Genomic DNA, 144,179 nt, shown 5'->3' with positions numbered 1-144,179 from the left:
TATCTCTACTTTCCTGCCTTTTAACTAAACTTTGCAACCCACACACATATTTCAATCCATTCTCATAGGGAATGGATTAGGGTGTATCATTCCACAAGCCTGTCAACGACTTTCTCACTTGTCTCTTGATCATCTCACCACTTCCTGTTTCTCAAGAAACCCAAATGTGGGCACAGCAGTCAAAATGTGGTTGAATCATAATTATTATTATTACCCAAGACGCCATGGATTTAAAGACTCATCTAGGAGGTCCTTTTATCATACACACAGCTCATCATACCATGCTTTAAACACACTCAAATTTTCTGCAGACACCACATTCTCAGGCAAGGCATTCCAATCATTCACAACTCTACATGAAAAAACCTGCTTCTCACTCCCCTACTCACACCCTCTTTATACAGTTTCCAGGGATGACCTTTGGTTCTCCCCCTTATCTCCCACTATTTTCTGTAGAACCTCTCCAGCATTGATCCTATAACTTGTAGGTCTCTATCATATCTAATAACTTGTAGGTCTCATTCACATCTCCCTTCATCCTCCTGTCCACAAGACTCTGCAAGTTGCATCTTCTCAATCTTACCTCATACTCGACATTTCAGAGGCTAGAAACTACCTTAATTAGTCGCCTCTGGACCCTTTCCAACATCTCTTCGTCCTTCTGAAAACCAGGTGACCAAATCTGGGCACAATACTCCATGTGAGGCCTAATCAAAACCCTATACAATGGAACAAGAATCTGCCTACTCAGGGGCATGTGCCAGTAGTGGCCAGCGCCTGTGTGCAAAACTTTACTTGCCGCCCCTATACCCAGTAGCATGCCAGCAGTGTCCTGGCACCTGTGTGCAAAACTTTAGTTGGCACCCCCCCCTCCAATAAAAAAATCACTTTAAAAAAACGTTTTTTTTTTAAGTATTTCCTCCTCTTTGGTGCCTGTGTGCATCGCACACATTGCACATATGGCCAGCGCACCCCTGTCCCTACTTCTACAGGTCAGTGTCCTCTGCATCATTCCCAGAAGCCTTTGTGTTGTATTCACAATTTTGGCTGTGTCTCCTAAATTTCAGATCCTTATCCACTATCCCCCAGATCTCTTATTTCCTCCATCTCCGACAATGTATCCTCACCAAGCATAAATTCTGCATCCCATTTTTTTTTTCCAAATTTTAAAACCTTACATTTTGTAACACTGAACTCACTTTCCCATTCCCAATCACTCAATTTATTCAAGTCTTCTTGTAAGGCCACAACATCTTCTACCCTTCATGGTTCGTCCCAACTTTGAATCATCTGCAAACAACTGAATATCTCCCTCCAAATCTTCACCATTATCATTAATATACAAGTTAAACAGCAATGACCCTAAAACAGATCCCTCAGGCACTCCACTAGTAACTTTCCTTTTCCTGGATATCGCTCTCCCATACACAACTTGTTGATACTTATCAGATAGCCAGTCTCGAATCCAATGCACCAATCTAATATCCACCCCCATCCACTCTAGTTTGACTATCAACTTAACATGCAGTAATCTATCAAAAGCCTATGCGAAATCTAAGTATATTACTGTGTATCCTTCTCCTCTGTCCATGGAAGCAGTCACCTTATTGTAATAATACGTAAGTAGATTACTAAAACATGACCTCCCTTTAGTAAATCCTCGCTGTCCATGAAAGATAATATTGTTGTCAACCTAATTTTGGATCCTAGTTCTCACAAGCTTCTCCAACAACTTAACCACAACACCTGACACACAGACACACACAATCTTACCCTCCTTCCACTCCTTAGGAACTTGACCCAGTGCAAGACTCGTATTAAAAAAATGTCAAGGCTGGCATCAACTCCCTGGCACATTCCTTCAGAATACGTGGTGATATATTATCAAGTCCCACCATCTTATATACATCTAGTTTACTCAACTCCCCATACACCTCTTGCTCACTTACAGTCAGCATCTCTTCCCCATCATCAACTGCTCTCAATCTCTCCATGAAGTCACATTCACAAGATTGAAAGACCTTTATGAACTGCTCATTAAGTATCTACACCACACCTTCTGCAACAACTGTCTTTATACCATTTTCTCCAATCAATGTCATCCTTCCATAATCATTCTTTCTTTTGCTGGTTACATATCGAAAGAACTCCCTAGGATTCTTTTTGGCTTCATTAGCTAATTGCTGTTCATACCTCTCTTTAGCTACCCTCACCAACCAAGTCACCCACCTCATGGAATTGGTTATTTCCACTTCTCTTATGCTGCCTCCATAATAATCACCTCTTCATAATCACAGCCCCTTGCAGAAGTGAAAGAAACACTGCCCAAGCCACATCGACAGCAGCAGCTTAATTATAAGAACTGCTGCCTGCCGATGCTTTTATAGGCATCGTACCTCCCATAAATTTATGAAGAGAGATAATAGCCCCTTATCTTTAGTTGTTAGTGTTTTTCGACATTCAAGAAATCCTTTGAGCTATTTGGCCAACTTTTGCAGTATGCCTGTTGAACTAACTCTCTGTCCACCATCACTCCCAAATCCCTGGCCTCATCAACTTCCTGCAATCCATTACTATCAATATGATAACAATATATGTAATGTTTTCATTCCAAAGTGACAACATTAAATTGACAACCCTTTCCCATTGCCAATTTATTTATATCATCCTGCAGGATATCTACATCATCTTTATCATCTGTTGCCTTCCTTAGTTTAGTATCATCAACAAACTGAATATCCTTCCTCCCTTTAAATCATTCTCTATTACATTAATGTGCAAATTAAAGAGCAGCAGATCAAGAACAAAGCCTTGAGGCACTCCACTGGTCACCCTCATTCTCCTAGATTTCACTTCACTATATACAACTCTCCTGTGTTTGTCTGTTTGTCAGCTCACTCCACCTACCCTGTCCATACTACCAGCTTCATATCCATTCTCATTTGCTTCCCTTATGTAATAGTCTTCCATGCATTATTCTGTCAAATGCCTTTGCCATTTCCCTCATCTAATTCTACTGCCACTCTATTATAAAACTTGAATAAATTACTAAGGCAGAATGTACCATTTACAAAGCCATGCTGCCCATTACAGAGTATCATATTCATATCCACCCATTCCTGTATTTTACCTTTAACATGTTCGCTGCCATGCTACTTCGGCATAGTCTGTTCCCGTACGCTGAGCAAATTATCTTCCACAAATTCAGTACGATAATCTCGTTGCCGGCGGTAAGCATCATACAAGTATACTCGTAGTTGGCTTGTGCAGAGCATATACCTTCTATGAGAATACACAGTTTTGATGCTAGCTCCACAAGCCAAGCATTTTCATTTGTTCAAGGTCAGTACAATAATCTTGTTGCCGGTGGTAAGCGTTATACGAGTATACTCGTAGTTGGCTTGTGTGGCTGGTATACCAACTACGAGTTTACTCGTAGTTGGCAGTGAACGTGTTAACCAACTTTTCCAATACTTGAAAGAACCAACACTCGTGAGATACTAAGCAGTCTGTAATTTGTTATTTCTGTCTTGGAGCCATCTAATCAAACTATATTATGCTCTTTCCAGTTCCTTGGAAGAATGCTAGAGCAGTGACTTAGATTAAACAATTTCGTCTGAGGCACTGCCAGTTTTCTCAAGCATTCTCACACATGGGCTGACATGCCACCAAGTCAACTGCTATAATTACACTGATATTTTTCAATATGTTCAGCACCTCTGGTTCATTTACTTCAATTCTAACATCAGTCTTAGTCATATTAGCAACTGCAAAATCTTCACCTGGATGACACACCCTTTAAAGAAATGATCACTATGTAAGGGTGTATCATCCAGGTAGATTTGGTGCAGTTACTCAGCTATGTATTTTCTCTCATTTCTTCTCTCACCTTCTTACCATCAGTCAGATTAAAGTTATTCTTCTCATCATAAAAAAAAAAAAACCTCCATTGGATTTACTTTGACCTGCTTAGCTAATTTTCTCTTATAATCTGATTTAGACTTTCTCCCTATATTAGTCACCTTCTTGTCTATACTTTATACTTTTCATGAATATGCTGATCATCTTTTTCTTTATATTCCCTCCACGTAGTTTTATTTTTTTTAAGTTCCTGCTTTATATCACTTCTTCTTAAGGTGCTATCTTCTATCAAAGGTCAGTGACCATCTTGGCGAACAAACTGCATTCTTGCGTTAATCAGAGCGGTTGTGCACTGCTCTTTCCTGTCCACTTCTTGATGTTGTCAAACCATGATATTCTTTTTCTTCCTCTAGTTCCTTTGCCATCAATTCTTCCTACCAAAATAGTTTGTAGAAGTTGGTATTTGCTGTTTCTTATGATGTGGCCAAGATATGATGTTTTTCGTTTCTTGATTATTTGTACAAGATCTTTAGCTTTGCCAATGAATTTTAAGATATCGTAATTGGTAATTTTTTCTGTGGATGATATCTTTAGCATTCTTCTGTATAGTCACATCTCAAAGGCTTCAATTTTCTTGATGGTTGTTGCCTTCAATGTCCATGTTTCAACTACATAGAACAGAATAGACCACACATAGCATTTTAGCATTCGGCATCTGACTTCCATGTTTAGGTCTTTATTGCAGAATAATGTCCTCATTTTCATGCAACTTCAATCCATGTCTTTATATCTATTTCAGGATCCCACCTTTCATTAAGCCAGCAACCAAGATATTTATATCTTGATACTTGATCGATATTTTTCCCATTGAGTGTCAGTTTCATTGATGAGGTTGGATGTTTGCTGATGCCCATGTATTTTGTCTTGTCTTGTTGATGTTTATATTTATTCCCATTCTTTGGCTCTCTATGTATACTCTGTTAATGAGTTTTTGGAGATCCATAATGCTATCTGTAATTAGCATGGTGTCATCTGCATATCGTAGGTTGTTAACAATCTTTCCATTTATTGTGATTCCCTCTGGATATTCTTCCAATGCCATTTTAAAGATTACCTCTGTGTATATGTTGAACAAGAGTGGTGAGAGCGCGCATCCTTGTCTCACTCCTTTTTTGATGTTATGTTGTCTCTAATTAAATGGTAGCTGATTGATTCCAATACGGATTTCTTATTAGTCTTATGTCTTTTTCATTTAGCCCTATTTGTTGAAGGACTTCTATTAAGTTAGTGTGTCTGACTTTGTCGAATGCTTTTTCAAAATCTATGAAACACATAAAGACAGATTTCTGTTTTTCTATACATTTTTGTATCCATATTTGAGCACAGAAAAGGGCCTCTCTAGTACCAAAACCATTCTGAATTGTGTTTCACTTAGAGTTTCTTCACTTTTTCTATAAATACGATTCTGAATTACTTTCAAAAATTTTTTAAAGTTTGGCTTATTAGACTAATCAGTCAGAAGTTGCCACAGGAATTTACTTTGGGTTTCTTTGGGATAGTAATAAATGTAGATTTGAGCCAATCTGATGGAAATTCATCACTTTCATATATTTTATTAAATAGTTTTTAAAGAAGTTTGATGTTATCTGGTCCTATTAATTTTAAAAATTCTGTATGCACACAATCTGGTCCACTGGCTTTTCCTGTTTTACTTGATCTTATAGCATTCTCTATTTCGCATTTCACATTTTTGGAAGCCCAGCTAGCTCAGTCGGTAGAGCATGAGACTCTTAATCTCGGGGTCGTGGGTACGTGCCCCACGTTGGGCGATTCTAATTTTTAGTTAGTAAGATCTTGGAGAAAGTAGTGAGGGACCATATGCAGCATTGGGAAGATGAGGGTAATGTTATCAGTGAGAATCAACATGGATTTGTGAAGGGGTGCTCCTTGTTTTAGCAATATGCTAGCCTTTTATGATAAAGTTACAAGAACATTAGATGAGAGAAAGGCATATACTGCCATTTTCTTAGACTTAGTGAAGGCATCTGACAGGGTGCCACATGAAAAGCTGATATTCAAGTTGCAGCACATAGGTCTGGATATCAGATTGGTCAACTGGATTCAGGATTGGCTGTCCGATAGGTATCAGAGAGTTGTGTATGGTGGAGCAATATCAAAGAGGCAGAACGTTACAAGTGGGGTCCCACAGGGCTCAGTACTGGACCTATATTGTTTAACCTTTATATCAATGACATTGTCCGTGGATTGCAAGGGAATATTCGGTTGTTTGCGGATGATGCGAAGCTGGGAAGGGTTATTAGTAATAGTGCAGATGTGGTAGCCCTGCAAGAGGATTTGAATAAGCTAGATAGATGGGTAAATGAATGGGGGTCTCGGTTTAATGCAGCAAAATGTAAGATCTTGAGGTTTGGGACACATTGACGGGACGCTGCATACTCTATGGGAGGAGTTAAACTGGAGGAAGTAGGAGAGACAAGAGAGATCTGGGTTTGATGATTGATAGAAACCTGAAATTTAGTGGACATATTGCAAAGGTAGTAAAGGTAATGCAGAGGATTGCTGCAATAACAAGAATGACACTGACCTGCAGAGATAAAATGGTTATCATTCCGTTGTATAAGGCTCTGATCAGACCATACTTAGGCTATTGTTCTCAGATCTGGTCCCCAGGATTTGAAGGAGATAAATTAACTGTGGAAAGGGTACAAAGGCAGATAACAAAGATGGTGTCGGGACTGTACAATGTTAGTTATGAGGATCGGCTGAGGGAGTGTGGACTGCAGAGTTTGGTGGATAGAAGAAGGAGGGGTGATATGATTGAGACTTTTAAACTGTTGAGAGGTGGTTACAGGGTTGACACTGGGGAGTTCTTTCGCTTGGTTGAACAGCAGGAAGGAGTCATGACAAGGGGCCATCCCTGGAAGTTATGAAAGGAAACTGTGAGAAAGAGGGTGAGTTTCTTTGCATGGAGGGTGGTTGAACCATGGAATGCATTGCCTGATGGAGTGGTGAGAGCGAGAACGGTCACTGCATTTAAGGAGTGGTATGATAGACTTTGTGTTTCCTAGGGGGGACCTCCCTCGATGAGTCTTGATAGACTTGTGTTTCTTAGAAAGGACCTCCCACGATGAGTCTTTTGACTCCATGGAGGCCTGAATAATAATAATAATTGCTGGTCCTTGAATGTTATCTTTTATATTTATAGGCTTCTGTCTAGTATCATTGAAAAGTACTGTTACATATTTTATCCAAATTTGTGCTTTATTCTCTTCTTCTAGAACTATTTTTCCACTTTCGTCTCTTAGAGACACTGTTTGCATTTTTCTGAGTTTTCTGGACATTTCGTTGATTTTCTTATACAGATTGAAATTATCATGTTTCTTCTGAAGCAGTTCAATCTCATTACAAAAATTTTTCATCCAATTTTCCTTGGCTTCTTTTATTTTTTTCTTGATGATGTTATGTGTTTCTGTATATCTAGCTAGGTCTTTGTTTTTGTACATTCTTCTTGTATCAATAAGAGAAAGAATCTCATTTGTCATCCATTCGTGTTGTTTTACATTAATCACATAACCTACTTCTTCAATACTTGTTGCTATGATGGCATTCTTTAAGCTTTATATTCTTTTTTCTTTATATCACTACTTATCCACTTAACTCCAGCTTGGTTTATTCTTCTGAAAACAGTAGATATGCAGTCTGATACCGCTTTCCTCAAATAATCTCTGACTATTTTCCATTCACTACTGAAATTCCTTCCTTGTAGCTTCTTAAGCCATGGCACTGCTCCAAGCTTCTTCCTAAGTATGTCATAATTACCAGTACATCAGGCATACAAGTCCTTTTGAAAATCCATAGAATACACTCTATACATCTATAAACTGCACACCATTCCACCTGCACAATCTTTTTGTTGCTTTATTAGCAATCATGGCTGATCTCAATTTAGTTGTGTCATCATTATTATTATTATTATTATTATTAGTCACCTCCAGGGAATGCAAAGATTCATCAAAGGAGGGCATCCACTGTATAACTCTGCTTCCAACTCACAATTCACCAACTGACCGCAACTACACCACCACCATCTACTGCCGACCACCACCACCACCACTGGTATTTCCACAGACAATCACAAACATCCATGCCCACGGCGGGATTCGAACCTGCAGCCTCTTGACTGGAGAACGGACACACTGACCACTCGGCGTCAGGCTGGCATACCTTTGGTCATACCAAAGAAGCAGACTTATACTCTTTACTTTCTCACCCTTCTTTTTTTGCTTCTATCAGCAACTCTTTCATATCTTCTCTTTCATAAGAAATTTTTTACATTTTTACATTTCATGTAATGAATGACTTGAAAAGTGAAAAACAGTTCATTCTTTTACTTCTTCCCTTCTGCAGACTAACAGCTTCACTAAAATCCTTGATCTTTACATCCACAAAACATACTTTCATCACAATATCATTAAGTACACCTCTTACCATAGAATATCCATCTTTTTACTCCTAGTTTCTCACTCTTTAATAGTTTTCCCATTCACTTTTTCTTTTATTCTTTCTCCTGCTATGCCACATGGCAATTATTGCTCAAATCACTTGAGCTCATGTATTGTCCTGTGAGGCAATCTGCATAAGCAAATTATTATTATTATTATTATTATTATTATTATTATTATTATTATTATTCAGGCCTCCATGGAGTCAAAAGACTCATCGTGGGAGGTCTCTCTTAGGAAACACAAAGTCTATCATACCAAAGTCTATCATATCATACATTCCTTAAACTCATTGACTGTTCTCGCTCTCACCACTATTAGGCAATGCATTCCATGGTTCAACCACCCTCCATGCAAAGAAACCACTCCTCACCCTCTTGCTCACAGTTTCCTTTCGTAACTTCCAGGGATGGCCTCTTGTCATCACTCCTTCACGCTGTTCAACCAAACGAAAGAACTCCCCAGCGTCAACCCTGTAACCACCTCTCGACAGCTTAAAAGTCTCAATCATATCACCTCTCATTCTTCTATCCACTAAACTCCGCAGTCCACATTCCCTTAGCCGATCCTCATAACTAACATTGTACAGTCCCGACACCATCTTTGTTATCTGCCTATGTACCCTTTCCACAGTTAATTTATCTCCTTCAAATCCTGGGGACCAGATCTGAGAACAATAGCCTAAATATGGTCTGATCAGAGCCTTATACAACGGAATGATAACCATTTTATCTCTGCAGGTCAGTGTCCTTCTCGTTATTGCGGCAATCCTCTGCATTACCTTTATTACCTTTGCAATATGTCCACTAAATTTCAGGTTTCTATCAATCATCAAACCCAGATCTCTCTTGTCTCTCCTACTTCCTCCAGTTTAACTCCTCCCATAGAGTATGCAGCGTCCCGTCAATGTGTCCCAAACCTCAAGATCTTACATTTTGCTGCATTAAACCGAGACCCCCATTCATTTGCCCATCTGTCTAGCTTATTCAAATCCTCTTGCAGGGCTACCACATCTGCACCATTACTAATAACCCTTCCCAGCTTCACATCATCTGCAAACAACTGGCTATCCCCACGCAATCCACTGACAATGTCATTGATATAAAGGTTAAACAGTATAGGTCCCAGTACTGAGCCCTGTGGGACCCCACTTGTAACCCTCTGCCTTCTTTAAACTGCCCCACCTCTATATCAGCTTATCATGTGGCACCCTATCAAATGTCTTCGCCAAATCCAAGAAAATGGCAGTATATGCCTTTCCCTCATCTTCCGCTCTTGAAACTTTATTATAAAAGGCTAGCATATTACAAAAACAAGATCGCCCCCTTCACAAATCCATGTTGAATCTCACAGATAACATTACCCTCATCTGCCCAATGCCGTATACGGTCCCTCACTTATTTCTCCAAGATCTTAACAACTACTGATGACACACAAACTGACCTATAATTAGACATTTCCAGTCTGCTCATTTCCCATAGCCAGACTTTCATTGAAAAGCCAGGTCAAAAGAGTTGTCAGTTCGTTAGCACATTCTCTCAAAACCCATGGTGAAATACCATCCAGTCCCACAGCTTTACTGATATCCAGAGTACTCAGAATCTGGAACACACTCTCCTCCTGCACTTCTAAACCTCAAACCTGCCTTATCCCTCTAGTATTAAAATTTATTCATCCAGGATGAAATACTCCAATAAAGTGTTCATTGAACAATTCCACTATGACCCGTTTTTATCCCACAATGTCACTCTTCCACAGTCATCTCTCCTCCTACTGGCCACATAGCTAAAAAATTCTCTAGGATGTTCTTTGGATCTTAGGTCCAATCTCTTCTCATATTCCAGTTTTGCCTTCCCCACCATACTAGTCACTCTCCTGGCCTTTGTCTTATATTCTTCATGCATCTGCTCTTCACCTGTCTCCTTATATCTCTTCCATAGCCTCTTTTTTGCATGCAGTTCCTGTTTAATATTGTTTGCCATCCACTTTACTCCAAGAAATAATTTCTGTTCTTACTGTCACTTCATCATTCACATTACCTTCAGCCATTTCTTTCATACCCTCATTCATATTTTGCCCCCTATTGTTTACTCCTTCCCCCATATCTACAACACTTTCACTATCCTGTGTTACATCATTAATAATAGTTACTTCATTCTCCTGCTTTGAATATGATTAGCATTTCTTGCTCTCACTCATGAAACATTTCCAACACTCTCTCTCTCTCTCTCTCTCTCTCTCTGTTCACTAGCATACCATAAGTTGTTCATTCATTCTGGGCAATAAGTACATTGAATGCACACTACATCACACAAAATCCGTAATGTTAAAATCAGTGAATAAGGAAGCTTTGGCTGCCATTTTTCCTGTATGCATTAGTAACATACGAAATGCTTTTTCAAATGATACTGTGCAGACAAACAAAGACACTCAACTGGAAAGTGTAAAATAATTAAAATATCCATGCTAAAATGGATGAAGTGTTAATCTTTTTACAAAGAATTACTTTGTACAGAATATTAATGCACATACAGACAGATAAAATGGGATGCTACCAATTCCTTTGCACAATTTTGTGATGCCTCTGATCAAGCTGTTTAATTTAAATCTCATCTTTGTTAAATTTCAGTGGAAAGAAAAAAGAACAGTTCCACTACATAGAGAATGCTCCAAGGCAAAGGTAGCAAATGATAGCCCAGATCAACATTTCAAGAACAGTGGCTAAGGTGTTAGAGGAGTGGTTCCGAGGCAGAATTCAAAAATCAGTGGATGGAAATATGATACTCTGTGGAAGATAGCACAGGTCTATGAAGGGTAGATTGACCTTGTGTTAGTAATTTACATACTATTTTTTTTTATAATAAAGTGACAAGTGGGCTGAATAAAGGAAATTACTACATATGATATTAGTGAATTTTACAAAGGCATTTGGCAGGCCACATGGACCTCTGTTACAAAAATCACAGAAAATGGGGAGTGATAAAATGCTGGTGATATGTAACACATTCAGTTGTTTGTTTGCTAATGATGCAAACCTAGGTAGAATAACAGTTAATAAAAGTGATACACAGATCATATAAGGATGATATAAACAGACTGGCAGTATGGTCAGAGGATAAATGGTGAAAAGAATTATAAAAATAGAGGGAAACACATAAAAAACTTTATTAACCTAAGTATCCTTTATTAACCTTTTTACCTAAGTATCATAGGCATCATCAGTACAAAATCATAGAATGACAATTAAACAATAACAGACAATTCTAAAAAGCACCACCTAAGTAGCTAAAGTAAGATAACTAAAAAATGTCAACAATTTCCTAACTTATTTTAAAAAAATTAAGTAAACATATACATAGCCAAAATAAAACTAGGAAAGATTAGCAGATTTAAAAAGTACTATCTCCCACAAAAGGGATAGATGTAGACCATCAAATCTGTTTAAGTTAAGACAATGAAGTAGAGTTTCACAAGTTTCTTTATAAAAACATTCTATGAGGAAACAACTTTATGAAATATGAAGGACTCTGGTCTTGTTCCAATGACCTCTATGTATAGTGTCGATAGCATGTTTCCCAAGACTGTTCAGGCTCATGGTATTTAATATAACACTTGTGTTCGAAATAAATAAGTTAGGAAATTATTGACCTTTTTTTGTTATCTTTCATCAGCTACTCAAGTGACACTAATTATATTGGGCTTTATCCTTTATCCAAGTGTTAGCAAACAAAGTTTGCACCTGAAGTACTTTCAGGACTGGGACAACAACTCGTGGTAAAGGTGGTATAAGTTCTGAACTTATACCACCTTTACCACAAGTTGTTGTCCCAGTCCTGAAAGTACTTATTATTATTATTATTATTATTATTATTATTCAGGCCACCATGGAGTCAAAAGACTCATTGTGGGAGGTCCTTCCTAAGAAACACAAAGTCTATCATACCACTCCTTGAACTCATTGACCGTTCTCGCTCTCACCACTCCATCAGGCAATGCATTCCATGGGTCAACCACCCTCCATGCAAAGAAACCACTCCTCACCCTCTTGATCACAGTTTCCTTTCGTAACTTCCAGGGATGGCCTCTTGTCATCACTCCTTCATGCTGTTCAACCAAGCGAAAGAACTCCCCAGTGTCAACACTGTAACCACCTCTCAACAGTTTAAAAGTCTCAATCATATCACCTCTCCTTCTTCTATCCACCAAACTCTGCAGTCCACATTCCCTTAGCCGATCCTCATAACTATCATTGTACAGTCCTGAAACCATCTTTGTTATCTGCCTTTGTACCCTTTCCACAGTTAATTTATCCCCTTCAAATCCTGGGGACCAAATCTGAGAACAATAGTCTAAGTGTGGTCTGATCAGGGTCTTATATAATGGAATGATAACTCTTTTATCTCTGCTGGTCAGTGTCCTTCTCATTATTGCAGCAATCCTCTGTGTTACCTTCACCACCTTTGCAACATGTCCCCTAAATTTCAGGTTTCTATCACTCATCAACCCCAGATCTCTTGTCTCCCCTACTTCCTCCAGTATAGCTTCTCCAATAGAGTATCCAGCATCCCATCAATGTGCCCCAAACCTCAAGACCTTACATTTTGCTGCATTAAACCGAGACCCCCATTCATTTACCCATCTATCTAGCTTATTCAAATCCTCTTGCAGGGCTGCTGCATCTGCACTATTACTAATAATCCTTCCCAGATTCGCATCATCTGCAAACAACTGAATATCCACTTGCAATCCACTGACAATGTCATTGATATAAAGGTTAAACAATATAGGTCTCAGTACTGAGCCCTGTGGGACCTCACTTGTAACCCTCTGCTTCCTTGAAACTGCGCGACGATACACAACTCTCTGATACCTATCGGACAGCCAATCCTAAATCCAGTCGACCAATCTGACATCGAGACCTATGTGCTGCTACTTACATATCAGCTTATCATGTGGCACCCTGTGAAATGCCTTCGCTAAGGCTAAGAATATGGCAGTATATGCCTTTCCCTCATCTAATGTTCTTGTAACTTTATTACAAAAGGCTAGCATATTGCTAAAACAAGAGCGCCCTTTCACAAATCCATTGTGACTCTCACAGATAACATTACCCTCATCTGCCCAATGCTGTATACAGTCCTTCACTACTTTCTCCAAGATCTTACTATCTACTGATGACACACAAACTGACCTATAATTAGACACTTCCAGTCTGCTACCGCCCTTATGCAATGGCACTATCTTACCTTCCTTCCATTCTATGGGCACCTTTCCCGCAGCCAGACTTTCATTGCAAAGCCAGGTTAAAGGCACTGTCAGTTCCCTAGCACATTCTCTCAAAACTCGTGGTGAAATACCATCCAGTCCCACAGATTTACTGACATCCAGAGTACTCAGTATTTGAAACACACTCTCCTCCTGTACCTCTAAACCTCAAACTGCCCTATCCCTCTGACATTAATACCGACTCCTCCAGGATGAAATACTCTAATAAAGTGTTCATTGAACAATTCTACTATGTTCTCTGCATCAGTCACTCTATTCCCATTTTTATCCCACAATATCATTCTTCCACAGTCATTTCTTCTCCTACTGGCCACCTATCTAAAAAATTCTCTAGGATTTTCTTTGGATCTTATGGCAAATCTCCTCTCATATTCCAGTTTTGTCTTCCTTATCATACTAGTCACTCTTCTGGCCTGCATCTTATACTTTTCATGCATCTTCTCTTCACCTGTCTCCTTATATCACTTCCACAGCCTCTTTTTCGCATGCAATTCCTGTTTAATATTGTTTGTCATCCACTTTACTCCAAATTGTATCCTCTTGTTCACTCGTGGTATACAACTTACCATTGCTGCTAACAAATATTCTTTCATAATTTCTCACGCACTAATGATATCCCAGTCTTCCAATTCCTCCCTCCATGAAACTTCCCCAAGTTGACATCTTAGACTATTATAATCACCTACCTTATAATTCCACATACGTTCCCTTCTCTTTGATACTCCTGCATGTCTATTCATTTTCCATGTCAAAACCATATGGTCACTCTCTCCAACTGGTGGAAGAGATGTCATCTCAGTTATTAGCAACTCTTCAGATGCTATAACCAAATCCAAAACTCTTGAACCTCTTGTTCCCTCTATTACATGTTGCCTAAGACAGTTGTCCCTCAAGAATTCTAGAAATTCCATTCCCTTATTGCTACATGCATCTTCCTCTCCCCAGTTTATACTACTGTAGTAACTCCTTGCAGACACTACACTCTCAGTCAAGGCATTCCAATCATTCTCAACTCTGGACGAAAAAATCCTGCCTCTTACTCCCCTACTCACACCCTCTTTATACAGTTTCCAGGGATGACCTCTGGTTCTCCCCTGATCTCCCACTATTCTCTGTAGAACTTCTCCACCATTGATCGTATAACAACACCTTACCAACTTGTAGGTCTCTATCATATCTCGCCTCTTCCTCCTCTCCACCAGACTCTGCAAATGACATCTTCTTAATCTTTCCTCATGCTACTGTAGTAATAATATGTAGGCAAAAACTTATAATATGTAGGCAAAAACTTATAATATGTAGGCAAAAACTTATAATATGTAGGCAAAAATTCTATGTTAATAAAGTTTTCCTCCGCATTTATAATTCTCTTTCATTATGCCAATTCATGGTACTTCATTATTGAAGCCAAGGATAAATGATTACCAGTTTAATGTGGCAAAGTGTAAATTGAAACCAAAACTCGACATCAGCAGAATTCAAGATAGGCATCATCAACATAAGTATCAATGGAAAGAGGAAGTGGCAGAGGAAATAGAGAACTGCCACATTGACATAATTGGTGTGACCAAAAGAGATGGCAAGATTCTAAATAACAACAACAAGATGTTATATTCAGATAATGATCAGGGAAAAAAAGGAGCATTTGAGTATTTGACAATAAACAAAAAGATAAACTTCTTCACTTCAAGCAGTTTCAAGTAGAGTGATATGGACAAATATCAAAATGGGGAATTAGACAAGGATGCTTATTTCCACCTATGGTCCCACAGAAAGTTCTACTAGGAAAGAAGTGAAGGAATATTTTAGAATCAAAAGGAAGAGTGACATAAAGGATGAGTTGGTCCTTGTTACAGATTTAAACAGCATAGTAGGATATAAAAACTAGCCATAGAAGAATATTGAAAAATCTGGAGAAAAGAACAAAGGTAATAATAATAATAATAATGGTAACTGCTGGTTTCTCCTCGGGAAATGGATTAGTCATCAGTAACACCATGTTCCTACATAATGTGCTTAAATTCACATAGAGAGAAAAAACACACAAGAAATTTAAAAAAAGTGTTATTGACTATGTTATTGTTGATAGGGATATCTTCATGCTACTTCAGAACATATGAGTATACAGGTAATTTGGAATATCAAGTGATCATCATTCAGTTTTGAGCAGGATAAAAATTAATTTCATATTGAAATAAAAATACATAAGGAAGTTTTACAAAGAATCAAAGTCAAGCAGCTTCCAGAGGTGAACAGTAGACTCAAATATACAAATATTATTCAATAAAGGAGTTTCAAAACAAGAACCAAACTTTGGAGATTTAGTGGCAGATCCTGAAGAAAACATTTACTGATTCAGTAAGAGAGGGATGTGATGAAGCTGTCTGCAACGATGGAAAAATCAGAACTACAGGGTGGACTTAAGATGTTAAAAAGGCATTCCCAGAAAATATAAAGCATACTGCAAGAAAATATACTGCAAATTCCTAGCAAATTAGTCAGAATATAAGAAAGCAAACAATGTGCAGAAATAGCTAAAGAAAAGTCATCGGAAGGTTTTAATAAAAATGTGGAAGATAAATATCAGGAAGGTGGCAAAATGTTCTGAAGGCTATTGAAAAAGCTTAAAAAGGCAGAAAGAGTGCTGTAAAAAAATAAAAGATGATAGAGGTTACATGACTGAAGTTGTAGATATTCTAGATGTTTGGTGTAAATACTGCTAAATAAAACAATCAATGGCAGCACAGAGATAGCAAACATTCAAGAAAGATGCAATCAGGAGTGCATATGGATGAGGTACAAAAAACCAAAAGAAACCTGAAATATGGAAAGACAGCTAGAGTAGATGACATTCAACCAGAAATGCTTAAATACAGAGGTCATAGTGCAACAGTGGCTGCACTGTATACATCAGAAGTCCTCGTTAGAAAATCATATTCCAGACGATTTGTTAGAGCTCTCATAGTACCCATCTACAAAAAGATAAATAAAACAGAAGTTGAAAATTACAAGAAATTTCTCTACTGAATTATTACAGGTAAGATTTATGCAAGTATGACTGAGAAGAGGCTAAAAAATTGCAGAAGAGAAACTTGGAGATAAACCAGCTGGGTTCAGGCCAAATAGTGGTTTAACAGGATTGAATATTTACTCTAAGACAAACAGGCAAGAAATCATGAGAAGAAGACAAGGATCTGTACTTAAGTTTAGTAGATCTCAAAAATGCCTATGATACAGTAGAAGAGAAAAGCTATTCAAAACATAATAATAATAATTATTATTATTATTATTATTAACATCTGACTGCCATGGAGTCAGAGACTCATCATGGGTGGTGCACACTATCGCATACAAAGTTCCTTCAACTTGGCTTTAAAATGATTCAATGTATCTACATTCACAACACACTCAGGCAACTTTCTTCTCACTCCTCTGCTCACACTCTTGTTCTACCCCCCTCCTCCCATTCTATGAAAAATCTCTTCCGTGTCTTCCATCAGATACTCCACAAAATTTTCTTTAAATGTCAAGGACAAAGTACACGTTTCTTCAAACTTTTCTATGTCACATTTCCCGTGGTAGGTAATGCAGACTAAGAAACCTGCCGTGAATCTAGATTAGCAGAATCCATACTCGTAGTCACTGCTGAGCTACAGGAAGTGAGGAAGTTGAATGATAATGATTATTATTATTCTTTTCCTGACCCCCATGGAGTCACAAGATCATCACAGGAGATCAATACTAGTGAACACAATGTCTATCATTCCTCAAAATTCATCCGCAGTCTGCATGTTAACCATCCTCTCAGGCAATGCATTCCATGCTCCAACCACTATCCATGCAAAAAACTTACTTCTTACCCTTTTATTAACCATTCCTCAGTCCGAGAGAGGGATGTGGTGAAGCTGTCTGCAAGGATGGAAAAACAGAATTTGGAGTGGACTCAAAATGTTAAAAAGGCATTCCCAGAAAATATAAAGCATACTGCAAGATCCTAGCAAATTAATCAGAATATAAGAAAGCAAACAATGTGCTCAAGTAACTAAAGAAAAGTCATTGCAAGATTTTAATAAGAATGTAGAAGATAAATATCAGGAAGGTCACAAAATGTTCTGAAGACTATTGAAAAAGCTTAAAAATGGTAGAAAGAACGAAGATGATAGACATGACTGAAATTGAAGATATTCTAAATGTTTGGAGTAATTACTTTGAAAGGCTGCTCAATGAAACAATCAATGGCAGCACAGGTATAGAACACATTCAAGAAAGATGCAATCAAGAGTGCATATTAATGGTTGAGGTGCAAAATGTCTTCAGAAGCCTGAAATGTGAAAAGGGTAGCTGGAGTAGATGACTTTCAACCAGAAATGTTTAAATATAGAAGTTATGCAATGCAACAGTGGCTGTACTGTATACATCAAAAGTCCTGGTTAGAAAATCAGATTCCAGATGATTTGCTCTCTTAGTACCAGTCTACAAAAATAGTAAATAAAACTGAAGTTGAGAATTACAAGAATTTCTCTGTTGACTGTTACAGGTAAGATTCATGCAAGTATGATTGAGAAAGGGATAAAAAATTGTGGAAGAGAAACTTTCAAATAAACAAGTTGGGTTCAGGCCAAATAGTGGTTTAACAGGATTGAATTATTTATTTTAAGACAAAATGGTAAGAAATCATGAGAATAAGACAAGGATCTGTATTTAAGTTTAGTAGATCTTGAAAAGGCCTATGATATGGTAGAAGAGAAAGCAAAACATAATAATAATTATTATTATTAACATCTGACCTCCATGGACTCGGAGACTCATTGTGGGCTGCACACACTATCACACACAAAGCTCATCCAACTGCCTTTAAATGATTCAATGTGTCTACGTTCACAGCACACTCAGACACTGCATTCCACTCTCTCCATGCAAAAAACCTTCTCTTCACTCCTCTGCTCACACCCTCCTTATACAGTTTCCAGGGATGGCCTCTTGTTCTATTCCCCCCCCCCCCTTACCCATTCTATGAAAAATCACTTCCATGTCAACTTGATAATAATCCCTGACTAGCTAATATTTCTCAATCATATTCTCCTCCTGTTCACGAGGCTTTGCAATTTACATTCTCTCAATCTGTCCCTGTAATTCACATTCCAAAGACTACTGACCGCCTTTGTGAATCATCTCTGGAGATCCTTTGTAACATATCCTCGTCATCATGAAAATCCAGTGATCAAATCTGTTCATAATAATAATTCATATGGGGCTTGATCAAGGCCTTATACAATGGAACCAGAACCTCTTTATTTCTACAAGTTAAGGTACTCTGCATTATTATCATAATCTGATGTGATGTCTTCACAACTTGTGCAGGGATGTGGCTCCCTGAATTTCAGGTCCTCATCCACCACCACCACTCCCAGATCTCTCATTTCCTCTAACTCCTTTAAAGTTTCTTCACTAAGTGTATACTTTGCATCCCATCATTGCTTACCAAATTTCAAAACCTCATACTTTGCAACATTAAACTGATAGTTCCACTTACCTGCCCATTCATGCATTGCTCTCCCCAATTTTGCATTATCTGCAAACAGTTATATATATCACTAGTTAAATACATTCCAATATCATTAATATACAAATTGAATAACAATCGTCCCAAAATTGACCCCTGCTGCACACCTCTAGTGACCTTCTTCTTTCGGGATACTGTACTCCCATATACAACTTTCTGATACCTATCTGACAACCAGTCACTGATCCAACTTAGAAGTCTGTTATCCCCTCCATTTCAATTTTTATATTTTCGTGACACCTCCAAGGAGTCCAAAGACTCATTGAGGGAGGACACCCACTCTTTGGCTCTCCATCTCCACCACTACACTGAACCTCTACTACCATCATCATCTACATCAATGCCATCTACTGCCCACCAATACTAGTATGTTTTTTTCTGTAAATTGTGCATGTTCTGAAGGGCCAATTTTTCTATATGCAGGATGAAAAACAACCCGAATTTCCACGAGAGAAAACCTCTGCTACCTCCATGTGAGAATTTATTTAACAGTTCAATGGAAGTGGTGTTGGCACTCCTCAGTACTAAATTGCCCGAAGATAGACTTCGAGTTCAAGTCTAGTTGCCAACTAGAGGAACTTTTACTTAGCCTTTTTTCGAGTGGTTCCCGAGTTAGTCAATTTCTGGCACAGGCAAATGGGTTTTTTTTTACTAGAAACTCTGGTTTTTCATCCCATAAACTCAAGAAAATCGACTGTAGAACCCACACCATTTTCAGACATTAAAAAATATTGTGTTAGGGTTAGGGACCACGAGATGGTCAGCTATCTGTGATTGGCTACCAGTGGAGATTGAACTGCCCACTCAGTCTCCAAAAGTTAGACAGGGCTAAAACAGTCTCGCCTACTCCCTATACGGGAATAAAAAGGCATTAGCGGATTTTTTTTTTTTTGAAGTATATCACTGTATATGCATCTTCTGTGTCCAAGACATTTGTCACCTTGCTATAGTACATAAGTTAACAAAGCACAATCTCCATTTAATAAACCCATGCTGATAACCACAGCAAATACCGTATTTATTGGAATATAACTTGCACTTTTTTCCCAAAAATTAAAGCTAAAAAATCATATTGAGAAATATATGCAGGGATTTTCGGAAACTAAAGTTTTGAGGACAAAACTGAAAATGGGTATGACTTACTAAGAATCTCCTATTAGCTATCGCTACTTCCAGCCTCGAGAGCAGTTTCCTTGTGTGCAGTGTCAAATATTACCAGTAATTTACAAGACTTGAGATACGCAATGAACAATCCTTCACGAATGACTAATGGGAAGTGAAAGCAGAGTGCCAAACAGACAGTAATGGCAGGCAAGTGGAGATAGAGCAGCTATGAAGACATGCATATGATTGGTGCGTTATTAACAAAAGATCTGCAACCCAACAACAAAGGCAAGCTGACAATTGTTGAGTTTAAATGCTAATTCTCTTCAACCATTTATCGTTCCGAACAGATTACCGTTTGTGTACTGCTTCTGTGTTGCACAGGCAAGCAGACTCGCACATATGTTATATGGCATGTTTCAATTCACAGTAGAATTTTATTGAAGTTAGCTTTTGTGATCTGTCTTAATGACATTGAAAATTTCAAATGCAATCAAACAAACACTTATTTCGTGTAATTAAAAAATTGGACATTAGTTTTTAGTTAGATACTGTGTTTACCGGCGCAACATATGGTTTTGCTTAATTCTATACACCATAATTTCTGCGGGAGGGGACATGTCATTCATTAGTTAATGCCGTTTTTTATCCCAGTTGTCCCTAATTGCACTATTTGTTGAGAAATATATTACATATACTGCAAATGTCTTTGTACCTTATTCAGTGATACAATAACACTACTTGTTTTTCTTGCATCTGCAGTATAGTGGCTGTTGGGGAGGGTGTGTTGTTTACCAAAGGGAGTGAGTTACTATCACCCCCGACGTGAAAGTGTTTAAATTTTTTCATGTGCGAGAGTTTTCAATTTCTTTTTTTGTGAGGTAAAATCAGGGGTTCGAGTTATATTCAAGTAAATACAGTACTGCTATTATCAACCCATTTCTGTATCCTACTCCTCCCCAATCTCTCTCTCTACTACCTTCACCACAACTCCAGATATACAGAATGGCCTATAATTTGTAGCCACAGCTTTATTACCACCTTTATTCAGTGGAACAATTTTTCCCTCTTTCCACTCCCTTAGATCCTGTGCTCTTGTAAGACTCTTATTAAACAGGCATGCCAATGCTACTGCCAATTCCCTGGAACATTCCCCTAAGATGTGTGGTGATATGTCATCAAACTACATAGTCTTATTGACATCAAGGTTATTTATTTCCTCAAATATCTCCTGCTCACTAACAATTAAGCCATCCTCTCCTATGTCCTCTACACTTAAGTTTCCTCATGATTTCATCTCGATGAGGATGATATAAATTGATTGTTGAATGCCTCAACAATATCTTCAGCAGCAGTTACCATTCTACCATTTTCATACACTAATATCATCTTACCATAATCATTCTTCCTTCTACTTGCCAATATCTAAAAATCTCTCTGGAGTTTTTCTTTCCCTGATTTGCCAATTTCTGCCCACATTGCACTTTTGTTGTCCTTACTGAGTTACTCTCCTGGCTTGTTCTTTATACTCTTCATATAACTGATTATTACCATTACTCATCTTGTACCTGCCCCCAAAGTGATTCTTCCAGATTTCATGCTTTAGCCCTTCACCCATTTTACACCTACCTTATTCAGTCTTTTGAACTTCAGAATACATTCACACATTGATGCTGTTATGTATTTCTTTGTCATTTCTGAAGAAGCATTTATTTCCTTACTGCTCAACTCCTCATTCCATGCTATAGCTCTAAGCTGTCCCCTAGGCTTGTTATAATCAGCAGCCTTGTACTTCCACATATATCCTTTCATCAGAGAAGTCTGTATATTGTTAGCCAACCTAGTTGATCACTTCATGATCACTCTCACCAACTGAAGGAGTGTAAAACCCCACTCACAATTACATCGTCTGATGAAATTATTAGATTTAAAACTGTTGATTGTCACATGCCCTCCTTTACATGCTGCATAAGATTTTTGGTATAAATATTATTATTATTATTATTATTATTATTACCCCAAGATCTTATGGAGTCAAAGACGCATCTGGGAGGTCCTTTTATCACACACACATCTTATCATACCGTGTCTTAAACACACTCAAACTCCTTGCAGACACCACAATCTCCCTATTTCTACAAGCCAGTATCCTCTGCATCATTCCCAGAAGCCTTTGTGTTGTCTTCACAATTTTGGCTATGTGTCTCCTAAATTTTAGATCCTTATCCACTATCACCCCCCCAGATCTCTTATTTCCTCCACCTCCAACAATATATCCTCACCAAGCATAAACTCTGCATTCCGTCTTTGTTTTCCAAATTTTAATACCTTACATTTTGCAACATTGAACTCACAGCCCCATTTCCATGCCCAATTACTCAATTTATTCAAGTCTTCTTGTAAGGCCACTACATCTTTTCTACTCTTCATGGTTCATCCCAACTTTGCATCATCTGCAAACAACTGAATATTTCCATCCAAATCTTCACCACTATCATTAATATACAAAATGCCAGTTTATTTCATAATATGATCCACACAGATGATGAATAACAATCGAGATAACATGCAACCATGTGCTGTACCTAATTGTACATCAAGCCAATATTCCTATACTCCTTCACTTCAAACTACTAAATCAACCTATTTTACTTATTTGTAACTGATTTTTAACATACTAGTTACAAGATTAATTATAGTATAAATATAATAAGTAAAATACTCTATATGGTACACCAAGAGTGAGAAGGTTAAATAAGGTGGGTATGAGATGGATGAATAAAGAGATTAAGCATGCGATACAGAGAAAAAGGGCATTGTGGAGGCGGCATAAGAGAAGTGGAAATAACCAATTCCATGAGGTCTACAAAGACCAAGCAAGGAGGGTGACTTGGTTGGTGAGGGTAGATAAAGAGAGGTATGAACAGCAGTTGGCTAATGAAGCCAAAAAGCATCCTAAGGAGTTCTTTCGATATGTAGCCAGCAAAAGAAAGAATAATTATGGAAGGATGACATTGATTGGAGAAAATGGTATAAAGACAGCTGATGCAGAATGTGTGGTGGAGATACTTAATGAGCAGTTCATAAAGATCTTTCAATCTTGTGAATGTGACTTCATGGAGGGATTGAGAGCAGTTGATGATGGGGAGGAGAGACTGTCTATAAGTGACCAAGAGGTGTTTGGGGAGTTGAGTAAACTAGATGTAAATAAGGCTGTGGGACTTGATAGTATATCACCGTGTATTCTGAAGGAATGTGCCAGGGAGTTGACACCTGTCTTGACATATGTTTTTAATTTCGTAAGGAGTGGAAGTAGGGCAAGATTGTGCCACTTCATAAAGGAGGTGATCGAACTCAAGCATCAAACTATAGGCCTATCTGTGTGTCAGGTGTTGTGGTTAAGTTGTTGGAGGAGCCTGTGAGAACTAGGATCCAGAGTTGGGTTGACAACAATGGTATTATCTTTCATGGACAGCATGGATTTGCTAAAGGGAGGTCATGTTTTAGTAATCTACTTACTTATTACAATAAAGTGACTGTTTCCTTGGACAGAGGAGAAAGATACACAGTAATATACTTGGATTTCGCAAAGGCTTTTGATAGAGTACCTCATGATAAGTTGACAGTCAAACTAGAGCGTATGGGGTTGGATATTAGATTAGTGCATTGGATTGGAGACTGGCTATCTGATAAGTATCAACAAATTGTGTATGGGGTGCGATATCCAGGAAAAGGAAAGTCATTAGTGGAGTGCCTCAGGGGTCTGTTTTAGGGCCATTACTGTTTAACTTGTATATTAATGATATTGGCGAAGATTTGGATGGAGATATTCAGTTGTTTGTAGATGATGCAAAGTTGGGACGAACCATAAAGAGTAGTGAAGATGTTGTGGCCTTACAAGAAGACTTGAATAAATTGAGTGATTGGGCACGGAAATGGGGATATGAGTTCAATGTTGCAAAATGTAAGGTTTTAAAATTTGGAAAACAAAGATGGGATGCAGAATTTATGCTTGGTGAGAATATATTGTTGGAGGTAGAGGAAATAAGACATCTGGGGGTGATAGTGGATAAGGATCTAAAATTTAGGGGACACATCACCAAAACTGTGAAGACAACACAATGGCTTCTGGGAATGATGCGGAGGACACTGACGTGTAGAAGTAGGGAGATTCTTGTTCCATCGTATAAGGCTTTGATTAGGCCACACATGAATTATTGTGCCCAGATTTGGTCACCTGATTTTCAGAAGGATGAAGAGATGTTGGAAAGGGTCCAAAGGCGACTGATTAAGGTAGTTTCTAACCTCTGGATTTTCGAGTATGAGGAAAGATTGAGAAGATGTAATTTGCAGAGTCTGGCACAGTAGGAAGAGGAGAGATATGATAGATACCTATAAGTTAGTAAGGGGTTGTTATAGGATCAATGCTGGAGAAGTTCTACAGAAAATAGTGGGAGATCAGGGGAGAACCAGAGGATGACATTCCAAGGGTGAGAGGCAGGTTTTTTTCGTGCAGAGTTGTAAATGATTGGAATGCCTTGCCTGAGAGTGTGTTATCTGCAAGGAGTTTAAGTGTGTGTTTAAGACACGGTATGACGAGCTGTGTGTGTGATAAAAGGACCTCCCAGATGAGTCTTTGACTCCATGCGGTCTTGGGGTAATAATAATAATAATAATAATAATAATAATAATAATAATAATAATAATAATAATAATAATAAACCTGATATCAAAACTGTAAATACTGAAGTAAGTGCTTTCTTTTATGCAGATGATATTATAGTCCTAAATAAATCCAGTAAGAGTACTTTTTAACTAAACTGAATAACCACTGTAACATATGAAGATCGGCAAAAAGGCTAAAACTATGAAAATAGGTAGCAACAGGGATAAACACCAATTTCATTCTCAATGGAAAACTGTAGAACAAGAAAAATATCGCAACTATTTAGAAACAAATTTTTAACGAAAATGGCAAACCAAATCAGGAAACACATAAACATAATAAAGAAAGGTTGTATAGTGTGGCGCCACTGAATGCATTTATCTGGAATGAGACAGAAATTAACTGAAATACTAAACAATGGTACACAAGAAAGTTCCAATCCATTTTCATTTATTTATCTGAGAGTGAGATTAGAAATAACATAGTTAATCAAATCATTCATGTTGCAGTTTCTGGAACAAAAAACTAAGCAGATAATGGAATGTAAATAAATAATTTACTAATTATTTACAGCTGACATTTCACTAGCTTAAGATAGCATTATCAGAAGCAATTTAAGAACTCTATTATAAGCAATATCACAAGGGACTTTGTGGCATGCAGTACTTGCGGCATGTATGTGGCTTGTGAAAGAGAGCGGAGAGCATATGTGTGCATAATGCAGGCAGTTGGAGGAAATAAGTGCATTAGAAATATCGATATCTGACCTTGTTGCTCCAGGAACGGGGAATGAATGTAGGAAGACAAGTAGTGTGATAGGAGAGAATGAAAAAAATATATATATGAATGAGAAAATAATAATTGATAGTGTGGAAGGTGTGAGTGACTGTGAAAGTTTAGGAGATGGTTTTGTTTGGGAGAGTGAATTTAGATTAAGAGTGACTGACCTGCAGAGGGAGACAGATAGCTGAAAGAGGAAGTGGAATGTCTTGTGAATGAGAGCAGAAGTATGAAAGATAAGATTAGGAGAATGGAAGAGATAAATGCAAGGCGAATCCGAGTAGGGGAGAGAGAGAATTTTGGGAGTATGAGTGAGAGATATGGGGGTGCTAGAAGAGGAGAGAATGGAAACAGTAGAAGAGAGGGAATGAGAGAGAGGTATTGGAATGCTAGCAGACGAGAGGATGGAAACAGTAGGAGAGACAGAATGAGAGAGAGATATGGAAGTGCTAGAAGAGGAGAGAAAGGAAACAGTAGGAGAGATGAAATGAGAGAGAGGTATGGGAATGCTAGAAGACGAGAGGATGGAAACAGTAGGAGAGACAGAATGAGAAAGAGATATGGAAGTACTAGAAGAGGAGAGAATGGAAACGGTAGGAGAGATGACATGAGAGAGAGGTATGGGAATGCTAGAAGACAAGAGGATAGAAACAGTAGGAGAGACAGAATGAGAGAGGGATATGGAAGTGCTAGAAGTGGAGAAAATGGAAACTGTAGGAGAGAGGGAATGAGAGAGATGTATGGGAGTGCTAGAAGAGGAGAGAATGGAAACAGTAGGAGAGAGGGGTATGGGAATGCTAGAAGAGAGAATAGCAGTAGAGGAAAGGGAATGAGAGAGACCTATGGGAATGAAAGAAGAGGAGAGAATGGAAACAATAGGAGAGAGGGAATGGTAAGAGGTATAATGTATGGCGACTCAATGATCCGTGGTGTTCAAGATAGGATGCATGAGGAGTGTTTGCCAGGAGGAACAATAGAAAGGGTGGCTATGACAATTAAGAGAGGTGAAAGGGTGGATGAGATGACTGTGATGGTAGGAACGAATGACTTAAGTGGTAATGTAAGTCGGGCAGCGAGAGATATGAGATTTTTGCTTGAGGCTGTACGGAAGAAGACAGAGAGAGGAAAAATAGTGTGCGTGTTGCCTAGGTATGATAATGATGAGCTGAGCAGAAGAGCGGTGATATTGAATGGCATAATAGCGAGAATGTGTGACAAGAGAGAACTGGTATATGTGGATGCTTGGAGTGCATTTGAGGAAAGAGAGGCATTGTATGCGAGAGACCGCCTACATTTGAATGAGGAAGGACGTAGGCATCTGGAGAGATTGCTGTTCTGAACGAGTCAGTGTGTCCCAGGAAGGATGATAGCAGGGGTGGCCTCTTGTGGGAATGGATACTTGGGAGAAGGGAGACGATATCAGGTAACACTGAGCCCAGTGGATTCTAGAAGGGATAATGCTGGGTATAGAAACAATGGCATTTATATGCTTTATACTAATGCCAGGAGTATCCGGAATAAGGGAGAGGAATTGGTGGCGGAGATAGCATCAGCCTAGCCAAAAATTATTGGGATCACTGAGACGTGGTTGACAGAAGGGGATATAACAACAGGAATAGAAGACACTGGGTATAGCATTTTTCATCAGGATAGGAAGGTAAAGCGTAGTCGTGAGGTACTGCTTATGATAAGTGATGACCTATGTCCTCTAAGAGTGGAGGCTTTGGAAGGAAGTGAGATAAATGATTTTGAGAGCGTATGGTGTGAGGTAGAGGTAGAACAAGACAGGATATTTAGAGGGGTGTTGCTACAGACCCAGGAACACAGAGGATGGGGACCAGGAGATGTTTAGACAGCTAAGTTTGGCAAGTGCAAGAAGAATGATTGTTATGGGAGATTTTAACTACAGTAGTATAAATTGGAGAGAGGAAGATGCATGTAGCAATAGGGGGAATGGAATTTCTAGAATTCTTGAGGGACAAATGTCTTAGGCAACATGTAACAGAGGGAACAAGAGGTTAAAGAGTTTTGGATTTGGTCATAGCATCAGAAGAGTTGATAATAACTGAGTTAATATCTCTCCCACCAGTTGGAGAGAGTGACTATATGGTTTTGACTTGGAAAATGAATAGACATGCAGGAGTATCAAAGAGAAGGGAATGTATGTGGAATTATAAGACAGGTGATTATAATAGTCTAAGAGGTCAATTTGGGGGAAGTTTCATGGAGGGAGGAATTGGAAGGCCGGGATATCATTAGTCCGTGGGAAATTGTGAAAGAATATTTGTTAGCAGCAATGGTAAGTTGTATACCACGAGTGAAGAAGAGGACACAATTTGTAGTAAAGTGGATGACACACAATATTAAACAGGAATTGCATGCGAAAAAGAGGCTATGGAAGAGATATAAGGAGACAGGTGAAGAGAAGATGCATGAAGAATATAAGACACAGGCCAGAAGAGTGACTAGTGTTTTAAGGAAAGCAAAACTGGAATATGAGAGGAGATTGGCCCTAAGATCCAAAGAAAATCCTAGGGAATTTTTTAGATAGGTGGCCAGTAGGAGGAGAAATGACTGTGGAAGAATGATATTGTGGGATAAAAATGGGAATAGAGTGACTGATGCAGAGGACATAGTGGAATTGTTCAATGAACACTTTATTGGAGTATTTCATCCTAGAGGAGTCAGTTTTAATGCTAGAGGGATAGGGCTGATTTGAGGTTTAGAGGAACAGGAGGAGAGTGTGTTTCAGATACTGAGTACTCTGGATGTCAATAAAGCTTTGGGACTGGATGGTATTCCACCACGAGTTTTGAGAGAATGTGCTAGGGAACTGACAGTGCCTTTAACCTGGCTTTTCAATGAAAGTTTGGCTTCAGCAAAGGTGCCCAGGGAATGGAAGGAAGGTAAGATAGCGCCATTGCATAAGGGTGGTAACAGACTGGAAGTGTCTAATTATAGGCCACTCTGCTAGCCTTTTATAATAAAGTTACAATATGCTAGCATTTTATAATAAAGTTACAAGAACATTAGATGAGGGAAAGGCATGTACTGCAATTTTCTTAGACTTAGTGAAGGCATTTGACAGGGTGCCACATGATAAGCTGATATTTAAGTTGCAGCACACATAGGTCTGGATGTCAGATTGGTCAACTGGATTCAGGATTGGCTGTCCGATAGGTATCAGAGAGTTGTGTATGGTGGAGCAGTTTCAAGGAGGCAGAGGGTTACAAGTGGGGTCCCACAGGGCTCGGTACTAGGACCTATATTGTTTAACCTTTATATCAATGACATTGCCAGTGGATTGCAAGGGGGATATTCAGTTGTTTGGGGATGATGCGAAGCTGGGAAGGATTATTAGTAATAGCGCAGATGTGGTAGCCCTGCAAGAGGATTTAAATAAGCTAGATAGATGGACAAATGAATGGGGGTCTCGGTTTAATGCAGCAAAATGTAAGGTCTTGAGGTGTGGGAAACATCGATGGGATGCTGCAGGGGAAGTAGGGGAGACAAGAGATCTGGGGTTGTTGATTGATAGAAACCTGAACTTTAGAGGACATATTGCAAAGGTGGTGAAGGTAACACAGACTATTGCTGCAATTATGAGAAGGACACTGACCTGCAGAGATAAAATGGTTATCATTCCGTTGTATAAGTCTCTGATCAGACCACACTTGGGCTATTGTTCTCAGATTTGGTCCCCAGGATTTGAAGGGGATAAATTAACTGTGGAAAGGATACAAAGACGGATGACAAAGATGGTTTCAGGACTGTACAAGAATAGTTATGAGGATCGGCTGAGGGAATGTGGACTGCAGAGTTTGGTGGATAGAAGAAGGAGAGGTGATATGATTGAGACTTTTAAACTGTCGAGAGGTGGTTACAGGGTTGACACTGGGGAGTTCTTTCGCTTGGTTGAACAGCGGGAAGGAGTGATGACAAGAGGCCATCACTGGAAGTTACGAAAGGAAACTGTGAGCAAGAGGGGTAAGGAGTGGTTTCTTTGCGTGGAGGGTGGTTGAACTGCAGAATGCATTGCCTGATGGAGTGGTGGGAGCGAGAACGGTCAATGAGTTTAAAGAGTGGTATGATAGACTTTGTGTTTCTTAGGGGGGGGGGACCTCCCCTCGATGAGTCTTGACAGACTTTATGTTCTTAGGAAGGACCTCCCACGATGAATCTTTTGACTCCATGGAGGCCTGAATAATAATAATAATAATAATAATAATAATTCAGTGAAGACAGAAACTAAAATGACCTTGATAAGAAGGACATCCTGTAGTTTATCCTGTCTGTCAAAAATATTGAGTTCCCTACTGGAAGAGAATTTTGTAGACACCTGGGGCCATCTCTCCTTCCCAGTTGTCTAAAGCATCCCCTGCAGGTGTGGAACTCAATATTTTGGACAGACAAGATGAACTACTTTAATCAGGAAAAAAGAACACAAAAAATACATCTGGAATGGAGAACCAAAAAGCAGACTATCTTAACATGTCATAGAGAAAGACCATTTCATAAGATGGAAAAAAGGTAGTGCACTTCATAAATCACGTTTCAAATCAGAGAGACTGTTCCTAGAAGCATAACAAGTTCTATAGAACTTGATTAACTGCAATAGAACAGACAGCATGATTATAAATCACCACAAAGGAATCACCACAAAGAGTGCCACTGTCATCCTCAACTCATGTGACTGTCATTGATATTGAGGTCATTTTAGTTTCTGTTTTCACTAAGTTGTATACTGTTAAACTGCCTCTGATAATGCTAGTTTCTTCTTCTTCTTCTTCATGTAGCTTCCTCAGTGAGAGGGTGCAGCACCATGTCCTTCCAGTTCTCTCTGTTGGTGGCTTTCCTTTTTGTTTCTGCATAGCCATGTGATCCTGTCCATGATCTTATATCTTCAAGCCATGTCCTTCATTTTTTGCCTCTTGATCCATTTCCCCTAATTTTTCCTTCTAAAACTGTTAGTATCCTCTGTCCTAATGAACCTCTCAGCACATGTCTTGCCAATCTCATCTTTCTCCGGATCATTTCCTGTAATAAAGATCTCTGTGTTCTCATTCTCTGTAGGACATCTGTATTTGTCACATGTTCTGTCCATGGGATTTTCAGAGCTCTCCTATAGCACCACATTTCAAAGGCCATTATCTGTTGCCTTACTCTCTTCTTGAATATCCAGGTCTCACTTCCGTATGTGAAAATTGGCCACACTGATTTTCACATACGGAAGTGAGACCTGGATATTCAAGAAGAGAGTAAGGCAACAGATAATGGCCTTTGAAATGTGGTGCTATAGGAGAGCTCTGAAAATCCCATGGACAGAACATGTGACAAATACAGATGTCCTACAGAGAATGAGAACACAAATTCTTTTCTTTGTCTCGATACGCACAGAACTTCTGAGCAGATCTTTATTTTTCCAGAATGCATCTTTAGCTATGGCTGTTCTTATTTTTATTTCTTTATCTTGCTTTCCATCTGCAGTAAAGTAGGTGCCTAAATATTTGTATTCTGTTGTATGTTCACTTTTCATATTGTTTATGAATATTTCGCTCGGATCTGCTTTCTTTTGAGATATTCATAAATTTGTTTTTTTTTTTGCATTAATATCTAATCCAAATTCTTTACCTTCTTCAATTAGTAGCTGCAGTAATTTGATTAATTTGTTTCTGTTTTCTGCTTTTAGAATGGTATCATCAGCATATCTAAGATTGTTGTATTTTATACCATTGATACTAATTCCTGTTTTTGTTTTTCAATCTTTTTCATCACTGTCTCACTATAGATATTAAATAGATTTAGTGAAAGGATACAACCTTGTCTAACTCCTCTTTTTATTTTCACTTCAGAAGTCTCAGAGTTAAACAGCTGCATTTTCTGTTTGGTGTAAATAATTTTTATGCTAGTTTAAGCTAGCGAAACATCAGCTGTAAATAATTAGCAAATTATTTATTTACATTCCGTTGTCTATGCAGTTTATTGTTCCAGAAACTTCAACATGAATAACAGTGACAGCTACAGAAATCTATGCATGGAATATATAGTTAATCAAAAAGATAGAAACCACAGATAATGAGAGTTCTCAGAAAAATCAGGAGTATGAAAAGATGGCATCAATGACAAAATCCTATTAAATAATGACGATATTAGGAAGGAACTTGACATTGTCAACATTAAGGAATACGATGAGCAGAGTTAATCATAGGTGCACTGCTTAAACCAAATGAGAGAAGAAAGATTAGTAAAGCAATGGTGGGGAAAAACACTCAGAAAACACTGCATTAATCCACCCAGATCAGATCTGGGTGGATTAATGCAGTTAGAAGTGCCTTAGAAGACCAAAATATAAGGTCTGACAATATTGGTGTCTTGACAGATATAAAAGTAAGTTGGAGGAAAACTTTTGATCGGAAACTGGTGATACTGTAAACTTTTGATCTGTACTATCATAGGCCAGGAGGATCCAGCAATGATGTGGAAGACGTGTATCAACAAATTAGTACAATGAGTGCAGGTTGAGTAATTATTATGGGAAACAGATTGGAATGAGGAAAGATTACATGGCAGAAGGAAATGGAATTTATACTAAGAGAGAGAGAGAGAATTACTTGAAGCAGCATGTGATAGGGGGATTCATGGAACAAGAGTGTCAAATCTGGTCATAGGATCAGAAGAGCCATCCATAACTAAAGTGGCTACATTGTCTCTAAATGGTGAGGATGATCATGGGGGTCTTGACTTTGAGGGTTGCAAAACATGGAATTTTCAGTCAAGAAGTGATATAAGTGGAACTGCAACGCAGATGATTATGACAGCTTCAAGGGGAAACCTGCAAGGGAAGGGTATTGGCAGTACATGGATATAGTCAAGGAGTATCAGGAGGAAGAAATATCAGAATGTATACCCAAGGTCAGGAGGATTAATCAGGTAGGAGTTCAGGGGCGAATGCTGGTCTTGAAATTCACGCTTCCTCTTGTAATCATTCAGGGAATGAGAGGTGTGATTGAAGTCTGATTAGCAGAATAATGAATTACTGACCATTTAAAACTATGTACAGGTAACCCTCGTATAACGTGGATGTTAGGTTTTGCACAAATGCCGCGTTATATAAATCGCGTTATGCGAGTCTCAGATCACAGAGAAAAAGTAAGGTTATGTTCCGAAATCGATTTTTTTTAAAAAATTATATAAACAACAATGACATATCCAACAAAAAATATTTTTTTATTTAATTCAGGTAATTCATGTAAGTTAAGAAAACATATAAACTATAATTTAAAAAAAAATATATATATATATATATAAACTATGAAACAAATACATAGTATAAAAGTATAAAAATTACAAATTGTACTTAAACTTCATTGCACATAATGCATAAATGTTTTAGGCAAAATAAACTAGTGCATATTTTAATCTTTCATAGCACGAGGATTTGAGGATTGGTTAATAAACAGTAGAGTAATTCTATCTTTAGAAACTTTGAATCTAGGAGCTGATCTTTCATTTTTCAAAATATAGGTGTGTTTTTGCACTTTTTTCCAATATAATCCAGATTCATCCACATTGAATCCTGGTCTGCACTATAAATGTTTATAAACTTTGAGAGTTTTTTGTTTAATAAGATTTCCATTCATAGGAATATTCTTTTGAGGTGCAATCTTCTATCAAAATCATTAGAGATTTCTCCATTTTCCCATTAGAATATTGCATACATGAGCAACGTGCTTTGCACTTATCGTTGATGCAGCAATAAACACTTTCTCAGATTTTATGTTCATTTTGTTTGATTGTTCGAATTGTTGATTCATTTAAATTCAAAGTCCCTGCAAAAACTCCTGGTTTTTCTCCATTTTTCAACCGATCCAAGATTTTGAGTATTTTTCTTCAAGAGAAATTAATTTTGTTTTCAATGTTGGTTTTTTCCTTTTGTTTCAGTTTGTGGCCATTACTATAAAAATAATTTTTTACACAAAAAATCAAGCATTACATATTGTATTGTAACTCACCAGAAAATAAAGTGCTCAGCTTGAGACGAACACACTTAGATTTTTAATGCACTTTCCTGGCAGAAACGAGGACAATTTTCAACAAGAAACACTTTATACGGTATACAATTGACGTACATGCATGCTAAAGGATGTTTCCCCTATATAAATTCGCTACTTATAATTACATGCGGGATACAGGCAGATACAAATTTAACAAAGATAAAATTTGAAAAAAAAAAAAAACATGAAAAGATAAAGGGTTACTACAATTTGTAGACCGTGTTTTTATCGGAACCGTGTTGTGTAAGTACCGCGTTCAACAAGGGTTATTGTAATTTTAGACAGCGTTATATCGAAACCGAGTTGTACAAGTACTGTGTTATAACGTTATACCGCGTTATTTAATCATACAGACACAACATTTATTTTATAAATGATATTCTATCTTTTTCAATTTAGCTACTTGAATACAAATTCGACCCTACAGCTCTTCTTTTGAACTGGTCAATAGCATCGTCATAAAAAGATGGTTGTAACTTAATTTTCCCAAGCAACACGCACACTTGTAAAGGCTGGTTGAAGCTCACTGGCCAGAGCTACGTTGACTGCGTATGGCCCGTGTTTAAGCAACAGGGTAAGATGACATGGAGGGAGCGTAAAAGGTTATGCGCGCACATGAAATGACAGTGCTGAAGCGAAGACCTGGATGCTCCCACAACTGAGCAAGCCAAGGTAGCTTGACTAGCGTTGGCCTTCGATACACAACGCAAAGCTCAATTATTGCCGCGCAAGCTTAAAACGTGTCCTGTCTACAAAAATAAAAGTCTAAATGGAATGCTCATAAATGCATGCATTTATTAACAAATAAATATTACTTCTTTCTCAATTAATGAGCTTGCACAGCAAGCATGGAGAATTACGCCACTGTAGGAGTTAGATGGATGAGTAGTATCATTAAGCTGGAGCTACAAAAAAAAATGTTGTGAAGGGTACATAAGGAGAAAGGTGATAACAGCAAGCTTACAAACAATACAAAGACCAGGCAAGAAAGTTGACCAGAATAGTAAGTATGGCAAAATCAAATTATGAGAAGACATTAACTGAGCAGGCCAAAGGAGATTATAGAGTTCTATTGTTATGTGGCAAGTATGAGGAAAAATGACAATGGAAGGATAACATTAACAAGTGATGAAGATTTTGAGGTGAGAGAAGCAGCTAAAATAGTTGTGTTACTGAATGACCACAAGGGTAAGTGAGGTTGTAAAATCTCACATGATTAACAACATATCATATTTGTTTTACAAAAAATATATAATATAATGAATTGTCATTGCTCATAAAATTACCAAAAATCCTTTGTATATAATAATTTTATTACGAAACTGTGTTAATCAAATATTACTGTGTCAATCAAATTTGTATGGCGACTCCATTATTAAAGGTGTGCTGGATGATAGGATGCATAAAGTATGTTTTCCAGGCGGTAAAATGAGTAGAGTGATTGAGGCATTGGATATGAGAAGGGAGAAAGCAAAGGAGTTGATGGTTTTAATCGGTACGAATGATTTGACAGAGGACAAAGAGAATGTCAGAATGGATATCAGGAGGCTGCTTAGAAGGATAAAAGAGAATAGTGTGATCCTAGGTATGACTGTGGTGAGATGAGGCAGAGAGCAAGGATTATGAATGATATGCTCGCTGAAATGTGTGAGAAGATGGGAGTGCACTTTGTTAATGTGTGGAATGAGTTTTCAGAAGGATGAAGAGATGTTGGAAAGATTCCAAAGGCGACTGACTAAGGTAGTTTCTGACCTCTGGAATGTCGAGTATGAGGAAAGATTGAGAAGATGCAATTTGCAGAGTCTGGTGGACAGGAGGAAGAGGGGGGAGATATGATAGAGACCTACAAGTTGGTAAGGGAGTTGTTATAGGATCAATGCTGGAGAAGTTCTATAGAAAATAGTGGGAGTCATCCTTGGAAACTGTATAAAGAAGGTGCGAGTAGGGGAATGAGAGGCAGGTTTTTCTCGTGCAGAGTTGTAAATGATTGGAATGCCTTGCCTAAGAGTGTGGTGTCTGCAAGGAGTTTGAATGTGTTCAAGGCACGGTACAATGAGCTCTGTGTGTGATAAAAGGACCTCCCAGATGATTTTTTGACTCCATGAGGTCTTGAGATAATAATAATAATAAATATGTATTGAATGAAGTGTGACGTCATCATGTTGTCTCGATATTAATGCATTTCCAAATATAGGAATATCAAGAGCAATTATAAAAAATCTACTCTTCACACCCTTCTTCACTACATCTTTATACAACTTCCAGGGATGGTCTCTCATTCTTCCCATCTTAACATCCACTCTTTTTATAATTTCTTCTGAATTAATCTGATAGAATCCCTTAATATGATATGATATGATATGAGGAGATATGATAAAATTCATTATATATCTCCTCTTTTCCTTCTATCCACCAATATCTGTATATCACTTAAATAAAAGAGCCAATAGGCTTCACCTCGGTGAAGCCAATTCCTTCACCTTTAACATTATTTAAATGAAGGGGATATTAAATCCCACATTATTTCAAAGCCGAATAAGAAACTCAAAGATCGGAATCAAAGAGTTTCATGCTGAATATTGTAAACTATAAAAGTATTGGCAGATACTAGCGTAAGCTAAAGCACGTAGTACAAACTAGGGCAACTCATGGCAAAGATGAATAAAGCTCTGATCACTATTCTTAATATTTGGGAAGAATTTTTGGCCTTGATTGGCTCTTCCTGGCCACAGGTTATTGGCATTAGTGAAACATGGCTGACGGAAGAAGATATAGTTAGTGGGATAGAATGTGTAGGTTACAGTGTGTTTAGGAGGGACAGAGAGAATAAAATGGGGGGAGGGGTATTATTGATGATAGCTGATGAACTGCAGCCAAGGAGAATTGAAGTTGTATCGCAGGATAGTGAAAGGAGCTCATTTGAGGCTATTTGGTGTGAGATTGAGACTGGCAGAATAAAATATACAGTTGGGTGCTGCTATAGACCAGGTGATGGAATAGATGGTGGAGATAGTATGCATAGGGAAATTGATGAAATGAGTGGAAGGAGGGTAATTATTATGGGGGATTTCAACTATGGTAACATTGATTGGAAGGAGGAGAGGACACATGTGAGGAAGGAAAAGGATTTTATTCAGTTATTAAGGGATAACTATCTGAGACAGCATGTAATTGAAAATACTAGGGGTGTGAGAGTGCTTGACCTGGTAATAGCATCTGAGAATTTGACTGTAATGAATATGACCATGTTGCCACCTATTGGTGAGAGTGATCATAAGTTCTTGACCTGGGAGGTGGCTAAAGGTGTGGAATATTCGATTAAGACAGGGTATATGTGGAATTACCATGCTGGCAAGTATGACAAGCTTAGGAGATTGCTTGGATCAGTGCCATGGCATGTACAACTGCAAGGGCTGGACGTCGATAGAGCATGGGAAGTGGTCAAGGAGCATTTACAGGAGGTAATGGCTGATTGTATACCTAGGGTACGAATAGTAAAACAAGTAGGGGTTAAATGGATGAATAACACCATTAAGCTTGAGCTGCAAAAAAAGAAACAACTGTGGAGGGAATTTAAAGAAAGGGGTGACCTGCAGGCACACGAACGGTATAAAGTGCAGGCCAGAAAGGTAACGAGTGTGGTCAAAAAAGCAAAAGCGGATTATGAAAGGAAACTAGCTTTGCAAGCAAAAGAGAATCCAAAACAGTTCTTTTAATATGCTGCAAGCAAGAAAAAAACTGTACACGGCAAAATGATTTTAAGGAATGACGATGGTAAGGAGGTCACTAAATCAGTTGATATAGTGGAGTTACTGAGCGTGCACTTTGTAAAAGCATATCATCCAGGTGGTGACATTGAAAAAGTGAAGGAACCATTAGTTTATACGGGAATAGTGATGAATGAAGTGGAGGTGACTAGTTTATTACAGAAACTAAATGTGAACACATTTGTGGGATTGGATGGTATACCGGCACGGGTCTTGCGTGAAGCGGCTAAAGAATTATCAGTGCCCTTGACCATGTTGTTTAATCTGAGTCTCAGGTCTGGCTTAGTCCCGAAGGTGTGGAAAGAGGGGAAAATAGTTTCACTGCATAAAGGAGGATCCAAAACTACGGTTGCAAATTACCGACCGATCAGCATATCAGGAGTCGTTGTCAAGGTCTTAGAGAAAATAGTCAAGGGAAAAATACAGGAATGGATTGATGAAAACGAGATACTGAACAGGGGACAGCATGGCTTTGTGAAGGGTAGATCATGCTTCAGTAACTTGCTCAAGTTTTATAACAAGGTGACGGCTGAACTGGATAAGGGAAATGGATTTACAGTGATACTGCTGGACCTGGCAAAGGCGTTTGACAGGATACCACATGGAATACTAATCCGTAAACTACAACATATGGGAATGGATATTTAGGGTTGGTGAGATGGATAGGTGGTTGGTTGATGGAGAGATATCAAAGAGTAGTTTATTCAGGAGTAGAGTCCAAAAGACGGCCTGTGACTAGTGGTGTGCCGCAGGGTTCTGTTCTTGGACAACTGCTGTTTAATCTGTTCATTAACGATATAGGGAAGGGTCTAAGTGGGACAGTTCATTTGTTCGCTGATGATGCAAAGTTGGGTAGGGCAATAGTGAATGCAGAAGATGTCAAAGTCTTGCAGGATGACTTAGATAGATTGGAGTTCTGGGCTAAGGAGAATGGATGTCAATTTAATGTGACAAAATGTAAGGTTATGCATTTTGGGGTGAAAAGATTAGCAGCAGTATACCACATTGGTGGAACTGTACTCCAAGAGATTGATGAGGCCAGGGACTTGGGAGTGTTGGTGGATAAGGAGATGAAGTTTAGGGGGCACACTGCAAAAGTAGCTAAATCAGCTCATCAACTCACTTGGTTGTTGAAAAATACCTTGACGAGCAGAGACAAGCAAGTTATTGTACCTCTGTACCGAGCCTTGATAAGACCTCATCTCGATTACTGTGCCCAGATTTGGTCACCTCAGTTCCTTCTTGATGGGGAGGACATGGAGAGGATCCAGAGGCGTGTGACTAAGATGATAACAGGTCTATGGAATGAACCATATGAGAACAGGTTGAAGATTTGTGGGTTGCAGAAACTAGTTGATAGGCAGAAGAGGGAATATATGATTGAGACATTCAAATTGCTAAAGGGATTCTATAGGATTAATTCAGAGGATATTTTTGAGATCAGGACTGGTGGTGGGAGAACTAGGGGACACCTATGGAAGCTGGGCAAGAGTGTGGTTAGCACGGGTGTTAGAGCTGGGTTCTTTACTTTTAGAGTGGTAAATGAGTGGAATAAGCTGCCAGAGTCTGTTGTGGGTGCTATGACGGTGAACAAGTTCAAGACAAGGTATGATAGATACTGTGAGAATGTAATCGCATAGTTGTGTGGACATGATATTTAGGGCCTCCCTCGATGAGTCTAAGGACTCCTGGAGTCGCCCGAAATAATAATAATAATAATAATAATAATAATAATAATAATAATAATAATATTTCCCATAATGTAAAACACACCTCCTAGGAGATGTATGATATTATACATTATAGTGGAAGGTCACTACCCAGACCAGTTTCAACCCTCATTGGGGTCTCATCAGTGAGTAGGCAGATTCTCATTGATTCTGATCTTTGAGTTTCTTATTCAGCTTTGAAAAAATGTGGGATTTAATATCCCCTTCATTTAAATAATGTTACATCGCCGAAGTGAAGCCTATTGGCTCTTTTATTTAAGTAATTTATGGGTGCACCTTTTTTGACAACTTGTATAGCAAGGTATATAAGTTCTTTTCGCTATACCCTCAGTATTAATCTGTTCTGCCTTCTCACTGATGAGACCCCAATGAAGGTTGAAACCGGTCTGAAAAGTGACCTTCCACCATAATGTATAACATCATACATCTCCTAGGAGGTGTGTTTTATATTATGGGAAATACTAAGAATAGTGATCAGATCTTTATCCACCTTTGCCATGAGTTGCCCTAGTTTGTACTACATGCTTTAGCTTACGCTAGCATCCGCTGATACTTTTATGGTTTACTATATTCGGCATGAAACTTTTGATTCTGATCTTTGAGTTTCTTATTCGGCATTGAAATAATGTGGGATATAATATCCCCTTCATTTAAATAATCTGTATATCACATTCTCTCAAATGCTCTTCATAACTAACACTCCAGAAGCCTAATATCACTTTGGTTATTCGTCTTTGGACCCTCTCTAGTGTTTCCATTTCACAATGAAAAGTAGGTGACCGAATATGAGCACAATAATCCTGATATAGAGGCATCACCACCTCCTTATCCCTACATGTTAATATACTTTTTACCATAGCAGTAATTCAAGGTGCTGTTTATGCAATACGTGCAATGTGCCCTCAGAACTTCAGTCCACTATCTACCATCACTCCAAGAGCCTTATATCTCTGTATACCAAAGTGTAACACTTTGCATTTATTAATATTAAAACTTCAATCCCACTCATTTGTCCAAGTTAAAGGCCTATTCAAATCTTCCTATAGAGAATTAACATCAGCACTACTCCTGATAATTCTACCTAACTTTGCATCGTCAGCAAACATTTGAAGATCCCCAGTCAATCCACATGAAATATCACTAACAAATGACTTAAACAGTAGGGCCCAATTACAGAACCCCGAGGCATGCCAATGGTGACCTTCCTTTTCTGAGACACTGCTTCATCATAGACAACTTGCTGGCATCGTTCAGAGCACCAATCTCCGATCCATCTAACCAATATATATATTCCTATCCTCCCCCTCTTTTTTTTAAAATAATTCCCATCAAAAGTAGGTTTTAAAGTTGACATGCATTATAGGTATTAGTGTTAACTAATCTAGAAACCATATTCTAGATAAGCAGGGTGGTAGTCTCACACTAGGGAATGGAAATCACCTGAATATAATAGGTGTTGTGTGAATAATGATTAGTGCAGGCCTTCTACAATGAATCCCTGACTCCAGCCCTGATCATTAATAAAAATATCATTATGTCATTATTATTATTATTATCACACACACACAGCTCATCATACCATGTTTTAAACACATTCAAACTCTTTGCAGACACCACATTCTCAGGCAAGGCATTCCAATCATTCACAACTCTGCACGAAAAAACCTGCCTCTCACTCCCCTACTCACACCCTCTTTATACAGTTTCCAGGGATGACCTCTGGTTCTCCACTGATCTCCCACTAGTCTCTGTAAAACTTCTCCAGCATTGATCCTATAACAACCCTTTACCAACTTGTAGGTTTCTATCATATCTCCCCCTCTTCCTCCTGTCCACCAGACTCTGCAAATTACATCATCTCAATCTTTCCTCATACTCGACATTCCAGAGGTCAGAAACTACCTTGGTCAGTCTCCTTTGGACCCTTTCCAACATCTCTTCATCCTTCTGAAAACTCGGTGACCAAATCTGGGCACAATAGTCCATGTGTGGCCTAATCAAAGCCTTATACAATGGAACAAGAATCTCCCTACTTCTACACGTCAGTGACCTCCACATCATTCCTAGAAGCCTTTGTGTTGTCTTCACAATTTTGGCGATGTGTCCCCCTAAATTTTAGATCCCTATCCACTATCACCCCCAGATCTCTTATTTCCTCTACCTCCAACAATATATTCTCACCAAGCATAAATTCTGCATCCCATCTTTGTTTTCCAAATTTTAAAACCTTACATTTTGCAACATTGAACTCACATCCCCATTTCCATGCCCAATCACTCAATCTATTCAAGTCTTCCTGTAAGCCACAACATCTTCACTGCTCTTCATGGTTCGTCCCAACTTTGCATCATCTGCAAGCAACTGAATATCTCCATCCAAATCTTCACCTATATCATTAATATACAAGTTAAACAGTAATGGACCTAAAACATGTCATGCTTTATAAATAACTAGTAATTTTTAACACCTCTACACACAAGTGTTACAAACCAATAATGCAACAATGCTGTAGGGGAAAATTATTCAGAAGAAAGAAGGAATGTGTTGATGTCTTTCTTGAACAGAGGATGATGAATCAAAGGGAATATTAAAAAGATAGTTCAATGAGTTGGAGGCTGAAACTGTTTACGGATGTTGATGAGCAGCTGACTGTGTTTTTATTAGAGGAAAGTGGACGACTGGTGGTGGTGACCAGTTCAGTGGAGCAGCAGCCATGAAAATACCTGTAGACAAGATACAATGCAAAAAACAGAGCATATATAAATAAAATTATGCTCAACTTGGTGTGGTGTTACATGCTCCTCCCCCAACTCTTCCTTTTTTTTTTAATGATAATTCCCACTCAAAAGTAGGTTGACAAGTTGTCAAGTGTTTTAGTGTCAACTAATCTAGAAACCTTATTAGATAAGCAGGGTGGTGGTCTCACACCAGGCAATGGAAATCACCTGATTGGTCTAAGTAGCCAAGTGGATAGTGTACTCACTCTCCAATCAATATGCTGTGGGTGGTTTGAATCAATCCCATAGTAACATGGATACTTTGAGAAGGCTTCACAAAGTAATGTTTTTTATCACCCAGCGTGAGAATCCTGTTATTATTAAAGGTCATAAGCTGGTCAGAAAAAAAGTACCATCTCTAGAACATGGTTTCAAAATTATCTGACCATTGGCTCACTCAGTGTACTAATGTATTTAGGTTTATAGCCTTCTCAATGAGATTCACATTAAAAAATAATCTACTAAAGGATACTCATAAACTTTCTTACCAAAATGGGATTTAAATCCATAGCCATGTGGATGGATTGTAGAGAAGCTACCCATTTTTTTTTTTATGTGATTCCCACCTATGAAAGATTGTAAACTATTAGTACACTGTACCAAGGGTGAGCAAGGGATTTCATCGCCATCAATTTCCTGATATGTACCATCAAGAGGGTGTTCAGGCTAGGGATTTTTTTTTCTATATTTAGTAAATTTTCATATTTTTTTTATTTTTATTTATTTATTTCTTACACAATAGTGTGAAAATTATGTAAAATAGTGTGAAAATATTTTACATAATGGTGTAAACTGCCTCCACTCTAGAAACCAAATATGGAATTTCTTAAAGCTACTTCTGGCCTCCTCCAGTAAGCATGGAGGTGGTCTCACACAAAGTGAGACCACCTCCCTGCTTACTTCATCTAACATCTAAAGACAATCACAACTATCCATACCCCTGGCCATATTCGAACCTGCAGCCTGTTGGTTGGAGAGCAGATATGCTAACTGCTCAGCCAACTAAGCCAGCAACATATAATAGGCCTAAGTTCGATTCTCGTCGCGACGGGAGGAATCTTTATTTGGACGATTTCAATCGAAGGTGAGTTAGCCGATCTCATACGGAGGTAGCAGGGTTTTTTCTCCCGGAAACTCGGGTTTTTCATCCCGCATACAGACAAATCGGCCCTTCAGAATACACGCAATTTACAGACAAAAAATACTACTTGTCGTAGTGGTGGAGGTGGGCGGTGGATAGCGTTGGTGGGGATGATTCATAGTAGAGGTTCGGTGTAGTGATTGAGACAGTTGTAGGTGTTCTCCCGTGATGAGTCTTCGGACTCCTTGGAGGCACGAATAATAATAATAATATATCTAAATATATACAATATATTTAGATGACAGCTTGTTGGTTGGTCAGCAGATATAACAGCTCAGCCAATCAGGCCAGCAGGAAGTAAATTCATGAAATTCTTCCTTACATTCTAGCCAGTAGTGTGTTGAAGGATGAAGGGAATGTTAAAGACAACATATAGATTTAACTTTGAGTAGTTTTGTGGACAGAGATTGTTGTCTAATGGCCATGATTGTGTGTATGGAGCAGAACATGTGAAGAGAGAAATAGAACTGCTGAGAAAGGAAATGGAAGGAATGAAGATTGAGTTGAGAAGGGTGAACGATGATCTTGGAAGGAGAGAGAGGTTGGCTAGAGAGAGTAGAACAGAGGAAATTGCAGAAAGATGAGAGAGTGTGGAAGCAAGGGATAGAGATTAGAGGGAGAGATTGGAAGCCATAAGATCAAGGATGCCAGTGAGAGGATGAATAAATCTCTCAGCTGTTTAAGGGTTATTATTGTATTAACACTGAGTAGATTTTTCATATGGTAGAATGAGGGGAAAGGAACCAGGACCAGAGGCAACCCTGGAAGTTGCAGGAGGTGGTGAGTAAAAGGATAAGAAGTAAGTCCTTTTGCATGGATGATAGTAGGAGCATGATATTGCCTGAAAGGGTGGAAAACATGCAAAATGTGGATGATTTTAAGGAGTAGTGTGATAAACTTTGTGTTCACTAGTGTTGACTTGTCATGATGAGTACTGTGACTGTGACTCCATGGGGATCAGGAAAAAAAAATATCTGATCTCCATTTTTTTTGGTTCTAGATGATTAATTATTCCAACAGCTTCAACACAAATATTAGTAAAGAAGATAGATACATCTAACATAACAATGCCTTTATCACATATCCAACTCATTAATAAATTATTAATGAGTTGAATATGTGACTGGCTGTCAGAAAGGTATCAGCAAGTTGTGTGTGGGTGCACAATATAGTGAAGAGGATTGTTACTAGTAGCATACCAATAGTAGTCTGTTTTGGAGCCATTATTACGTGTGTTGAGGCTTAAGTGCTGTGAAGAATTCATGTTAGAGGTTTAATGGAATATTAACAGCCTTATCCGCTCCACTAAAGACCAGCTCCCTCTTCTTTCAGTGCATGGTGTATATAGAGTACCTTGTTTCTGTAAACTTGCCTACTTTGGACAAACAGACAGGTCAGCATTCATCTGGTTAGAAGAACACAGTTCTTCTAATCTGCAAACACGATTATGGTCAATCTGGCCTTGCAGACCATGTTTTGGATACATCCCACAGGATCTCCTGGGAAAAAAACTGCCATGCTCCACCATAGTAAATTCAAAAAAGAAAGACTATTCTTTGAATCTTCATCTGCACTCAGGAATCAACCTAATTTAAATAAATACGGTGGCATTAAAATTCCCAAAATTTGGGAAACTTTAATTATCAGAGATCCCTCTTTACATTCCAGGCCACCCGCAAATGCCCATAGAGGGCACACCACCTAGATAGGACTTTAGTTTCACTTTGTATTGTATTTGTGTGTGTGTTGTTACAAAAAGTTTTTGTAATCCCTGAAGATGTCTCTGTGATGGAGACGAAATATTGGAAGTATTAAAATTAGTTTTAATCCTTTCTCAGTGCTGTTAATATTCCATTAAACCTCTAACATGAATAGAGCCATTATTGTTTAACTTGTATATTAATGATACTGAGATCAGTTTAAATGAAGATGCAAAACTGTTGCAAATGATGCAAAACTGGAAAAAAGAATGAGGATTTAAGCACTGTGGCCTTACAGGAAGATATGAATGGATTGTATGAGTGGGTAAGTGATTGGAACTATGAGTTTGATGTTGCAAAGTGTACAGTTCTGAAATTGGGTTGGCAGAGAAGCGATGCAAAGTATGCACTCAGTGGAAAAATTTTGAAGGGAGTGGGGATTAGAATTCTGGGAATGGTGGGAGCGGTAGACGGGAACTTGAAGTTTAGAGGTAATACTCCAAAAGTTGTTAAGTCCTCACATTAGATTATGGCAATGATGTAGAGGACCACGACATGCTAAAATAAAGAGGTTATGGTTCTGTTGTACAGGGCTTCATCAGGCCTCATATGGATTATTATGCACATATTTAGTCACTTGGTTTTCTTGGGGATAAGAATATTTTAAAAAGGATTTTCTTAGTTATGATGTACGTTATGAATTAAGTTATGAAGTCATGTTTGTGGAATTTGTTATTCAGGGTTAAATGGGGTTTAGCCTGCCTTCCACATAAAGTTATATGGCAGTAAAAAGCCTTGCATTTCATAGAAGAGATACATTATAAAGTTCAAAGAAGCATTAAAAAATAATTCTAAGTGTGCAATAAGAACTCAAGTTCAATCAAATGTAGTCTAGTATCCTTATAATGAATATTATCCCATTCATGTGTTGTCACATCATGGTAGTCAACCTACGAGGTTGACTACCATGCTGTGACTCATGGTTAACTACAGGTGTAACAACACGTGGTGAGGTTAGGTACCCTATCTCTTCCACATATTGTTATATGTATTCATGACTGTAATCCGTGTGTGTTCACGGAGCCGATTTGCCTGTTCTGAGGGACGAAAGTTATATGGCAGTAAATCTCATGCAAGCAAAATTTTATTAGAGATCATGCTAAACAGGATTGAGGCCAAAGTTGAGGCAGAGATGCCTGAGGAACAAGCAGGTTTTAGGAAAGGTAGGGGCACCAGAGATCAGATCCTTTGCCTTAGACAGATCATAGAAAAATATAAAGAATTCAGACTTCCTCTGGTAATGTGTTTCTTAGACTACTCTAAAGCTTTTGACTGTGTTGAGCATGAGAAACTGTGGGAAGTAATGAAAAGAATGAGTTTTCCTGAACGCACTATCAAGTTGATAGCCAACTTGTATAAGGAGCAAGAAGCCACAGTAAGAACAGGTGTTGGATTGATTGACTAGCTTCAAGTTGGAAAAGGAGTTAGACAAGGATGTTTACTTTCTCCTCACTTGTTTAGTATATATGCAGAGGACATCATGCGTGATGCATTGGATGAGCTCAGGACAGGAATTAGGATAGGAGGTAGATTGATCAGTAATCTGAGGTATGCTGATGATACAGTACTCCTTTGTAATGACATGGAAGAACTAGGACTAATTCTTGACAAAGTTAACAAGATTAGTAATAACAGAGGACTTCAACTCAATTCTAGCAAGACAAAGATCATGGTTCTCAAAGGAAAAACAAACAGAGAAGCTCTTGAAAAACAAACAGAGAAGCTCTTGAAAAACAAACAGAGAAACTCTTGAGAAACAAGTGTATATGAATGGAGAAAGAATTGAGGAAGTCAGCAAGTTTGAGTACCTGGGATCCATTATTAATGTGAAGAATTGCTGTTCAGAAGATGTCAGAAAAGGTTAGGAATGTCTAAAACAACAGTCAGAAACCTGTCTAAAATCTGGAAGGATGGATCTATCTCCATGGGAACAAAGTTGAGGATTTTAGATGTAGTTGTTTTTCCAACAGCGACTTATGGATGCGAGACTTGGAACCTAAAGAAGTCAGATAAGAAACGGATATCTGCTTTTGAGATGTGGCATTACAGAAGGCTGTTGAGGATATCATATACTGAAAGGCGTACAAATGAATGGGTGTTAGAAAAGATTAGTAGAACTTTAAGGCTCCTTAAGGATACTGACAGAAGAAAATTAAAATATTTTGGACACATAGAAAGGATGGAAGGAGGACTTCTCAGAACAGTAATAGAAGGTAAAGTTCCTGGAAAAAGAGGCAGGGGTAGACCATCAATGAAATGGATGGATGGCGTGTGTGTAGAGTGACTGATCTTCAGAGAGTTGAGGCTGCCAGAAAAGCAAACAACAGGACTACATGGCGAGGCCTGATGTGGCACATCACCGAGCATTGGAGTGACCATACGGCATCTGTAGATGCCCAGTGAACAGAGAGAGAGCAAGAGGGAGAGAGAGAGGGACGAAAAAACCGAGTTTCTGGGTGAAAAAAACCCTCTACCTCCATATGAGACTCGCTAACTCACCTTTAAAGAAAGGTTTCTCACATCATAGATGGGAATCGAACCCAGGTCTTTCTGACCAAAGGGCTTCATCTAAACTGACTGAGCTATGGAGGCTCTAATGAATATTATAGTTTAAAAAAAAAATATATATATATATATATATATATATATATGACAGAATGATCATTGACTCGGTTAACATACATAGCTGTATGAAGAATTAAATGACTAGAACCTAGATTTAAGTAAAAAGGTTTTAATATAAACACACTACTAGTTCGGCCTGTAACAGCCTTCTCCAGGTGACATTATAAAAGATAAAGGAAATGCAACAGTCATCCTGAATGCTGAAGATTACCAGAATAAAATGATTGAATTACTGCATAATGATACCTACTCAATACTTGAGAGAGATCCAACTCGTGAACTTAAAAATCGTACAAACAACTTATTAAAAACAACAACTGAATTATCCCGAAACATTCGTTTATCTCTACGCTCTCTCCATCCGTTAATTCCTCGCATATATGGTGTTCCTAAAATCCATAAAGAGAACACCCCATTACGCCCAATTGTAGAAGGTATCGATTCTCCTACATACAATCTTTCAAAATACCTTGCCAAATACCTCAAAAGTTTTTCAGGAAAGTCACCATCCTTTATCAAGAACACTACAGAATTTGTTACATACATCAAAGATATTACAGTTGATGAAAATGACATCATGGCTAGCTTGGACATAACTTCTTTGTTAACTAATGTCCCTACATATGAAGTCCTAACATTAAGCGCCTCCGTAGCGCAATTGTAAGAACGACGGTACATTGCGCCCTTCTATTGGAATAGGCCTAAGTTCGATTCTCGTCGCGACGGGAGGAATCTTTATCTGGTTGATTTCAATCGATGGTGAGTTAGCCGATCTCATACGGAGGTAGCAGGGTTTTTTCTCCCGGAAACTCGGGTTTTTCATCCCGCATACATACAAATCAGCCCTTCAGAACACACGCAATTTACAGACAAAAATTACTAGTTGTGGTGGTGTTGGAGGTGGGCGGTAGATGGTGTTGATTCGTAGTAGAGGTAAGGTGTCCTCCCGCGATGAGTCTTCGGACTCCTTGGAGGTATCAGGAATAATAATAATAATAATAATAATAATTACTCAAGGACAAGTTATCCAAAAAAATGTTAGCCTTGCTTACACATTGCATCAGGTCCAGTTACTTCAAATTTCAAGATAATATATACAAACAAAATCATGGACTGGCTATGGGTAATCCTTTATCCCCTGTACTCGCAAATATTTACTTAGAGGATTTTGAAACCAAGGCTATCTCTTCCTTTATTTTAACACCTAAAGTTTGAAAACGTTATGTGGATGATGTCTTCATTGTTTGGAGCCATGGACATGAATCCCTTATGGCTTTCCTCGAACATCTCAATAGCCGACATCAAAGTATTAAGTTTACTGCTGAGCTTGAAACGGATAATTCCTTGCCTTTTCTTGATGTCAAACTGACTCGCTCTTCTGGTAAACTAAAAATATCGATATATAGAAAGCCCACACATACCAACAGATATCTGCACAGTCGGTCTCATCATTTCCCTCCTCATAAGCTTGGAATAATTTCCACCTTGGGACATAGAGCTCGTTCTCTTCTTGATGACCCAAATGAACTGCTTACAGAAATAAACCATCTGAAAACTTCTTTCGAAGTTAATGGATATTCCAAGAAAATCATTGACAAATTCCTTCTTAATCCTCCTAGACATCACTCAGAAGAAACAAATAGATTCAAAGGCAATATATCTATTCCTTACATAAGTACTGTTTCACACAAATTAGCAAAAGTTCTAAGAAAATACAATATCAGAACCTTGTTCACTCCACTTCCAAAGATCTGTTCCTTAATTAGCCACCCAAAACCTTATCATCATCAACTCAAATACCCTGGTGTATATAAAATATTATGTGACTGCGATATTCCTTATTTCGGGCAGACAGACAAATCTGTCGAAATGCGTATGGAAGAACACATGAGAGACATTACTTACAAGAGACAGCGAGCAAGTGCATTATCAAGTCATATCCTTTTCTCGGCTAATCCTAATGATGATAACCAAAGTCACAAAGTCTGCTGGGAAAAATCTACTAACATCTTCCGTTGCAGTGACGAAATAGAGAGAAAAATTGTGGAATCTAGAGAAATCATCTTCAATCCTGTTCATCTAAATAACAACTTAAGCTACAACCTCCCAGATAGTCATTCAGCTGTAATCATGTACTGGCGTTCACGTGATGAAGCAAGCACGCACTCTCCCAACAATGCAACAAACGAAAGAACAGCTTCAAATACAACTACAACGTTTTCATGCTAATTATGTATAAAGACTGTCTGTGTTGTTCATAGTGTTTTAACCCTCAATGTTTAGTGTTTTTTCTTTTATAATGTCACCTGAAGAAGGCTGTTACAGGCCAAAACTAGTAGTGTGGTTATATTAAAACCTTTTTACTTAAATCTCGGTTCTAGTCATTTAATTCTTCATAAAAATATATATATATATATATATATATATATATTATATCTATTAAATGTATATATATACAGTATACATTTAATAGATATGAAAAATACAGAGGTCTAAGGAATGGCACATTTTCTCTCATCATCATTAAATTCCTGGATGTACCTTCAAGGGAGTGAACAGGGTACTATGACAGTACTACATGATAAGTTTACATTATTATTAACTATTGCCAAGTTGGCTATTCAGAACTCCAATAGTATCAGATCTCATATTTCAGTCTTCTAACGTGTTTCTAACTACATCAATCCACATGGATTTTGGTCACCCTCTAGGTCTTTTGTCCTGCAATCAAACACCTGTTTTGTTAACCTTCCACATTCTGTTTAATCTAACTTACTATCTTACATTTACTCTGTGCACACACATTCCTGAATGTAGTAATATCAGTTCCTTCCTAATATATTTTTTTTTATATGATTTTGTAAGTAATGCCATATGTTTACTGTAATTTTTCTTGGAACTCTCATATCTGTAATCTGTAGTTTTTATCAATTATTCTATTTCTAATCCAGTTTTGGCACAGTCCTGTATACAGTTAGTTTAGCAGTCTAACAATTTCTCTTTTATTCCACAAAATTTTATTCATTTGACGGGAATGATTATGAAGAGCTCAGGAGACAGCTTGCGGGTGTAGCGTGGAATGAGGAGTTAACTGGAAAAGAAATCAATGCAGCTTGGGGGATTTTCAAAAACTGTTTAGTAGATGCAATGTCTAAATGTATTCCAAGGGTGAGAAAGTTAAATAAGGTGGGTATGAGATGGATGAATAAAGAGATTAAGCATGCGATACAGAGAAAAAGGGCATTGTAGAGGCGGCATAAGAGAAGTGGAAATAACCAATTCCATGAGGTCTACAAAGACCAAGCAAGGAGGGTGACTTGGTTGGTGAGGGTAGCTAAAGAGAGGTATGAACAGCAGTTGGCTAATGAAGCCAAAGAGCATCCTAAGGAGTTCTTTCGATATGTAGCCAGCAAAAGAAAGAATAATTATGGAAGGATGACATTGATTGGAGAAAATGGTATAAAGACAGCTAACGCAGAATGTGTGGTGGAGATACTTAATGAGCAGTTCATAAAGATTTTTCAATCTTGTGAATCTGGCCATATGGAGGGATTGAGAGCAGTTGATGATGGGGAGGAGAGACTGACTATAAGTGAGAAAGAGGTGTTTGGGGAGTTGAGTAAACTAGATGTAAATAAGGCTGTGGGACTTGATAGTATATCACTGCATATTCTGAAGGAATGTGCCAGGGAGTTGACATCTGCCTTGACATATTTTTTTAATATGAGTCTTGCACTCGGTCAAGTTCCTAAGGAGTAGAAGGAGGGCAAGATCATGCCACTTCATAAAGGAGGTGATCGAACTGAAGCATCAAACTATAGGCCTATCTGTGTGTGTCAGGTGTTGTGGTTAAGTTGTTGGAGAAGCTTGTGAGAACTAGGATCCAGAGTTGGGTTGACAACAATGGTATTATCTTTGATCGACAGCATGGATTAGCTAAAGAGAGGTAATTATTATTATTCAGGCCTCCAAGGAGTCAAAAGACTCATCGAGGGAGGTCCTTCCTAAGACATAAAGTCTGTCAAGACTCATCGAGGGGAGGTCCCCCCCCTGAGAAACACAAAGTCTATCATACCACTCCTTAAACTCACTGACCGTTCTCGCTCCCACCACTCCATCAGGCAATGCATTCCACGGCTCAACCACCCTCCACACAAAGAAACCACTCCTTACCCTCTTGCTCACAGTTTCCTTTCGTAACTTCCAGGGATGGCCTCTTGTCATCACTCCTTCCCGCTGTTCAACCAAGCGAAAGAATGTTTTAGTAATCTACTTACTTATTACAATAAAGTGGCTGCTTCCTTGGACAGAGGAAAAGGATACACAGTAATATACCTGGATTTCGCATAGGCTTTTGATGGAGTACCTCATGATAGGTTGACAGTCAAACTAGAGCAGATGGGGTTGGATATTAGATTGGTGCATTGGATTGGAGAATGGCTATCTGATAGGTATCAACAAGTTGTGTATGGGGGAGTGATATCCAGAAAAAGGAAAGTCACTAATGGAGTGCCTCAGGGGTCTGTTTTAGGTCCATTGCTGTTTAACTTGTATATTAATGATATAGGTGAAGATTTGGATGGAGATATTCAGTTGTTTGCAGATGATGCAAAGTTGGGACGAACCATGAAGAGTAGTGAAGATGTTGTGGCTTACAGGAAGACTTGAATAGATTGAGTGATTGGGCATGGAAATGGGGATATGAGTTCAATGTTGCAAAATGTAAGGTTTTAAAATTTGGAAAACAAAGATGGGATGCAGAATTTATGCTTGGTGAGAATATATTGTTGGAGGTAGAGGAAATAAGACATCTGGGGGTGATAGTGGATAAGGATCTAAAATTTAGGGGACACATCGCCAAAACTGTGAAGACAACACAAAATCTTTTGGGAATGATGCGGAGGACACTGACGTGTAGAAGTAGGGAGATTCTTGTTCTGTTGTATAAGCTTTGATTAGGCCACACATGGACTATTGTGCCCAGATTTGGTCACCGGGTTTTCAGAAGGTTGAACAGATGTTGGAAAGGGTCCAAAGGAGACTGACTAAGATAGTTTCTGACCTCTGGCATGTCGAGTATGAGGAAAGATTAAGATGATGTAATTTGCAGAGTCTGGTGGACAGGAGGAAGAGGGGAGATATGATTCAGACCTACAAGTTGGTAAGGGGTTGTTATAGGATCCATGCTGGAGATGTTCTACAGAGACTAGTGGGAGATCAGGGGAGAACCAGAGGTCATCCCTGGAAACTGTATAAAGAGGGTGTGAGTAGGGGAGTGAGAGGCAGGTTTTTTTCGTGCAGAGTTGTGAATGATTGGAATGCCTTGCCTGAGAATGTGGTGTCTGCAAAGAGTTTGAATGTGTTTAAAACATGGTATGATGAGCTGTGTGTGTGATAAAAGGACCTCCCAAATGAGTCTTTGACTCCATGAGGTCTTGGGGTGGTAATAATAATAATAACAATTGACAACTCACCATACTATCTTTTCTTATTTTGTTGTCTGTTTCTATCTTTACACAAAATTGTGACTATATACAGCTAAATTTTACTTGTTCTATAGATTTTCTATTCAGGATGCAAATTTTATGGTATATCTATTCTGTTAAAAACTTGTTCACCAGAATTAACACTCTTCTTATATCACCTTTTCAATCTAATCTATTCCACAAGCACCTACTCCACAGCATGAAATAGCCTGACATTCAGCCCATTTCAAAGAAAGGGGATAAAAGTCAACTAACAAACTACTGTTCAGTTGCTCACTTCTGTTCTCTCAAAAACTATGGGTAAGTTATCAACAGCTAACTTCTGCACCATCAAGAATCCCTCCAGCTAATAGTAACCAACAATATGGATTCTGCCACTGGACTTGATATGGACTCAATCCACTGCTGATCTTCTAGCATGCGTCACTCCCCTTCTGAACTCGAGCTATGGGAAAGGTTGGAGAAACTCATGTGGTCACGCTTAACATGTGGATTGCAAGGTATGGGCAGGGAAGGTATTCAATTGTTTGCAGATCATGTGAAACTGGAAGGGGTTATTAGTAATAGCTGATGTGATGGCTCTTCAGGAGGATTTGAATAAGTTGAACATATGGACAAATGAATGGGAATATTAGTTTAATGCAATTAAATATACAATCTTGAATGTTTGTATACACTGTTGGTGGAACTATACTAGTGGAATCAGAAGAGACAAGAGATCTTGAGGTTATAAGTGACAAATATTTGAAGTTTAGGAAACCTGTAACAAAGGTGGTGAAGAAAACCCAAGAGGATTGCACTAATACTGGGAAGAATGTTGACCATCACAAATAGAAGAGTAGTGATTTCGTTGTATAAACCGTTGATCAGAATATATCTGGATTACTGTATTCAGATGTGGTCAGTGAGATTTGAAGAGGATAAATTAACCTTGGTTCAGAGACTGATAACAAATGATATTAGGACTGTACAGTATTAGTTAAAGACTGAGAGCATGTAGAATACAGTGTTTGGTGGAAAGAAGGCAAAAATATGATTGAGATATTTAAAATGTTGAGATGTAGTTACAGGGATGACAATGGGAAGATCTTTCAGATAGTAGAACAAGGGAGATGGAGCAAAGACAAGAAGTCATCCCAGGAAGTTGCAAATGGAAGTGGTGTGCTAGAGTCTAAGAAGTAGTTTTTTTGCATGGAAGGTGACTGAACAATGGAATATCTTGCCTGATAGAGTGGTGAGATCATGAATAGTGAACGAGTTTAAGGAGTTCCTCTTGTATGTATGATAGGCTTTGTGTTGTGTAAGATAGGCCTCCCATGATGAGTCTTGTGACTCCACAAAGGCCCTGAGTAATAATAATAATGATTTCAATTGATTAAATATGGTATAGAGGTCTGCTCAGCAAATTACTATCCATCTACCTTCAACCTTTTGCAACTAAATCACCAGCTTCCTCTTTGGTGGCTCACTACGCATCATTGTAGATGTTTCCTCTCCTCGGATTTCCAACAATGCAGGCATACCCAGGGCTGTTGTGCACTTTCACCTTCTCTTCCTCTTGTACGTAAATGATCTGCTCTTGCTGACTTCAAATCCTTTCCACACTTATGCTGACAGTGCATTGCAATTTTCCATCTCATTTGACATACCTTGTTGTCTCAATCATTGGAAGCCTCAAGACCTTCCATAACAAATGCCTTTAACGCTGATCTACTCACTGTTATTCCATGTGTTGATGGCACTGCTTCATATCAGTGTAACTCATAAACACTATAAATCCTAACTTTGTCAAATATGAGAATATTGTTTTCACATTTAGTGCAGTGAACTGAAATCTTCCCTAAGGAAGTTTGAAGCCTAGGTAAGCTCCTGAATAGTAATGTGCTAAAAACATTATCTCCCCCTCACAATTTCCCCACCCACTTTCAAACCACTTTCTCTTTTGAAGGAAAGAGCACAGGCACTGTTTTTCTGCATTATGGCTTTTGTACATGTACTTTCATGGGCAGTAGCAAACTCAGGATTTAATCTGGGGGGGGGGGGGGCTGAGGTGAGTAGATGATTTGAGAATACACACTAAGAATCGTATACGACCAATGACTGAGCATTTGAAATGATGGCTAATTCATAAGTAGTATAGAAATAGAAAACACAACACAACATAAATAAAATAAATGAATTTTACTAATTAGGAAAAGATTTTGGGATTTTTCCAGTGTTTTTTTTCCTTTTTCTTTGGGGGAACAGGGCCCCATTGCCCACCCCCACTCTGGGTGCGCCACTGTTCATGGTTACTACCATTCCTACTTTCCTCTAATCATATAAGAGCATGAACTGCATGAAGAACAGGATAGATGAAATGAAAGAAAAAGAGAAGCTATTTCTTTTCTTCAATGAGCATGTTATTTAAAACAGCCTTTTATACAATTTATTCCAATGAATACAACCTCCAGCTGTTCAAGAAATTCATTCAACACTTCCTACTCTTCTTAATCACTTGTCTATGTACAGTACTGTTGTGTTATAAGTTTTGTGACTTTTCATATGGAGGAGATTAAAAAAAAAATGCAAATCTTTTACATCTGTACTTGTCATGTTCTTTCATGAAAACAATTTATTATTATTATTATTGCCCAAGATCCCCATGGAGTCAAAGATTCATCTGGGAGGTCCTTTTATTATACACACAGATCAGTACCATGCTTTAAACACACTCAAATTTTCTGCAAACACCACACTCTCAGGCAAGGCATTCCAATCACTCACAACTCTGCAAGAAAAAAACCTGCTTCTCATACCCTCTTTATACAGTTTCCAGGGATGACCTCTGGTTCTCCCCTGATCTCCCATCTCTGACAATATATCCTCACCAAGCATAAATTCTACTTCCCATTTTTGTTTTCCAAACTTTAAAACCTTACATTTTGCAACATTGAACTCACATCCCCATCCCCGTACCCAATCACCCAATTTATTCAAGTCTTCTTGTAAAGCTACATCTTCTCTATTCTACATGGTTCGTCCCAACTTTGCATCATCTGCAAATAACTGAATATCTCCATCCAAATCTTCACCAATATCATTAATATACAAGTTAAACAGTAATGGCCCTAAAACAGACCCCTGAAGCACACCACTAGTGACTTTCCTTTTCCTGGATATCGCTCCCCCATACACAACTTGTTGATACCTATCAGATAGCAAGTCTAATCTGATATCAAAACCCATCTGCTGTAGTTTGACTATCAACTTATCATGAGGTAATCTATCAAAAGCCTTTGAAAAATCCAAGTATATTATTATTATTATTATTCCTGACACCTCCATGGAGTCCGAAGACTCATCGCGGGAGGACACCTACAACTATCTCAACCACTACACCGAACCTCTACTACGAATCAACGCCATCTACCGCCCACCTCCACAACTCGTATTCTATGTCTGTAAATTGCGTGTGTTCTGAAGGGTCGATTTGTCTGTATGCGGGATGAAAAACCCAAAGTTTCCGGGAGAAAAAATCCTGCTACCTCCGTATGAGATCGGCTAATTCACCTTCGATTGAAAATCGTCCAGATAACGATTCCTCCCGTCGTGACGATAATCGAACTTAGGCCTATTCCAATCGAAGGGTGCAATGTACCATCGTTCTTCCAATTGCGCTACGGAGGCACCAAAAACAAGGATATTAATCACCACATCTCACGGTCGATTGTCTCTCCTCCCAAATACTTCCTAACGAGTATTAACTGTGTATCCTTCTCCTCTGTCCAAGAAAGCAGTCACCTTATTGTAATAGGTAAGTTGATTACTAAAACATGACCTCCCTTTAGTAAATCCATGCTGTCCATGAAAGATAATACCATTGTTGTGAACCCAATTCTGGAACCTAGTTTTCACAAGCTTCTCCAACAACTTAACCACAACACCTGACACACACAGATAGGCCTATACTTCGATGCTTGAGTTAGACCACCTCCTTTATGAAGTGGCAAAATGTTGCCCTCCTTCCACTCCTTAGGAACTTGACCCAGTGCAAGACTCGTATTAAAAATAAAGATATGTCAAGACGCAGTGGCGCACCCAGAGGGGGGCCTAGGGGCCCGGGCATCCCCTAAAGAAAAGGAAAAAACACTAGAAAATTTTCCCAAAATCTTTTCCTAATTAAAATTCATTTTTTTTTAAATTTATGTTGTGTCGTGTCTTCTATTTCTATACTACTTATGAATTAGCGATCATTGAAGCTGCTCAGTCTTAGGTCGTATGCGATGCGTAGTGTGTATTCGCAAATCGTCTACTTAACTCGGGCCCCCTCCCACTCGAAATCGTGAGTGCGCTACTGTCAAGACCTGTTCAACTCCCTGGCACATTCCTTCTGAATACGCGCCGATATATTACCAAGTCCCACAGCCTTATTAACATCTAGTTTGCACAACTCCCAACAATGATTATCAATATATTTGAAACATTTTGAATACTGACGGCCGTAGTTACAATCTAGCTGTGAAGAGTGCATACACATTACCAAACAATATTTTATAGAAAAAAAAATAATTAAGAAAATCGAGTATATAACCCACAACATTCAGATAATACATTTGTTAGAATTTGGAACCACGAGATGGCGGCACTTGTCAGGCGTATTTCACTTAGCCGTTTATAAGTGACAGTCTGAATCAGAACTATCTCTGATTGGCTACCTGTGGACACTGAACTCCCCTCAGTCTCCAAAAATGCTAGATAGGGCTAAAATAGCCTCGATGGGAGAATAAAATGGACTGGAGAACACTGGCGGCTCGTGACTTGAAATCGTGGGGGTGCTGCAACTTTCGAAATATAAATATACATACAATGCATATTTCTATACAATGTACTTACAGTGTATACTTATTTGGATAAAATATCACAATTATGGTAAAAATTTAAAAAAAAAATAAACATGAAAAAATATTGTTTATTATCGATACAATTATACAGTTTGATATAATTCCAAATTACTTAAAAATAAAATATATTCTTCTTGTTTTGTTTCATGAAAAAATATTGTTTATTATCGATACAATTATACAGTTTGATATAATTCCAAATTACTTAAAAATAAAATATATTCTTCTTGTTTTGTTTCATGAAAAAATATTGTTTATTATCGATACAATTATACAGTTTGATATAATTCCAAATTACTTAAAAATAAAATATATTCTTCTTGTTTTGTTTCATGAAAAAATATTGTTTATTATCGATAAAATTATACAGTTTACTATACTGTAATTCAAAATTACTTAAAAGTAAAATTTATTATCATAACCCCAATAATGTTCTAAAATAAAAAACTATAACAAATATCATGATTTAATTGTAATGTCCAAATATTTAAAGAGACGGAGTAAACACGATAAGCACTACGAACACTCTACTACTGGCGCAAACTGCATATAAACAACAGTGGAACTGTGCGACGGACAGTGCCGCGTTACGCTAATAGCTCACATCTCACTATGACGTGTATATGCTTGTGCGCGTAGCAATATAACATTGTGGTAAACACAGTGCTGCTAGCATCCTTCGCCCTCCTAAGTACTACAAGATGGATTTTTATTTATTTTTATACAAAATAAGAGAATTGTATAGGATTGTTGATGATAAAATTAAATATCACAAGCAAATATAAATAAATTAATAAATATATTTATATATCGAAAAAAAATTGGAGGTGCGCAGTTCCGCAATGCCTATGCACTAGCTTCCCCTGCTGGAGAATTTATTTATGATATAATTCCATGATTGCAATATCATGGAAAAGAGATTAATAATAACACGAAAAAATAGAGAAAGGTGTTAATTAACTAGCATAAATTTTGCTGTTTTGTAAAGCCATCATCTTCAGAGCATAACTACTTATGTTCTGAAGCTTAATTTCTCGGCTATTGTAACAATAGCCGAGAAATTATAAGTATATAGCAAACAATGCAAACTTGCAATCGACAAAACACCTAGTCCCAATTTGGTGCTGTCTGATGTATAAACAGCAGTTTTTTTTTTTTTAATAGTTGTTGGATTTAAGTCGATATTAAAATGAATATTTCCCCAGTTTTTGTCGGATTAATGCAGCCATACTTGTTGAGATTAGACAAGTGTCTCCATAGCCATTGCCAACTCTAAAACGTCTCTTCTCACACTTGTGATGACTTCTATATAGTACTTTTTTTTTCCTATCGAAATCTGTGTGCAGAATGTCCAAAGCATGAGCTTGCAAACTTGGCTTGCGATAATGATAATAGCGGCGATTTCATTTCTCCTAGGCGAATGTCAACAGACGCTACAGTCACAGGACACCAGGAGTTTGTCCATTGGTGAGCAGATTATAATTGCTAGTTTGAAGGTTATTTCTTTATTATCTTTAATTTATCTACTTTACATTTTTTTGTGTAGCTCAGTTGAAATGGCGCTTGGTCGCTCGAAGATAGACTTAAGTTCAAGTCTAGTCGTCAAATCTAGAGGAATTTTTTCTAAGCCTTTCTTCGACCGGTTCCCGAGTTAGTCGATCTCTGGCAATGGCAAGCGGGTTTTTCCTTTAGGTACCAAGAGATGGTAGACTTGTTTGCCATCCTCTTCATCGGTGGCTGCTATAATTAGTGATAGACATGGGCCAGCTATTGCTACCGGTGTAGATTGAACTGCCCACTCAGTCTCCGAAAGCTAGATAGGGTATAAAGGCCTCGCCTACTCCCTATAAGGGAACAAAAAGGCGTTAGCTGATTTATTTATTTATTTTTATTTTTATACTTTTCTTTATTATATTTATACCATCATTTCAGATGTACCTACATAGTGTGACTGTTCATGCAAGTATCTTCCAGGCTGAGTGTTGGCTTTTTATCAGAAGAAAAGATATTGAATCAAATGGAAGACTCTGCCTACACTTCTTGGAAAGAAATCAACAGATGCCATAGTGTGAGGGTCATGGCACTAAACTTAATAAAATTTTGGACCTTTTGCAGCGGTGCCCGCGGCAATCCCACGGGACATGCATTCCACAAACGTTCGATAGCGATCAATGGGAATTTTGGACCATTCTTCCTGCAGACATGTAATAAGTTTCTGGATTGTTGTGAGGAAGACGTCCTTTGAACTCACCCGACCCTCCATTTCATTCCAGAGATATTCAATACAGCTGAGATCAGGGCTCTGAGGAGGTCAGTTAAGTGTTGTTACGATCATAACCAGAAGCCATGCAGTTGCAGCAGCAATAGTCTTATGACACGGTTCATGGTCTTGCTTAAAGAGACAATGGTTAGTTCCATAGAAACGGCACAGAATGTTCAGATACTTCTTGGAGTTTGCTGTTTGTACACCACAAACTGAGTTCCGAGGCCAAACTAGGAAAAACAGAACCATACCCCCACCACCCTGCTACCTCCGAATTTCATACTTGGGGTTTACGCACTGTGGTAAGAAATGTTTAGCGGATATCCGCAACTCGCGTCTATCTGCCCGATAGAGAGTGTAACGTGATCCATAACACAGCTTTCCAAGGTTCTACTTCCCACTGTATATTTGCACCACTGAAAATTATGCTGCATGTTGTTTCGGATAACGTGAGGCTTGCTTATTGCAGTCCTACATGGAAACCCATATCTTGAGCCTTGGTTCTGAATGTTTTTGTGCAGATTCGTGTTCCAGTCGATGCCCGAAACTCTGTTTTCAGCGTGTCGGCCGAAAAATGACGGTATTTATATACTATCATTCATAGCATCATTTGATCACGTTCGGTGAGTATGATGAGTCGTCCACTGCGGGTAGCACTTGCAGGTGACTCCTTGCGCTTCCATCTCAGTATGGTATCATTCATTGTTGACCTGGGAAGGCCCAAATTGTCAACAATTTGCCGAACCGATGGGTCTACAACTTGATATCCTATCGTAACACCTCTTTCAAACTGCATCAGTTCCCTTCTCGCAGCCATTTCACCCGAACATAGTTTGCACTGATTTGGAAACTTCATAATCATCCAATTTATAACGGCTACAAATACGTGACTCGTTACATGGCACGATGCACCTTGCCCATGGAGATGTCCTTTAATTTCTTTCCAAGCAGTGTAGTTCTGTGCAAAGCGCATTTCAGAAGTGGGCTTCTTAGATAATCTTGCCCATGTGGCCAAATCGAAAACATATCATATATATAGTGTAATCACTAAAGATTTGCGACTTAGTTATTTATTCTCTAAATGCACTTTATAAATCAGTGGTATATCTGACAGGATAGCTGAAGTACTAAAGAAATATCATCTTCACATTATGTTCAAACTACACTTGAAGCCAGCAACACTGATCCGCTCACCAAAGGAAAAGTGCCATCCTCTCTCCCATCTAGAGGTGTATAAAGTGTCCTGTGACTATAATATGGCCTACTATGGACAGACAGGAAATTCTATTGCATAATATAAGCACGTATTCACAAGAAAGATATTTAATTAGCCAAATATTTTGGTGTGCAAATTGCAGACCATCTTCAGTGGCACTACACGAACAGTTTCAAAAAATACAAGGTGGAATACTAACAATAGATCATTTATCTATTGTTAGTATTACAAATTGCAGACCATCTTCAGTGGCACTACATGAACAGTTTCAAAAAATACAAGGTGGAATACTAACAATAGATCATTTATAAATAGAACAAGCCGCGTGATGTTATATCACTAAGTATTAAAGGGAATATTTTTAAGCAGAGACATGATTGAATTAAAGATATTAATTAATAATTTAAATAACATGAAATTAATATGAATTAATGAGTTATCCTGATTAGACTCCCAGATTTTTGATACAGATATACAGTCATTCCGATTCAGGTTAGCACGATGGAGTAAGGTCTCTACGCTTTCTTTGAATAAACGTTTAAATTTATAGCGGGACCTATGTAAGAGGCGAGTTTTTGACCAAAGGATGTCGTGGTTAGTTTCTATCACAACAAACCCGTAAAATCTGGATGCGATAGAAACTAACCACAACATCCTTTGGTGCTGTGGTTATGATGCTATGCATTAAAGGCAACGGGCCACTGCATAGCATCAACATCATCTCCTCAAGGAGATGGGTTTTGCATTAAGGGTAAATATTAAGAATAGTGATCAGAGATTATTCCAACTTTACCACGAGTTTCCTAGACTTGTACTACTTTACCTGTCACTTAGACTTGCATTACGTGCAGGCGCAAACTTGACTTATTTGTCTGTTTGCTTACTTGGGAAATGGAGTAAAAACCAGGTTTAAAATAGCTTGGTATCTTTAACATATATTATACCCAAGGTAAAAAACTTTCTACATATTATATATATATATATATATATATATATATATATATATTTCAAAAAATAGATTTAATGACTCCAAGACCGAGATAACATATAAAGATTTTAATGATAAATACTACTAGTTTCGGCATATAGCAGCCTTCTTCAGGTATTTATAAAGGAAAGGAATACTAATAAACATTGAATTATTTAAATAAACAAACTGGAAATTACAGGTACAAATTGCCTCACATAATCGATACATAAAAACGTTGTATTTTTCAAGTTGTTCCAACTGGCGTGCCATTGTTTGTTGCAATTGTGCGTGCAAGTTCACGTGAACGCCAATATTGAATAACTGCAGCATGGCTATCTGGGATGTTATAACTTAAATTATTATTTAAGTGGACCGGGTTCAGTAGGATTTCCCGTGATTCTACGATTTTTCTTTCAAACTCATCTTCACAGCGAAAAATATTTTCTGATCTATTCCAGCATACAGAGTGGCTTTGTTGGTCATCATTAGGATTATTTGAAAAAAGAACATGACTGGATAAAGCAGTTGCATGAGATCTTTTGTATGAGATGTCTCTCTTATGCTCTTCTATGTGTTGTTCAATAGATTTGTTAGTTTGACCAAAGTATGGGATATTGCAATCACACCACAATTTATATACTCCAGGGTACTTAAGGTTGTGATGAGTAGGTTTTGGATGGCTGATTAGAGAGCGGATTTTTGGAAGTGTGGTGAAGAAGGCCCTGATATTATATTTTTTAAGGACTTTAGCTATTTTCTTAGAGACTGTGCTAATGTATGGAATAGAGATGCTACCTTTAAAATTAATAGTCTCTGTTGTGCACTGTTTAGGAGGGTTCAGAAGAAGTTTCTTAATTGTTTTTTCAGAGTATCCATTTTGTTTAAAAATAAGACTGAGGTGATTCATTTCTTTTTGTAGTTCATCTTGTTCATTTAAGAGAGAACGTGCTCTGTGTCCTAAGGTAGATATAATTCCAAGTTTTTATGGTGGAAAATGATGAGAAAGATTATGCAGATATCTATTGGTATGCGTAGATTTTCTGTACATAGAGATTTTTAATCTTTCAGAGTATCGTGTAAGCATAACATCCAAAAAAGGTAAAGAGTTATTATTTTCTATATCAGCAGTAAATTTTATATTCGGATGTTGGATGTTTAGATGACGAAGAAAATCTGTGAGAGCTGTGTGCCCGTGATTCCAAATAATGAATATATCATCAACATATCTTTTCCAAACTTTTGGTTTAAATGAGAACGAAGATATGGCTTTCTTTTCAAAGTCTTCAAGGAAGATGTTAGCTAGCACAGGGGACAAAGGGTTGCCCATTGCCAGGCCTTGTTTTTGTTGGTAAATGGAGTCCTCATATCTGAAGTAACCAGAATGAATGCAATGCTTTAATAAAGTGAACATTTTTTTGGATAATTTATCCTGTAGTAATGTAAGTACCTCGTCCGTAGGAACGTTAGTAAATAAAGATATAATGTCCAAACTAGCTAGAATATCATTATCATCGATGGGAATATCTTTAATATGAGAAACAAAATCTGTGGTGTTTTTGATGAAAGATGAAGATTTATTGGAGAAACACTTGAGGTACTTTGCTAAATATTTTGAAAGTTTATATGTAGGTGAATCAATTCCTTCCACAATTGGGCGAAGAGGGATGTTTTCTTTATGAATTTTTGGAACTCCATAGATGCGTGGGATAAGAGGATGTAGAGAGCGTAATGAGAGAGCGTAATATAATATCAGGACCTTCTTCACCACACTTCCAAAAATCCGCTCTCTAATCAGCCATCCAAAACCTACTCATCACAACCTTAAGTACCCTGGAGTATATAAATTGTGGTGTGATTGCAATATCCCATACTTTGGTCAAACTAACAAATCTATTGAACAACGCATAGAAGAGCATAAGAGAGACATCTCATACAAAAGATCTCATGCAACTGCTTTATCCAGTCATGTTCTTTTTTCAAATAATCCTAATGATGACCAACAAAGCCACTCTGTATGCTGGAATAGATCAGAAAATATTTTTCGCTGTGAAGATGAGTTTGAAAGAAAAATCGTAGAATCACGGGAAATCCTACTGAACCCGGTCCACTTAAATAATAATTTAAGTTATAACATCCCAGATAGCCATGCTGCAGTTATTCAATATTGGCGTTCACGTGAACTTGCACGCACAATTGCAACAAACAATGGCACGCCAGTTGGAACAACTTGAAAAATACAACGTTTTTATGTATCGATTATGTGAGGCAATTTGTACCTGTAATTTCCAGTTTGTTTATTTAAATAATTCAATGTTTATTAGTATTCCTTTCCTTTATAAATACCTGAAGAAGGCTGCTATATGCCGAAACTAGTAGTATTTATCATTAAAATCTTTATATGTTATCTCGGTCTTGGAGTCATTAAATCTATTTTTTGAAATGTATAACAACCGAGTAAAAACTAATCGCCACATATATATATATATATATATATATATATATATATATATATATATATATATATATATATATATATATATATATATATATATATATATATATATATATATATATATATATATATATATATATGAGCACATAAGCATACCCTTAATTGAACAGAAAAGTTGGCAAGGACACTTTCACTAAACTGCATGAAGATGAACCCCAGGGAAAAAAAAAAACGTTATTTAAAAGATGAAAACTTAGAAATAACATCGCAACAAACAGAAAACACTAAGAAAGATTAGAAATACAAAAAAACTATGTACCCGATTTCTGAATAGTCAGACTTTTGAAATTGTGTTCTGCTATATAACTTGCGTAATGCAACTTTCTTGTTTTATGCAGAGGAAATGAAGACTACTTAGGGTTAAAAAAGTAGAGAGGGCGGTTGACTTTGAGACTGCAGTATCTCTTGTCATCTGAGCAGTCGCATGATCGACAACAATCTGAAGAATTTGAAGTAACCGGCCAGTCCTTGATGATCCCCAATAACGTCTCTTTATCTTTGGTATCCTGTTCCCCTCTGAATAGAATGGATGGAGACAGGAGGAGAAGAAAAGGCAATCTCTGGAAGTTATATAAGGAGGGGGGGGGGAGTGAGAGTACATTTTTTTGTAGAGAGATGTGGGTGGTTGAATGCAAAGTCTGGAAACAGTGAATTCAAGTCACGGTGAACTGTGTGTATAATGGGGAGGACATCCCACGATGAGTCAGTCATTGACTCCATGGATATCTAATAGCACCACTGGCCTTGTACTTTTCTTCCGAAGTCATTCTGACATTTCTGAATTTACATTCAATTTCGTCGATTCTCCCTTTGCCAACCCAGCTCCTGTGTGGCTCAGTCGAAGTGGCGTGTTCCGCCCATGGCGCTAGGCTGCCCGAAGAAAGAAGTTCGTAAGTTCAATCCTAATCGCTGACTAGAGGAACTTTTACTAAGTCGTTTATCAACTAGTTCCAGAATTAGTCGATCTCTGGCACGGGCAAGCGGGTTTTTTCTCCTGAAAAACTCGGGTTTATCATCCCGTAAACTCAGGAAAACAACCAGAACCCACATTATTTTCCAACAATAAAGATAGTGTTAGGATTAGGAATCCTAACACTATCTTTATTGTTAAATAAAGATGTCGTGTATAATTGGGTCTTGGGCTAGCTATCTCTGATGGGCTACTGGTGGAGATTGAACTTCCCCCCTCCAAAAGTTAGATAGGGCTAAAACTGCCTTGCTTACTCCCTACCATGAATAAAAAGTGTTACCTGATTTATTTTATTTTTTTAAATGTTTTGACTTTGAGAGTTGTTCATCAACTAGGGACGTTTGTATAGCAGAAATAAATACATAAAAAAGAAACCAAAGCATACTGGACCGAGTCAAGGACTCGTCTATCTCCCAAAGAAGCTCCAAGTTCCAAGTTCCTGATATGGCTGGCACCCATCCAAGTGATCACTTGGATGATGGTCAGGCATATTTTTTTTAAAAAAGAAGTTTTTGCAAAATGTATGCGCTCTCTTTCCGTAACGGCAAGAGAGTGCATATATTTTGCACTCATGAACAGTGGCGGCTCGTGGCTTGAAATCGTGGGGCTGCTGCACCTTTCGAAATATACATACAGCTGTAAGTACAGTGTATAGGTGTTTGGATAAAATATCAAAATTATGGTAAAAATTTAAAAAATAGTAATAAACATGAAAAATATTGTGTATTATGGATAAAATTATACAGTTTAGTATAATTCGAAATTACTTAAAAATAAAATATATTCTTCTGGTTTTGTTTCATGAAAAAATATCGTTTATTATCGATAAAATTATACAGTTTAGTATACTGTAATTCAAAATTACTTAAAAATAAAATATATTCCTTTAATTGTAATTAAAGGAATATATTTACAATTTTTGGACATTACAATTAAATCCTTTAATTATAATGTCCAAATATTTAAAGAGACGGAGTAAACTATGAAAGTAAATTATGAAAGTGGAGGTTGGAGGAGATGATTCATTCAATCCAATACCCTTGGAGGGTAATGGATGTAAATTTTTTTTAAGCGCCTCCGTAGCGCAATTGGAAGAACGACGGTACATTGCGCCCTTCGATTGGAATAGGCCTAAGTTCGATTCTCGTCGCGACGGGAGGAATCTTTATCTGGTCGATTTCAATCGATGGTGAGTTAGCCGATCTCATACGGAGGTAGCAGGGTTTTTTCTCACGGAAACTCGGGTTTTTCATCCCGCATACATACAAATCGGCCCTTCAGAACACACGCAATTTACAGACAAAAATTACTAGTTGTGGTGGTGTTGGAGGTGGGCGGTAGATGGCGTTGATTCGTAGTAGAGGTAAGGTGTAGAGAGAGTTGAAGATGTCCTCCCGCGATGAGTCTTCGGACTCCTTGGAGGTATCAGGAATAATAATAATAATAATAATAATAATAATAATAATAAACACGATAAGCACTACGAACACTCGACTACTGGCGCAAACTGCATATAAACAACAATGGAACTGCGCGACGGACACTGCTGCATTACGCTAATAGCTCGCATCTCACTATGACGTGCATATGCGTAGCAAATACTAGCAATATGACACTGTGGTAAACACAGTGCTGCTAGCATCCTTCGCCTTCCTAAGTGCTACAAGATGGATTTTTATTATTTTTTATGCAAAATAAGAGAATTGTATAGGATTGTTGATGATAAAATTAAATATTACAAGCAAATATAAATAAATTAATATATATATTTATATATATAGAAAAATTGGGTGTGCTGAAGTTCCAAGTGCTTATGCACGAGCCACCCCTGCTCCTGAAATATTAAAAAATCTCATTAGAAATAATCACGTGACTCGTTTAAAAATTGGCAACGGAAATTACTGAATTCATCGCTTGTCATGGGCACATTCGGCGTTGTCGCTAGCGCCATTGTGCCTATGCACGACCTATGCCCCTGCTCTTGAAATATTAAAAAATCTCGTTAGAAATAATCACGTGACCCCTTAAAAAATTGGCAGCGGAAATTACTGAATCCATCGCTTGTCATGGGCACATTCGGCGTTGTCGCTAGCGCCACCGTGTGCTGGACAGGGATGGAAAAATAAATATGGAGTTTTTGCGATCGATCGACAAGATACGTATTTTAAAAATCATTGATTTCATGACTATTTTGAACTCAAAGTGAAATAAAAACAATACTGGTGAGTCATGAAAAGTCCGCTGTTGATTTTTTAATAAAAACCGTTTATTTTAGCTGGGAAATCGACTCAGAAAATTCAGCCTTGGAGATCCAGGCTAACCGATATCTGCAAAACTTATTCACTGTCTGGGCACTGAACTCCCTCCAGCAAACCATTCCAATCATTCACCTCTCCAAGCAGAAAATGTGAAACCTAGTTTCAGAAAATTGTTATATTAAAAAAAAAAAATAAAAAAAAAAAAATATATATATATATATATATATTTATGGTGATTTTTGGGTCTAATTTTTATGAGTTGCGCTATTATCATTGAAAGGTAAGAAATTGCCTGAAATGCTACGTTTCCCATTTAAAGGGGAATGATTCCAAGTAACTAGACCCATATACTGTATATATATATATATATATATATATATATATATATATATATATATATATATATATATATGTCATTTTGGCATTTATGATAGTTTTATCATTTTCTGATTCTAGTGTTTGTTATTTTATAATTTTCTCTGATGCTTGTGTTTGTCATTGTTTTAGTATTTCTTTTGATTCATAGTAATTTACCACTTATGTATCATTCTTTTGTTTTTAGAAGTTTTAGCATTTTCTCTCCACTTTATATGTGATAGGTATGCTTGTCTGTGCCAAGGACCTCAGGAGCTGTGCCAGTGGCATCTTGATTATTGGTAGGACCTCCTTAGCCAGACAGGTCAAAAGTTAGCTGCTGCATTAAGATACTCTGGTTCTCCACGTTAGGTGTTATGTAGTAAGTTACCTTACCACATAAAAATCTCTACAACTTATTAAGCTTCTGCTGGATAATTCATCATACAGAAATAATGGATTATGACCAGGAAAGGACAGAGGTAAAAGATTAGAAATCTGAACATTTTTAATTTAGAATGTATCAAGTATAAAAAAAAAGATACCGAAATTAGTAAAACAACTGAAAACCAGAAATATTAATATAGGTGTAATAAGAGAAACAAAAAAGAAATTAAAGGGAACTAAATATATACATGGTTATATTATGTTATGTAGTGGAGTCGAGCAACATATCAGAGCTTCCAGTGGAGTGGAGTGGCCATTTTAATTAACTGGAAAAATAGAATACAAATACTATAAACACTCTTATAAATGAACAAATTAAATTTAAAACAAGTAAAAAGCACTTAAATGTTATAGGAGCCTGTGTGATCTCAAAGAAATAGATAGAAAAGAAGATTCTGAACAGTTGGAACAAAAAGACCACAATGCTAGAGTTGGAAATAATCCAATCCAAAATGTTTTAGGTAAATATGGGGACATTTGGAGAAATAATAATGGTCACAAACTTTGGAGTTTTGCATTTTCAATAATTTTCAAAATGTTTTAAAGAATAAAAATAAATATATATGGAATGGTAGAGTAACATGATCTTTAATTGACTGTTATCATTACTAATAATAAACTAACTCATATGTGTAAAAGTATATATTTACAGAAGAAATGAAATCTTGTCAGATCATTATTTAGTAATTAATAAAATAGGAATCTTAACAGAACAGACAGAAGTACATAAGAGAAAAAACACAAAAAATAAAACAAGTGAAGTTTACATATTACAAGAAGAAATCATTAGAATATTATATCGATTACAATTAACATTACTTAAAAGAACCCAAATTATGAAGATATAGAAGAAAATTGAAAGCTTTAATAAAGATAACTCACAAGGCATCCTCTGAAATACTTGAAAAGAAAGAAAGAAAAATCTTAAAAATTATAAATATTGTGCTTCCATTGCACAATTGGAAGAACGATGGTATGTTGTGTCCTTTGATTGGGAAAGGCTTAAGTTCAATTCTCATTGTGATGAGAGGAATCTTTATATGGGTTTTTTTCAATTGATGGTGAGTTAGCTGATCTCATATGGAGTTAGCAAGGTTTTTTCTCCTGGAAACTCAGCTTTTTGTGCATGTTCTCAAAGCAGCAGCTTTGAGAACATGCACAATTTACAGACAAAAATATTTGTGGTGGTGGTGGTGAACATGCACAATTTACAGACAAAAATATTTTTGTGGTGGTGATGGTAGATGACGGTAGTGGCAGTTCGCTGTAGTTGGTGGATTAAGAGGTGGAGACAGAGAGTTGTAGAGTAGGTGCTCTCTCTCAATGAGTCTTTGGAATCCTTGGAGGTGTCACGTAATAATAATAATAAAAAGAAAACTATTAAAAATTTGGAACACATAGAAAATGCAAAAAAAAAAAAAAGAAAAAGAAAAACATTTAATATACATATCGTTTCTTCAAAAACAAAGGAAAGAAATATACAAAAGCAAAACAACATAGTAAAGACTGCCCACCAAGATTCTCAGAATAGACTTATTAACTACCAAGATGGCCACACAGATAAAACACAAAAAATATAAGCTTTATATAGATGTTATTTCAATACTATCCAAATGTTATATCACTTCACAGGCACTTTGCACCCATGTAATTATTGACTTATAAACACATCAATGCCAGTGCAGCAATTATTATAAGATATTCATGGATGACAACACTGATTATTATCCTCAGATCTCCATGGAGTCAAAGACTCATCGGGTGAGGTCCCCTTGTCGTACACTTAGCCTATCATACTGTGCCTTAAATACATTCACCATTCTCTGCACACCGCAATCTCAGGCAATGCATTCCAATCATATATAATGTAATATATTAAGAAAATTAATATCTAATAATGAAAGAAGAGATCAGCACAAATTAATATAATATAATTACACTAATTCATGGTATAACCCAAATTTATTAATAGAAAATAATGAAGAAATCAGTACCGATGTAGGATCAATTACAATGAAAGAACTAAAAGAAGCAATAGAGGTATCAAAAAACAGAATCAACTGGATTATCTTTTCTCTTGTGAGAAAATATCACGTTTTATCAAATTGATCAAAAGCTAGGGTTATATCTGTTTAAGAAAGGAAATAGAGAAGAGTGTGGAAAGTGCAAAGAAATAAACTTATTAAATGCACGTTGCAAAATATGCAGTAAAATTTTGAATAAAAGACTAATACCGATATGACTTTACAAGAAATACTGCAAACAGTCTACTTTCAAAAGACAATTATTTCAGAAGAACAGTATGGCTTTACCATACTGTTCTTCTGAAATAATTGTTTTTTAATCATGGAAGATTGTGTATATATAACATTTGTGTCTTAGAACAAATTATTGGAAAAAAAAAAAAAAAAGATGAGATTTTAATCTGAAGATATATTTAGTCTTTATTAATTATGAGAAAGCTTTTGATAAAATATATAGAGAAGAATTATGTAGTATAATAAAAAAAAAATGCTATCCATTATAATTAGCATAAGCTATACAAAGTTCATATAAAGACAAAAAAAAAAGTGAAAATTAAATAATAAACAACAGAAGAGATTGAAATTAAGACAGATGCAGTCTGTCCTCAGTTTGATTCAGTATTATTATTAATAATAATAATAATAATATTATTAATATTACTATTATCATGTGACACATCCAAGGACTCCCATGACTCATCTTAGGAGGATACACTAATCCAGAGGTTCCCAACCTTTTTGCTTCTTAGAGCACATTCTAAAATACCGATAGGGCGACGGGCACCATCTATATTTTCAAGCAAATTTTTTGAATTCTTTTGTTAAATGAATACATACAAAGTTTACATTATAATCAAATGTTTTATTACTTAAAAGTTTACATTATATAAAAATTTAAATATATATATGTAAGTTAGTGTGATTTCTGGCATTGCATTTCATTGGCCAGTGCTTCATAATTAGGAGAATATGATGATATTCCAGTTCTTAAACTGGAATGAACAACTTTGAATGCATGTCTACTTTACATTGTATGCGTTTAATACTCGTCATGTGTCATTAACGCATGCGTCATATAGTATGCCATGAATTGTTGCGTGATTATTTCAAACTATACAGCACACGGTTGAACAGTGGCGGGCACACACAAATTGGTCAAAAGGCACCATGGTGCCCGCGGGCATAGGGTTGGGAACCCCTGCACTAATCCATTCCATCTCTCTCTTACTTAATCCACTACACAACGATATTACACCATCAATACAACATCATCGACATTACTACCATCAGTACAACATCATCGACTACCTACCACCACCACCAATAATATTTTTTTCATCATGCTTATCAAGGATTTAGGCCTGGCATGACCTGTTCCGGCCTTAGAAGTCATCGTTTAAGAGGACGTCCTGATTTTCTTTTTCCTAATGGCTTGTACTTTAAGGCTTTTTTTGGTAATCTTTCTGTTTTCATTCTTTGAACGTGTTCCATCCATTTATGTTTATATTTTGTTGTCAAAAAATAATTTTTTTTTTGTCTCTAAATTTGCACATGTTCTCTTGTTTGATTTGCCTGTACCTACTATATCTGTGTGTGTAATACTCACTGCATATTGATCAAAAATATGATCATTATATAAAAAAAGAACATTATATACATATATAAAACAACAAGGGATCCAGTTAATCAGAACCGTTATCAGTACAGTGCTGTTTGTAGATAATCAGATTATGTTACAAGATAACAAAGACGACCTTCAAAAATCAGTTTATGAATTAAATAAAATAAGCCAACAACACAAAGATTTCACAAAAGAAAACAAAAATGATAGCATTTTAAGGTCAAGTTCATATTAGGTAAAATATATACAAAATGTAGTCATCATCATCAGTGGTCCTAACAGGCACTTAAGTGCCCACAACCTTTCAACTGTTCTTGAACTTGGCAACTGCAATCATAACTTGAGGATAACGTGGTTAACCCTATGCCTCCTGGTGTGTCCTATGTCTGTAGATGCGTGTGTTTATGGGGCCAATTTGCCTGTTCTTTTCACCCAAATTTCTGGGTGAAAAGAACCCCTACCTCCATATGAGACCTGCTAACTCATCTTTCATCGAAAGAGACCAGGTAAAAGTTCCTCACGTCGCTGATGGGAATCGAACCCAGGTCTTTCCAACCAAAGGGCTTCGTCTATACTGACTGAGCTACAGAGGCTCTAAATATAGTCATAGAAGGTAAAATAATAGAACATTTGACACATTTTAATTATTTTAGTTGCATAATATTAAAAGATAAATATGTAGATGAAAAATAAATAAATTTCATAAAATCTGTGAAATAATTAAAAGGAATTATGAACAAAAAACAATATAAGACCAAACTTAAGTTTTATAAATTAATGGCCATTCTATTGTATGGTTTAGAAATATGGACTGTTTAAAGATGATCTTTATGCATGACAGTGTGCCCCCCCCCCCCCTCAGTGAGTCTTTTGACTCCATGGAGAGCTGATGTTAATAATAATGATAATAATTTAGTTCTGTTCATATTTCTCCTGTTTTTTTCACCCTTTCTGTTGTAATTCCATCTCCTTACATTTCATTATTAACATTTATGGCTATTTTGCCTATTTTCTTAAGGAGTACTTCTTGTATTACATCATTGGCTTTTTTTACTCCAGTTTACTTAAACAATTAATGATATTTTAAAGACAATGTCTTTAAAATTATTCCTTCTATATTTTTCTTTTAATTTCTGTCTTGAAAATATCATTAATGGTTTAAGTAAATTGGAGTAAAAAAGCCAATGATGTAATACAATGGGTACTCCTTAAGAAAATGGTCATAAATATTAATATCAATTTAGAGGAGTAACATGAAAAATTTCCAGAAATAATAGTTACATTTCATTATTTTTCATCTTTCATTGCTTGTTCTGTTTTGAACTTCTGTATTTCTGGGAAACATTTTTGTTCTTCCTGTTCTTCTGGCTTCAATATAATAGTGTTTTCAACAGTGCTTGTGGTATTATACAATTCTGAAAAATACTATCTACCACTGTGCCCTGCAAAGTTCTAAGCAACAAGATTTTAATGTCTGCTGAAGTAATGCCTATAGAAATCAAGTCTGTAACTCTCATTACACCATACAGCACAAAGGGAGATGGTAGCACTTCAATCTTTTGAGCAAGATCTATATTCTGCCCATAATATGAGACCTTGTTCCTAAGGTTGACAACAAGTTGGTACCCAGTATCCACTTATCCTTGCACCAATAACCCAAACTCTTTCATCCTTCTTTGCAATTAAATCAGGCTTTCTGATACCAGTTGTAGTCCTATAATGCAGGTCAATCGCAGTCTCCCAACCTTTGTTTTTCAACCGATTATTTAATATGGAGGCCACGGCATCATACCGCTTCACCCGAATACCATGAGTTCGAAAACAACATTGAGCAATATGAGAAAGGTTTCGCTCTACCAGCAACCTGCCCTACAACTTATGTCACCTCTGCAGCAGGTTGTGCAGGCCCTCATGGGCAGGGCATTGATCCTTGCCCTGATTAAGTCAATAAATTCATAATCTGGTAGGAGTCTAATACCTTCCCATACCCACTGATGCTCAGGAGGCACTAGATTAGATCCATAAAGTGAAGCACCATCAACAGAGCTATATAGCTGATATAGCCCATTTCTTATGCTCTGCCGATGCAGTCTCTATCAGTTCACCTTGATACTTGGTCCACCCAGTGGTGTAGCTAGAGCTTTTGCCACCCCTCTCAATACACACCAAAAATACTACAAAAAGTCAAAATGACTATAGGGAAATAAATTAAAACACTATGTTTATTTTTGAAGTAAAACTTTAATTTTAACATTCTAAAATGTTATTTTTCTTGCTTTCTGTTAGCAAAATCATCGATGACATTGGTGAAGTCTTTCATAATAATGTAGGTAATTCTTAATCAATTTTATTTAGAAAAACTCCTCTCACAACTAGCAACACTTACAACAATTGTGAGGAAAATTTGCAGTATTATTACAATCTTTGGAAATGAGTTCTCAAGTTGTATTTTAGAATTAACTGCAAAAGTTCAAAAAGGTTCAAAGTGCTGCCCGGGACAGACCGCCCCCTCTGCTCCTCCCTAGGTCTTCCTGGATAACAGGACAACGAAATGCATCTCTGCAAATTTGAAAAGTGGATATTTTTGTTGAAAATTTTTCACTTGGTTATACTATAAATTAAAGATACCAAGAAAATATATACTTTGTTTAATCCATTATCCAAGAGTAAGCAAACAAAGTTTGTGCCTGAAATATCTTTCAGGACTGGCATTATGGCAAGTGATGTGAACTCATACCGCCATTGCCATGAGTTTCCCCAGTCCTGAAAGATACTTCAGGCACAAACTTTGTTTGTTTACACTTGGATAATGGATTAAACAAAGTATATAATTTCTTGGTATCTTTAATTTAGTGGATATTTCTAATTTCTTAATTCTATTATAACGGAGGCATGGGATAAGCCAGTGGAGGGAAGGGACCAAGTCTGCTGTCCTTCACCATGGCACGAAAATAGGCAACAGGAGTATCTAATGGAAACCTACATTTATAAGAAGCCTTTCATGGGTGGGAGGCATATAAAAAGATAATAAAAAAGCTGATACTTAACTTTGTTTGGCATGCTTTTGTCTATAAGTTTGACATCATCTCATTCTTTATAGTAAAGCTACATTCTCCCAAGGTACAAAGGATTAATTATTCTGAAAAAAAAACAGCATATGATGTAGGGGAATAACGGTTTGAGAGTAATGGATCTAGAAATAGCATCAGAAGATGTATCTATAACCACAATAGCAATTCTACAGGGAAAGTAACAGCACAGTCTTGTATTGAGAGATTGGTAACCATATGGAATTCTCGGTCAAGAAATATAGAACTTATATATATAGAACTTATACAGGAGTTACAAAGCTGGGGATTATTACAAACTTAGGAGGCAGCTTGTAGTAGTACTGTGGCATACAAATCTATAAAGAAAGAAAGAATGCCAATAGTTCAGAAAGTGGTCAGAGATTGTTTGAGAGAAGCAATATTAAACTTTATAAACAGTATCAGGAGGGAAGCCAAATGGGGAATAAATGGATGAGTAGCATTATTATCAAGCTGGAGTTGCAATCACATTGTGAAGAGAATATAAAGAAAAAGGTGATCAGCATGCTCATAGCAATACAAAGCACGGGCAAGAAGGGTGAGTAAATATGGTAAGGAAGGCTATATCAGATTATGAGAGAAAATTAACTCTGTTGAACAAAATAAATTCAAATGAGTTTTTTTGCTATGTAGCAAGTAAGAGGAAGATGATGGCAGGAAAGTGAGCAGAAGAAACAGCTAGTAAGTGATCACTTTGCAGGGATATGTCATCCAGGTGGAGACTCTGCAGCTGCTGATGTGAGAATTTAGGTAGACGAAATGGAGATGCTCAGCACATTTAAAAATATCAATATGAATTCACTAGTGGAATTGGATGGCATGTCAGTCTTTGTGCTACAAGAATGTGCAAGGAGACAAGTGATTGTGACCAAGTTGTTTCATGTAAGTCTCAGTTCTGGCAAGGTTCCAAAAGAGTGGAAAGAAGGAAATATGGTTCAATTATATAAACATGGCTCAGAGATTAGAAGTATCAAGCTACAGACAAAGTAGTATCTCAGGAGTGATGGTTAATATATTGAAAAAGTTGGTTAAAGGTAAAATTCAGGAATGAGTGGATAGGAAATATGATACTCTATTTTGGGCAGCACAATTTTGTAAAAGGTGGGTCCTGCCTTAGTAATTTAACATAGACAGTAGAATTGTATAAAGGGAATAGCAACACCGTGATACTGCTGGGTTTTGCACAGGCATCTGATGACAGAATAACACGCAGAAAACTATTACATAAGTTGGAGCAGCGGAAACTGATACGAAACTAATGGACTAGGTGTGGAGTTGTTTTGGATTTATGGCCAAAGCATCTTAGATTATGAAGCAAGTGTATCGTCTATTAATTACGTGTATTCTTATGACTGTTTTTTTTTTTTTTTTTTTTTTTTTTTTTTTTTTTTTTTTAAGAATGAAAAACCGTAATTTCCAGGTGGAAAGTCATGCCAACTTCATGCGGGGGAGATGAGAAATACTACACTAGAGTGGTATATGGTGGGGCAGAATCTGGACAAAGATGCGGGGGAGATGAGAAATACTACACTAGAGTGGTATATGGTGGGGCAGAATCTGGACAAAGATTCTGCCCCACCATATGACTAGCAGAACACCTCAAGGCTGTGTAGAGTCAAGACTTTAATTTGTATATTAATGATATAGGGAATGATTTTCATGGAGTGTGTAGGGGGGGGGGGGGATATTCCACTGTTTGCTGGTAATACACACCTGCAGAGGAGAGTAGTTGATGAAAGTGATGTAGATATCCTGCAGGATGATTTACATAAATTGGCAGTGTGGGCAAAGAATAATGGGTCTCAATCAATGTAATGATGTAAAATGTAAGGTTATGTACTTCAGGATGAAAAGATTACATAATTTGTGTTATGTTGATGGTATTGGATTGCAGGAAATTGACATGACTAGGGATTTTGGGGTGATGGTGAACAAAGGGTTGATGCTCATAGGATACTGCAAAAGTTGGCAAAATAGCTCATTTGGATGTTGAAGGACACATTAATAAATAAAGATACAGAGGTTATTCCTCTTTACAAGGCTTTGATTTAGTGGCATCTTGACTACTGTTCACAGTGATTTGGTCACCTGAATTCCTTGTGGATGAAGTGGTGGAGAGGATCCAGTGTGACCAAGCTGGTGATAGGTCTATGGAATGATCCCTATATGATGTGATTGAGGATATGTGAGTTGGAATGTCTAGTTGACAAGTTGGAAGACAGGGAAAATGATAAACATATAAAAGTTACTAAAGGAATTCTATAAGATTGATAGCAAATTTTTCAATATATGATGAGTGGGATGACCAAACAAGGGGTCACCCTTGAAAGTTTTGTAAGAGTTTGGTTAGAATTGCATGCAGAGTTGAGCAGTAAGGAAAAATAAATGCTGCTTGGGAACTGACAAAGAAATACATAACATAATCAATGTGTGAATGGATTCAAGGTCAAAAGGCTGAACAAAGTAGATATAAAATGGGTGAACAAGGGAATTAAGCATGAAATCTGGAAGAAGGTGGCACTTTGGAGACAGCAAAATGAATAATGGTAATGATCAGTTGCATGAAAAGTATAAAGAGCAGGCCTGAAAAGTGACCCAGTTGGTAAGGATAACAGTGCAGTACAAGCAGAAATTAGCAAATCAGGCCAAAAAAAAAATCTCATGAGTTTTTTCGATATGTGGCAAGTAGAAAAAGGAATGATTATAGTAAGATGCTTTAATGGATGAAAGTGGGATATTGGTGACTGCTGCAGAGGACATAGTCGAGGTGTTTGGTGAACATTTCATCAGGTGTTTTGTCCTCAGTGTGAAATTAAAACTGAAGTGCAGGGGACAAACTGAGAGAAGACTTAATAGTGAGCGAGCAAGAGATATATGAGGAAATAAGTAAGCCAGATGACAATAAGGCAACAGGACTTTATGAATATAACCACATGTCTTAAGGCAATGTTCCAAGGAGTTAGCATCAGCCTTGGTCTACCTGCTTAACAAGAGCCTTGCAACAGTATGGAACTGTCATTTCAATGTTACCAGGTGTAAGGTTCTGAAATTTGGTAGCCAACAACGGAATGCAAAGTATACACTTAGCATGGAAATTTTAAAGGAAATAAGCAACCTTGGAGTGGTGGTGGATAAGGATCTGAAGTTCAGAGGTGACATTAGACACGCCTCTTATATGCAAGTTGCCCAGTGGTGAAGAAGTTACTTAATGTGCAAACTTTCTTTTCTTGCACTTGGATAAAGAATTAAACCAAGAATATAATTTCTTGGCATCTTTAATTTATTGACACTACACAAGTTGCGAAGACATCACATCGGATTATGATAATGATGCGGAGGACCTTAACTTGTAGAAATAAAGAGGTTCTGGTTACATTGTATAAGTCCTTGATCAAGCCTCATATGAATTATTGTGTACAAATTTGATCACTGGGTTTTCATGATGACAAGGATATGTTTAGAAAGGGGGTCTCCAGAGATGATTCACGAAGGTGGTCAGTAGGCTTTGGAATGTGGAATACGAGGACAGATTGAGAAAATGTAAATTGCAAAGCCTCATGAACAGGAGGAGGAGGGGGGATATGATTGAGAAATGTTAGCTAATTAGGGGTTATCAGGTTGATATGGAAGAGATTTTTCATAGAATGGGAGAGGGAGGAGTAGAACAAGAGTCCATCCCTTGAAACACTTTAAGCAGGGTGTGAGCAGAAAGGTGAGGAGAAGGTTCTTTACATGGAGAGAGTGGAATGCAGTGTCTGAGTGTAGATACATGTCTGCAAGGAGATGAGCTTTGCATTATGGGAGATACTGAGACAAGGAGTGATGAGAGCTTGGTCCACCTTTGCTCAGAGTTGCCTGGTGTTGCACTACCTTACCTCAGTCCTGAAGATATTTTCAGGTGCAAACTTTGTTTGTTTACACTTGGATAAAGGATTAAACTAAATTTATTATAGTCTAACCAAGCAAAAAATAAACTTCCAATAATAATTGTTATGTTTTGCTTTTCTCTTCTACCATATCATAGGCCTTTTCAGGGTCTACTAAACTTAAATACAGATCCTTGTCTTATTCTCATGATTTCTTCACTATTTGGCCTTAACCCAGCTTGTTTATTTCAAAGTTTCTCTTCCACAATTTTTTATCATTTTCTCAATCTTACTTGCATAAATCTTACTTGTAACAATCAACAGAAAAATTTCTTGTAATTCTCAACTTCAGTTTTATTTACCATTTTTGTAGATTGGCACTAAGAGAGCTCTAAGCAAATCATCTGGAATCTGATTTTCTAACCAGGACTTTTGATGTATACAGTACAGCCACTGTTGCATTGCATAAGCTCTATATTTAAACATTTCTGGTTGAATGTCATCTACTACAGCTACCCTTTGCACATTTCAGGTTTCTGAAGACTTTTTGCATCTCAACCATTGATATGCACTCCTGATTGGATCTCTCTTGAACGTTTTCTATACCTATGCTGCCATTGATTGTTTTATTGAGCAGTCTTGCAAAGTAATTACTCCAAACATTCTAGAATATCTTCAACTGCAGTCATATAATCTCTATCATCTTTGATTTTTTTATAGTATTCTTTCTACCATTTTTCAATAGAATTCAGAACATTTTGCCAACCTTCCTGATTTTTATCTTCTACATTCTTATTAAAATCTTGCAATGACTTTTCTTTAGTTACTTGAGCACATTGTTTGCTTTCTTATATTCTGATTAATTTGCTAAGATCTTGCAGTATGCTTTATATTTTCTGGGAATGCCATTTTAACATTTTGAATCCACTCTGGAGTTCTGATTTTTTTTATCCTTGCAGACAGCTTCACCACATCCCTCTCTCTGACTAAGGGATGGTTAGTAAAAGGATAAGAAGTAAGTTTTTTGCATGGGTAGTGGTAGGAGCATGGAATGCGTTGCCTGAGAGGTTGACATGGAAGAGATTTTCCATAGAATGCATGTTATTAATGGGAGAGGGAGGAGTTCTACTCCTCTCTCTCCCATTATTAACGTGCAGACTACTGTTGATTTTTAAGGAGTGGTATGATCGACATTGTGTTCACTAATATTGATCTCCTGTGATGGTCTTGTGACTCCATGGGGGGTCAGGAAAATAATAATAATAATCATCATCATTCAACTTCCTCACTTTCTCTCTTAGTCTGCATTACCTACCACTGGAAATGTGACCTAGAAAAGTTTGAAGAAACTTGTACTTTGTCCTTGACATTTTAAAGAGCATTTTGTGGAGTATTTGATGGGTTTCGTTCAGATACACCACACATTATTTTATTAGGTGACTTTTCTATTAATTAGTCTTAAACATCAAAAGAATTGGAAAGAAATAAGGTTTAATCAAAAACATGATCCTCCTTCCCAATTTACTGTAATGTAGTAATTCCTTTATGTGATGTATGGCAGATTTCAGCAGTATTACATGCTGCTGAAATCTGCCATACATCACATAAAGGTGAAAAGAGAAAGAGAAACAGGTGCACTTGGGTATACATAGTTCAAGTACTTTGCTGTATTTCAGTCAATACCAGTGAATTTAAAGCTGATGTGCACGTGTACAGAAAAGAGAGATGGGAGTAGAGGGAGGAAAAGAGAGTCATGACAATGTAACATGGTGGTTACAAGGTAACCACTGTAACAGAAGACGTTATGGGAATGCATTCAGAGACTTGTAGAATCACCTGAAAGTATTCTTTTTTTTTTTTTTTCCTAATGGTATACTAACACCAAAAGATAATCTAGAAGAATACCTCAAAATATAGTTTCTGTTGTAGGGAATAAGAGTAGCTCAAGTTTGAAAAGAAAATTTCAACGCAATGTATGTCCACTCTTTGTTTATTATAATCCTGCATTTGTTCCTCTCGATGGGCAGAATTAAGACAGAACATTTTATCTCCAGTGAAAAGTTGTGTTGTTTTTTCTAAACAATGTTCCTTGTGATAATATGTGTATTACATAATACTGAAGACTAGTGGTGTAGCTAGAGTTTTTGCCATCTGGTAAGCAGTCCCTGAGTTTCCACTCTCTCGATATGCACCAAAAAACACAAAAAGTCAAAACAACATATAGAGAAATAAATTAAAACACTTTGTTTATTTTTGAATTGAAACTTTAATTCCAACATTTAAAATGTTATTTTTTCTTGCTTTTCCATTAGCAAAATCATCGATGACATTGTCGAAGTCTATTTCATCATTCAGTTGCTGTTCTATAGACAGTATGGCAAGATTTCTTAAATGCAAAGTGCTGCCTGGGGCAGACCCAGGGGGGTCCGCTCTGGTTATAAAGATAACTTTTATGTTCTTATATCCTCGTATGTTCTTTCTTGTGGTTATATCTGTTGCTGTAATATCATTTGTGTTCTAGGTGTTTATCAGCACTTTCCAGATAGCCCTTGTATGTCATCTGATTCCCATCTCCTGATTCCCATCTCGATCCAGCAAGATAATGCGTTCAGTATCATTTTTCCTCCTACTCACCACACAGTGAAAAAACTCCTTGGCATTTGCCTTGGATTTCAGTGCCAGTCTCCTCTTATATTCTGATTTTGCTCTCCTTACAATACTAGTCCATTTCCTAGCCTGAGCCCTATATTCCTCATGCAACTGCTCTCCACCCAGCTCTTTATATGCCTTCCATAATCTCTTTTTCTTCTGCAATTCCTCTTTTATTCCTTTTGTCATCCATTTGACTCCAAGCTGCTTTATCTTCTTCACTTAAGGTATGCAATCTGTCAATGCTGTCAACAATTTTTTCTTAGGTATCCTCCATGCACTAATAGTCCCTCTTCCTTCAAATTCTTTCATCCATTGTACTGCTGCAAGCTGGTTTCTTAGTCTATGATAGTTGCTTGTCTTATAATTCCACATAAATTCTTTCTGTTTTGATACCTCCACATGCCTATTCGTCCTCCAAGTCAGGACTACATGGTCACTCACACCAATGGAGGGCAAGTATGACATCTCAGTCACTATCAAATCTTCTGATGCTATGAGCAAATCCAAAACTCTTGATCCTCATGTTTCCTTCAAAACATGCTACCTAAGACAAGAAATCCAAAAATTCAGTTCCCTTTTGATGCATGCTGTCTCCTTTCCCCAGTTTATATCACTGTAGTTGAAGTCCCCCATAATGATCACTTGCCAAACTAATTTGCCTAAATATTTCCTGCTCATCACCAGTTACATTCCCTGATCTGTAGCAACTAAATACCTTATCATATAAACATCGATCTCACACCATATACTCTCAAAGTCATTAGTGTTATCTCTACTGAGATTCTCCACTCTAAGAGAGAGATCAATTCATTTCTTATCATGAGTCACACTCCATCACTATGTTTCCCTTCCCCATCTTGCCGAAATACACTATATCCGTTGATTTCTAGCCCTGTTAGAACATCCTCCTCCTCAGTTAACCAAATTTCACTGATTTTAACAACCTTGGGAGAGGGTGAGTTAATCAGTACCACAAACTCATTCCCTTTATTTCTAATGCTCTTAGCATTTGTATACAGATATACAGAAAAAAAAACCAGTGCATTGCCAGTATCCTTATAGCCATTAATACAACCCCTAATACTTCACCTGGCTCTGTAATATACAGGATATTGGAGGTCCACTGTGGATACCCTGTCCACATTACTACTACTTAAGTGTATGGACCATGGCATCGAAATTGTACAAATGAGAAGGAACACTCACCAAGTTTTTGTAAAAAAACAATTCTGCATGAAACTTGTAGAGTCTCTGGAACGTTTGAACAATCCATTCCTAACATATTTCTGCATTTCAATTTTTCACTGTTCTTTGAAACTAAGGAGGTCCAATGTGGACACTGTAGTGTATATCCTGTCATGTCTCAAGCCATTATGACTACATGAGGCCATCTCTGCTACATTCCACCTGTACAATTCTAGTTTCTCTGCCCCAATACACTCATCACTTGCCCAGAAAACAAGTTTCATCAAATGCTTGCATCCTTTGCATTCAAATGTAATCCATCTCTTGCACATAACTCTCTTCTGTCCTCAAATGTACTCCATGCATCCACATATTCCAGACCTCTTTTCCTACACATTCTCGCTATCATCTCATTCATCATTGCTACTCTGTCTCTAACATCAACCCCAAATCTTGCGCTACACAATTCACACTACCTCTCAGATCATTTGTCCTAAATATTACCTGCCATCTCCTCCACATTTTCATCCCTCTTCAATGCCAGTGCCACACTTTCTATCATTCCACCAAGCAAGCAAGCACTCCTCTGGCACTCTCCTCCGCATCATCGAATCTCCATACTTGACACTCTGAACAGAATTCATTCATCCTTCTCTCACTAGCATCCTTGACTCTTACAGCTTCCAATCTCTCTTTCCTTTCTCTCTCACTGTCCCTCTCATCTCTAAATGCTTGTTTCCACACACTCTCTCTCTCTCAACATTCTGCAATTTCCTCTCTTCTGTTGTGTATAACTTGCTTCTACAGTCTTTTGACTTTTTCTGCAGTTTTCACTCTTCCCCTGTCTCTTCCATTCTCTCTCTCTCCCTTGCTCTCTGATGCCGTTCTCTTACTCTCACTAGCCAACTCCATCCTCCTAATATCTTCATTCACCCTTCTCAATTCAGTCTTCATTCCTTCCACCTTTCTCAGCAGTTCTATTTCTCTCTCCACACATTCTCCTTTCAGTTTACATTCATACACACGAACACAATCATGGCTGTCAGACAAACCATCTCCTTCTGCTGCATTGTCCAAGGTTAAATCCATGTGTATGTCTTTAATATTCTCCTAACTTTGAACACACTACTGGTATCCATAAATTGAATTTCACCTGTTTCCAAAGCACTATCTCTGCTGCTGCTAAATCCCTAGATCGAGATCCTTATGTCTCCTAGTGCTTCTCACTGTCTTCATTTCATGCACACATACACATCCCCATCCTGCACCTGCCACATTTTTAAACAAATGAATGTGTACGTACTGCATGCATAACAAGCAACAAAATCATTATCTATGCTACAAATAACGTAGTCTTTAAATTGTGGACTGAGTGAATTCCTAAAACTGGCAGCTGCCATGTTGAATACAATTAATACGGCTGGATACAATACTGAGACAATAAAATCCTTTCCTTCATGCTTACACGGTGATCAGAATATGTTATGAAAATTATGGAAACAACTACTGCATTAAAGTAAACTTTAATACAAACCAAAATAAACACTCGCCGTTTCGACCATCACATTAAGGTCATCATCTGGAGTGTATACATATATACAAAGAAGCAAGCTGCACTACAATATACATAGTATGCTAAAGTTACTGATCAACCGTTAAAACATTTGGCCTGACCTCTGGTAAAAAAAAAACACCTTACTACATCGAAGCTAGAGTCCTCGTATTATTTATCTATTAGGTTAAAAATTAAATTAAGCTGGAGAGCAACATGTTCACACAAAAAAAAATTACTTATATAAGGACACATATGAGAGAGAGGTCTGGGAATGTTAGAAGAGGAGATAATGGAAACGGTAGGAGAGAGAGAGGTATTGAAATGCTAGAAGGGGGAATAGAAACAGTAGGAGAGAGGGAATGCAAGAGAGGTATGGGAATGCTAGAAGAGGAGAGAATAGGAGCAGTAGAGGAGATGGAATAAAAGAGATGTATGGGAATGATAGAAGAGGAGAGAATGAGAGAGAGTTATGGGAATAACATAAGAGGAGAGAATAGCATAAGTGGAAGAGAGGGAATGAGAGAGAGTTATGGGAGTGATGGAGGAGGAGAGAGGGAATGGTGAGAGGTGTATGGTGACTCACTGATCCGTGGTGTGCAAGATAGGATGCGTGAGAAGTGTTTGCCTGGAGAAACAATAGTGAATGTGGCTATGGCAATTAAGAGGGGTGAAAGGATGGATGAGATGATTGTGATGGTGGGCACGAATGACTTGAGAGGCAGTGTAAATCAGGTAGCAAGAGATCTGAGATTCTTGCTTGAAGTTGTGCAAAAGAAAACGCAGAGAGGGAAGATTGTGTTTGTGTTGCCCAGGTATGATAGTGACGAGCTGAGCAGAAGAGCAGCAATACTGAATCATATAATAGCCAGAATGTGTGAGAAGAGAGGGTTGGAATACGTGGATGCTTGGAGGGCGTTTGAAGACAGAAGGGAACTGTATGCTAGAGACTGCTTGCATTTGAATGAGGAAGGACGAAGGCATCTGGAAAGATTGTGTTCTGAATGAGTCAGTGTGTCAATGCAGGGAAACTAGAATTCCCAGGGTGAATGGTAACGGGGATGGCCTCTTGGGGGAAGGGGAGACGTTGTCAGGAAACATTGAGCCCGGGGGGAGGGTCGAGAGGGGAAAATGATAGGTATAGAAGTGACATTTTTATGCTCTATATTAATACCAGTATTATCCGAAATAAAGGAAATGAATTGGTGGCGCTGATAGCATCAACCTGGCCAAAGATTATTGGGATCTCTTAGATGTGGATGATATAATAACCAGAATTGAAGTGGCAGGATAGGAAAGGAAAATATGGTGGTGGAGTACTGCTTATGATAAGTCATGACTTATGTCCTCTTAGAGTAGAGGCTTTGAAAGGCAGTGACACAAATGGTTTGAAAGCATATGGTGTGAGGTAGAAGTGTCCAAGACAGATTTATTGGGGTGTTGCTATAAACCAGGGAGCACAGAGGGTGGGGACCAGGAGATGTTTAGGCAGTTGAGCTTGGCAATTGCAAGAAGAATGATTGTTATGGGAGATTTTAACTACAGCAGTATAAGCTGGGAAGAGGAAAATGCAAGTAGTAAGAAGGGGATAGAATTTCTTTAATTCTTGAGGTACAAATGTCTTCGGCAGCATGTGATGGAGGGAACAAGAGGTTCAAGAGTTTTGGATTTGGTCATAGCATCAGAAGAGCTGATAATAAGTGAGATGACATCTCTCCCACCAGTTGAAGAAAGTGACCATGTGGTTTTGACTTGGAAGATGAATTGACATGCAGGTGTATCAAAGAAAAGGGAACGTATGTGGAATTATAAGGTGGGTGATTATAGTAGTCTTAGGTATCAACTAGGGGCAGTTCCATGGAGGGCAGAATTGGAAGGCCAGGATATCATTAGTGCTTGGAAAATTGTGAAAGAATATTTGTTAGCATATTTATATGTATGCTTATATAAGTAATTTTTTTTTGTGTGTGAACCTGTTGCTCTCCAGCTTAATTTAGCAGCAATAGTAAGCTGTATTCCACAGGTGAAGAAGCAGACACAATTTGGTGTAAAGTGGATGACAAACGATATCAAACAGGAACTGCATTTGAATTATGGCAGATATACAAGGAGAGGGGTGGAGGACAGATACACGAAGAATATAAGACGCAGGCCAGGAGAGTGACCAGAATGGTGAGGAAGGTAAAACTGGAATATGAGAAGAGATTGGCACTAAGATCCAAAGAAAATCCTAGGGAGTTTTTTTAGGTTTGTGACCAGTAGGTGGAGAAACGATTGTCGAAGACTGACATTGCAGGATAAAAATGGGAATAGAGTGACTCATGCAGAAGACATAGTGGAGTTGTTCAATGGGCACTTTATTGGAGTATTTCATCCTGGAGGAGGTTTTAATACTAGAGGGATAGGGCAGGATCAGGCTTTAGAGGTGCAAGAGGAGAGTGTGTTCCAAATACTGAGTACTCTGGATACCAATAAAGCTGTTGGACTGGATGTTATTTCACCAATGGTTTTGAGAGAATGTGCTAAAGAACCGACAGCTCCGTTGACCTGGCTTTTTAATAAAAGTCTGACTGAAGGAAAGGTACCCAGGGAAGAAAGGTAAGATAGTACCACTGCATAAGGGCGGTAGAGACTGGAAGTGTCTAATTATAGGCCTGTTTGTGTGTGTCATCAGTAGTTGCTAAGGTCTTGGAGAAATTAGTGAGGGACTATATACAGCGTTGGGTAGATGAGGGTAATGTTATCTGTGAGAATCGACATGGATTTGTTAAGGGACGCTCTTGCTTTAGTAATATGATTGTCTTTTATAATAAAGTGACAAGAACAGTTGATGAGGGGAAGGCATATACTGCCATTTTTTTGGATTTTGCAAAGGTGTTTGACAGGGTGCTACATGATAAGCTGATATTTAAGTTGCAGCACATGGGTTTAAATGTCGGATTAGTCAAATGGATTCAGGATTGGCTGATTGACAGGTATCAGAGAGTTGTGTATGATGGGGCAATATCAAGGAAGCAGAAGGTTACAAGTGGGGTTCCACAGGGCTCAGTACTGGGACCTGTATTGTTCAATCTTTATATCAACGATATTGTCAATGGATTGCAAGGGGACATTCAGTTGTTTGCGGATGATGTGAAGTTGGGAAGTGTTATCAGTAATAGTGCAGATATGGCAGCCCTGGAAGAGGATTTGAATAAACTAGACAGATGGGCAAATAAATGGGGTTGTCGGTTCAATGCAGCAAAATATTAAGTCTTGAGGTTTGGGATCCATCGATGGGAGGATGCGTACTCAATTGGAGGAGCTGTACTGGAGCAGGTATGGGAGACAAGATCTGGGTAATGATGATTGATAGAAAACAGAAATTCAGAGAGCATATTGCAAAGGTGGTGAGGGTAACTCAGAGGATTGCTGCAATACTGAGAAGGAGGACGCTGACCTGCAGAGATAAAAGAGTTATCATTCCTTTGTATAAGGTACTGATCAGACCACACTTAGACTATTGTTCTCAGATTTGGTCCCCAGGATTTGAAGGGGATAAATTGACTGTGGAGAGGGTACAGAGGCAGATAACAAAGATGGTTTCTGGACTGTACAATATGAGTTATGAGGATTGACTGAGGGAATGTGGACTGCAGAGTTTGGTGGATAGAAGGAGAGGTGATATGATAGAGACTTAAACTGTTGAGAGGTAGTTACAGGGTAGACATTGGAGAGTTCTTTCACTTGGTGGAACGGCGGGAAGGAGCAATGACAACTGGCCATCCCTGGAAGTTATGAAAGGAGGCTGTGCGCAAGAGGGTGAGGAGTGGTTTCTTTGCATGGAGGGTGGTTGAACCTTGGAATGCATTGCCTGAGAGAGTGGTTGGAGTGGGGACAGTTGATGGGTTCAAGGAGTGGTATGATAGACTTTGTATTTCGACATACCACGATGAGTCTTTTGCCTCCATGGTGGCCTGGATAATAATAATAATATAAATTACAACAAACCAGTATGGATGGTGACTAATAAAAGCTGAAAAATTAGTTTTCCAGCAAAATGTTACTTTAGGACTCTGAGCAATTTTTCAGTTTTTATTGGCCACCATCCATACTGGTTTGTTGTAATTTATATGTATGCTAATTTTTTTTTGTGTGTGAACATGTTGCTCTCCAGCTTAATTTAATTTTGTAACCTAATAGATAATAATAATAATAATAATAATAGCAGGACTCTAGCTTTAATGTAGTAGGGTTTTTTTTTTTTCACCAGAGGTCAGGCCAATAGTTTTAACAGTTGATCAGTAACTTTGTTTCTTTTGTATATATGTGTATACTCCAGATGATGACCTTCATGTGAAGGTTGAAACTTGGGTGTTTATTTTGGTTTATATTAAACTAAAGTTTTAATTTAATGCGGTAGTTGTTTCCATAATTTTCATGATATATACAAAAAAAATCATCAATTTGAATAGCGAAAACTTAAAAACTAGTATTGGCAACAAAATTAATCCAGTAATATCTTTCCTTACTACTAATACTCATCTTTTTTTTAACAGCTTGCGAAACATGCTACCTCCGTCTTCGCATGCTACCAGCACCCTCCCTTATGTAACCTTTAAATCTCTCATCTCTTTTATTTTTAAATATCTTATCTCTTTGATTAATTAAACCTCTATTATTATGGTCTCTTTTAATCTCTTGTTTTACGCAACCTTTAAATCTGTAATGCTTCAGGAATTTTTTTTTGAAATTGCATATTGTCCTAACCTCTGGAAAATTCATCAGTATGTTCAAGGAGCAAAGGAAACTATCTCATTTTTATGATGGGCTCAGTGACACCATTTATGGATTTGATGCAAAAGCTTGTGATAAGGACTTCTTAGAAAGAACACTCTTCTTTCAATTTAGAAATGATTTGAAACCTGAATTGAAAAGAAGTGGTATAAGGAGGGTGTTGATACAATATAGCAAGCTTTGGACGTAGCATTAGCTGAATGAATCTGATGAGGAATGTTAACCATTCACGTGGCAAGGAGGTTCTTCCCTGTTGAAAGAGTTAATCTTTAATAATTTTAGGTTAAAGAATCCTAATTTAAATGTGTTGCAAACTCGTAAGCCTTTCCAAGGCTTATGAGTTTGCAACACATTCAGAGAATGACAAGAGTAGCTTTTCAGTTCATACATCCAGTATGAACTGAAAGTATGTTGACTCAGGACCTCTGAATACTGTCAATGTAATTATTTAAGGAATTCCATGAGGATACTGTACCCCATGCTTCTGTTATATCATGGGATTTTTTTCAGATGACGAAGAATAACTTACAAGGTGAAGTGGAAAATTTTGATTCGTTTGCGACTCTGAAAAGGATTTGTGACTCTGATTTCTCCTGCAATTGTCAATAATACTTTTGATACTACAGTAATACCTCGATTAATGCTCAAGATGCGCTCCTAGAAGACAAAGCACTAAACGAAAGCATTAAATGGGGGTCGTTTTAACACATAGTAAATAGGGATAGGGGAACATGTGACCAAGAATAAACAAGTTTTACTTTAAGTTATTCTTATATTAACTTTCCTTTCATGGCTCTTGATGTTTTGGAATGATACACAAGCAACAGTTTTAATTCGAAATCACCAATGGCATTATCGCCCAGAAGCAGGGTTAAACAGTCTTTTGCAGCTTTGAATCCTGGTGCTTGCTTTTGTTCGCACGATATAAATGTGTGCTTTGGCATTCTCTTCCAAAAAAGGTCCCATTTCATCAACATTAAAGAAATAGTTCGGGAGTTCCTCTTTCAATTATGGCTCTTAAAGTTGATGGAAAGGTTGAAGCAGCTTCAGTATCTGCACTTGCTGCTTCTCTGGTGATTTGAATGTTGTAGAAGTTGCTTCTTTTTTTTAAATCTATCGAGCCAACGTCTGCTAGCTGCAAAGTTTTCGCTCATATCCTCTCTTTTTTTTGAATATGATTAAAAATACTTCTGGCCTTTTACATGATTATTGCCTGACTTAATGACATGTTGCATTCAGTTTCATCATCAACCCAAATGGAAAGATATTTCTCCATTTCCTCTAAAACGTTGCTTCTCGATCGGGTTACCTTTGTTGCAGAAGATGTTGTGGTTGCCGAACACTTAATTTTGTCCTTGTTTTTTAAAATCGTTCGTATAATAGAAGTAGACAAATTTAAAGTGGCTCCAATGTCACTTTGACGTTCACCTTTTTCTAATCGCCTCAGCACGTGCATTTTAATGTTGAGCAGAATGCTTTTTCGTATCAATTTTTTTTGTTTTAACCTTTCGCTGATTGGTTTGGGAATAATTGTATCATATATGAATCAAGGGAAATACAGCAATAAATTGAATCAGGGTAAATTTAGCACTTTTTTAGGATTCGAGTAGAACCGCATTATATTGAATCATGGAATATTTAGTGCTGTTTTAGGGTTTGAAAAAAATCACGTTTTAGTAAATCAGTGTTAATCAGGATCTTATTGTATTTGTGGGGAGGAATTTTTTACCCTGAACAGATATTCTGTTTGTTATGAAACAGGAATTATAAGATTGCAAAGTGTTGAATACAAAAACGCTGTTTGTAATTTTTCAGTTTTAAAATCAAATGATTCCTTTACTCCTCCTTTTAAGTCTTCAGTTTTTCAAGAGCTTTGTACTCTTGAAAAAGATGATAATTCATCTGATACATCTAAGAATCTATATCAGTGGTTCTTAACCTTTCCAAAGTCACAGAACATTTTTGATTATAAGAAAAATTTGGGAACACCAATAGTATTAGGGTCATAAAACTAACAATAAAATATGCATGGACTTGCCTTTTATAAAAATGGAACTTAGTTTAATGCAATGCTTGAGCTTGTCGGCTTTTGAAGATTTCAGCAATACCAGGTCTAATACGTGATACAGCTATCCCCATCTCTTTGTCTATATTAGTAAGTCTTTCACGCTTTTTAGTTTTTATATTGGTTAATATTGAGAAACTGAGCTCACACAAATATGATTTTGAAAACTGTAACAAAATTTTCAGCATCTTTGTGGAGAGAGCTGGGTATTCGGCTTGGATAAAAATCTAAAATTCCTCAAGAGAGATTTCATTTTAAAAGTGTACTATCCTGTTGACAAGGTAACTAATTGTTCTTCCTCTTGTAGTGAAAATTCACAACTCGATGTATTAACTGTGCTAAATGGATGTCATATCCAGTCATAATTGTGTGTATTTAAGGAAGGAAAATAACTTGAAATCGTTTCTTATATTGTTAAATGTTCTGTTATAATGAAAATAATTCCCTCAATATTTTTATTATGAAGCATAGGAAACATATCTACTGTATTTTATTTTTTTTTTTTTCTGATATGCAGTTTTTCCAAAGAGATACTTTTTTCTGAAAAGCTGAAAATTTGTCTGTGGATGTCAAAATATTTTCATTTTTCCTTTGGATACTCGTGTTAACGCTATTTAACTAATTAAATAGCGTTAGTGATATTTGGTGTGCTAAAATATTCCATTTTAGCACACCAAATATCATTTTGAAGACATTTTACCAAGCTTCTGTAACTTCATTTTGAAAAAAGGCCAATAATTCATTCTTAAGTTCTAAAATTCGGAATAGCACTTTACCCCTGGATAACCAGCTTATATTTCAGCGTGCAAAAGCAAAGATTTGCGCTTGGCTTCCATAGATATGCAAACTTTTTTTAAAAGGCATACTTTTAAAGATCTTGACTTGATGTAATTTACCATATTTACAACTTCATGTAGTACAGGTTTTAATATTGCCGGTAATGTTTTTGAAAGATGTCATGTAACATCTTTCACCGCGGAATACTTGTCACCAGTTCGCGGAACACGAGTGTTCCGGGGAACACCAGTTAAGAATCATTGATCTAGATCCTTGTGAAGTGCTTGTTGAGAGAGCACTAAGCAGTATTTCTTCTAAGGAAGATAAGGCTATTGTCTCAAAGTTTCTAAGGAGGTTATGTAAGAAATTTGATACATTCTTTACTGGTGGAGTATCAAATTTGTTAGAAACACATGTGGTGGATCATGCTGTTGAGGTTAATACAGATAAACCAATTTTTGTGAGATAGTATCAGACACCACTTAAGTATGCTGAAAAATTTAAACAACTCATATAGGAGTATTTGCAGGCAGGAATTTTTCAGTCTTCAAAAAGTTTATGGAATAGTCCATATCTTTTGTTAGAGAAAAAAATGTGGAGAGCTCAGAATTGTTTCAGATTTGTGACCTGTAAACAAAGTTACAAAGCGTATAAACTTTCCTCTCTTTAACATAGAGAAGTTCTTGAAGGGTCTCTGTTTTCTCAAAATTAGATTTGAATAGTGGATACTATCAGATACCTTTGGAGAAAGAGGACAGGCATTGATTTTACTTTTACTTCACCAATGTTGCTAAATATGAGTCAGCTCAATAAAAATTCAGCTCAGATTTTGCATGATCACACGAATAAGTGATATTTTGGCTGATATGCTGGCCAAAAGGCTGTAGGTTTGAATCTTGCCGTGGGCATGGATGTTTGTGATTGTGTGTGTGGAAATACTAGTGGTGGTGATGGGCAGTAGATGGCATTGGTGTAGATGATGTGGTTCGCTGTAGTTGGTAGACTTAGTGGTGGAGACGGAGTGTTGTAGAGTAGTGCCATCCCTCAATGAGTCTTTGGACTCCTTGGAGGTGTCACATAATAATAAGAATATTTATTACATCTTTATTAGATATTCTTACTTTTGTTAAATGTTTATTTTTCCATATAATCGAATTTAGAGATTTTGATATTTTATTACCCTTCAGGGATTGTTCTTTTACTTCATCCTTTGTTATATTTTCACAATTCACAGTTATTCCTAGATATTTAAATTTCATTACTTGTTCCATTATCTTACCATTTGGTTCTAATTTACATCTGATTGGTTCTTTTGCAATTACCATTGCTTTCGATTTCTCCATTGATTGCATGTTAAAACTTTGGAGATCATCTTCATTTTCTGCAAGTAATGCTACATAGTCTGCATATACCAAATTTAAATTTTCTTTTTAATTTTTATTCCATTTAATTTGTTTCTTAAATTCTGTTATTATTTTGTCCATCGTTACGTTAAATATAGACTTAAAGAATCACCTTGTCTGATTCCTTTCTTTATAGGGATTTTTTTGTGCATTTTTATTCTGATATTTTATTATGCATTAAATTTTTGTGTATATATCTTTGATCATTTGTATGGTTTGCAGTGATTTCTTTCTTAATGCTAGTACTTTCAGGACATCCTGTAACCTGTAATCTGATTCTTATGAAAGCCTTCTCTAAGTCAATGAAACATAAATATATATATTTTTAATTCTATTTCTTTTTCTGTTATTTGCTTTATAACAAATATAGTAATAGTACATGATCTTCCCTTATGGAATCTTTATTGTTCAGCATTATAATTAAGTCTTGATTCTAATTCATCTTTGATAATTCTTGTACATATTTAAGGTGGTGCACAGTAACTTTATCCCTCAACAGTTTTTGGGTGCAGATTTTGTTCCCTTTTTAAATATTGGTAGCGCAATATTCATTCTCCATTCATGGGAATCTGTCTTTTCTCAAAGATATGTTTAATTAAATTGCTCATGTTTTCAGTCATTTCTTTACCTTCATATTTTGGCATTATCAGTTTCAGATGATTTCCTATTTCTCAATTTTGAGATGACTGATTCTATTAAATTATTATTTATTTCAATTTCATCTGTGTTTTCTGGCTTTGCCATTTCAGACATTTTTATTTCTTCTTTGCCTTCATATAATTTGATAAAATAGTTTCCCATTTTTCTCTTTCTATGATTGGTTAATTTATGTATTCACAAATTTTTTTTCTTTGATTTTGGATCATTCTCCCTACTAATTTCTGTGCTCCATAAAAGTCATATTCCAGTTGTTTAGAATAACCATCCTAATATTTTTGCTTTATGAGTCATATTTTGTTATTATTTCATTTCTTCTTCTTATTATTATTAACTTCTGACCTCACTGGAGTCAGACTCATTGTTATTTGCTTAGAGGCATACACACTATTACACACAATGCTCATCCAACCATCCCTTAAACTGATTCAGTATGTTTACATTCACGACACACGCAGGAAATGCATTCCACTCACCAACCACTCTCCATGCAAAGAACCCCTTCCTCACTCCTCTGCTCACACCTTCCTTATACAGTATCTAGCAATGGCCTCTTGTTCTACCCCCACCTCTCCCATTCTATGAGAAATCTCTTCCATGATAACAACCCCTGACTAGCTTATATGAAAGTGGTTGCATAGGTTTTGAGCCTGACTAACTTTTAGAGGTGATAGAAAAAAACAACTGTGTGTGTCACTTTTCAACATAATCTCCCTTTACTTCGACATCTTTCACATCTTTGAATTTACATTTCTATGCCTTTGAATAATATAGTTTGTACTTTTGTCTGCAAAATGGCCTAAAACTGCATCTTTCATCTTATTGTCATCAGCAAATTTTCTTTCTCGAAGGTCTTTTTTCAGTTTTGAGAAGTACTAGTAGTCACTGGGTACTAGATCTGGGCTGTAGGGTGGGTGTTCAATCTCTGGAAGCCACAGTCCTTCACAGCAATAGCCATATGGACTGGAGCATTGTCATGAGGCATGCGAACACCATGACTCAGGATTCTTTATCTCTTCTCCTTGATGGCATCACACAGTTTTTGCAGGAGTGAAGCATAATATTCTGCATTCACAGTGGTGTTCCTTTCCTTGAAGTCAATCAAGAAAATTCCTTGGCAATCCCAAAAGATTGTTGCCATGATCTTCTTGGTGGACCGAGTGACCTTGGCTTTTCTCTGTGGTGCTTTGCCTGGTTTGTGCCATTCCATGGATTCTCTTTTCGAAAGAGGATCATAATAAAGGACCATGGTTTCATCCCCAGTGACAATGGATTCTAGCGCTTCTCTCTGATTCCCTTGGCATAACTCTAAAAACTTGCAGGAACAGGTTACATGATGCTCCTGAATTGAAGAGGAATCTGAATTTGCTCTTGAATGCTGAGATGCTCCTGAATTTATATGTCAGGGCATCCACCTTGCACTGACCTTCGTCATGTGAAGCTTCTCATGAATGATGCGAAAGATGGTTGTTATAGAAAGCCTCAACCTTGCTGAGATTTCTTTGAACTTCAGCCTTCTGTCATTGAGCAGTTTCTCCTCAATGATAGAGATATTTTCCTCAGTCATCACTTCCACGGGTCAACCATCACAAGGATCATCTTCGATGCTCTCTCTTCCTAGGCAAAACTGTTTAGCACATACCTTCATGGTGAAATATGAAGGAAAAGCTTCCCATAAATACCATCTAATCGCTGTTTGATAGCACTTGGAGAAAGCTCTTTTCTGGGGAAAAACTTTATCACAGTGCTCAATTTTTAACATTACAGTCACTTAGCATTCCACATGTTAGTCAAACGAGTGCCTCCGACTGAATGATGTAGGTAGAGAGTTGAAACTGGTACATTGGGCTCCCCATAGATGGTGCTATTCGTCATGCATGGTGTTTTAAAATTAGTGTGAATTTTGTATGTCAGGCTGGATATTTTTTTTTTGGAACCTCATATTATCTCAATCATAACCCACCCCCTTCTATTGACGAGGCTTTGCAACTTACATTCTCTCAATCTGTCCTTGTACTCCATATTTCAAAGACCTCTGACCACCTTTGTGAATCTTCTCTGGACCCTTTCCAACATATCCTCGTCACCATAAAAACCCAGCGACCAAATCTCTCACAATAATCCATATGAAACCTGATCAACAGGAAGACATGGACAGGTATTATCCTTTTAATATTGTTCATATTGGCTATATTAGTTTTATCTTGTAAATGTTTATTAAATGCAGTTTTTTTTTTTTTTTTTTTGTTTCTGATAGTAATTTTATTTCTTCAGTATACCAGGGAGTCCATCTTGTTTTGTATTTTCTAGTTTGTTTCTGTCCCAGTGCTTTATATGCTGCTTGTTTAATGTTCATTTTGAATTTTTCCCAGAGAAAATCTGTTATCTTCTTCATTACTAATAAATATTTTTTTTTGAAATTGTTCTTTTAGTCTATTTTGATAATGTATTTTTATACTGTCTTCTTTTAATAATTCAACCTTAAATTTATTTCCTTGTTATACATATTATTTCTGGAAAATTTTCCATGCTTCTAAATTAATATTATTTTTTATGACTATTTTGCCTATTTTTCTTTAGGAGTACCCCTTTTATAATGTCTTTGATTTTTTTACTCAATTTTTTAAGGCACTGGTATTTTAGAGACATAGATACATGAAAAATATAAGGAAGAAATAATTTTGGATATACCTTTGTAGGGTGTTCTTGGTTGTCTTCTTTTGGAGCAGCATCAGGCATATGACGATAAACATAACATTTATATACCACTGCTGACAGAAAGGAAGGGGGAGAGTCTGAAATGTGGAGAAATGTGGGAGCTAGAATTGCAGATAAAACAAAGGCACATGAATTTAAAACCCAAGTTTCCAAGGATGGAATGTAAATTCTTCTGGAAGAAGGTGAAAGATAGAATATTTTTAGGAGAAAGGTGAAGGATAGAATATGATGAATCAATAAGTATGCTTTAGCCAGGCATGTTGATGTGGACTTCATACCTAGGGTGCACTTACAAAGGTAGGCTGAAAAGTAACCTGTCACCTTAGAAAATCCAAAACTTATTATATTTAATATAGCATTTTTCTGTACAAATTTTGCACTGTCAGGCATACATTATTCACTCTCTCACCACAATGAGATAGCAAGTAGGATTGAGAGAGTTTTCCCAAAATGCTCTGCATATCTAAGTCCTTTGACAGCTTAAATATGTTTTATAAGGTCAAGACACTGAGGTCAGAAGTGATCATAAGCCATTATCCCTTGTTAAGCAACATGAAGGATAAAAATCAAAGAATAATCAGATGGGCTTTGAAGATAGAAGAATTTAATATTAAGGTTAGTTATATCTCAGGAGTTAAGAACTCAATGGCAGTCTGTCAAGGTGATATATAAAAAGAAAATGCAGAAAATCCTAGGATGGTGTTTATAATTTAAGACCATCTACCAAAAGAAAAAGACATTTTTTAAAATCAAGAAAGGAAGTTATTATTTTGGGAGATGAATTTGTTTTTCAGAGAGGACCATTTCTGATGAGTTTTATTCAAATATTATTATTATTATTAATTTTATTAGGTTTATTATTATTTTAATTTTTCAAGATAAAAAAATAAGAAATAATGCATTTAATTGAATGAATTATTTCTTTCCACCCTCTCTGTTTAGCATTATGTAATAATTCCTGTAATACCATTATGGAATTTAATTTATTGATGTACCGTATTTGCCAGCGTATAAGACTCACTTTTTTTCTTTGGAAATAGGTCTGAAAAACAGGGTGCATCTTATACACCGATACTCAGATACTCACAGAACAGAAGATGTTAAAAATCAACTCAAGGAATTGAAAACTCAGTTAGCTGTAATTCCAGGAGGTCTAACTAGTCAGCTTCAACCTTTAGATGTCTGTATTAATAAATTTAAGGGATTTATGAAGGACAAGTGGAACAGCTGGATGCAGTCTTCAAATTTTCTAGGCCTCTTCCTCCTTCACCAGGAAGAAGGAAGAGGCCTAGCATTTCAAAGTTTGTGAGTGGGTCAAAACTTCATGGGATGCTGTGAAAACTGAGACAGTGGTTAAATGCACTGGATGGTACAGTGGACAATTTGTTGTATGAGGACTCAGATTCTGATTTAGAAGAGGTTTCAAGTGTCTCTTCTTAGCTCTGGAGATGAATTTTTGGGTTTTGATGAAGAAGATTAAAAGGTGAGTACTCTTTCCTGGTTAGATTAGGTATTTGTTGAAAGTAGACCTACTTATTACTTTATATTTGAAATACTGTAAATTCATTATAATATTCAGTGATAAAGTTTTTTTCCTAAAAATGTATACAAAAAAGGGGGTGCCATCTTATACACTGGCAAATATGGTAATTAAATTCACTTGTATTTGTCTCCACAAAGAGAATAAAAGTTATGTAATTCATTTTGTAAAATTGTTGTTAAAATGAATTGTAACTTTGATTTATGCTTGTGACATACTGCAATTTCAGCAGCATTGCATAATGGTGGCAAAAGGTTTAACATTAAACCAATAGCCAACCCAAATGACAGGTATTGTGTGAATAGTAGTTAGAGCTGATCTCCCACAATAACTTTTTGACTCCATGGAGATGTCTAAGAATAATAATAATAAATATAAGTATCATGTGAGTAATAGTGTTGGCCTTCTATGTTATCTTCCCACTCCATTCAGATGCCTCTGTAATAATAATGATAATAATAATAATAACTTTTAAACAGAAGTAACACAAAGTTTGCAGAGTCAAAACTTCCAGGTAAAATTCTACGAGCATTTATTGCTTAGAGCCTTCCACAATTTCTCATTATCAAATTCCTGATAACCTCAGGGAGGAGTATATTGGATACTATTATAATAACATGATAACTTTGTTCTAGTTGTTTCCTATCAATCAAATTTTTCTATCTTTGCAATGAAATTCATTACTATTTTTTTTGAATAAATGTTTATTATTATGATTATTTTCTTGATCCCTATGGAGTCACAATACTTACTGTGGAAGGTCAACTCAAGTCAGTACAAAGTCTCTCATACCACTCCATCATTTCATCAGCAGTTACACTTACGCCATCCTCTCAGGCAATTAATTTCATGCTCCCTTCTCTCTCCATGCAAAAAAAAAAAAAAAAAAAAACATGCTTCTAACCCTTTTACTCACTACTTCCTTTTGCAACTTTCACACATGGCACCTTATTCTTGTTCTGTCCCCTCGTTCTACCATATGAAAAATCTCCCCCAGTCTAATTTGATAATAGCCATTCAACATTAAATTTCTAAATCATATCCACATCCTTGGGGTGCTTAAGGGTCAAAGCTGTATAACTGAGAGGAGACCTCCACATAGCCTTTAAAGGAATGCGGAGAACCAACCAGGGCTTCTGACCTAATGTCCAATCCTCACCTTCTTATGGTGCACCCTGTTTAGTATCTACCCAGATACTGAACTAATGAGGATGAGCTGGCAATTTGGGATTTAGCTGACCAAATTGTATTCTTATTGGCTCAAACCAGAATATAGAATGATGGTGCAACATGACAAAATTTCATGCCAGTTGAGGCATCGCCCAGTTAAACAAGGCCCACCCGTTGTTTTTTCCAGAGAACCAGGGTGAAAAGTCAGCTACTGGAACAAATCCTAAAATACACCCCAACTCAACATCGCCAGAGTTCAAGATTGGTACTATCAACATAAGAAGCCTGAATGGCAAAGAAATGGAGCTAGCTGAGGAATTAGATAAGTACCAGATTGACATAATAGGGGTGACTGAAACAAAAAAGACAAAAACTGGTGAGATCTTTCTGAGCAATAAATACAAAATGTTATATTCAAGCAATGACAATCAAGGAAAAGAAGGAGCTCAGTCACAGTATTCAACACTAAATAGGAGGCTAAGCTTCTTGAATGGCAGGCAATATCAAATAGAGTGATGTGAGCAAATATCAGAATGGAGAACTGGACAATGAGACTTATTTGTGCCTATGGTCCCACAGAAGGTTCTACTAAGGTAGAAGCAGAGGAATGTTTTGAGGCTTTAGAGAAAGCTACTGACACAATGATAAAAGAAAAGATGGTCCTTGTTGGGGATCTAAATAGCACCATGGGAAATGATTGTCAGACATACAAAAATATTTTGGGAAAAATTGAAGACGAGAGCAAAGCTAATAATAATGGCAAATACCTGTTGGAGTTCCTCTCAGGACATGGACTAGTTATTACTAACACAATGTTTGAACATAAAAATGTGCAGAAATTCGCATGGAGAGAAGAAGCAAGGAATAAGAAAAGTCTCATTGACTATGTTATTGTTGATAGTGATGCTTTCTCCCTGGTGCAGGACACTAGAATGTACAGAGGATTTGAAATTGGAAGTGATCACCATTTAGTCCTGAGCAGGATAAAATTGAATTTCATATTGAAAAGAATAACATGTAAGAAAGTCTTAAAGCAAATAAAAGTTAAGCAGCTCTAATATGTGAACTGCAGACTAAAATATGCAAACATTATTGAAGAAAAAATGAAAGAGTTTGAGAAAAGGAACCAAACCTTGGAGATTCAGTAGCAAGCCCTGAAGAAACACATTGATTGAATCAGCCAGAAGCATGTGGTGAGTTTGTCTGCATGGATAGAAAAATCAGAACTCCATAGTAGACACAGGAAGTTAAAGAGGCAGTGAAGGAAAAGAAGAAAGCATGTCAAAAGTTCCTGGCAAATAAGTCAGCTTGTGCTCTTTGGAAATACAGAGACAAATATAAGAAAGCTAAACAAAAGTCATGGGAAGACTTTGATAAGAACATAGAAATCAAATATCAAGAAGGTGGCAAGATATTCTAGAGGTTGTTGAAGAAGCTCAGAAATAGAGGAAAGAATGCTGTAAAAGGAATTAGAGATGATAAAGATGACATGAAAACTGAGTGTTCTTGGTAAGATTTATGCAATTGTACTTGAGAAGGATTGTGAAAGGGAAGCTTGGTGAAGAACAAGCTGAATTCAGGCCAAATATAATTATTCATTTCCCTACTCACTAGCAAATCTATTAAAATATGCAGCAGCTATTCAACATCCCTTTGCAGTTTTACAAATCTTGACAAGTTTCTTCTTTCTTCTCAATTTTCTGTTCATCCACAGTACTAATGCTAATATTCCATGTCGTAAGAAAAAGTTATAAGATAATCATAAGAGAAAAAAAAATTGTCTTCCCCCTAACATTTTTTGATTTTGTTCATTCTATCTCATTTAAGCAAATTCATCTTAGTAAATGATTGGTCATAATAATGTCATTATTACCACTCATTTATTCCTCTGCTATTCCTTCCAGTTCATTCTCTAACACTGCTATCTTACTACATTTATTCTCACTAACTCTTTAGCTCTTACTAACAAACATTGCATGACTGTGAGTTAATATGTTCGTTCTCACTCTCATCCTGTATATATTAATTAAATTGTCATATTTAAACGCGAAGTGCCTAGAAAGTATTCTGTTCCAAGAAAGGGACTTTATTTTTGACTTGATAACCAGGATGGTAGTGAAAGTAAGAATACATTCTGAAGAATTTTTTCTTTATACAGCCTGTGTTTACTTTTTTTTCTATGAGACTGAATTTAACTAGGTTATTTTCTCCCATTAAATATGGAGATAGGCATTTAAGATAATGTGTGGTCATGTTCATGTTGTCATCCTTGTCTGTATATGTACAGTAGGTATTCTTATCTTCGCTCATCTTTTGCACAGATATTCCTGTGATCTTCTTCGTGAAAAGCATTAAATTGTTTGCAGCCACTGATAAGAGAGGGGACAATTTTTTTTTAAATTTTTATTTTTATTTATTTATTTTTATTTTTTTATCCCATCCTTGAAATTTGGGGAATAGGGAAGGAAGAGAAATTTATTCTTTTGTATTTTTTAAATTTATTTTTGCATAGTTTGAAAAACCTTGCTCTAGAAACTAAACATGGAACTCTGTGGTCAAATTTTGTACAAAACTTTCATAGTTTCCACATTCAGATTTGAAATAATGCTGGATCCACTTCATTTATATAATTTTGCATTGCCTAACTGAAGCCTTTTGGCTCTTTATTTCAGTAAATAAACATGGGACTTTTTCAAGCCATCTGGGGACTCCTGTAAGAATCCATAGCCTAATGGTTGGAGAATGGGTATGTTAATCACTTGACCAACCAGGCTGGCTGATTTAAGGATATGTTTTGCTTGGCAGGTGATGAATAAGTGAAACGCATTGCCGGATTGAGTGCTCCAAAACTAAACATATTCAAGGCAAGATATAATAGTTATTATGCTCTGTGAGTATTAGACCTCCCACGATGAGTTTTTGTACTCCATGATGGCTTGGAAGTAATGCTATATAGCAGTGATATCTGCTGGTAGAGAAATCAAAGAATGAAAAGTAGTTCTGATCTCTTATATAATGAGATCAGGAAGGAAAATGGATACCCAGTTGCAAAATTAAGAGAAAGATAATAGCCTTTTTGTCCAACATGATCAGATGCTCTGAAGATATCTCGAGTAGCTGCTTGCAATGTTCCCTCTAAGCTTGTACATGTGTGAGTATGCACACTAAAACAGGAGTACACATACCTAATTTACAGTCAATAATTTCCGAATATACTACAAAACAAATTATATGATAAATCATACATGTAATTTATTTTATTTAGTATTTTCTCCAGTGTCTCCACTTCAATATCACTCTATCCCATTCCAGAACTTAATACACTCTAATTAGTTACTTTTACCTTGTTACGTGTGGATGATCTGATGCTAACATCAGCAAGTTGCAGTAGAAAATACAGTCATTTAAACTCATGCAAACCATGATGGATTTTTGAAGCTATGCAGATAAAAGCAAATTAATGTAGTGCTCGCAATTTTACAAGTTACAGCAATACGAAAAAAGAGCAACATTAATGTTGCTCTTTTTTTACATTAGCAGTTTTTTTGTGATTTTTTTTTCCATTATTATAGTATGTTAAATCCTCAATATGTCACTGTCAAATTTAAGTAAAAAAGAACTGGAAATTTGTTTAAATTCGATAAACATATTGAAACGGCAATGCTCTCATCAAAGAACAACATGCACAGGCCACCACACACATTGAGTATGAGACTGGAAACTTGTTCACATGTGCCAGCAAAAATTAATATTGACTTCCCAGATTTTTCCAACCTTTGTCCAGAGGTGGAAGATAATAAGCCACATCTTCTGCAAAATGGTTGTAAGAGAGCCATATAAAAAATAATAAAATCATAATTATAATAATAAGAAGAAATACATTAAATCTTTCTACAATATTGTTCTCAGAATGAAACATTTTTAAGTTTATTTTGAAAGGTTTGTTAATTTTGGTTACGTTTCTTCTAGGAATTACGTTTATACATATGGAGCATGAATAAATGATACTTTCTTTGTCAGGAGCCCTGTTGCCATGGCAAGAGAAGCTGTAATTTTTGTTCCAGAATCAGCAGTGGTTTTGATGAGTGATGATAAAGAACCTGTTATTTTTTTGCAGGAGAATGGTGTGTATTTTTCGTTTTTTAATGCCGAGACACTCATGTTTAAATTGATCTACTTGCTTATTTCCAACGTAAATTAATTTGAAAAACTTTTAATTAATATTTCCAGTATTTTGGGAAACTCAAATTGGCATCATCAGGGAACAATGAACAAACTCACATGTACACACAAGTGCTACATACAGTAAGTACTGTTGAATCTGAACAACAAAGACAAGTCTAAATCCCTAAATAGTGTTCCGTTGTTGTCTGGGAAGGGTGTTTTTGGCTGTGGCTGAAATACTAAGGATTACTGCTTCTCATATTTGAGGCAATTTCATACAACCAAATATGTTGAGGTTTGGGTAATTCCTTAAGGCTGAGGAAGATTCCAGGGAAACTCTTTCATATTTAAATTTGCTACTGTGCTATAAAGTGATTTTTTTTCCCATTATATTTTGTGATGGGTGTCCAAGACATGGTTAGAAAGTTCTAAGTGGCTGTAGTGGTGGAACAAAATATAGTCCTTGTGTTTGGTCATAACAGAACAGAACCTGGTAGACATCTAGCAGGTCTAGGGACTGTGGCTGGGTTTTGGGGGAGCAGATAAGGGATGGCAATTTTTTGTATAGTCTGAGTGGTTTTTTTCAGTTTTTCAGATGTGGCTCAGATATGTGGAATGGTAATAGATTAAGTGCAGTCTCTATTCTGGAGCAGTTGGGGGGAGGAAAAGTGTAGTTTAGGGTTTTAATATTCTTTGGATTTTGTATGGACTGTAGCCATTAGCTAAGAAGATGTGTGAATGTGTTCAAGTTCAGTGTTGAGAACATCTCTTATCTATTAAAAAATTGGTATCCCTTATCCATTCCCCCAAAGACTAGCTACAATCCCTAGAGACAGGTATCTACCATGTACCATGCAGTTCTAATCTATCCTACTACAGCCAAACAGGCATAACCTTGCAGCAGTTCCAGTAAACAGTGTTGGTTCACTGTTTGTCCTTGTTTAATAAACTCAGAGTGAGTTATTTTTCAGCTTTGGATAACTATCAGAAAGCTCTATCAAACATAAAGCTACTGCCATAATCTTCATTTCAAAATTCAAAGAATCTTCTTTGTAGACATTTTTTTTTTTTCATTCCCAAATTGTCTGGCAAAATCTTTTTCACTGTTTTTCTGTCTAAATTTAATTCTTCTGCCATTAACTGTACAATTAATCATCTGTCATACTGAACTAATTGCCACAGTCTTTTCACATTTTCACATGTTCAACAAGTTTGCCTTCACCCTGTTCTTTCATCATGTCTTTTTATCCCTCTTTAAAGCTCTCATGTCACTGAAATACACTAAATGTTTTCATGGTGTCATCACCACAAACCACTCTTAACATGTCTGGAGTTTCATGTATGCTTCTGCCTAACTTTGCAAACATGATATTAATGCACTGTCCTAAAATCCATTACTCATTTTACCAACTTTTGCTGGAAAAATGAGTAATGTATGTGCAAATTCTATCACACAAATTCTTGTCCACTACTGGCTTGACAATTTTGATACGACTCAACGCAATAACACTGATATGTTCAACCATACATAGTTATATGATTATTTCTGATTCACCATATATGGAATATACAAGGTCTGGGAGGGGGAGATTTAATTTCCATAACTTGTATCCATTCCTCTTTTTGATTCTGCTCTCACTTTGTTGTAGAATGTGAGCAGACTGATAAAGTAAGACCAACCTTGGTTAGGAATAGAATACAAGATTAAGTTGATGGATATAGGATTCTTTATGAGGTCAACATGGATTTGTAAAGGGTAGGTCTGATTTCAGCAATGTACTTGCATTTTATGATAAGGTAACAAATATGTTATATAATGGAGAATCATATACAGTGATATTCTTGGACTTTTCAAAGGCATTTGATTGATTACCACGTAAGTTGGTGTACAAGCTGCAGAGAATGGTAATGGATAGTATATTGTTAGATGAATAAGAGATCGGTTCTCTGAACGATACCAGCAAGTTGTGTATGATGGAGCAGTGTCTCAAAAAAAGAGGGCAACCAGTGGAGTGCCCCAGGGTTCTGTTCTTTGGTCTGTGCTACTTAACTTGTTTGTATAATATGTCATGTGGATTGACTGGGGATCATCAGTTGTTTGCTGATGCAAAGTTGGGGAAAATTATAAGGAGTGCTGCTGATGTTAATTCCCTTCAGGAAGATTTGAATAGACTTTTGGCTTGGACGAATACTGTTTCCAATTTGCCCAAGACACGTCAAAAGTCGAAGCTGATGAAATTTATCTTCGGATATGGATATCTAGTGATGAAGTAACATTGCCTATATTGGGGAGGATAAATCATCATAACTGCAAAATATGGGGATAAGAAAATCCTCACGTCGTTTGAGTATTCGAAAGAGATAGTTTAAAGATGAATGTCTGGTGTGCTTTGTCATGTTTGTAAGTTTTGGGGCCCTTTTCCTCTTTGCATAAACAACAGTGGCAGGGGCAAACTATCTGGACATGCTACAGCTGTATCTGTGACCTCAGTTGGGAGATCATCAGCCAAATATGGTGTACAAGCAAGATGGAGCACTGCTACATTGAGCTTTTATTGTCTGATAATTTCTTGACTTGCATTTTCCTGGGCACTGGGTCAGGCATGGTGGACTAATTCCATGGCCTCTTCACTCACCTGAAATTATGCCACTTGATTTCTTCCTGCAGGGATACATGAAGGACTGTTTAACACTGTTTAACAGACCCCTGTGAACTCCCTTGATGAAACTGAAGACCAGAATTGTTGCTGTGATAGAAATGGAGAGCACTTGGAGGGAAATTGATTATTGCTTGGACATCTTGGATGCTTGTTGAAGTTGTTTAGCATTCTGCAGTATTGATTCTATAGGAAATAAAATATTTTGAGTCACACTTTCATATTTATTTCATGTATGATTGGACATATCAGTTTTCTGTAAGCAGTTTTATTTTGTTGTTTCTGGTTTGAAAATTATAAGCCATAGAAACATCGACAATAATTTAGAATCCATTTTAGGAACCTTCTTTGTACATTCCTCAATGTCTGAAAGCTGCTGAGCATTTTTTTGGACTATCCTTACTCAAAGATTGACATTTTATTTGTACCAAGAGGATTTAGTAGTTGAGGATTTACTAAGTATGCTTATTTTTTCCCCTTTTTCTTTGTTTATTTCCTTTCTTCTTTTTATATTTATTAAATAAGATTGGATAGCATAGATAAATGTCAACAACTACTACACAAAATAATTATCATAAAAAACCTTTGAGGAAAGATGTTATTCTTTTGGAATTATGCTATAACTATAATCAAAAATAAACAAGACATAACTTAATAGAAACAGGAAACTTTTTTTAATTTTCATAAAATAATAGGAAATAACTGTTTCATGAAAGTATACATCTTCAATAAAGACTTTTGAGAAGAAAAAATTGAATGTTCATCAACTGTAATCAGGTAATATTAAAAACAGCCACAAAAAATGATGCTGCCATTTATTTTATTAGGTTGATACAAGATTTATGGGCAATAACTGCAGCAATGATTTTCTGTATATATCAATGCTGTTTTTTTTCATTCAGATAAAAAACATTTCAGTATGGAAGTTTCTCCCACTTTGTTCCATTAACAGCAAATAATAATATGATAAAAGTACTAGAAAGACAAACATATATTGCTATATGTTTAGTCTACAGTTATTTAAAATTATAGCTACATCGCACATACTAAGAAACTGCATTTCTTGTTGCTTAGTGATGCGGGCTCTGAGACAACGCTACAGGCATCGGCTGATCTGGTTAAGGGATCTCCTGAGGGTGAAGGATTATCATATCTCTCAACCTTTTGCACTCATTTGGCATTGTAGGGATGATTTCCTGAAACATTCTCTAAGATTGCATGTCTATGACCAATTGCATGCCCTATAGATTGTTATCTCCACTGTCATAATGGAGAATGGCAGCTTAGCCCAGGTTGCTACTGCACTGTGCATTTCCATCAGCTCGGCCACTGTTTCACCATCAGAGAAAGAAAAATGAATTTGTATACTTTTTTTAATGTTTTCTTTTGTATCAGATGTATAAATCATTCTCTCTTGAATAGTTCACCAATAAACCAGAAATAGAAATATTTCATTTAAAAATTGCCTAACTCTTTGTTAGTTCCACTATAAAAGAAACATCATCTCTCAGATGGCTTATGTGTTACAGAGCAATTTGCATGCATAATCTGGGAGATGCCATTTGATCTGTAGGCCGTAGACATGAAACAACTGAGCTAGCATTCAGTACCAATCTCTCATCTTACAGATGACATTAGACCAGTAGAACTAATCTGTTACACATGGGCATCGAGTGCAAAAGTTTAATGCTGATAATTGATAATTAGCACTTCATTTCGTGCATCTTGAATTCTGTTGTATGCTTCACATTTATGTTTTGGTAAACATAAAATCATGTCAACGCTTGTAGCGAGGATTAAAATAAGGCTATAGAAACTCTTTTACGTTAGATTGTAGAGTTATTGAGGAATGATATTCATTAATACTTTTCTGGATGGTGATTTCATTATATACATTATGTCAAGTTGATTTTTATTTTATTTAGTTCTTCCAACAGAAGGGAAACAGAAGAGCAGATTGTGTGAGCTCTGTGTTTAAAAGTTTTGATAATGCCTATCTTTTGTGATGGATGATGGTGTGAAGATAGATAGATAGATATAGGCCAGTGAAGTAAGGTTTTCTTTAAACAGAAAATTGAATACTACCTGCAGAAATAATTATTAAAGTATTTAGAAAAGGAAGACTCTTGTTACATATTGGTTTATACATAGACACAACTCTCAGTATCCTGATAGCTTTTCTTTTCTCGGAATGAGCATGTGAATAGCTACTTGGTGTATGTATGTTCACTAATCATAGCACCACTCAAAGCCATGTACAACTAATTATTGTTTTTATTCCCGACATCCACAGATTCATAAGACTCATTATGAAAGGTCTATCTTATAACAACACAAAGTCTATCATACCACTCCTTAAACCTGCTCACTGTCTGCACATTAACTTATTGAGCAATCAATAAGTTAATGTGCAGACAGTGAGCACATTAACTTATTGATTGCTACTGTATGAAAATTCTCTCCTCTCTCAATCCTGTAAATATCTCTCAACAGTTTAAATGTCTCAATCATGTCATCCCCTCGTCTTCTATACATCAAACTCTGTAGTTTGCATGCTCTCAGTCTATCTTCATAACCAACATTGTGGAGTCCTGATATTGTTTTGATTATACACCTCTGTATCCTATCCAAGGTTAACTTATCCTCTTTGAATCCTGGCGACCAGATCTGGGCACAATAATTCCAATGTGGCCAGACCGTTGTACAATGGAATCACCACTCTTATCTCACTACTGGTCAAAGTCCTCCTTAGTATTGCACCAATTCTTTGGGTTACCTTTACAATATGTGCCTTAAACAACTTCAAATTTTTATTTACTATTACTTCAAGATCCCTTGCCTTATACACTTCCTCTAGTATGATTACACCAACAGAGTATGCAGCCTCCCATCAGTGAATCCCAAATTTCAATACCTCTTCCAAGCTTCACATCATCTGTATATAATTGAATATCTTCCTGCAATCCAGTGACAATATTATTGACATAAAGGTTAAAAAGCAAAGGTCCCAGTACTTGCCCTTTGGAATTCCACTAGTAGAATTCCACAGGGTAAGTACTGAGACCTTTACACTAGTATGGTATACATTTTGCAAATGTATATCATACTAGTGTAAAGGAGACAGTGCAACATACAAGGGAGGCAAATGCTAGAGAGATTAGAAGTCAAAGAATTAGAGATGCATTAAGTGCTGAGTTAGCTAAATATTAATAAGGATGTGGAAATGAATAACCTATCACCGCATTTTGAAAAGTTTTTCACTTGGTTATACTATACATTCAAGATGCCAAGAAATTATATTCTTGCCAAAAATATCATTTCTTGGCATCTTTAATGTATATCACCACATATTTTTAGGAAATGTGCAAAATACACAGATCCCTGCAACACACCAAAAATTATCTTACTTTTATATATAGTAAGTATAGTAACTCTCCAATTCACCTAATTTGTTATCTAACTCCATCTTCCTCAGCTTATATATTAATTTTACACAGATTTGGTGGGTTTTTTTGTAAATTTTTACAAAAATATTGTCATTTCAATCTATGAGATACCTTTTGTGAATTAGTCACATTAAAGTTGTAAGTTGAAAAATAAACTTTCAACATCTTTCTCTAAATCCAGAGTAATTTAATAAAAAGGTGGCACACCGTTTGGCAGCTCCTGTAGGAGGAGATGACCTTGCTTCTGCCTTGGTATCTCCACTTGGGCTGGCTCCCACTGAAGAGACCTCAATAAAGGTTGAAACTAGTCTGGGTAGTGTCCCCCCCCCTTAATGCATAACGTTATACATATCCGCAAGGAGATGTGTTTTGCATTATGGGAGATACTGAGATAGGAGTATTGTTAGCTTGCTCCACCTTTGCAAAGAGTCGCCCGGTGTTGTACCACTTTACCCCAGTCCTGAAGATACTTTCAGGTGCAAACTTTGTTTGCACACACTTGGATCAAGGATTAAACTAAATTTAATATAGTCTGACCAAGTGAAAAATAAACTTTCAACATCTTTCTCTAAATCCAGAGTAATTTAATAAAAAGGTGGCATACCGTTTGGCAGCTCCTATAGGAGGAGATGACCTTGCTGATGCTTCTGCCTTGGTGTCTCCACTTGGGCCTGGCTCCCACTGAAGAGACCTTAATAAAGGTTGAAACTAGTCTGGGTAGTGCCCTCCCCCTTAATTCATAACATTATACATATCCGCAAGGAGATGTGTTTTGCATTATGGGAGATACTGAGATAGGAGTGTTGGTAGCTTGCTCCACCTTTGCAAGGAGTCGCCTGGTGTCGTACCACTTTACCCCAGTTGTGAAGATACTTTCAGGCACAAACTTTGTTTGCACACACTTGGATAAAGGATTAAACTAAATTTAATATAGTCACATTAAAAAAATAACAAATCAGAAAAATTAGTAAACAAAATTCCATCACTCACCAATTTTGTTTACTAATTTTTCTGAACTCAGCACCTAAAATTCTATAAAAATCAATTATTACTTCTCAGAGAACTTTTCCATCACAGGTCTGTGTTATTTACTTATCTTTCTGTGTTCTGATATGTTACCGTCAAAATTAGTCAACATGTATGATGAACACATAAGTCTTTCTACACATTTGAAGAACCTTAGTATTTATTTTCATTCTCCTTTATTTGTATAAGTGCTTTTTTGAAGTGCCTTTTTATGTTAAATAAAGAAATTTCCATGAAACTTCTCATTCTTAAGATAGGAGAGGGAGGAATGCAGATAAAAGTGCAGGCGGCTACTTTGAATCTGATTCACTGAGATAACAGATGACTTCCCTGTTGTCACAGACACATTTTCTTTTGTGATTCTTTAGTTGAACTTTAGTCGTTGACTACTAAGGTTATCATATTTCTAAAGTTGGCATATTTTCTAAGTTAGTGTGAAGATTTAATGTGCTACTGGTAACCAGTAGCACATTCCGTGCATTTGAAAGAACAATACAAAAATTTAGCCTTCATTCTCAGCAAACCTAAGTACAATGATCATGAATGGACAGTTTGTAGTGATCTTAAAGTAATATCTATGATTGACCTTAATTATGATTAAGGTCAATCATAGATATGATTGATCTTAAAGTCATACCTATGGTACACCAAATACCCATGCTTTTTGTGCAAGTGGGACAGCCAAGATCAAGAGCAACATTAGGATCAAGAAGGAATGGCCAGAAAGAGTCACATTAGAACCTGGAAATAAAAATGTGTTACACGAAACTTTGATTGCTCGGGAAAAAATCCTTTTACCCCCACTTCACATAAAGCTGAGATTGATGAAGCAATTTGTCAAGGCTTTGTCGAAAGAAGGAGTGTGTTTTAAATGCATGTGTGCAAAATTTCCTGGATTATCTATAGCAAAATTGAAAGAAGGTATTTTTATCAGTCCAGACATCAGGAAACTTATGAAGGATAAACTGTTTGAAAAAAAAAAATGGCAACTGTTGAAAAAGAAGCATGGAAAGCTTTGAAAGAGGTGGTGACCAAATTGTTAGGAAATCACAAGGACCCCAACTATAAAATGATTATGGAAGACATGCTACAGAAATTCAAGGATTTGGGATGCTCCATGAGTTTAAAAGTGCACTTTCGCAACTCTCATTTAGACCACTTTCCTGAGAATCTGGGAACTGTCAGCAAAGAGCAAGGAGAGCAATTCCACCAAGACATCAAGGAAAGATGGAAAGAAAGTATCAGGGCAGGTGGAATGTCAACATGATGGCGGACTATTGCTGGATGTTGCACAGAGACAACCCCCAGAAAAGAATTTCACAGAAAAAGTTCAAAAAGAAGCTTTGAAGGAAAAAGACACCACAACGAAATATAAAGTATGTACTAAAGATTAATCTTTAATTACTTTAATTAAACATTTTTTTTCCAATACTTTCATTCCAAATATGTTTACAGAAAATTTTAAATACTAGTATTTTACTTAATATAATGCGTTTTAAGCCATTTTGTGAAAAATCCTTACATGATAGAGATAAATGGAAGAGATATTTGAAATCAGTGGTCAAAAATAAATCAGAAACAGTTAATAGTTTCCAGACAACATTTCATGACTTGAATTTTGTAGGCCTGTGTAATTATTTATTGACTTATTGTTGATATTTCACTGGTGTTATAACCGGCATCTTCAGAGTCCTAATTAGGTACCCTCTATGTTAAAAAAAAAAAAAAAAACCAGAAAGAAAGCAGATGCTAGTTATGTCTTAGATGACTGTCTCCCAAATCTTAGGCAAATTTATGCAGCCATATTTGTTAAGATTCGGAGTATGTTAGAAGTAACAGAAGGCTTAAAACATACTCTGAATCTTAACAAATATAGCTGTATAAATTTGACTAAGATTTGGGAGACAGTCATATTAAGACATAACTAGTACCTGCTTTCTCTCTTTTTTTTTTTTTTTTTTTTAAACATAGAGGACACCTAATTAAGACTTTCATCTTTATGTTGTTGCTACAGTTTTTCAAACTAGTCTCATTATTACACCATGTTGTTGTAGTCTCATGTACTCTGACAAACTGTGTTTTGTGCTCTGAAGATGCTGGTTATAACACCAGCGAAATATCAGCAATAAGTCAATAAATAATTATTTACTTATCTTTCTGTGTTCTGATATATTACCATCAAAATTAGTCAACAAATATTAAGGTTATGAAGCCAATGTGTACCATGCCTGTTAGTTGCATGTGTTCTTGTAGCTAGTTTGATTTGCAGAATAAAAAACAAGTTTCCTGGCTTCAGGAGGTAGATGAGATTCTGGACCTAAGGGGTGATGATCAACACTGGTGTACAATTAAGAGGACTCATTGCAAATTATTATTATTGTGTTTCATGACACCTCCACAGACTCATCTCAAGAGGGCATGCTACTCAACTAACTACACACATCTCATTATCTCCCCTACTACCTTAATTCTCCAACACACACATAATGACAGAACTACTATCAACAACACTATCTATTGCCCATCACTGCCAACCACAACAGTATTTTTTGTCTGTAAATTGCGTGTTTTTGCGGCTGATTTGCCTGTAGACAGGATGAAAAACCAGAATTTTCAGAAGAGAAGAAAAAAAATACTACCTCCATAAGAGGAAAGTAGCTCCATATGAGGTCGACTAACTCACCTTCAATTGAAAAAGTCCATATAAAGATTCCTCTCATCATGATGAGAATCAAACACAGGTCTTTTCCAGTCATAGGATGCAACATTCCGCTGTTCTTCCAATTGTGCTACGGAGGCCCTTATGTTACAATGAGATCAAGAAACAATCATTCTGAATTAAATTGAGACAGTGTAATAAAACTTCTGAACTTTCCTCTGCAATAGAGTGACTATTCATCTGGGGGGAGAGGGGGAAAGAATTAGTGAAAAATAAGTACTTTAAGTCTCATTAAGTCATATCTCACATAAATGGACTCCATGTTCAATCTCAAAAGGTGTTGAAACTGAAAGCCATGTTTGTTGGAATGATACCTATCTAACTCAAAGAAACAGTTTAAACATGAATTTCTGTTTAAGGAAAATTCAGAAGCTTTATTATAGTGTCAGAATTTAAATTGGACCATTTAATACATTTTAAATGACTGCATCTCAATCCCAAAAGTTTGGGAGATTCTTATGCTTAGCAAATGTAAAGAAATGATGAATCGTTTAATTAATATTTACCATAGTACCTGCTGTTTCTGATTTGCCAATTGTATTTATCTTGCATTCTTACCCCCTTTAAAATTTTTTTGTTTGTTTATTCTACACTGTGATGTACTGTTTTCAGTACAGAGTGTTTGCTACTAATTTTCAATAAATCATTAGTGTCTTAAACATGTTTTTGATATTCGATTAATATGTTATAGGGTTTCATTAAAGCTACAACTTTATCCTTTATGGAAGAGAATTTACAAAGCTAATAGACAAATTGGGTAAATTATCAATCTACAAGGTAAGCTTTATTCTCAGATTTCCTTTTTTAATCAGGAGCTCATCAGGTTTATACTTGTGCCAGCCATATTAGTAACAAAACCAAATACTAACAAACTACTAAAATAGATTTAGATAACAGTGCATAATCAATTTCTTATCTAAAACAAGTCATTTCTCTACTACTCTGAATGCTGATCTCACTGAATCTAATTTTATGGATCTCAAAAACAGTCTTGCTCTCTGGATAAGCATACATGCAAACTTAGCACGCATTTGATTCAACAGAAATCTACTTTTGGAACGTGCTCCAGAAATGAACATCTCTGTATGCTTATTGTACCTCTTGGCATGGAGGGAAAAGGAACATGCAACCTACAATAGAAGATCAGCTGAGGGACTCTGATGTTGAAAAAACTGATGATTCCCTCAATCAAAATTTAAGATTAAACAATAAACACTCATTAAGAAAAATCACTCTATTGGTACATGGAATGTATAAGGTCTCCTACACATTGGGAAACTTGACATCATACAAAGAGAAATCATACATCCAAAAATGAACATATTAGGAATTGCAGAAATTCACTGGAAAAACAAAGGATGTTTCTCATCCCAAATGGGGAAATTGCATTTATTTTGCTGGATCTGATTAATTAAGTAGAAATGGGATTGCACTAATAATCAGCAGATCTTTGAACAAATCAGTACTTGGATACAATCCTATCAATGATAGGATGATCTCAATAAGAATCAACTGTAAGCCTATTCCTGGCACTCTCCTTCAGATATATGCACCAACATGTGATGCAGATACAGAAACAATTGAAACTTTCTATGAACAATTTAATGCTAGCATTGAAGCAGTATCCAAAAAAGATATTTTAATTATAAAAGGTGACTTCAATGCATAAGTTGGAAAATCAGTAGATAGTAGCAATAAAAATGTTCTTGGCCTTGGTCGTCAAAATCATAGAGGAGAAATACGATAGACTTCTGCATAGAGAGAAGACTGGTCATAACCAATACCTTCTATAAATATCACAAATGCAGATTGTATACATGAAAATCACCTGGAGATAGAATATGAAATCAAACTGACTATATTTTAATCAACCAACATTGGAAATCCATGATAAAAAGTGCAGAAACACCTCCAGGAGAAGATTGTGGCTGGGATCAATTACTCCTCATTGCACACCTGAAAATCCATCTAAGAACAAATAAAGTAATGCATCCACTCAGATTTGATGTGGCCAGAATCAACAGTAATTATATCATCAAAGTAGAAAATATATTTTCTGAATTAAAAAACTCTTCTAATAAAGAATTCCTGCAGAACTGTGGAATAAAACAAAAGAGATAATCTTGGAAACAGCAAAGGAAACTCTACCCAAAAGAAAAAGAACAAATAGCCCATAGATATCTTATGGAACATTAACAGAAATTGAAAACAGAAGGGCACTCAAGCCAAAAGGATTATCAAAAGACAGAACTACTCAAACAAGTCTAAGCTTATCAAGAAACTCTGCATAAAATACAAAGAAAACTTTTTAAGTAAAATGTGTGAAGAAACAGAAGAACATGCTAACAAAAATGAAGCAAAAGACCTCTTTAGTAAGATTAAGCTCATAAATAGAAACTTCAAACAAAAAACTTTAAATATAGTGATGCCAATAACCAAATCCTAACAGAAACTAATGATATCCTCAATAGATGGAAAAATTATTGTGTTGATCTATTGATCTATATAAAGATAATTCTCTCTCATTTGAAGAACCGAATGGAAAGCATGTACAAAAGAACCATACATTTTAAAAGCAGAAATTGAGTTGGTACTGAAAAAACTCAAGAATGGAAAAGCTCTGGGTTATGATGAAATGCCAAGTGAACTTCTTAAGAATCTAGAATATAATGGAATTGACATGTTGCATAAGCTTTGAAACAAAATTTGTGAAACAGCTAAATGGCCAGAAGGTCATATCTATATTTATGCCACTACACAAAAAAGGGAGCACCAGTGATTGCAACAACTATAGAATTATTTCCTTAATCTCACACACAAGTAAAATTTTGCTATATGTAATTAAGGAAAGATAAAAAATTTTATTGAACATCAATTTCCAAATGAACAGGCAGGTTTCAGAGCTGGTAGAGGAACCAGAGACCAAATTGCAAATTTGAGACATCTAATAGAAAAAAAAAACACACAAGTTCAACATCCCTATGTATCTGTGCTTTGTAGATTATACAAAAGCTTTTGATTGTGTTAATTGGCATATTCTATGGAAAATCTTAAGAAAAATGGCAGAATACTTGGAGCACTTAATAAAACAACTTTACAAGAAGAACACAGCAGCAGTGAATATCGACAAAAATACGTCAGAATGGTTCCAAGTAGAAAAAGGAGTGAGACAAGGCTGCAACCTTTCCCCTGATCTATTTAACATCCATGGAGAGCATATAATGAGGAAAGCTCTAGATGGTTGGAAGGGTAGAATTTCAATTGGAGGAAGAAAAATAAACAATCTTAGATATGCCGATGACACAGTACTAATAGCCACTAGCATGGAAGAACTAAAATCACTCATAATGAGAGTTCAATGGGAGAGCATAAATGTGGGCTAAAAATCAACAGTGCTGAGACCAAATATATGGTGATAGGAAAAAGAAGAGAACTCTCAGTGCAAAATTTATCTAGAAAAAATTGGACGGAGCTTGTATATCTTGGAACACTAATAAAAAATAAAGAAGGCTGCAGATCTGAAATTAAAGGAAGAATTGCTATGGAGAGAGAGGCAATGACACAACTATAGAAGATCTGGATGGACAAAAAGATCTCGCTGACCACAAAAACTATTCTGGTCAACAGTCTTGTATTTCCAGTTGTCCTATATGGTTCAGAGTCACAGACACTAAAACAGATAAAGAAAGACTCAACTCCTTTGAGATGTGCTGTTGAAGAAGGATGTTAAAGATTTCATGGATGGAAAAAAGAACTAATGCTGGCATCATTTTACAACTGAACATCAAAAAAACGGCTAAGGGATATCATCAATAAGAGAATATTTCAATACTTTCGTCACATATCTCTAAGGAAGAATGATAATCTGGAGATGATGATGATGCAGGGCAAGGTAGAAACAGTAAAAGAGGATGTGAATGGTCAAGATAACTAGATCAAATCCCAGAAATATTGGATATTTCGCTGGAGAAAGCTTCAGCTGCCACAACAGAAAGAAGATGATGGATGAACATTGTTAACAAGGTCATGAGTCCTCAGACATGAGAAGACTGAAGAAGTATGCCCACTGACTGATGCAGAGACTAATTCTCACTAAACACACGATATGGACATGATTGTCCAAAAAAAAATTCCTTTGGCTACTATATACAGAACATGCATATATCTATTTCAAAATGAACAGAGTTGATTTATTTTCAAAATGAACAGATGAGAAAGGTAATCTTCCTTCTACAAGACAAATCTACATATCAAGAGATCAATTACAAATCTACTAAAACTCAAATAAGTTTCTTGATGAAGTTGTAAGTTGGAACAGTAGTGTGATAAAGACATTACACACTAATTTTGGGTGAACTCCATGTTGGGTACTCCAAAAAAATACATAAAGGATTCCCTGTGAGAACCATTGCAAATTGTACTTGACTTACCTACATATAGTGATTAACTTTTTATCAATGTTTAGTAGGTATGCACATCAAACATTTATCAGATTACATCATTCATCAAAGATTTTACACAATTCTTCTAAAAAGAACAAAATATTCCTTAGCCTTTCAATATTTTGGTTGGTTAGTTTTGACGTCATCTCTCTCTTTCCAAAAATCCAATGGGCTGAAATCATTTGGCTACTATATACAGACTTTCCACCTGATGTGATGAAGGCATTTGAATTTGTTATACAATGGAATTCAACTAGAAAAATAAGATCTATAAACAAATTGAAGGTTTAGTACTGTTCAGAAACTCTCTATCTCTACCATGGCTAATTACTATTTAACCCATGCACTCTGTTATCCACCTTTCATCTTCAAATGTCCTTCTATGTCTGTATTGTATATTATTATTATTATGGGTATCTCCATAGAGTTGAAAGACTCATCATGGGAGACCCATACTGATAATCTGGAGATGATGATGATGCAGGGCAAGGATATATTGGAAAGGGTCCAGAGAAGACCGACTAAGGTGGTAATTGGTCTTTGGGGTTGGAAAATGAAGACAGATTGAGGGAATTCAATTTGCAAAGCCTTGTGAATAGGAGTAAAGGAGATATGATTAAATAGATATATTGATACTATTATTATTAATGATAGACCTCCATGGAGTCAAAAGCCTCATTGTGGGAGACAGACAATGTTACACACAAAGCCCATCAAACTGTGCTTTAAACTCATTCAGTATACTTGCCAGACTGTCACCACACTGTCAGGCAATGCATTCCACTTACCAGCCACACTAAATGCAAAGAACCTGCTCCTTCTGCACTTGCTCACATTTTTCTTATGCAATTTCCAGGAATGTCTCCTTGCTCTATCCCCCTTCCCCCATTCATTAAAAATTTCTTCCACATTAACCCATTAGCAATCCTTTACCAACTTAAACTTTTCATCATATCTCCTTTACTCCTATTTACAAGGCTTTGCAAATTGCATTCTCTCAATCCATCTTCATTTCCCACACCCAAAAGACCAATTACCACCTTAGTAGGTCTTCTCTGAATCCTTTCCAATATATTCTATATCACATACTGAAAAACATACAAATGAATGGGTATTAGAAAAGATCAGTAGAACTTTAAGGCTCCTTAAGGATATTGACAGAAGAAAGTTAAAATATTTTGGACACATTGAAAGGATGGAAGTAGGACTTCTCAGAACAGTAATGGAAAATAAAGTTCCTGTAAAAAGAGGAATGGGTAGACCATCAATGAGATGGATGGATGACGTGTGTGGAGTGAGTGATCTTCAGAGACTTTGAAGCCTCCAGAAAAGCAGAAAACAGGACTACATGGCTAGGACTGGTGTGGCACATCGCCAGACATCGGAGTGACCATACGACATCTGTGGATGTCCAATGAACAGATGGAAATGATGAATTTGTGCATAATAATCCATATGAAGCCTGGTCAAGACCTTATACAGTATGGTGCAAAAAAAAAAAAAAAAAAAAAAAAAAAAAAAGAACCAGTACTGAACTTTGACATATAACATGTATTGTTGTAGTTATCTCATCTCATCTTCCTTATACCTTCTTTTACCTTGCGGTGTCGAGGGTCCATTGATCATCGGACCTCACTCCGTTTACAGGATAAGGTGGTCAGCCTTATGCCCCGGTGTATCCTATGGCCTGTAGTGTTGAGTTCTCAAGGCCAGTTTGCCTGCTTTGCGGGATGAAAAACCCCAGAATAAACTTGGGAAAAAACCCTGCTGTCCATGCCCAAGACTGGCTAACTTGGCTATGGCTGAGGAAGATCCTTCAGCTCCTCACGTCACCGACTGGAATCAAACCTAGAACACTCCTTCCCCAGGCATATGGTTGCGAAGCGCATAGCCACTAGGCTAACCGTGTGGATTGTAGTTATTCATTACTTTTTTTTTTTTTTTTTTTTTTTTTTTTTTTTTTTTTTTTTCACCACACTGTAACTTCCTCCAAAATTTTTCCACCAACTATATGCTTTGCATTCCATTGTTGCCTACCAAAGTTCAAAAACTTCCACTTTGTAACTCTGAACTGACAGTTTCCCTACAGCTGCCCACTCATATTCAAGTCCTTCTGTAAAGCTACAACATCTGCTTGATTCCTCATCACTCTCCCCAGTTTTGCATCATCTTCAAACATTTCTATATCATTAGTTAAACTCATCCCAGTATCATTAATATACAAGTTAAATAACAATGGTTCCAAAACAGACCCCTGTATCACTCCACTAGTGACATTCCTCTTACAGAGTACTGGACCCCCATACATAACATGGTGATATCCATCTACCTGATTATTCACACAATACCAATCATATCTCTCATTAAACTCATTTACCACTCACCAAGCAAAAATTCTAGGTAAACACAACTTCCAGAGATGACTCTAATTCTCCCTCTCTACACATCGTGTATTAAAAATTTCTTTTGTATCAGTCTGATAGAATCCCTTTAGCAATGCATAAGTTTCCAGCATATTTCCTATTTTCTGCTTGTTAGTTGAACTTTGCAACCCACAAACCTTTAATCTATCCTTATGGGAGCATTCCACAGACCAATCACTAATCTATTTCCTCTTCACTAGCTCCTTATCTCCAAGAAACAGAGGTGACCAAATCTGTGCACATCAAAATGCAGTTGAATCATAGCCTTGCAAAGAGGAATATTAACCTCTATCTTCAATGTTCAATGTATTCTTCAAACATCCAAGTTATACATTAGTACTGTATATGGGTAGTGGGTTGGGAAAACTCATGTGAAGGTTCTTCACCCAAGTGAAGAACTGTGAAAACATTGAAAATTCAAACATTGAAGCTATTTTGCCAACTTTTGCGATATGTCCTCTAACTTCAACCCTCTTTACCATCATTTCTAAATCCCTAGCCTCAACCATTTTCTGCCATCCAGTACTATCACTGTAATACACAGTATGTAATTTTTTCATCCTGAAGTGTGTAGCCTTACACTTTGCCATATTAAAATAACAAATTTTGCTCAGACCATCAATTCATTTAAATTGGTGGTGTCGGCAAAGTTTCTTCTTTGTTAGTCACATTTATTGATGATCTACATCATCATTATTAGCTGTTGCTCTTGCTAGTTTTGAATCATCAGTAAACCGCTGAATACTCTCCTCTCTAAAATCATTCCCTATATCATTAATATATAAATTAAACAACAACGACCCTAGTACAGGGCCTTGATGCACTCTGTTAGTCACACTCATTCTCTTAGATTCCACTGCCATATGGTGTTTTCTGTCAACCCTCCATGCCACCTGCTTCATATCCATGTCCATCTTATCAAATTATGTAATAGTTTTCCATGCAGTATCATGGGAGTTACCATTTTTCCTGTCTAATTCAGCTGCCACTATTATAAACTGTGAATAAATTACAAAGACAGGACCTACCTATTACAATGGCGTACTGCCCGCTATAGAATATATCATATTCCTATTCACCTATCTGAATTCTACCTTTAACCCAACTTTTCCAGTACCTTAACCGCTATTTCAGAGATACTAATTGGTATGCAATTTACTTTACACCTGTTTTGTACCTCCATTTATAGAATGTAACTATCTTGATCCATTTCCACTCCCTTAGAACCTTGCCAGAACTGACAGTCAGTTGTAGCCAGTAGAAAGAGAGATTATTATGGAAAAATGATTATGGAGGAATGGCTGTATTAGATGGAATGGGAGTTGAGTGACAAATACAGATGATATAGTGGGACTGTATGATGATCACTTCATTGGAATCCTTAAAAAGCAGTTTTTATTCTTGAAAGGATGGGAAAATTAATGGTTAGAAATGCATGAGGAGAATGTATCTCAAATATAAAGTATTCCATCAGTCAATAGGGCAGTGGAAGTGGATGGAATTTGGTCAGATGTTTTAAAATAATGCATTAAGGAACTGACAGCTCCATTGATCTAGCTGTTCACTGAAAGCTGGTTACTGGGAAAGTGCACATGGTGTGGAAAGAGGGTGAAGGTAGTGCCACTGCTTAAAGATGGTGGCAGAATAGAGATATCAAACTATACATTAGTTTATATTTCTTCTTAGTTAAGATTTGGAGAAGTTTGAGAGATTACATTCAAAACTGGACAGATGGCACAATATTATCTAAGAGGGTCAGCATGGATTTGTTAAGGAAGCACTCTTGTTTCAGTAATCTCCTCTCATTTTATAAAAAGCAACAAGTAGTTGAAGAGGGAAAGGAGTCTACTTTTTTTTTCTTTTCTCAAATGCATAACAAATTAATATTTAAGTTGCAACACATGGTATTAGATATCAGGTTAGTAAACTGGATTGAAGACTGGCTGTCTGATTGATATCACTGAGTTATGTACAGGGAAGTAGTATCAAAGAAAAGGAAAGTGACAAGCAAAATTCTGCAGGGTTCAGTACTGGGATTTTCACTGTTTAATCTTTATATCAATGACACTGTCACTGAATTACAGTGACAGTGTCACTGTAATTCAATGGATATGACATGAAGCTTAAAAGAGCTATTAGTAACAATGCTAATGTTGTGGTCCTTCAGGAGAATCCATTTTCAACAAGTGGGCCAAATGAATGGAAATATCAATTTAATGCAACTAAATGTGGGGTCTTGAAATTTGGGATCTACCAGTGGGAGGCTGCATACACTATTGGTGGAACTATGCTAGACAAAGGTAGAATAAGAGAAACTTAGAGTGAGAACTGATGGACATTTGAAGTTCAGGGGACATAGAGTAAAACTAACCCAGAGAACTGCTGAAATATTGAGGACGATGCTGACAAAAAGAGATAAGAGAGTGGTGATTCCACTGATCATATGACATCAGAATAATTTTGTTGAAATCTGGTCATTGGAATTTGAAGGGATGATGTAACCTTGGAATCATCATCAGAATGGACATCAGAATAATTTTGTTGAAATCTGGTCATTGGAATTTGAAGGGATGATGTAACCTTGGAAAGGTTACAATCTATCCTCATAACCAAGGGCATAAAACTTGCAGAGTTTCGTTGGACAGATAAACATGAATGATATTGAGATTGAGATTTTTTTTTTTTTTTATATCACTCACACACAAGAAACTACAAGGCCTATCAGAAGATAAATGCCATGTATCGGCTGGGATCAAGAGCAAAGGCTAAGGATTAGATGGTTCAGTGAGTTAGCAGTTCAACTATAAAAGGATGATGGGTAGCTAATGTGCATGTTGCTGTAGGCTTTAGCAGAAATGGGGGGGCATAATGGACACTAGCTCTGCTGAACAACTAATATGGAAATATCTGTGGATGAGACATGATGTTGAAACTGATTATCTGACTGACTGAAACTGACCAGCAACTCAAGAAAGCTTGTAAGAAAGGAGTCATTAGCTAACCGAACTGCTCTCTCCTGAATAGCATCAAGAATTTTTATAGAGGTTTTGTGTCCACTCCAGATGGTTGAGAGCAGAATACCACAGTTGGATTGATTTGTGATTTGTACAGAGTATTGTGATTTGTAACTGGACATATGAAAAAGTAATGTTTAGAGCAAATGAGGATATCAAGTTTTCTTGAAGCTGAGAATGCTATAAAAACAATATGATTATGCCAGGAAAGTAGGAGTATGAATCAATCCAAGAAGAGAGTTCTGATCTTGACTATTACACTGAGCACGTTCTTAAGTAAGGGGAAAAGAATCAAGTCTTTTTTGAAAGGAAAAAAAAAAAAAAGACAAAGTTGTGTTTTAGAAGGAATGAAGGTGGCTTATTCATTATTGTCCCATTGTGAGATGGTGTGGAGAATATTGTTTAGGGCACTTATTGTAGATTATCTTGAAATGTTCAACCACTATAAAGTTTGTCATATGAATAGTATAGGTAGAGAGTTCTTTCATCAGCAAAACTGTGAACAATGTATGATATCAGGGAGCAAGTCATTTTTGTATATATATGAAGAAGAGGGTGGGTGAAATAACAGAACAATGATGAATACCTGCATTAATAGGAAAATCTGACGAGAGAGAGAGAGAGATAATCAATAGCATTACAATGTAGTGAATAATTATTATAATTATTCAGGCCTCCATGGAGTCAAAAGACTCATCGTGGGAGATCCTTCCTAAAAAACACAAAGTCTACCAAGATTCATTGAGGGGGAGCCCCCCCCCCCCCCCCAAGAAACATAAAGTCTATCATACCACTCCTTAAACTCATTGACCGTTCTTGCTCTCACCACTTCATCAGGCAATGCATTCCATGGTTCTACCAGTCCTCACCCTCTTGCAAACAGTTTCCTTTCGTAACTTCCATCGATGGCCTCTTGTCATCACTCCTTCCTGCTGTTCAACCAAGTGAAAGAACTCCCCAGTGTCAATCCTGTACCCACCTCTCAACAGTTTAAAAGTCTCAATCATATCACCTCTCCTTCTTCTATCCACCAAACTCCCTCATAACTAACATGGTACAGTCCTGAAACCATCTTTGTTATCTGCCTTTGTACCCTTTCCACAGTTAATTTATCCCCTTCAAATCCTGGGGACCAAATCTGAGAACAATAGTCTAAGTGTGGTCTGATTAGAGACTTATACAATGGAATGATAACCCTATTATCTCTGCAGGTCAGTGTCCTTCTCATTATTGCAGCAATCCTCTGTGTTACCTTCACCAGCTTTGCAATAGTCCCCTAAATTTCAGGTTTCTATCACTCATCAACCCCAGATCTCTTGTCTCCCCCTACTTCCTCCAGTATAGCTCCTCCAATAGAGTATCCGGCATCCCATCGATGTGCCCCAAACCTCAAGACCTTACAATTTGCTGCATTAAACTGACATCCCCATTCATTTGCCCATCTATCTAGCTTATTCAAATCCTCTTGCAGGGCTACCACATCTGCATTATTACTAATAATCCTTCCCAGCTTCGCATCATCTGCAAACAACTGAATATCCCCTTGCAATCCACTGACAATGTCATTGATATAAAGGTTAAACAATACAGGTCCCAGTACTGAGCCTTGTGGGACCCCCACTTGTAACCCTCTGCCTCCTTGAAACTGCCCCACCATACACAACTCTCTGATACCTATCGGACAGGCAATCCTGAATCCAGTTGACTAATCTGACATCCAGACCCATGTGCTGCAACTTAAATATCAGCTTATCATGTAGCACCCTGTCAAATGCTTTCGTTAAGTCTAAGAAAATGGCAGTATATGCCTTTCCTTCATCTAATGCTCTTGTAACTTTATTATAAAAGGCTAGCATATTGCTAAAACATGCTTGCTAAAATAACTTGCAAGAAAACTGAATCCAACAGCAATGTGAGGAAGACAGACAATAACATGGCAATTTTCTGAGAAACTCTTATTGCCAAGCCCTTTCAAATGACTTGGAAATACCTAGTGCAAACAGCAAAAGTTCTTCAAATCCTTTTCATTGCACATGTCCAGAGGAATGTGATATAGGTTAGGAGATGAGATCTGATGTCAAGCATGATTAGCAAAATCCTTATCTGGTCAATGATTAGTTGATAATTGTCCAGGTTGAAGTTGACTGTTTAAGAACTGCTCCAATACTTTAGACAGTAATGAGGTGAGAACCATAGGTTAATAGTTTGAAAGTGTATATTTATCACTTTTTTTTTTTTTTTTTTAACTGGCTTGCATATGGGCTTGCTTCCATGCTGTAGGATGGATGCTGGCTAAGTATAGCATGGTGCACAGATGATAAAGAGCATGGGATAGGTTCAAGAGTACATCTCATGAGCACAGTTCATATAATTCATATGGATCAGTAGCTTTTCTTATATCCAGGTTTTTCAAGATTCTTCTAATGCCTTTCTGGTGGAAAATCATAGGAGACATGTGATGCAATGATCCAGATAAAGGAGGCTATATACAGGGTGATTCAGAACTCTTGGGCCAAACTTTAAGGAGTGATAGAATACACCTAAACAAGCACTTTTCGTCATACAATGCATTGTCCGAACTCAAGTAGTGAAACTCTAGAAGGAAGGCAATTTCCAGTGAACACTTATAAGCGCTGGTTTTTGCAGTCGTTATTTCTACGTGGAGTGCAAAAAGGATGGATTCTTTCACATATTGGGAGAAGGCTGACATACATTTCATTTACGGAGCTGCGGACGGGAATGCGAGGGAAGCCCAAAGACTGTACCAAGAGCGCTTTCCCACCAGACGCGTGCCTGATTGTAAAACCTTTCAGCGATTGCACCGGTATCTGTTCGAAATTGGGCTCCTTTGTCAGCGGCATGCAGGATACAGTGCGTACAAGGAGTGTTAGATGCCACGTGTTACAGAGGAAATTCTACGTAGGGTTGCAGATCGTCCCGAATGTAGCACGCGAGCAATTTCCCATGCCGTACGTGTGTCCCAATCGACACTGTGGCGAGTTCTACAAGACGAACGATTACACTCCTACCATGCACAGAGGGTGCACGCCTTGACACCTGCAGATTACCGGCCTCGTGTGAATTTTGCACAGTGGTTCCTGCAGCAGACTGCAATACAACTGAACTTTGATGCACATGTCTTATTCACTGATGAATGCACCTTTACACGTGAGGGCATTTTTAATACCCACAATTATCATGTGTGAGCGAGCAGAAATCTGCATGCCACATGTCCACATTCGTAACAGTGGCGTTTCTCCATAAATGTTTGGCTGGAATCCTACATGGCCATTTGATTGGCCCATACCTTCTGCCAACATGACTGAATGGAAGAACGTACCTCGTATTTTTACAAGAGGTCTTCCCAGAATTTGCTGAACCCTGTTCCAGCAAACATTCAAACACAACAGAGCAACCCCATTTCACCGTAGATTTGCGAAAAGCCTTGGGTGCAACATTTCTAGGACGATGAATTGGTTGGGGCGGTTCCATCGCTTGGTCGCCACGATAGCCCGATCTCTCATGTCTGCACTTTTTCCTATGGGGCCATATGAAAAGCCTGATCTACGATAGCCCATCAATTCCAGTGAGGACCTTATTGCCAGGATTTCTATTGCCTTTGCCGCTGTACAAGAAATGCTTGGTGTTTTGCCAATGTATGCCAATCACTACATCGAAGGTGTGAAGAAGCCTGCATTAATGTTGGCGGTCTCTCTCTTTTGAGCAGTTTCTGTAATTTGTTCAATAAAATTCTTTAATTTATGTTCTGTAATTTCTGGAATTGTTTCAAATCTCCTCTGTCATTCTTGTGTTTCTTCATTTCCTGACACAGTAGTTGCTTACCCCCAGCGCTTCACTGCTTGAGTTCGGACCATGCATTGTATGACGAAAATGCTTGCTTAGGTGTGTTTTATCACACCTTAAAGTTTGGTCTGAGAGTTCTGAATCACTTTGTATATGTGCTAAAGTTGAATGAGAAGAATGATGCCAGGAGATGAACAAAAGAGGCAGAGCAGAGACGGACAAAACTTGCATCCATCAGTTTCTGGAAGGAACTAGAAGGTATAACTACCATTAGTGCAGGTGGCAGGTTTGGCATTTATCGCTTTCAATATCAGATTTAGTCCTGCTAATGATAGACTTGCAAATGTTGCAAGCGTCAGTGTAGACTGTGAATAAAGCAGCAGTTTGTCTCAAGTCGCTCAAGATAAGCTGTGTTTGTTTTTTTACCCAGGCATACTTTATGGGAAAACTATAGCCTAAATATAGGATGGGAATTTTGAACAGAGTGAGGAATGAAGGCCTTCATTCTAACATGAATAACATTCATAACATGATCACAACAATTATTTGGATCTAGAGAATGGAAAGGAAGAGGAAAAAGTCTGAGATCCTCCCACTTGGCACTCTTTTAGTGCTAAAGTACACGAGATTGTGAATGGCTAAGAGAAGGACATTCACTAGAGACTAAAGCTGGATGAGATTGTGATCTTAATTACCAAGAGGAGCAGTCACCTTGACAGTTTACCTGGTAGGAGAACTGGTTAAAAACGATCCTGATTGTTGGGTGAATGAATTGGATAGACCCATCAGGAAACCTGGGTGGGAGATGAAAGAAAGGGATCAAATTCACTAATCCCGTGCCTTTGTGTCAAGTTACCGACAACAATGCAGTAGCTTTCCATACATGTGTCTCAGTCTGTATAGTTATGCAGAATCTGATTACATGTCAATATGCTTGCAGACTAAACTTACAATGAGGAAAAGAAAATATTTCTCTACTTGTGAGTAGATGAGGCATATAAGGAACATGTTATAACTAAAAAATGAGAGCCTGGAAATTTCCACCGCTCTAGGCCTGGGCCTATATGGCCTATACCTAAATACGCCACTGACGTATTTATACGAATATAACTCGCTCTTTTTTCCTCAAAATTAAAATTAAAAAATCGTGGTGCAAGATATATGTGGGGATTTTTGGAAACTAAAGTTTTTTCAGGAAAAAATTAAATTGATGTTTATAATTAAATCCTCAGTATTCATTATAATTTATAATTGCTCACATTACTTTTAAAATGAATGCAATTAAAATGTCCAGAAATGGTAAGATCAACTCTTTACATCACAAAATTAAATTCACTCTAGAACTGGAGAAAGATAACCAATTACCATTTCTGGACATTTTAATTAAGAAACAAATAAATGGACGCATCAGCCTTACAGTTTATCGCAAACCTACCAATACAGGTAGATACTTACACTTCACTTCTTCACACCATATTTCTCAGAAACTTAGCATTGTACACATGCTAAAAAATACAGCCTCTCTCATTACAACTGATGATAAAGACCTCCAAGATGAACTATCCCTGATATTAAATAATCTTACAAAGAATGGTTATCTTAGAAACTTGATCCACAAGATTCTTTTCTGTGACCCCCCACAAAGATGACCGGAAGATATACATTACAATTCTACTATTGTGATTCTGTTTACAGGGACTGTTTCTAATAAGATTGCTAAACTCCTCAAGCCACATGGAATACGAGTAGCTTTTAAACCTTCACAGACCATTCGCCAATTCTTAAAATCTCCAAAAGATAGTCATCCTTTTTTCAAATATGCCAGAGTTTACAACATCCCCTGCTCGTGTGACTTAAACTATATTGGCCAGACTTCAAGAAGTTTTGAAATCAGAAAAAAGGAACACATAGGAGATGTCAATAATAATAAAGAAGACAAATCGGGGTTAGCCTTTCATTTTGCTAGGACTAACCATGTTATAGAATGGGATAAAAGCTCCATGCCCTACTTAGAGGAGGATTTCTGCTCTCAAATGATAAAAGAAGCCACAACAGTTCTCCGTTCAGAAGAAAACCTAAATAGAAACCAAGGATTAATTCTGCCCGAGATCTGGAAGACCCTCATTAGATCTTTCAACATGCCAGAATTAAATTTTGCTGCGAACTACAGAATGTTCCTACATAACAACTAGTAGATCATACACGTGCTATACGTGTGATGTACGCGTTCTTCTGCTTTTATAAAATGCAGTTGTATTTTTCCATTTATGGTTTCAGTGAAAACAGTTTTTTAGCGTTTAAGTGTGTTCTTACATTTATGTAATTTTAACCCTGATGAAGCCAACAGCCACAGTTGGCGAAACTAGTTGGTATAACTTAGTTTAAAATAAGCATATCTTTATTTTTACTTTATGTACTTCTTTTTGCAGAATGTCATAAAAGTCTACTTTCTCTTCTGTTTTTGCATTGTTTGTTGGTCCATATATGTTTATTATAGTCACATTTCTGTATTTAGTTTTAAATCTAGCTTTGATGATTCTTTCAGAAACTGGTTTCCATTCAATTAGTGCTTTTCTAGCATCTGTTGTTAGCATGAAAGCTACACCTTTGCTATGTGTGTCATCTTCATTCTGGTTTCCAGAATATAAAATATATTTGTTTGTTGTTAGTTGAATTTCTCTGCTACCATTCCATCTTGTCTCATTTAGACCTAGTATTTCTATTTTGTATCTGTCCATTTCTCCGGTTAGTAAGTTAGCTTTTCCACTTTTGTACAAAGTCTTAATATTCCAGCATCCAATTTTGGTTAAAAGTTTTGGGCTAAAGAGGTTTTTTCTTGGAGTTTTCCATCTGTCAGCTTCCCGAATGGGGCTTCTGGCTTGCTTCATTTTCCCCAGTACTTCCCCCCCCCCCCCTTGATTTTGTGTCGGTTTTCCAACAATGGTTGCGGTTTCTGTAGCAATATGTTTTTTCCATATTATGGTTCCTAGCCATAAATAAGAGGACTTCAACTCAATTCTAGCAAGACAAAGATCATGGTTCTCAAAGGAAAAACAAACAGAGAAGCTCTTGAAAAACAAGTGTATCTTAATGGAGAAAGAATTGAGGAAGTCAGCAAGTTTGAGTACCTGGGATCCATTATTAATGTGAAGAATTGCTGTTCAGAAGATGTCAGAAAAAGGTTAGGAATGGCTAAAACAGCAGTCAGAGACCTGTCTAAAATCTGGAAGGATGGATCTATCTCCATGGGAACAAAGTTGAGGATTTTAGATGCAGTTGTTTTTCCAACAGCGACTTATGGATGCGAGACTTGGAACCTAAAGAAGTCGGATAAGAAACGGATATCTGCTTTTGAGATGTGGTGTTACAGAAGGCTGTTGAGGATATCATACACTGAAAGGAAGGCGTACAAATGAATGGGTGTTAGAAAAGATTAGTAGAACTTTAAGGCTCCTTAAGGATTATTGACAGAAGAAAATTAAAATATTTTGGACACATAGAAAGGATGGAAGGAGGACTTCTCAGAACAGTAATAGAAGGTAAAGTTCCTGGAAAAAGAAGTAGGGGTAGACCATCAATGACATGTATGGATGGCGTGTGTGGAATGACTGATCTTCAGAGAGTTGAGGCTGCCAGAAAGGCAAACAACAGGACTACATGGCGAGGCCTAGTGTGGAACATCACCGAGCATCGGAGTGACCATATGGCATCTGTAGATGCCCAGTGAACATAGAGAGAGCCATAAGTACAACCCTCCTCCTTTCTCATCCGGGCTTGGGACCGGCAATGGCGGAGTTCATCCCTACCTTACAGAAGACACAAAAGTAGCTTGCTATGCAGATGATATAGCCATCTGGCACACTATTGCTAAAATCAAAGAATCAGAGGAGATTCTAAACAAATTCATGAGAGGATTAGAAAAATGGTCGGATGAACTTAAACTCAAAATCAACCCAGACAAAACAAAACTAAGCACCTTTAGTACAGACAGGAAAAATAGACATTCCTGCAATTCCAAAGTCATGATCAACATCAAGCTAATTGAAAAAGTCACAAATCCAAAGTACCTTGGTATTACGCTTGATCAGGAATTACGTTTTGCAGAACACATCTCTAACATTTCCAGCAGAGCTCTAAAAAAATTAAATATACTGAAACGCTTTGTGGAACAAATTGGGGCTCAAATCCTCAAAACTACTTACACTACACTAATAAGTCCAATAATGGAACGTGCAACACTTATCTGGTCACTTTCGGCCTCATCGGTATTGGAAAAATTAGACAAAATACAAGCAAAAGCATCCAAGATTATCATTGGTGCAGTCTCATCCACTAACAACATCAGAGCCCAACCGGAATGTGGGCTCAACCTGCTGGAGGGCAGACGAAAATTTGCCACCATAAAATTCAAAATAATATCAGAAGCTACTAAAGTGATCATATCTCCCTAAAAACTTATGAACATTAGAATCAAAAATGTAGACTTCACAGATCATCAACTTTACAATATGATAACACTATCAGGAAGGAAATTGGTCTTGATCAGCTAAATGCCCACATAAACAAAGAACCTCTATTTTCCAGTCCTTTACCTCCAAATACCTCCATAAATCTAAACCTTACCAAACTCTGTACAAAAAAAGAAATGCTCAAAGAAAAATGCCTAAATACTATCAACCTTCTTTCATCCTCCAAACAGGTTATTTATTATACTGATGGATCGTCAGACACCAATATGATTAATGGAGGCGCTATTCTCCTTCTACTCCCGAAAGGTGAAAAACTTTCAATAAAAGTTGGATCTGGGAGAATTGCTTCCAATTTTACCAGCGAACTTTACGCAATAAATAAAGCACTCGAAGCCTACTTAAAATTATCATCATCTCAACAATCTGAGGGAATTATAATTTACAGTGACTCAAGATCAGCTATGGAGGCAATCAAAAATGGCAATACCAAGCTCACACAAGACACCCATAAACTCTAGAATCAACTAAAGTGTTTAGGAAAAAGTTTCATTTTACAATAGATTCCTGCATATGTAGGCATTGATTACAATAAAGCAGCTGATAAATTAGCAAAAGAGGCCAGAGAACTCAACCAAGAAACTCACATGATAACTCTTGCTGATGCTAATGCACTAGCAAAAGCTAAACTAATTTCACTAAAATCAGTGATACATGAAATTCCCGAAATCAATGCTGACAGAAAGACCTCCCCATGATAGCAAGACTATGAACAGGACATTATAGAGGAATAAAGATCAATGCAGATGATACAAGAACATAGAAACTGCAGCAACTGTTCCAATACTGAACTGACACCCACTCACATCTTTACCTGTCCAGCAATTACAGCAGCCTTGCAAGAAATAGATCCTAATCATGAACAACAGCTCTATACAAACAAAATCATCGACATAGCCAAAGCAGTTTAAGAAGCACATGGAAACATCTAAGACTCTTCAAAAGACAAGACAGCAACAACATGGTTAGCATTTCATTCTTATCCAATGTTCAGTATTTAGTAAAGTATCATATGTAAAAATGTTTTGGTTTTGCACGTGTTGCTATATTGCGGTGCTGTTGTATGTATTGTCATTTCATAACAAGCTGAATGAGTAGAAGTTTTTGTTTAATTTGTTTATTAATTTTTTAAAAAAAAATATTTGATATCCTAAATACAAAGAAAAGAATAATTAAGGAGGAGAAAAGAGTTTAAATAACTCCTTAATCGTTCTTTTCAGTCAAAGATAAAATGGTGTGTTTATTTTGTGATACTGTGATTTCAATTCAAGAATAATTCAATTTCAAAATTCAAGAAGTTTTAAGAAGAGTTGGGATGGAAAGAACACTGCTCAAGAATATTATGCAAAGAAAGACGAGATTTGCAGGACATCTTCTGAGAAGTTCTTCGGGATGTTGAGGGGAAGAGAAGACGTGGAAGACCAACTAGAGAGTGGTTCAGTGACATCATGGAATGGACTGGCTTAAGAATGATGCAGGCAACAGACAGAGAGAAATGGAGAAGAGCTACTCATCTGCTGCAATCCTCATGCTAGAGGATGCTACCAGACGACGACGATGTGATTTCAATAGTGAAAAGATACAATGCTCATATTTATGGTACACATAAGGACCACAAATATGCAAAATTGGAAGGAGAACAAAGAAAATCTATACTTATAAATATGAACGTTCAAAAAAAAAAAACTACTAACAACAATTATTTTAAGTGATGACAGGACTATGTGATTATGAAATGAAATTACTAAAGAAACTTACAAAGTAGCACATATACTTGAGATAAAATATAAGGCATATCTTCTTCACCGATCTCCTCATGCCTCAGGACTCGTGACCTTGGCAACAATGTTTGTCTATCTACTTCTGTCTCTTGATATGGCAGTTGTTTTTTCCAAGGAAAGTCTTGAGATCCTTGGATTTGATCTATCCATCTTCCTCTTGGTCCTGCTTTCCTGTGTTTTCCTCCTACTTTTCCTTGCATTATTTCCTTATCAATGTTATCACCATCTTGCCATGATATATGACCAAAATACTGAAGTATCTTCTTGTTGACTATTTTACTCAATCTCTTTTTGATGTTTAACTGATTGAGAATACTGACATTGGTTCTTTATCCATCCATGAGACATTCAACATCCTTCTCCAGCATCATATTTCAAAGCTATCAAGTGTTTCTTTATCTCTCTTACCAAGTGTCCATGATTCTGCACCATAGAGAATGATTGAGAAAACAAGGGTATTCACTAGTTTATATTTGGTAGCATTAGAAATATTTTTATCTTTCCATATCTTTTTTAGTTGTGTCATGGCATTCCTTCCCATTACAATTCTTCTTTTTATTTCCATATGAAACCCACCTTTATTATCTATCAGGGCTTCAAGATATATGAACTGTTCAACTTTTACTATGTTGATGAGTAGATATTTCTTCTTTTCTTATCATCATATACTTGGTCTTATTTCTGTTAATGCTCTCCCAATAAGTGACATCAGTTCTCTTTCATTACTGGCTATAAGCACTGTATCATCTGCATATTCCTGAGGTTGTTTATCTTTTTACCTGCAATTGAGATACCATCTTTCCATCCATCAAGAGCTTTTCTTATTATGAATTCACTACAGAAGTTGAACAGGTCAGGAGATAGGATACATCCCTGCCTAATCCCTTTTTCTATTTTAAACTATTCTGAGATATTTTGACCTATCTCCACTGTTGCTGAGTTCCTGTCATATAGTTGTTTTATTAGGTTGATTAGGTATTTTGAAATTCCCATTTTGTTCAGACATTTCCAGAGTATCTCCCAAATGACACAGTCAAATGCCTTGGTATAGTGCACAAAACAAAGGAATATTGAACTCATGGATTTTTCTATTAGCTACCGTATGTTTGCAATTTGGTCTCTGGTGCCTCTACCAGACCTGAAAAACCAGCCTGTTCATTTGGGATTTGTAGTTCAATGTAGTTTTTCAGTATTTTCTACTCATAGAGCAGAATTTTGCTTGTGTGTGAAATCAGTGCAACAGTCCTTTAGTTGTTGCAATCATTAATATTTCCTTGCTTGTGTAATGGTATGAATATAGATCTTACCCAATCTTCTGGCCAGATACCTGTTTCCCAAATTTTGCTGCATAGTTTAAAGATAATTTCAGTTACATTAGGCTCCAGGGTTGTGAGTAGTTCACTCAGTATTTGACCAAACCCTGGTGTTTTACCTTTCTTGAGTTTTTTCAAAGCCCATTCAATTTTGCCCTTTAAAATATTTGGTTCTTTTAGTATGGTTCTTCTTGCCTTTCTTCAAATGAAATATTAGTATCTTTGACTGTTCATACTGAAAGTTGTTATTTGGTCTTTTCATTAAAATTGAAACAAACTATTTGATTTTTAAGACCATGGATTTAATAAACATTTATACAAATCGTCTACTATTTTCGCTATCTGTAACTGTCTAGCTTTGTCAAGACCAGGAAGGTAATGCTAGTATTAAATGCAAAAAAACAAAAGAATGAAGACACTTCTACTAGGTTTGCTAGCTGTAACAGTCTAGCTTTGTCAAGACTAGGAAGGTAATGCTAGTATTAAATGCAAAAAAACAAAAGAATGAAGAAACTTCTACTAGGTTTGCTAGATGTAACTGTCTAGCTTTGTCAAGACTAGGAAGGTAATGCTAGTATTAAATGCAAAAAAACAAAAGAATGAAGTAACGGTTTAAAAACAGTTAAACAAATTGCAGTGCATGCATGACATCACACGCATTAGGCATGAAGACGTAGTTATTGTTATTAAGTCACGTTTTATAATTTTTTGCATAATTTAGTTCCTTTAAACTTAATGAATTTAACAGATTTTTCCATGTCTTTTAATATTATTCCCTGGTTTCTATTGAGATTATTTCCTGTTCGTAGGACTACTGCAGCTTCTTTAAAGGTTCTACATCTAAAATCCTCTTCGATATATGGCATGGAACTGTTATTCCAATCTATTGAATGGTTTGAAGTTGAGAAATGATGTACTAGCCCTGAGATGTCTGTTCTGTTATGATTGACATCTCTGAGATGTTCCTTCTTTCCAATTTGTAGGCTTCTTGAAGTTTGGCCTATGTAGGTAAGTCCACACATACATGGTATGCTATAAACATCTGCATAGAGAGAACAAAATTCTCTATAGAAACAACCTCCAGCAACAACCTCAGATGACCCAGTACATATCTTCCATCGTCATACCCTATGCTGGATCAGTCTCCACCAAAATAGCAAGAATCATGAGACCTTTCAACATCAGAATTGTTTATAAACCTACCACAACTACAAGACAGTTATTAAGATCCACTAAGGATAGCGTTGCTTTCTACAAATACGCAGGTGTTTATAACATACCATGTACGTGTGGACTTACCTACATAGGCCAAACTTCAAAAAGCCTATAAATTCGAAAGAAGGAACATGTCGGAGATGTCAATCATAACAGAACAGACACCTCAGGGTTAGCACATCATTTCTCAACTTCAAACCATTCAATAGATTGGGATAACAGTTCCATGCCATATATTGAAGAGGATGTTAGATGTAGAACCTTTAAAGAAGCTGCAGTAGTCCTACGAACAGGAAATAATCTCAATAGAAACCAGGGAATAATATTAAAAGACGTGGAAAAATCTGTTAAATTCATTAAGTTTAACGGAACTAAATTACGCGAAAAATTATAAAACGTGACTTAATAACAATAACTAAGTCTTCATGCCTAATGCATGTGATGTCACACGTGCACTGCAATTTGTTTAAGTGTTTTTAAACCGTTACTTCATTCTTTTGTTTTTTTGCATTTAATACTAGCATTACCTTCCTAGTCTTGACAAAGCTAGACAGTTACAGCTAGCAAACCTAGTAGAAGTTTCTTCATTCTTTGTTTTTTTGCATTTAATACTAGCATTACCTTCCTAGTCTTGACAAAGCTAGACAGTTACAGCTAGCGAAACTAGCAGACGATTTGTATAAATGTTTATTAAATCCATAGTCTTAAAAATCAAATAGCTTGTTTCAATATTAGTATCTTTATAAAGATTTTCACAGTAGCTTTTCCATCTCTTGAGTACATCATTTGTATTCGTTAAAATTCAGTTGTTTGAATCAGATAAGCTAGAGATATTTGGTTTAAAGTTTCTAGTTATGAGTTTGATTTTCTTTAATAGATCTTTGATTTGATTTTTATTAGGATTTTCTTCAATTTCTTCACACTGTTGTTGTAAAAACTTGTCTTTGTCTTTCTTGCAGAGTTTTTTGATGCATTTTAATAATTTAGAATACTTTTGTCTATCTTTTCTTTAGAAACTCCAGTTGCCTTGATTTTTCTTCTTTTTTTCAATTTGAACTAGTGTTTCATTTGAGATCCATGGACTGTTTATTTTTGTTCATTTGGGAATTGTATTCTTTGCTGTCTCAAGAATTATTGCTTTTGTTTTACACCAAAGTTCTTCTGGTGTTGTTTCCCTATACAGTTTCTTAATTTTAAAAGTCTGTTTTCCACTGCAATATTGTAATTACTATTAACCACGCTACCAGCCAAGATATCTATAGAAGTCAAGGTTATCATGGATGCAAAGTGCATATTAAAATTATAATACTATTAATAATACATTGAAATATATGATGGATATGAAGCATATGAGGATGACATATTTGATCCATAATGGTCGGTAAGGTGGTTAACTCTTGAGACCTCTGCTCTTGAAGGATAGGCTACTTTATTCACCTTTAAATGTATTTTTATGTCTGCAATGAGAAGTTGATGATCTGAGCCACAGTCTGCACCGGGAAGTGTTTTTACATTTTTCATCATGGGTTTCCATTGCTCATTGATTAGGATAAAGTCAGTTTGGTTTCTGGTTCTATCACCAGGTGATCTCCATGTATATAGTCTACAATTATGGTATTTGAAGCATGTGTTTGTTATATTCATCTCTCTTTCTAAACAGAAATTAATCAGCCTTCCTCCCCTGGTATTTTGGTTGCTTAAGCCAAAAGCTCCAAGTACTTTCCCGTTATGATTGTCTATCCTCTTGCCAACTTTTTATTGAAATCGCCCATTATGATTAATATGTCTTTTTTAGGTATTGTTTCAATGCTTGCATTCAGCAGTTGGTGCATAAATTTGAAAAAATGTGATAACTAATGGTTTACAGTCAGTTCTTATTGAGATCATTCTGTCACTAATGGGATTGTATCCAGTTATAGATATGTATAATGCCTTGCTAGTAATTATTGTAACTCCATTCTTGCTGACTGAATCAGCAAGATTTTCATATCTTGCTGATTACATAACAAGTAATCATATCTGCTTCGCAGATATGATTACTTGTCTGTGAGTTAAAGTGACCTTTGCCTCTCCAATGGGTTTCTGCAGTACCCAGTAAATCAATGTTCCTTTCTTTTATTTCTTTTTGGACAATGTCTAGTTTTCTGCTCTGTACAAAGCCTTGTACATTCCATGTACCTATCCGAGTTATTTTTCTTAATGAGTGTTTTTTGGTCACAACTGAGAGAAATCAGTTTTGTCAACATCATGCATACTTATTATTATTATTAATAATAATAAGTATGCATGATGAGCGGATAAAAAGCATATCCGCTCTCCAATCATTGAGGGAGGGCACCTACTCGACAACTCTTTGTCTCCACCACTCAATCCACCAACTACAACTAACCGTAACTACACTAACGCCATCTACCGACCACCACTAGTATTTCCACAGACAATCACAAACATCCATGCCCACAGAGGGATTCGAACTCGCAACATTTTATGACTGGAGAGTGGATATGCTAACCACTCGGCCAACCAGGCCGGCATTTTTCTATAGTATTATGCAGTGGCACACTCTGGATTTAATCTTGAGGGGGGGGGGTTGAATAGAAGATTTGAGAATACACACTACTTATCGCATACGACCAATGACTGAGCATCAACAATAACATAGTCAGTGAGACTCTTCTCTCCATGTGAATTTGTGCACATTTTTATGTTGGAACATGGTGTTAGTAATAACCAGTCCATGTCCTGAGCAGAAATCCAGGTATTTGCCATTATTATTAGCTTTGCTCTTTTCTCCAAATTTTCCCAAAATATTTTTGTATGTCTGACAATCATTTCCTACTCTACTATTTAGATCCCCAACAAGGACCTACTTTTCATTTTTCATTGTGTCAGTGGCTTTCTCTAAAGCATCAAAAAATTCCTCCACTTCTACCTTAGTAGAACCTTCTGTGGGACCATAGGCACAAATAAGTCTCATTGTCCAATTCCCCATTCTGATATTTGCCCACATCACTCTACTTGAGACTGCCTGCCATTCAAGAAGCTTAGCCTCCTATTTAGTGTTGAATACTGTGATTGAGCTCCTTCTTTTCCTTGATTGTCATTGCCTGAATATAACATTTTGTATTTATTGCTCAGAAAGATCTCACCAGTTTTTGTCTTTTTTGTTTCAGTCACCCCTATTATGTCAATCTGGTACTTATCTAATTCCTCAGCTAGCTCCATTTCTTTGCCATTCAGGCTTCTTATGTTGATAGTACCGATCTTTAACTGTGGTGATGCTGAGTTGGCTTGTGTTTTCAGATTTGTTCCAGTAGCTGACTTTTCGCTGTTTGCCCTGGTTCCCTGGCGAAAACAATGGGGGCCTTGTTTAACTGGCTGACTCCCCAGCTAGCATGAAATTTTGTCATGTTGTACCATCATTTTGTATTTTCATTTAAGCCAATAAGAATACAAAATGTTTGGCAAAATCCCAAATTGCCAGCCCATCCTCCTTTGTTAAGTATCCAAGTAGATATCCAACAAGGTGCACCACGAGAAGGTGAGGATTGGACATTAGTTCAGAAGCCTTGGTCGGTTCTCTGCATTCCTTTAAAGGCTGTGTGGAGGTCTCCTCTCAGTTATACAGCTTTGACCCTTAAGCACCCATTTTCTATAGTATTATGCATATAACAAGTATTTGTATGCACATATGTGCATTGTGTATATTGTAAATAGCATATGAATTATGAAGATTGAATAAGTCATTGTTTTTTATAAAACTGTTATTGTTATTATTAATGAAACTTTTGTATCATAGTGTTATTTTGTTTATCTACTTGTGTGCACTTGTAATTTCTTTGAAAGAGGATAAATATTTATTCTTCTGTAAAAAAAAAGAAAATGTGAACTCTTCTTATGAGAAATTTGCAGTGAGACAAAGGAAAAGGTTAGATGTTTACTAAAATAAATTTCCTCATCAGAATAGCATTAATGCCTATGGGATTTCTTGTGAACTTTCTTGGCAATTTGTTACTGTTGCGATCACTATAATGGCATTTGCTATAGTGAGAGATCATTATTAATTTTAATGGAACCTGTGACATAGTAATTGGAAGTGAAACATGTTATACTAAATAGCCTTAATGAAAGTAGCACAGATATTTTGTACCAAAACTAAGTACATCATCAGAATGGAACAACCAAGCAATTTAAAGAACCTAGAATACAAGTGTAATACAATAGTTGGTTAATCGATAACAACTAGTGGCCATTTAACAACTATATGATAAGAAGGAGCAAATCAAATAGAAATCATTGCTGATATTTAAACAGAATGAGAATCTCCCAGACGTTTAGGAGAGAGAGAGAGACAGTCATTCCAATTTAAATTAGGGCAGTGTAAGAAGACTGAACTTTCTTTGGAATGATGTTCATGTTTAAAACTGCTTAATGGTGAAGACAAGCTTTGTTCCAAAGGATACTGTTTGGTCTCAATATCGTATTGGACAAAACCCAACTTTTGAGGTGTAAGTATTCAGAGATATGCACTAATCCTCTTTTTTTCTCCATTTTTCTCCAACAGAACAGCTTGTCTGTCCAAAGTATGTTAGATTACATTCACAAGGACTCAGATGAAAGTTTATCTTTTGTGGTGGTTAAGAGATTAGAAATTTTGTTAATTTATAAACATGTGGGTATCAGGTAAAACCTTTTCAAAATTCTGTCTATTGTAGGTTGGAAAATACCAGAAATATGAGCTCAGAACGCTACATTCTATTGTAGTATCCTTGAAAGTAGGAATATTACTATATAAACTGGTTGAAAAGGTACCAGAGGGCCTTACAGGTAAGTAGTGGTTAGTTCGTTTTCAGAATATCAAATGCCATCTGGATGAATCCTGAAAGAGAGTTAGTGATCAATGGCAGAAATTAAAGTATTTTCTAGATAGTTTAAATCAGTGTATGCCTGGAGGTACTGCCTTGGTTTGCCAGGCTGGCAGCTGCCCCTCTCTTAATGCTGTCCATCATTGCTGTCAAGGTTGTCATGGGAAAATAGTAGAGTGATTTCCCTCTTGCTTTCTCTACCACATTGTTACTGCCATTAAACTGATCCAGCCATGCCAAGTAACTGTATGGAGATGAACCCTATATAAATGTACTTACATCTTCAGCTTCGTGCTAGTACTGGTAAGAACTAAATATCCACTACCAGGCTTGTCGGTCCACGGGAGGTATTTCATTTCCCTCCTACCACCCATATCTGGGAAGCTTTCCCCTATTCATCACCTGGGAATATACCCTTCAGATGTGACAGGCTCCCCCAATGGGAAAGTCATATAGTGATGTGGAAATCATAAAATAGTGCATTGCTAAAGTTATATGTGGATACAGATAAAGTTAGTATATATATACAGGTTCCTCTTTCATGAAGAAATGTAGCCAAACGACAACATGAATTAGGTTTCAATGTTATTATACATCTTCAAAAAATTTGCAAAAATAAAGATACTTATTTTTCAATTGCCTTAGATTAGTGGTTCTTAAAATTTTTTTGCCTGGTTCCCCCTTTCAACTATTTGTATCGCCTGGTGCCCCATGCTCATTTTTGGACTAGGTTAATGGCTCAATAAGATAATTATAATATATTATTAGGCAAACCTAAATTACCATCAACATATTTGAATTGATAGTTAATTAAAAATTAGTGAACTTTGATACAAATTAATTTTTACTCAAAAAAGAATACCGTATTTAATAAACCAATCATTAATGGTTACCCCGAGTCTGATGAGATCCTGCTAATTTCTCGATATTAGGTTCAATGTTCAACAAATGAAGTGTCAAGTTTTTTATATTTTTTTTCAAGTTTATTATTATATTAGTACTATTATAATGCTTACCGTCCCCCTCAGCACCGCTTACCGCCCCCTCAGTGTTCACAGCGCCCTGGGGCGGCCACTACCTCATAGGTTAAAAACCACTGCCCTAGATGAGTCCATTGATATTGCTGATGTAGCACAAGTTTATTTTATATTCACATAACTGCAGATTTTCAGTGTTATGAGAAGCTGTTAATTTTGGCTACTCTCATGGGGAGAACAGATGGAATTGACTTTCTTAATATTTTTAAAGATGAATGTCAGGGAGCAAAGTTTAATTTGATAAGTGTATGTACAGATGATGCTTCTTCTATGAGAGAAAAACATGAAGAATTTGTTGCATTGCTACAAAATGAAAGAGAAAATTCCAATAACTTGATTTCATTTCATTGTATATTACATCAACAGAATCTTTGCATCAAATTTACTCTTTTAAAAGACACATTAAGGAAAATTATTGATACTGTTAACTATATTTGAGAGAGTTCTTCAAGGCATTGCCAGTTTTGCAATGTGCTTCAAATTGATGAAGAAACATCAAGTGTGGATCTTCCTTATCATTCTGAAATACACAGGAAAAACTTCTAGATAATGTTTTAACACCACTATAACAAATTACATATTTTTACATAGAAGAAAATAAATTTTGTGAATTTTCTAAAGAGGATTTTTGCAAATATGCTGCATTTTTATGTGACTTAATGTCATAATAAAATAAGCTAAATGTTTGTCTGAATGAATGAATGCTTGAATATTCATTCAAGCATTTATGAAAGAGTTGATTTTTTTTTCCTCTCTTCTTTCCAAACATGTAATTTAAACTGAACATTTTCCTGAACTGGCAAAGGTAGTTGAAAAATGGTGCACTAATAAAACCTTTAGAAACTGTGATATAAATGAATACAGCAGTGTCATAGACTCATTGATCGAAGAATACAATGACAGGTTTAAAGATTTTGATAAACATGATCTCAGACTAGAAGTGGCTTTCCAACTACATTTAGTTGATGTCTCTGCTGCATCTGAAAATCTACAAATCGAGCTGATTGAGCTCTCAAAGACAATATTCTGAAATCTCTATTGGACAATAAGAAAGATCTCACTGAAATATGGTCGAGTATCCAAAAATGCTTCGACTCGTTCATTCAGCACAATCTACTGTTGTGAAGCAACGTTTTTATACATGGTTTATATTAAAACATGCTTGAGATCACAAATGACGAACACTCAACTGAAAGACAACTGAAGCTAAAGACAACAATGATAAAACCAAATATATGATGCTTATCCAACAATAAGCAATCTTAAATAAGTCATTAAATTATGTATTAATTTACTTAAATAAGTAAATTAACGTGAAGTTTGTATTCATAGAATGTAATAAAATAAAGTGTCTTATTAGCTGATGAATTGTTTTAATTTCTAGAACTTCTTTCTTGAACTTTAATTTTTTTGTAAATAAATAAAACACTTTTGAGAGTTTTTAAACTTTTTTTTTTAATGTTATGATATTGATATTCATACTGTACACATATGACCTCTTTATAATTTGCATTGAGTGATTTAAATCCCTTTCCACATTCAGTCTCACTTAAATAGTGAGACTGAAGGTGGGAAGGAATTTAAAGAAGTTGTTTAGGAAGTGAAGGATAATAGTGTTATTGGGAAAGTAGTTAGTTTGTTGACCAGATATGACAG

At 36.7% G+C, this 144,179-nt stretch overlaps 1 long non-coding RNA gene and 1 other non-coding gene across 3 annotated transcripts; both read left to right on the top strand.

Moving 5' to 3' along the window:
• Window positions 1-5,617: 5,617 nt before the first annotated feature.
• On the top strand, window positions 5,618-5,690 carry TRNAK-CUU (transfer RNA lysine (anticodon CUU)). The gene has a single exon. It is a non-coding gene; the product is annotated as a tRNA-Lys (tRNA).
• Window positions 5,691-68,846: 63,156 nt separating this feature from the next.
• Window positions 68,847-143,765, top strand: LOC150100530 (uncharacterized). Of its 2 annotated transcripts, XR_016549246.1 has the most exons (4): window positions 68,847-69,031; window positions 98,422-98,864; window positions 114,795-114,880; window positions 141,337-143,765. It is a non-coding gene; the product is annotated as an uncharacterized LOC150100530 (long non-coding RNA). The 2 variants fall into 2 exon arrangements; XR_016549247.1 differs by lacking the exons at window positions 68,847-69,031; window positions 98,422-98,864 and adding an exon at window positions 104,111-104,215.
• The last annotated feature ends 414 nt before the right edge of the window (window positions 143,766-144,179 follow it).

This window comes from Typopeltis vanoorti, chromosome 13, assembly GCF_054136105.1.
Source record: "Typopeltis vanoorti isolate ZY-2024b chromosome 13, IOZ_Tvanoo_1.0, whole genome shotgun sequence".
NCBI lineage: Eukaryota > Metazoa > Arthropoda > Arachnida > Uropygi > Thelyphonidae > Typopeltis > Typopeltis vanoorti.
The sequence above is the reverse complement of the archived record's forward strand: the minus strand, read 5'-3'. Positions and strand labels throughout refer to the sequence as shown.